Raw genomic sequence first — 102,167 nt, forward strand, 5'->3', positions numbered from 1 at the left:
ATAATTTAAACACAATCTTTCACATGCATGTGGAGCTTACACATTGTAGTGATGCATGCTTGTTTGCAAAAGGGAATTAAAAAAACATGTTATTGTAACATTGTTTACAGTAGTATTTTCTGGTTCGACGGTGTGGGATACATCGGGCCAACTTACACGCGCCTCGACTATTTCTCTTTCCAGTCTGATCAAAGCAAATCATCCATGCCGAGACTAATAAGAGATTTACAAGAAATTTCTTTCTTACGACTTGGTTGGCAAGTTATTTACAGTATTATCACCAACGTACTCCACCAGTCCACCTCAAGAGAATGCCCATGGGAATTGGGATCAACGTTTTACTAGTTTTAGAAACAAAAATTCTAACAGCAGAGACGATTTTGCAAAGAACTATGCAGAGAAAAACGCGTTTGGCTCCATTTCGGGTCCCGAAAAAATCTAGGAAAATATTCATAAATTTTTAAATATTATTTTATGGGGCCCTGTAAAAAATCAGCTCCAGCGGATATCGGTAAGTATTACTTTTGGATTCGTAGGGGCGAAAGTTCGCCCTTACAAATCCAAAAGTAATACTTACCGTGAGTTCGCCCCTACGAATCCAAAAGTAATACTTACCGATATCCGTTGGAGCTGATTTTTTACAGGGCCCCATAAAATAATATTCAAAAATTTATGGATATTTTTCTAGATTTTTTCGGGATCCGAAATGGGGGCCAAACGCGTTTTTCTCTGCGTGGTTCTCTGCAAATCGTCTCTGCGGATAGCAGGGCTCTTTTAGAAACCAGTCCTAATTATAGCTGCACTCCCTCGTTTCTTTTTTCAATAAAAATTTACATATCAAGAAGCGGGCCACCACAAGGTACGTAGGAGCACCTCTCTAAAAAATGGAGCACCCCTCTAATCCTAAAACAACCGCCACATTTCTCTTCTTCTTCCCCTCCTTCGCCTTTGAGTTTATACCCAAATATGGGCGGCGGGAGGGGAGCCTTCAGATTTGGTTTTTCTTCTCCCTTCTCCACCAAAACCGCTTGTCGTTCGCCGCCACTCCACTCGCCGCCGCATCGCTTCTGGGTTTGCAGTCGTGTGGTCGTCGGTGGCTTCATGGGTTGCAGATTTGGGAGCTTGATTGATAGAGGGCTGGGCAAGAGAAGGGTTGCTCAATAACGGATGGGAGTCTTTATTTTTTATTTTTTTGCTTTATTTTGTTTTTTGTCTGGATTTAGTCCGGTAGTTTGTTGGTCATGTGTTTGGTATTAATTTTATTTTCTGCGAACTTGATTTAGCTGGGCAAGTTTGAAATAGGGCTGCACATACTGTGGTCTGATCGTCATCTCTAATGGTTTATCCGGTCTGTGGATGCCCATTTGCTCCCATGAGGTTCCTCTCTGTTGTGTAGGCTTTCACCTCACAGTTGAATACTACTTCTTACATTTGCCAAAAAAACGAAGAAGCGGGCCACCACATATGGTGATCCGAATTATAAATTTTGTCATTTTGTAAAATATTTTGGAAAAAAATCAAATCGCGCCCCGCACATTTGTTTGCTTCCCGTTAGAAATAGTACATGAGAATAGGATTGGTCCCATACGAATAGTCGAGGATTCGTGAAGGTCCGACTGCACAAGCAAAATAATATGTAATTTTTTTTTAATAATGTAAGAGATTTAAAGGAAACGGCTTTTCTGTCATTTTGGGGGGACTGCACAAGCTTGTGCAGTCTGATAGTTCTTTCCCCATTTTGTGTCCGTTTCAATGATCGGGTTTATTCGTGTTGTAGAGCTTGTTGAGTTCTAAAGTCATGTTAAAAATCAAGTTAATTGGATACTCAATATTATCTCATTGAAACACTTTTATATATAGAAAAAGATCTGTGCTACGTGCACAGCATGCTGTGCACAGAGCCCTCTTTCTCCCGCCTCGGGTCGCGCAAAGATGATCGGAACCGCTCATTTTGTTCAAAATATGTCGTTTAAGGTTTTTGTAAAAAATTAGCTTTGTTCGATATCGTTAGAGGCGTTAACAAAACACCCAAAATCACTTCAGAATTTAGGCCTAATGAGTTTTAGATTCTTCTCTCAAGTTCAAAGTGTGATGAAACTTTTGTAAAAAAAACAACGAGTTGGTGAGACTTTTTAGCCCAATGAGTTTCGCGTGGGTATGAAAAAACATCGAAAAAGAATTGGGGACAATGATATTCACACAATAACTTCAAGGAGAAATCTTCAATACACACATTTTTAAGGTGCATATCATATGCACTTATTGTGTGGTTTATATTGTGTCACCTCATAAAAAAATTACCTGCTAAACCGATCATTCATAACATTTTATGTCTATCGTAACTTTTATACAAAAAATTCGTAACTTTTGATTCATAATATTTTTCTTACAAATCATAACATTTTAGTGCATATGGTAACTTTTACGAATGAATCGTAACTTTTTAGCAACAGATTCATAACATTTTTAGAATCATAGTATTTTGGTGTATTTCACAACTTTATAAAAAAAAATCGTAACATTTTTAGTTCGTAACATTTTCACTACGGAATCGTAACATTTTAGTCCATTTCATAACTTTTCTATAATCAATTGTGCAATCGATTACTTAATCAAAAATTTTTTTTTTTGAACGGTAGTTAATCAAATATGTATTCTATTATGTGAATGTTCAATTCCATAATCGATTAGACTTTGTAATTGATTTTTCAATTGATTAGACATTATAATCAAATATATAGTAATTGATTTTGCAATTGATTACATATTCGATTAGACATCATAATCGAATATGTAATCAATTCTATTATGTAATCGATTAGACAATATAATCGATTTTGTAATTGAATTGAGTACGATTGGGTAACAATGTGAAGTCGATTACTCAATCGATTTGCTAATTGATGGGCCTAAATAAGCCCTCTAATCAATTGCGAAATAAGTTTAAAAAAAACATTGCAATAGATTTAAAAATCAATTGTTCTGAATAACACAAATAATTGATTACATGATAAATTATATTTCTTTGCGGTTTCAATTACGTAATTGATTGGTATTGATAACACTTATAATCGATTACATTATCAAATACGAGTATTAGTTATTTGTAATTCGGATGCTTGCACTAATTCACAAAACACTAGTAGTATGTCTATTGACCAAAAAATAAATAGCACGTCCTAAATATTGTTATCTTTTACACATAACCTAAAATGTATTGGTAAATTTATCTCGTCACCATCACTCTCTTGATCACCCATTAACTTTTTTTGTTAGTGTTTCTTACTTATTAATATAGATGATTGACTTCGTTATTCCTTTTAGTTGGACCATTTATGTGAAAGTTCACTATGCAATTAAAGATATTGTGAAAAATATTAAACATCATAATATTTCAAAAAAAAAAAAAATTGGCTACAAATATGAAACACTTTAAAAATCCTATAAAAAATGCCTTAACTTGACTTTTTATTACATTATGATATGATAATGATAGTATCTTTTTTCTTTAGTAATTATTGAGAACCTATTTTAAAGAAGTGAATTATTTTCACTTGAAATAATTTTAGTTTCAAAGTTTATAAAAAATAAAATTATTATTTTTAACATAAATTAATTATCAAAATAAAATTGGGCCTAATTTTTCTTTCAGCCTAAACTTATGGCCCAACTATTAATTCACAGGGTTTACCTGTTACACTGGTAATAGGGTTTTTGTTAGTAACCTATCGTAACATTTTAAAGGTTCCAGATCATTTTTCAAGCATCTAATGGTAATCAAAAAAGGTGCATATGATACACACCTAAATAAGAGGTGTGTATTGTAGCACTTCTCATAAAAACACAACATCTCACATACATGTGGAGCTTACACATTGTAGTGATGCATGCTTATATGCAAAAGGGAATTAAAAAAACATGTTATTGTAACATTAATTGTTTACCGTCTTTTCTGGTTAGACGGTGTGGGGTACATCGGGCCAACTTACACGCGCCTCGACTATTTCTCTTTCCAGTCTAATCAAAGCAAATCATCCATGTCGAGACTAATAAAAGATTCACAAAAAATTTCTTTCTTACGGCTTGGTTGGCAAGTTATTTACAGTATTATCAACAACGTACCCCACCAGTCCACCTCAAGAGAATGCCCATGGGAATTGGGATCAACGTTTTACTAGTTTTTGAAACCAGCCCTAAGTATAGCTGCACTCCCTCGTTTCTTTTTTCAATAAAAATTTACATATCAAGCAGCGGGCCACCACAAGGTACGTAGGAGCACCTCTCTAAAAAACGGGAGCACCCCTCTAATTCTAAAACAGCCGCCACATTTCTCTTCTTCTTTCCCTCCTTCGCCTTTGAGTTTATACCCAAATATGGGTGGCGGGAGGGGAGCCTTCAGATTTGGTTTTCCTTCTCCCTTCTCCACCAAAACCGCTTGTCGTTCGCCACCACTCCACTCGCCGCCGCATCGCTTCTGGGTTTGCAGTCGTGTGGTCGTCGGTGGCTTCATGGGTTGCAGATTTGGAAGCTTGATCAATAGAGGGCTGGGCAAGAGAAGGGTTGCTCAATAACGGAGGGGAGTCTTTTTTTTTTTTTTGCTTTATTTTGTATTTTGTCCGGATTTAGTCCAGTGGTTTGTTGGTCATGTGTTTGGTATTAGTTTTATTTTCTGCGAACTTGATTTAGCTAGGCAAGTTTGAAATAGGGCTGCACATACTGTGGTTTGATCGTCATCTCTAATGGTTTATCCGGTCTGTGGATGCTCATTTGCTCCCATGAGGTTCCTCTCTATTGTGTATGCTTTCACCTCACAATTGAATACTACTTCTTACATTTGCCAAAAAAAAGAAGCGGACCACCACATATGGTGATTCGAATTATCTATTTTGTCATTCTGTAAAATATTTTAGGAAAAAATCAAATCGCGCCCCACACATTTGTTTGCAGTCTCATACGAATAGTCGAGGAGTCGTGAAGGTCCGACTGCACAAGCAAAATAATATGTAATTTTTTTTTTAATAATGTAAGAGATTTAAAGGAAAATTGCTTTTCTGTCATTTTGGGGGGACTGCACAAGCTTGTGCAGTCTGATAGTTCTTTCCCCATTTTGTGTCCGTTTCAATGATCGGGTTTATTCGTGTTGTAGAGCTTGTTGAGTTCTAAAGTCATGTTAAAAATCAAGTTAATTGGATACTCAATATTATCTCATTGAAACACTTTTATATATAGAAAAATGGGCTTCCCAATCAATAATCCAGTGTTTCGCAACTCATTTTTGTTTCCATGTAAATTTACTCTGACGAGATATTATTCGGTATCTAATTAACTTGGTTTTTGGCATGACCATAGAACTCAACGAGCTCTACAACATTAACGAACCCAATCACTGAAACGGACGCGAAATGGCAGGTTGCACGGGGTGCAGCCCCCAAATGGCAGAGAAGCCATTCTCAAATTTAAATGAGGAGCAATGCTATTGACACCATATTTTGACACCGCATCTTATACTTCATAGATACACAAGCGTGGGAGGCTTCACACAAACACACGTGTGGGAACCACCCCAAATGTGTCCATGGAGTATAATATGCGGTGACACCGGACTTTCCCTTAAACTAGCATTTTCAAAGACTTTCAAGCATGCATGTCGAATTCAACTTAGAAAATATCGAATTATTGTCGAATAAGTCTCCTTAATTGGAAATGGGGTCCATGAATCGTGACTATATATATGTAACTGGCGATATTTTTCTATTTACAGTACCTATATTCGTAGAACGTACCTATAATATTCCAAATGGAATATAGTTATCGCAACTTCTCAGCTGAGGATATCAATATGCCAAAAATGCTGTATTACACCATTAAAATAATGGTGCACGTGTCACACATGCCAAGAAATTAAATCTTGAATTAGAAATCATGACACAATTTTAAAATCTTGAAGGACTAATACTGATTATAAGCACTTAAATACTGTAATAGTAACAATTTAGAAGGATTAATACCACTCACACGTGGTGGGAAGTTTTCGGTCTTACCATTATAGGTATAGTGGGGTTCTCTATAGATAGTAGTGTGATGTGACGGGGGCAGAACTCCTCTCCGACAAAGATGACTTGGTACGTACCATACCGGCATTAATTTCCGTCTTTGTAACCGGGGAAAGAAAACCAATGTAGAAGGAGACAATGGTATTTTTTTCCTTTTCGGATTTTGCTTTCTCTGTCTATGCATTTAATTTGCACTAAGGCATGCATCCCTATCCTCCCAGGTTGAACGGATTGGCTCTGGTTTCCAAATCTCAATGCTGCAAGAATAGAAATAAAACAAGGATCGATCAAAAATAGAGAAACAAGAGTGTCCAATCTTCCTTTATTAGTGTATTCGAATTCGGGTGGACTTCGATCAATACCACATGCTCTCAAATTTCAGAACTTGTTCTACAGATCAATCACAATTATACTTTACCCACATGTGTAAGCAAGGATGGAGTCAGGAGGTTTAGTAGCGGCGGCTGCCGTGACAAAATTTTTAGAAAATACAATTATTATATGTAACGGGGCGGTTCCGGGGACACCCAAAAAAACACCTCATAGTTTCCGATCAAATTTTTATGATCCAAGCCGCTCAATGTGATCAGAATGTGATTTTAAAGGTACCCGCGAGAAATTGGAAAAAAAAAATGACCGGGAAGGGCTTAATCCGAACAGTTTCGAACAGTTTTTTATTGAACGTTTCAAATAAAAACTACTCAAATCAAGTCTTTTCCGGTCATTTTTTTTACTAATTTCTTGCGGGCACCCTTAAAATCACATTCTGCACACATTGAACGGATCGGATCATAAAAATTTGATCGGAAACTATAAGATTGAGATTTGGGGTGTTTTTTTAGGTGTTTTTTTGGGTGTCCCTTGAACCGTCCCGTATATGCAAAATAAAAAAACCCCGACATATATAGTCCCACACCACTAGATTTTTTTCATTGTTTTTCATACTAGTCTTTAATCCTCTAATTTTATTTTTTTTGAAGAAAGGAGACCAAAAAAACTAAATTCAATGGGTTAAAGTGAAATAATATAAGAAATGAGATCTAATTAAGGGGGAAAAAACTCCACACTTTTCTTTTTTGCAAAGTACTCTCTAAGATAAGACAAAAAAGAAAGAAAACAAAACCTAAAACAACTTAACCTAAAGGTGTGCATTGTCCACAACTCAAATGCTGCGGTCGTGGTCGTGTGATATACTGATATGTGTTGACGGACGGCTCATCCCTTATGCCGATTCTATTATCGATGCTTTTAACGACATGAAAGAGGGTCAGAGAAATTCAAGATGCTTCACTTTAGTAGATAGATTAAATTAAAGTTATTCTTTTTTTTATACTCTAGGTGCAAATGACAAACATCATTTGCTATAGTTTTTATTGTGTTATTTAATTTTTTCCTACGGTTTTGTTTTTTAATATATATTTCACCACTGCTATGGTAAAATTCTTGCTTCATCCCTGCTCGTAAGTGTGTGAAACGGCTGTGTGAGGGGGACTGTAAGATTAGTTCGAGGTGCGGGCAAGCTGACCCGAAACACCTTGCATTACAAAAAAAAGAAACGCACTAGGTATACGTTGATCAATACAAAGGCAACAATTTGTCTTCTTTTTTTTGGTTCGACGGCCTAGGTTGTCTGGGTCAGGTTACGTGCACATCGACTATTCACCTCCCCAGTCTAGTCAAAGGAAAAAGTTACGTTTTTAAGTTCTTTTTCCCAAACGATAGGATATTAGTTGAGAATAAATTCTTTACACCGCTGGTATAAACATTTGTTTCCTTCAAATTAATTATGTTGTGCCACGTCGCCATATTTTATTAATTGCGACTATTGTTTTGACACGTGTCGTAATGCAATTGATTTGGAGGAAACAAATTTTTACACCGGCAATGTAAAGAATTTATTCTCTATTAGTTTGTTAGATTACTACAACGGGCATCGATGTTGTTCCGTCAACTCAAACCGGGACCCTCCTAGGCTCCTAACACTTAAGTGCTGGTACACAACCAACTCAGCTAGAAGCCCTAAAACGGGTCACTTGCATGGAATTATCAATTTTCTTTCAGGCAATACCTTAAATGAAAAAAACGTTGGAAATGGACAGCCATTTTACAGATTTAATGCGTCCGCACATTTTGACCACAAACCTCTGTATTGGCACTAGCAGAAAGAGAAAGGTGCAGGTCCTTCACACGAAAACTTGATGGAGATTTTGCAAGTTTCTTATGGTTTTCCTATGTCGGAAAGAGATATGAAAACAGATAACATAGACTAACCATATCTTAACCTTTTCTTGTGAATCCGTTTCGGGATTCTGATTTCAGAAGCTGAGAAGTTTCGATTGTCCGAAAAAAATCCTAACTTTGTTTTCCTCGCGACGAATTCAACCCCGCCGCTCTTTCAACCCAAGCATTCTACTTATTTTTAAAAAAACTGTCCAACTGATGGTTGAGATTTCTCTATCTTAACTGCTGAGGTTTAAGCCCAAAATGCAAACAAATCGTGACTTTCACTTTTTTGCTGGGTCATGCACTAATCAGATGAATGTTTCTTCTTGGTTTTCATCGTTTGACCGTGTCAGTCCAATGAGTCTCGATTCTAATTTCTTTCTAGAAGGCCAAAACTTGAATCATTCCATAACCTACCGAGAAATTGATGTGATTCGTGTGGGATTATCCATATTTTTTCACTCACTTGAATGAGATCATAAGCAGAATTAGTTGAATACCCCGTTGATGCCGGTCAAAGTTCTTGAAATTATTCAACAAGTCATTGAGTCGATCGAAGAGTCTTTTTAAGTTTCTAAGTGTTTTTTAAGTTTCAAGAGTCAAATACATTTTTCTATTAGTCTATGGTCAAGTCCTTTTAATTTGTGTCTTGAAAATGTAAGTGTCTTTTCCTATTCTTGGAGGGTTGTTCCAAGTAGTCTATAAATTAGGTTGCTATGAATGAAATCTTTAGAGAGTGTGTTTGAATTAAAATAGCCTTTGGTTTGTGAGAAGATAATTCTTCTTGTAACTCTTATCCTTTGGTGGATTCCGATAGGTGACGAGTTTCCCCGTTTCTGTATCTCTTAGGTGGAATCCTTCGAGTGGTGAGCAGTTTCCATACGCCCTGTATCCCCAGTTAAATCCACCGGTGGTGATATCTGTATCCCGTTGGTTCATAACTTGGGTGGTGAGCGATTATCCCTTTATCCCTTTTTACCTTTCTTCCGTCCCATTTGATAGTTCAGGTAAATACATAATCTTTACACTCTATGAAGAAAGCATGCCGTACCTTCCAACCAAAAGATAATACTTGCACAAGATCAACTTTGAATGTACATGGGCGACGTACCCGTTGAATGTTGAAACTAGAAAAACACTCTCAAAGCCTCCACAACTTTCTCAGGCCTGTCGATACGGTATACCGGTCAGAAATTGCAACTGTATAAAACTTGTGTTAGCCAATCGTAAATGTTGGAATGGATTGACTTACCAATCCTCTTGTGGCATGTGGCCGGCACCTTCTATAAGCTTGAGCTTGACATTAGAAGGGTTTCCTTTCTGAAACTCTTCTGCCACTGACTGAGGCAAATGCTTGTCAGCTATTCCCCATGCAACTAATATCGGCTTATCCCAGCTGACGGTAAAGCAAATTTTCCACAATCCAAGAACAGATGAAGAATGCAGGGTTAGTACCATCAAGTTTTTGCAGTAAATTTCTTTAAGCACCGAGAATAGCCTGCATAAGTGTTGTTTATACTAGAAAACTGATACATACATAATCAAGCTAAGGTAACATGGATAATGGCTTATCCCAGCTGATGTGAAGAAGCCAATTTTTAACAATCCAAGAACAGAATAAGAATGCGGGTTTAGCGGCATATCACGTTTTCATACAAGTGTCGTTTCCAGGACGGAAACTGATATACTATAATCAGCTTAAGGTAACATGGATTATGTACCCTATTGACTTGGATGTTGCAAAAGGTAAGTGGTTGTAACAGCACATGTGGCTAAATTCCTAATACACGTGGATATGGCGACTTACAAGTTGAAGGTTGACAGACCATTTAAGTTCAGTTATGATTTTGAGCTACACATTTTCTCTTGCTGGTCATCCCATGTGCAACTCCTCGTACCGACGTATTGACCTTACCGGATGGAAGTAATGCTCTGATGCTTGAAGTAGAGGCCTCAATAAGTATAGTTGTGCTTCATCTAGTACTAGGGTGAACATAAATCAAACGAAGAGGGAACAAATAACAGAACCTTTGTGGTACACTTTTCCCTTAAAGTCAATCAAAACAAAACTGACAAAAAAGATGCTTTTACTAGTATCTTGTTCACGTTCTGTTTCTCACTGTCTCTTCAGTTTCATCGAACTTGAATGCCATTAACGTAACCACCACCAACATTTGTCTCAGGGAAGTGATTCCTTTTGTGCGTGCGTGTGCGTTGGTGGTAAAACATTGGTTCATCCTGTGCTCAAGAGTCATAGTGCCGTGTTAACATGGTGGGCTGGTAGCAGCTGTCTTGTTTGCTCCAGCTCAACGCAGTTGGAGCAACGTCAAAGAGTCAAAACATTCCACAACAATATCACTAGAGTCTAAATACGTCTTGGTATGCACAACAAAATCCTGATTACTTGTTACTTTTCCTACCTTCCAGATCCAAAACCAGCTGCTATTTGGCTTGAGAGACCTCTGAAGTTGGCTTTTCTTGCAGCTTCAAGCAGAGCTGAAACGTCACGATCGAAAATAAGATTTTTAACTCGTTTGCTTATGCTTAAATTCTTTGGTATCCATACATGAACAACTTGACTGCTAACTAGATCTGGAAGAATGTAGTTACCTCACTAAAAAACCATCTCCGTATGGTTCAAATCTTAAAATAAATTTTTTTTGCCTGAACGATGCAAAATGATTTGTAATATGCAGTATGGTTCATACAATCATTTATCAAACTAATAATTTAAGCGAAAGAAAAGAACCCCTATTTCAAATTTTATGCCCCTTTCAGAAGTTAAAATGATAAATAACATAAACCCTCAAAATGACATAATGGAGCTCAGAAAAAATCGGTGGCATATAACGGGGCAGTTAGAATTTAAAGATGAGTTCGTTAACCTAAACCCCAGAATTCAATTTCTCTTCATTTAAAGATAATGAAAGAAACTAACAGATACATGTAGAGAAAACTATGTGTCATCTGTCATGTGTAACATGTCATTAAAGTGTTACAAGATAGAGCTACAAACCAAATCCTGGTCCCCCGCTTGACAAGTACGGCAAGCGATACACATCGGCCTTTTCCACCTTCAGGACGTAACTGTTAGGAGAGTAATCATGTTGTTAGATAAACACAAGTATCTGAAGTACTTAATTTTCATAGCTGATGCAAACAAATGACATCGGTACTTTTAGATATTGTACAGTTATCAGAAAATTGTTTGTATGAACAAATGACATTGGCACTTTTAGATATTGTACATTCATCGGCACATTATAATCCTTTAAAGATATTGTACATTTACCGGAAGGCAAATTTGAAAATTTACCAAGTCAAAATGCACTTTTAGATACGTACGGGCTACCTGCTTCAATAAAGCGCTCAGCAATAATTGCATTCTGGCATGTAAATTCACCATAGAGAGGAATTCTGGGTCAATGAAAGTACACAATAAGTTCAAGCAAACACAAATACAATGTTCTTGATAAGTTATAATGGTAAAAAATAAAGTGTCATGTCAAGCATACCAATGAACTCTTTCATTCAATTCAACTGCATTACTGAAGGCAGTAAAAAGAACCATTTTAACCAACGTATGAGTAACTTTCGTGGAAAGTAACGAAGATTCATCAGTCTACTAATCCAAAAACTAGATGAATTTATGTCATTTGAAGCGATACTGCTAGAGAGATCAAGCATACCAATCAACTCTTTCATTCAATTCAACTGCATTAATAAAGGAGTAAAAAGAACCATTTTAACCAATGTATGAGTAACTTCTGTGGAAAGTAACGAAGATTCATCAGTCCACTAATGCCAAAAACTAAATGAATCTATGTCATTGGAAACGATACTGCTAGAGAGATAAAGCATACCTATCAACTCTTTCATTCAATTCAACTGCATTACTAAAGGCAGTAAAAAGAACCATTTTAACCATTTTAACCAATGTACGGGTAACTTTTGTGGAAAGTAACGAAGATTCATCATTCTACTAATGCCAAAAACTGAATGAATTTATGTCATATGAAACGATACTGCTAGAGAGATTTTAGGAAGTACCAAGTGACTGGTAAAACCAAACACAATCAAGAAAATTACAACTTTAGACCCAAAAAAGCATAGAAATAAGTACTGTTTATCCTTCAAAACAAGGATTTTAATGGAACTACACAACATAATAAAATGATATCAAGTGACTGCTTATATAACTAGAGGATTCAGAAGTGTAGACAACAAAGGACTTAAAGGGGCCATGGCAAGGTGAAATTGGAGAGAAAGTAAAAGAAAACTGCATGGAGAGAGGACTTTCAGTTAATGAAACGTATCAGAGAAACATATCACTGCTAAGTAAAGACTCGTAAGTCCTAAGCCACAGCATCACAATGACACGCATGAAAAGAAATCCTCCAGGGCGGCCTACTAGCCCACACAACCTGAAAACACTGACTGCTTGAATCTCTTGCACCAAATGACATCCACCTTCCTTCTCTAGTTCTCTTTGATCCCCCACCAGTTGCACAAGCTAGATATCATCTTGACTTTCGTGCATGACAACACACCAAAATTATGCATTTATGTCGGGCAACCTCACCGAGAAGAGTTTGGTGCTAGTTTTAAGTTAATGATTAAATGAAACTGCCATCAGGCATCAGATGGTTTCTTGAATCTTTGAGCAAAATACCAAGTTTGACTCTTCAATCTCAAAGTGGGTGCCAAACAGCAAAAGAATAATAATCTCAAAGTGAGTGCTTTCCGGGAAAATGGTTAGCTAAATCTGTGTCCGCTGGTATACTAGAGATAGGAAGAGAGCTAAACTCCAATAGTTTTAATAGCACCGTAACAACGTAAGTTTACTCCGAATGATTCATCGTATCTACTATTTAACAGGAGGCAGAAAGTTACAAAATTAACCTGAGCTGTTGAAACAGTCCGGGAATTGGAGATGAAACTGTCAATGGACTGTTAAATATTGCAAGCTTCGCTATTTTGCTAGGATTTTTCAATGCCCATGTTAACCCATAAGAACCTACAAGAAATCCCTGCACGAAGAATATGAAAGGTAAAGAAAATTTTGTTTAGGTAGTGTGATAATACTTCTTCACAACTGATTTACTCATTGTAAGTAGTATATAATTTAAATCCAATTGGAAACATGGGAAGCTTTCAGATGCAGTAATAGCATTATATCATCAGCAATAACAAATGATAATTTATCAGTTCAGCCTAATCTGCTCGAACCTGAACTACCAGGAAGAAAGGCGATTTGACCTCCAGGGCTTCTAGTAGTTTATCAAATTCTGCATGGAACTCCTTTTCTGTCACAGAAAAAACATTGCAATTTGATGGATCATGCCTCATTCAATCCACAACAACATTTAGGTAACATGTTCTGCTGGGAAATCACGAACCAGTGTAGTCAAACCCGTATCCTGGCTGTGGCTTGTCAGTGAAACCAAAGCCTATCCAATCAGGTGCAAAGCAGTGGAATCCAGCATCTGCCATCTGGTGAACAAATGAAAATTGATTTCACTAACCAATGTATAAGAATCACCGAAGAGACGATGAATTTGGAAATCACAGTAAGAAAAAGTAAACAGTGCCAAGGTATCTTCACTACGCATCTAATTTCTATTCCTGGGCTGTTCACACCATTGGATTCGTACCTCCTAATGGAAGAAGCTATCAGTATTACATCTTCTTTAAGTATATTATTATACATGCACTTTCAGACACACGCTATAGGTACTGCTGCTAACAGAAGTATGAGGCTGAATTACTGGTGACTAGAACAGGAGAAAGCAATGGAAAACACAAATTCTCAATGCTCCTGCAGCACCATGGTTGTGCCATTTCTGCAATCGTCAAGGTATGTTATTAGGAGCTGCTATAACCGAAATCAGAAAAACACCTCAGACATAACAACTCGATAGCTGTAAGATTGTGTTGGAGCTCCATGAAGGAAAATAATGGTTCCACGGTGGCTCTCCTGTGAACCTGCAGGGAAAATGAAAGAGTGTAAAAAATACTCATGAGGAAGTTTCACAGTAAGGAAGTAATAATGTCGTGGTGGTGGAAAGTTTACCTGTTTCTCTCACAAACCATCTAAACCCCCCAGATTTAATGTAAGAGCCGAAATCCTTTCCTTTGCCTTCTATCCTCTAGAATTCAAAACCATGGAATTAAAAAAACATAAGAGAATACAGTGAAAGGAGTATCCAGTACCATTCTCCAATCACACTAAATGAGATATATTTGCAGCTACAAACTGTAAACACTTGGATAACTTCCAACTTTACACTCCTCAAGAATAATTCATCATACTGAATTTATTGGAACTGCATTGAAATAAACGTTGATAAACATAAACTTTTTGTACAAAATTTTTTGTGCAGGACAAGATCAACCGGGAATGAGTATGTGGATTCATGAATTACAAGGTGCTAGTTGAAGTTTTACTAGCCACCTTAGTATGTAATTTCAACAGGCCAGCAATCCGCGACATTTGCTCAATCAATGAACATGACACGGAAAGAAACTAGGTCATTGTTTGTCGCTTGGCTAGAATAGACACAATATCTTCTTGACATGAAGAAGCATTATGCGAAATGCATTCAGTAGGATAGGAGTGAGAGGAGATCAGCAATCGAGGAAATGAAGCATGATGTCTTCATGAATCACCCATATGGCCGTGTGCCCCAAGTGAGAGTTGTGCCTATCATGCAAGTCTTTTTGCAGATGTGTAGCACCGACACGAACACAAGACACAACACAACACAGACACCGACACCGACACTCCAACACCTAAATTTTAGAAAATTGGAGGTCCCAACACAGTAGGCTACCACGGGCGCATTCCGAAGTTGATTTTCATCGAGGGAAACGGGGGGCGAAGGTAAAGGCTCCCACTTGTTTTTTATAGGGTCAAAAACCTCACCCCATGGGTCTTGAGCTTTATCCAAGTGAGTGCGTCTTGAGCTTTACCTCAATTCCTGGTGTTCAGCATATCAGGAGCTCGCCTCCAACCCTCCACCTCCACCACCCCTGTTTCTTCTACTTCTTCAGCTTTGACGCGATGATAATGACTTTGATTATCAGCCTCGAAATATAGGACATCGCGGCAAAACTCGAAGCATGCTTTGAACTCTTCTTTAGTGAAGAAGGATTCTTCTTCTTCTTCTGTAGTTTTAGTTTTGTTTCTTACGATGCCACCAAGGACGTAGACGGTGGAGCCTAGAGCGACAACCATGTTCTCGTTGGGAGCCAATCTCGAATTCAACAGACTCATGCACAGTAGTGGTGGTGACGATTTTTTCCCGTCACACTCGTCATCGAAGTAGTGATGCTTTGCGGCCAGGAGCAAAACTTTGCAGCCATGAGTAATATTTTGTGGCCAAGAGCAATTTTTTGCGGCCAAGAAATTCTTTGTGGCCAGGTGCAACACTTCGCGGCCAAGAGCATTTCTCCGCGGCCAAGAGCAATTCTCTGCGGCCATGAGCAATTTTACGCGGCCATGAGCAATTTTTTGTGGCCAGAAGCAATTTTGAGCAGCCAGAAGCAATTTTGACCGGCCATGAGCAATTCTCTGTGGCTAAGAGCAATTCTCCGTGGCCAAGAGCAATTCTTTGTGGCCATAAGCAATTTTTAGCAGCCAGAAGCAATTTTTAGCGGCCAATAGTAATTCTTGGTGGCTAGGAGCAATTTTCCACGGCCATGAGCAATTCTTGGCAGCCCGGAGCAATTCTCCGTGGTATGGAGCAATTCTTAGCGGCCATGAGCAATTTTTCGTGGCCAGGAGCAATTTTTTGCAGCCAAGAGTAATTCTTGGAGGCCATGAGCAATTCTTTGCGGCCAAGAGCAATTCTGCAGCCCAGAGCCGTCAAAAAAGTAAGTTGCCATCTTTGATGGGTCATGATAACCTTTATACTCGCGCTGAAGTTCATGTTAATACGATAACAACATAACAGAGCTGTTAAAGCATCCAATTGAAAACCAATTTGCAATGAATGGAGAGGCCGCCCAGACTCATATACAAGGTTTGGAGGTTATGGTTAACCAATTTGGGACGAGATCTAACAAGAACCATCAGACTAGAAGATAATTATTGATTGCCTGCCCAGACCCTTGTCTGAAGAACAAATTAAACCAGAACCTAAAAGGAATCACTATTGCAATCTCAAAACAAAATTTGACGACAAATTAGTAAATAAGCAAGCCCAGTGACACCATAAACTGATTGTATCCAAAAGCACAAGTATGCAACCCGGTAAATCCAACGACTTACAAAAAGCACATGGATCAAAATCCTCAAAAGCCACACGAAGCTTAGAAGCAGGACATGCCTCGTTACAATACAGCAATTTTTATCAAGACTCCCTGTCCGGCCCAATGGACCGACTAATCCAATACCAATCCTACTGTCCACTGCCAAGGTTCCTAATTACAGCCGAGCCTAGTGGGAATCGAACCGCAGACAAAGGCTTCCTGATAACCAACTTGATACCTCAATGACGCTATTTTATATTTCTTTTCATTTTTTTAGCCATATTGTTAGAATAGTTATATCAGCACCTATTTAAGTTGAACTACTGGCCACATTTCCCTCCTGACGCTTAAGTATGCGGCTTGGCCAAAGGCCTCTTGGCAATGCTATTTCAGATATCAACCATAACGAACAATAAAACCACGAATGTTTTAGAATTCCAAAAACCGAACGACAGTTATGATGTCAAATACCATTCGAGTTTCAAAGCTTACGATGTGAGATTCAGTATAAAATCTTACAGTATATAATCGAAATTCAAGCAAAACAAACACCAATTGGAGCAACACACAAGTTGGAACGATTGAATTGCGAAATGACTTACATAGAGCATCTGGCCGACGTTGCCGTCCTCAGCGGGGCTCTCGGGAAGCTGAATGGCGCTACGGCTCGAGGGATTGTCGGTGACGAAGCCGAAAGGATTGAACTCCGGGGTCGTGTCTTCGCTTTTCGCGTCGCCTTTCTCCGAATTACTAGCTTTGGCAATGACTAGGCTAGTTGCTCTTTTCCTCCTCCAGCATCCGCCGCCGTTGGTGGCGGCGGTGTTGATGGTAGGGTAAGTGGTTGATGAAGAGGAGGTTGGGAGGTTGAGAGGAGGAGGAGGAGAGAGAAGAGCCCAAGCCATTTGTTTTGAAATCTAACGAACACCACTCGACTCCTACTACTAGTTTAGTAAGACTTTTTCTTCATTTTCCTTTCTTGGATTTAGCTACAGTTGGCGGTAAAATTTAACCACCAATTCCGTTAGGTAACATTTTAATCTCACCGTTCATTGGGGATGCCCATTTAAAAGTTGGAGTTGTCGATTGACCTCGTTAAGTGTTGAGGGCATAACACCGCAGAGGTTTCGAATCTAATAACTTGTAATTAAACAAACTCTTAAATTCTATATATAGATAATTTCACCGCTAGACCAATATTGCCATCCATTCAGTTGCGTGAAAAGAAAATGAAAGTAAACAAATGCATAAAATTCCTTCATTTATAATGTATTCAAGTTAGTAGAAAAATTGTGGGATTTACATCTCTAACTTTTTCCACTAGAATTAACTTTTTCTCGAAACTTGTCATTTAAAAAACAAGAAATCACATTTCTGCAATATTTTATACGCAATCAAAATTTTCAAAAAATTTCTTTAATTTCAAAACAAGTTCAATGTTTCCTCCAATTTCTTCTCAACTTTTTCGTTAATTTTCCAGTACTCTAACTATTTTTCCTTATTTTTTCAAGTTCCAAACAGAACCTACAATCGAACAACCTACTTTAATCTTGAGATTGTTGGGGATTTAAACCAAACTTGAGTAATCTTTTGTTCATAATGTATGAGGGTTATTTGGAATCTTCACCCTTGTAATCCAATTATAAATGATGCGTTTGCAGCATGAGAAAAGAAGCAGAAATGAATTTATTTATAATCCTTGTGTCTTTTTTTTGGGTTAATGATTTATTATCCTTGTTTCCCGCTTGATAGGAAGTAGCTAAACTTGCTCCTTGAGATTAAAAAAAAGAAGAAGAAGAATGAAGTAACTCTCCTTCTATTTTCATTATCGTGGTTTTCTATTTCCTTTTCCTTCTTCGTTACTTTCTTCGTTCTTTTTCTTTTCACTTTCCAAAAAAATCATGCAAAGAAAACAAAAAAAAATTCAACTTTATTTTCACCCATTGCAAAAAAAAAATTTGACGAACTATATAATCCCATTTATATATAACCCCTTGCAAAATTGAACAATGAAAAACAATTACTTTCTATAGGCCTTCAAACTAATCTAGTTAATTGTCCCCTTTTAGCCCATTTCTAACAATGCCTAAACTTCATGCAGGACAGATGTAGAAATTTACATCAATGAGAGCACAAATTAGTTACAACTGCGAAACCTCTTTAACTAAATTTATATGTAAATTTGTAGCTCATTACAATAATACACATTGGTGACTATATGTGTAACTTCACCTAATGATTAACGGAAAGGAGTGTGTCCGCACAAAAAGAGGGTGTGAAAATTTATAACTTGAGAAACAGTCTCGCAAATATCTTCAAAAGATAGAAAATATCATATTATTGTAATATAATCATAAATTTATTGGGTATATAAGGATATTAATGTAATTACATAAAATTGAGTGGTGCCCGGGCCCCCCTGGCGTCCCTGAATCATGATTTGGATAATGGACTACAATCTAGAATTCCAATAACAACAGGGACTAAATCCGCAATAAGACAAAGCTGCCGGCAGGGTAAAACTAACCTCTCAGGCTTTGACACAACACCCCGCAAGGGCCTCCGCAACCATGACCGGCGACAGCAGGTTTTCTCCGGCCGCCGACGCCTTATCGCCGGGTCCAGATCTCGACATCTCCGTAAGTCCTCTCAATTCTAATCCAGATTTCGCCTTCTTCTTCCGAGTTCCGTCCATGCGTTTGAGATTATCATTCCTCACTCCACATTTTCTGCTAGGGTTTCTTTTTCAATTCAAAGGTTGCATTTTTCTCCTGTCCCCTTCACTTAATCGGTGATTGTTGAGTCATTTGAATTGAGAATCACTTCATATTCAGTGCTTGAATCGGGAACTTATATTGTTTTCAGTGTTAAATCTTGTTTGTCACTTCCTATGGTTTCTCAGCTGAATGGAAGTTTAAAGGAATAGATAGTAATAATGTGATGGATGCATTTCCAATGAACAATGAACTGATTAATTTGTAGGGAGCTGATAAGTAATTGTATGATTGTGTATCGAAGTTAGTTGACCGAATGCGAATATTAGTCTGACCAGTATTCTGAAACATGAACTAGACTAGTAGAGCATTACTGTACCCACCGGTTTTGGACCTGTATCTTTCAGTTAGGAGATTGTAATGACATGTACTATAAATCGTAAGAGAAGATCTCATGTGGTCTGACTTGTGCAGCATGAGGAGTGACAAGTTGAATATATGTTGGTACTGTCAGGTGAGACATTCACTGTATCGTCAAACTCTGTTCCGAATGTTCAACCACAAGCCAAACTGCTGCGTTTTTGTTTCTTGTTCCTCTGGTTTGCTGATTGTTTGTTATTATTTGCTAATCATATTGCCATCATTGGTAGTTACGCTTCATTTCATCGTTTAGTTGATCACTTAACAGTGAGGATTTGATGGTTTGGTTTCATTCGAGACTGTATAAATGACTTACTTACGGTTGGGGTTTTGTTTCTCATTCCAGATTGCAGAAGGTTCTGAAGACAGTGACCAACTGCTTGAGGAAGACAACAGTGAGCTGGAAATTGACGGTGAACAAGTTTTTGGGATTGAAAGCACTGATTTTGAGGATGCAAGCGAGCAAGTTCTTGGGTTTGAAAGCAATGACATTGGAAACGATAGTGAGCAAGTGCTTGAGTTTGGAAGCAAAGATGAAGAAAACAACACTAAGCAATTGCTGGAAATTGATAGCAACCACCATATAAACAACAGTGATCAGGTGTTAGAGATTGAAAGCAGTTACCATGAGAATGGCAGAGATTGTGACACAACAATCGATGACCAAATTGGCGTATCCCAGGGAAAGGGCTATCCTCCACCAGTTGTGGGAATGGAGTTTGAGTCATATGACGACGCCTATCATTATTATAATTGTTATGCTAAGGAGCTAGGATTTGGCATTAGGGTTAAATCTTCATGGACAAAGCGTAACAGCAAAGAGAAGCGTGGTGCAGTACTCTGTTGCAATTGTGAGGGTTTCAAGACAGTAAAAGAAGCAAGCAGTCGAAGGAAGGAAACAAGAACGGGGTGTCTTGCGATGATAAGATTGAGGTTGGTGGAATCCAACAGATGGAAGGTAGACGAAATCAAGCTCGAACATAACCATTTATTCGATCCTGAAAGAGCACAGAATTCCAAGTCTCACAAGAAGATGGATGCAGGAGTCAAAAGAAAATTGGAGCCCCCTGATGTGGAAGTGAGAACTATAAAGTTGTATAGAACACCAGTTGTGGATACTTTATGTTATGGAAGCTCAAGTGAAAGAGATTTGAGTAACCGAGTTGATCAGTCCAAGCGTTTGAAGCTTAAAAATGGAGATGTCCAAGTCATGTACAATTATTTTTGCCGTGTGCAGTTGACCAACCCTAACTTTTTCTATATGATGGATCTCAATGATGAGGGCCACTTGCGGAATGTGTTTTGGATTGATTCTAGGTCGAGGGCTGCATATGGCTACTTTGGCGATGTGGTCGCACTGGACACAACGTGCTTGTCAAGTGGATATGAGATTCGGCTTTTGGCATTCGTTGGAGTAAATCACCACGGGCAGTCCATTTTGCTTGGCTGTGGTCTACTCGCGGATGAAACCCTAGAAACATATATTTGGCTATTGAGGGCATGGTTAACTTGTATGTTGGGACGTCCTCCTCAAACCATCATCACAAGCCAGTGTAAGGAATTGCAAGCTGCAATTGCGGAGGTTTTTCCTAGGGCTCACCATCGGCTGTGTTTGCCACTTGTCATGCAAAGCATTTTCGATAATTTAGGAGAATTACAGGAATCTGAGGTTTTTCGGACAGTATTGAGTAGAACAGTTTACAACTGTATAAAAGTGGATGAATTTGAAATAGCTTGGGAGGATATGATCCAGCAGTTTGGGATCAGGGATCATGAGTGGCTTCGAACGTTGTATGAAGATCGAGAACGGTGGGCTCCCATTTACTCGAAAGACACCTTTTTTGCAGGAATGTTCAGTTCTCAATTGGGTGAGTCCGTTGGCCCTTTTTTAGATGGGTATGTCCATAGACAAACCACCTTGAAAGAGTTTTTCGACATGTACGAACTAGTTTTACAAAAGAAGTATCAGAAGGAAGCCCTTGATGATTTCGAGTCGAAGGAGTCAAGTCCCATGTTAAAAACAAGTTGCCCTTATGAGTTACAGCTCTCAGAAGTATATACAAAAAGTTTATTCTGGAAGTTTCAAGAGGAGGTGGAGATGATGGCTTCTTGTTTAAGCGTAACACAAAATCATGCTAATGGGCCAATCACCACGTACATGGTCAAGGAAAGGGAAGAAGATGGAAATATGAGAGGAATTAGGGATTTCGAAGTTATGTACGATAAAGCAGGAATGGAAGTTCGATGCATTTGCAGTTGTTTCAACTTCAAGGGTTATTTATGCAGACATGCATTGTGTGTTCTCAACTACAATGGTATGGAGGAAATTCCAGCTCAATACATCCTGTCACGGTGGAGGAAGGATTTCAAGCGGATGTACGTACAGGATCTTAGATCTGATAGCATCGATATTACTAACCCAGTTCAGTGGTTTGATCACTTGTACAGACGAGCGTTGCAAGTTGTCGAGGAAGGGGTGACGTCGCAAGATCATCACACGGTTGCTTGGCAAGCGCTTAAGGAGTCGTTGAATAAAGTTCGTCTTGTTGCAAACAAGCATGTATAGCTTTTCGTAATAATTTTTGAGGTGTAAAATCATGTGGCAAAGTACTGAATGTGCATATGTATAGTGCAAGATCTCCTTGTCTGTACTTTGCGGAGGTCTTCTTTTTTTTTTTTTTCTTTTTTTCGCATTTTCGCTTGACTACTTTTTATTATACCTTATTGAGAGCAGATAAATAATGAGAATTATTTTAGATGCTTTCGTATTGAATTTTTGGAAACAGAGGATTTGGTCAGTCTTGTAGGTTGTATGTGTACAAGGCAGTGTGAGGCTTTGAAATCATTTGGGTGGAGGTGAACTCAAGTGGTTAGACGAGATGCTCGCAAGTTGATATAAACACTTTTTACAGGTAAATTAGAGAAACATGACCAACAGTGGTTAGTCTCGCCACCTCTTTAGTTGCCCGTACCCAATTCCACCCTCCAGTAACGTGGAGTCCGAGTCATCAATTTTGTGATCAACCTGCAGCGAAGAACATGAAAACAGCTTTTAAATGTGGAGTATTTCTTGTAGAGCCAAGTTTTATCTTTACTCTAATTTATTATGTGACTTGCTGAAGTTGTGAAGTTAGATGAAAAATCTGATGGCATATTTTGGTATAAAGTGGATTTTGTAGAAAATGATACTATTAAATTGGGTGTTTTGGGCTAATTAACTCTTTAGATTATCTTTTTGTCTTTATTCATTTTTTTCGTTTGTTAATTCTGTATTTTCGGATTATTAGTTTGTCTTTAGTGAATTTTTTTTAAGGTTCTTGATCATAATGTTATATGTTTTATACTTCTCTCGTCGAAACGAACATATGATCACCAAAAATCAACGCCAAATAACAAAGCTACGAGAAATTTATTGCCATAACACCCACACTCTCGAAGAGGGACTAAAAAAGGTGCCATTAATGCTACGTTCCGTTCAAAAAAATAAAAAATTTGCTACGATTATTTTTTCCAGTGCCAGGACCACAGTCTGCAAAACAGACATTTGGATTATTTTAATTTTAATTTAAAAAAAATTAGTTTGGTTCATACTATTTTATTCAATTATTCTATAACCACAATCACTTACACGCACAATCACACAAACTCACCCAAATTAATCGTGAAGCTCACACACACTTCACTGTTGATGTGAGTGAATTTGTGTGATTGTGTGTATGTGTAAGTGTTTGTGGTGGTAGCGTTATTAAATTTATTTTTTGATTCATTTTGCCAGGAGAAACTAATTAGTCATAAAAATTTTATACAATACTGACAAACGCCAGAAAAATTAAGTGATTTTTTTTAATTCGACCTAGTAATTAAGCTAAAACATCCCTAATATATATTTTTTATGTTTCTAATGCCACGAGGCCATGACCACAAGTTCACAAACCACGTAACTATATGCCTTAGGAGAAAATCTTTTTAACGGACGGTTTCATGAACAGTTGTTCATATTATGAATATGAATTGCGACTTTTTAAGAGTGTTTTAAACGATCCAAATGTTAATAATTCATTTAAATTCGGACCATCAAAAGCCAAAACGAAAAATCGAGATTTCGCGGCTACGTGAAGAGTCCGTTTACAGTGCTCCATGAAGTCTATCTCAATCGTCACATTGTTAGAGATTGTTAAAGAAACCATCGGAGGAGGTATAGGGCTTTACGTACACTCTGAAGCAACGCGCGCTTTTCCGCCACTGCGTTCTCTCCGGGCGACTTTCCGGCGAGATCGCCAGTCAAATCCATACACCAAGCACCCAATAGCCGCCGCCTTTTGCTTTACTTTCCTTGAAAAGGTGACAATCCTGTTGTTTCTTTTGACTAATCAATTGCTATACACGCACAATCGTTACTTGCTACTCAATTTATGTATGTACTGTTCAAATACCCTAAATCTGAACCTAGGAGCTAAGTTAAGCACAGAAATTACCGTAGTATTAATGAGAGAGGTGAAGGGGTCAAATCTTGCCAAAGGCCGAAATTGATTCTTGGAGGTTAGTTCTCCTGTATAGGAGCCTTTCCCTGATAGTTTATTTCTTCCCCATACAGATTATTTCTAGAATTGTTTTGTAGCGGGCTTGTATAGTTGTTCCGGACCTCACATTATTGATGTAGTATCCCGTTATTGTAACTCTGTGAATGTAACTCTTTTATCGCTTAACATAAATTAAAGAAAGGGTAAGAATGTTGCACACAATATACTTCTTATGTTTGTTTATCTTAGTGAAATTTGAACTTGCTGTAGTAGGAAAAGATACAAATTGACGAGTTACAGTTGAAAGTTTGGAACTTTGAGTTGTCAATTAACACTTCTTTCCAAGTTCTTGTCGCAGTGAGAAAGATGGGTGTTTGACTTCATCAACGTTTAGTATACCTACCTTGTGTTGAGAATGCATCTTTTACCATGGTATTTTGGTCTGAAGCTCTGGCTCAGATATGGGTTACGTCTGTTTCATATGCTTATTTCAAGGTTGGAGGGAAAAAAAATCAGCTGCTCTGGTTATCTCCTACAAGTATCAAACTTATAGCCTTTCTGTAATACTGTTCCTTAGCATTCATTACCATTGGCTTTAGGCTGAGCATAAAAGAACTCTAACACCGTATGGACAATCTTTCCACGTTCCCTGTGCTGCTTATTTACAGTTATTCCAGCTTGATACCATTTGTTTCTTCTAATTAAGAGTCTCCATCATGAGAACTAAAAGTGTAGATGAACTCTAAAGGTTGATTATATTATCATGGCGGTCTCCTTTCCAAGCATTAAATTTCTTTGGCTATGCATACAGGTTTCTCTGTCCCTTTTTGCTGTCCTTGCTGTTTTAAATGGATGAAGTTTCTCTCAACAGTGAACCTGCATACGATGATGAAGCTGATGAATTTGAGATTGAAGGCTATTGTGGAATGGCAGATTACATTGGTCAAGGTGGCACAATTCAAGGAGAAAACCCCCTTCCTCCTGCTGTGGGGATGGAATTCGACTCCTATGATGACGTTTATTACTTCTACAACTGTTATGCTAAGGACCAAGGATTTGGAGTCAGAGTAAGCAATACATGGTATAGAAAGGGTAAAGAACGGTACAGAGGAAAGTTAAGTTGCAGCAGTGCAGGTTTCAAAAAGAAAAGCGAGGCAAACCGGCCAAGACCAGAAACAAGAACTGGCTGTCCAGCAATGGTGAAGTTCAGGTTGATGGACAACAAAAGGTGGAGGATTATTGAAGTTGAGCTAGAGCACAACCACTTGATTGGTCCCGCCAGTGGAAAGTTCTACAAATCCCATAAAACCATGGGAGTTGGGAAACTTGAAAAAAAAAGACCACCGCCCCTTGATACTAGCACGGAAGAAGTTCAAAAAGTTAGGTTGTTTCGAACAGTTCTTGTTGATGCAGAGGATAATGGAAACAAATACTCCGAAGATGGAGAATATGGGATTGGTGTTGATCAGTCCAATCAATTGAAGCTTAAACAAGGAGATGCACAAGCTATTTACAGTTTCTTCTGTCATTTGCAATTGATGAGTCCAAACTTCTTTTACGTAATGGATTTCAATGAAAAAGGATATATGCGGAATGTGTTTTGGGCTGATTCAAGGTGTAGGGTTGTGTATCGTTATTTTGGTGACGTAGTTGTGATTGACACTACATGTTTGACAGAAAACTATGAAGTTCCACTGGTAGTGTTTACTGGAGTAAATCACCATGGACAATCTGTGCTTTTGGGTTGTGGCTTACTCTCAGGCGAGACTGTGGAATCGTTTACATGGTTGTTTAGGGCTTGGCTTACATATATGTTAGGACGCCCACCTTCGGCTTTCATTACTGACCGATGCAAATCAATGCAAGCTGCTCTTTCTGATGTTTTTCCTAGAGCTTCGCTATGTCTTTGTTTATCACGTATTCTGGAAAAGCTTCCTGATAAACTGGGAGGTTTGCATGAGTATGAAGCAATTAAGATGGCTTTGACTAGAGCAGTTTACCAGTCTTTGAGGCCGCATGAGTTTGAAGCAGCTTGGGAGGATATGTTGCAGCAGTACGGACTTAGGGATCATAAATGGCTCCAGATATTATATGAAGATCGTAAAAGGTGGACGCCAGTATATTTGAAGGAGATATTTTTGGCTGGAATGTTGCCAGTTAGACCAAGTGAGGGCATGACTTCATTTTTCGAGGGATTTTTGCACAAATGTACTCCTCTGAAAGATTTTCTCTGCAAGTATGATCAAGTTTTACAGGAATTTCATCAAGAAGAAGCCATGTCTGATGTAGGGTCGAGAAGTTCAAGTCCTGCTTTGATATCAAGGTTTTATTTTGAGTTGCAGCTATCAAAACTGTACACAAATAACATATTTAAGAAGTTCCAGAGTGAAGTCGAGGGGATGTACTCGTGTTCCAGTACAAGGCAAATAAGCGTTGATGGTTCAATCAATACGTACATAGTCAAAGAACACGCCGAAGTTGAAGAAAATAGGAGGGATACAAGAGATTACGAGGTTATGCACAATCCGTCAGAAGGGGAGGTGCTTTGTGTATGTGGTTTATTCAACTTTCAAGGGTACTTATGTAGGCATGCACTAAGCATTCTAAACCAGAATGGCCTGCAGGAGATCCCACCTCAGTACATTCTTTCGCGGTGGAGAAAGGATATCCAGCGCAATTATGTTCTTGATCATGGGTGCAATATTATAGACGTAAATAACCCAGTTCACATGTACGATCACTTGTACAAATGCGGTGTGCAGGTTGTGGAGCAAGGGAGAAAATCACAAGATTGCTTCAAGTTTGCATTACAGGCATTGGATGAGATATTGAACAAGGTGCATCTTGCAGAAGATCTTGGGTAATTGTAGAGCCGGAAAATCTGTAGATATAGATTGTACGGTTAGCATTCAAGTCACTGGTCCTCATTCGTTCCCGTCTGCATTTTGCTCTGCGTGCTTGAATGTTTGCATCGTTCAACAAGGCTACACGTGCGGGAGAGTGTAATGTACATATTATGGGCCCGTTTTCTGACAGACTTAATCTTTCAGGACAATTGGTGACCAAATAGCTAGTAGAACTTTGTATTTTAGATAATGTGATCTCTCCTTCGGGTGCACCCAAGTGTATATAAGGCAACTACTCTCGTCTTTGTGTACGTATGCAAGTATTACTCATCTTTCTGGATTTTTCATTTTTAGTTTGTTTCTTTGCCATTTCGTTTCTGTAAGCATATGGGGACCAACCCAGTGGGCGTGCTGTGCACGATCCGAGCCGTCGGATCGTGCGATCCGATTGCTCGGGGACTTTATCAAACACTTGGCAAAGACCTAAACTTTTATCTGAAAAATCGATGCCTGGTTTGGATCAAGATTTGGAAATTTTTTTCCAACTCAAAAAACACTCATTATTTCTATTTCCAATCATTACCCATATCTCCAATCATTATTCTCATTCACGTAAAAATGACTTCTTCTTTTTTGTTTTGTATGTTATTATAGCGAGTGTTAATGTTGCTTCAGTAGCTTGAGCTCCATATTTCACCCTCCTTGAAAATCATGGGAAACAATCACTTGAGTTGAGCTTGTAGCTAAAAGAAATGATCAAGTTTATCTACGGTATGAGGTTAGATTACAGAGTCATTAGTGTAATCTGTCATTCAAAAGGTTGTTTAATGGTCCATATTTTAAAAGGATTCTGTCAACAAATGTGGATAGATTATCCTGAAAAAGATTCGTTTAAAAATATGGATCATTGGCTGTCGAGATAGACGATTAAGACGCAACTGCAAAGGCTTCTCTCAAGTAATCCAAAAGGTAACCAACCAGTAAGAAACCGGGGTCCAAAAAAAAGACTTGAACCAAAGCAAATTGAACTTGTAAACAACCACCTTGGCTAAGTTCAGAGTAGCAAAGGTAACTCGAAAAGTTTGGAGAAATACAACAATAAGATACGGAGTATGAAAAAATGGAGAAACAAAAAGAGTCAGACTAATATGCAGCATGAGGTGCGCGAGGTTGGACTGCAAAGAGCAAACCCGTATCATATTGGCTGTTCAAAATAAATTTTTTAAAATTTAAACCATTGATTATAATTTCTATAGTGTCTCAGCAGTGTTTCAAACGAAAATGAAGAAGAGAAGGAGAAAGAAAGCGAAATCTCTAATACTTGAGGGACCCTTTCGGATATATGCTGTTTTATTCCCCTCTATCCTGTCCCTCCTCGAACTCGCGCGCTCTGCTCTCTCTTCGAAGCTGCAACCAGTTGAAGAACTGAATACCTAACCCTAGGCCGACCAACTGGTATGCTTCTCTCTCTCTCTCTCTCTCTCTCTCTCTCTCTTAAAGTGTTTCTTTAAGCTCTCTTTTGGAGGAGCTAGGGCTATTGCTGCTCTTTATGAGAAAGGGGTCCGAACATTGGTTCTTTGACAATGAATATCTTCCTCTCAAGTATGGGTTGATTTCATATGCAATGTTTTTGCATCAAATGTTAAGGAGCTTTAGTCCAGTTATTCTTCTAATTCTACCATACATGCATTTCAACACATCTAGATTCTCCTGAATTTAATATCCACATTCATGTGATTCGCTTATAGCCATGGCAGACCCAAGCCGGATAGGCTTTTTAATGTCGAAAGCCCCGAAGCTCGCTATCTAACGCAATCCTACTCAACTAGTCCCATAGGTAAAGGCCTGTTCACATCGCAACTAATAGAAAGAAAAAAAAACTACTGTACTAGACTAGACTTATAGTGGAGGGCTACTGGTTGTTTGGATCTTGACCGGGTCTGAGCTTCCCAAGCTTTATGCTGTTGGGGAACTCTGCGAGGGTCTTCCCGCCTTCTTTTTTAAATCATATTGGAGAAGTTCATAAATGTTCTGACACTTAATCTGGAGGAAAGAGTCCTTGCTTATTTTTGCTCAGATGGGTCAGCCTTCTTCTAAAGAATCTAAGATGCTACTTTTATTGAAATTCAGGTTTTGATTCTGAGAGATGAAGTTCAAAGCATTTCTCACTGACAATGGTGTAAGCCTGTTAGAGAAGAGGTTCCTGCCAGCCTTAGACAAAATGGGAAGAACCTGCCATCTCTACTTGACCCGAGACCACGCAATCTTTCTTCACAACCTCCTAAATGGTGATGGCGTCCAATGCATTGCCCAGTTTCGCAAAGAAGCACTCTTTGATGATTATCGAATCTCCAGCCAAAATGATGACCGCATTGCCTTTGCCATTGATCTCTCCCTCCTCCAACGAGCCCTTCGTAGTGTCATCGCCATCTACGCAGAATTTAGTGGCAGTCACGGTGGCTATGGTGGGGCCTCTGTCTCTAACCGCCTCCAAATCAAGCTGGTAAAGAAACTCCCCCCTCATTCGCAGCAACCAACTCCGTTTCTGACTTTTGAAACCAAGGGTTATAAATCTGCTGTCATTCAAGATGTACCCATTTCAAAACCCTTGTCAAGATCCGATGTACTTGAACTTCAAGGGGCTCTTGAAATGGCCCAAGATTTGCCACGGACTCTAGTTCAAGTCCCAGATATGAATCAGTTGCAGAACTTTGTTGATCGAATGAAGCATGTAGGGGATTTGCTTAATGTTTCCATAACCAAATATGGGGACCTACACTTGCAAATTTCGACTACTTTGATCACCCTTGGTGCTGAGTTTCGTAAGTTGTCAGTTATTGGAGAGCAATCAGAGGTTCCGGTTGGTGAGAGAGATTTGAGTGCTCAATCTCGAACGCAAAGGGCAGTTGAGAGGGGAGATGCGATGACAGTGCAAGTTAGTGTGAAGCATTTTGCTAAGAGTCTTCAGTGTCATTTGGCGAAGCCTGACTGTGCCTTTTATGGAATTGCTGCACAAGGTGCTTGCTTGACTGTGATATTCCAGTTCTTTGTACCAGGTACGCGCCAAAGGGATAAATCAATTAGTCTCCATTGTCGGCTTCCTGTACTTGATCCTGGTGCCAGTTGAAGTCTGGAGTCATTTGAGTATGTTGTTCACTTTGATCTTTTTCCAATGGCACATTCGAAAGATCCAGAATTACCATTCTAAGGCAGTCATGGATGTTTCCGTAGTACATTTTATATTCCCAGTGGCACTGTATCTCTGTGTTTTCTACCTTCCTTAGTAGCTAGTTGTAGTTGATGATGACAATGGAATTGAAGTTGTGCATTGCTTCTACTTACATTGAGAAGTTTGGCTGTATGGATGTAAGTGCATTTTCACTGTGTACAGTTCAGTTACATTCCATCCAGGAGTTGTGCGCCCTCGTATATTGTGTGACCCAGTGAGCTGTGTGTGATTGAGTCTCATCCTTTCTAGGAGAGGAGATAATAAATAGCGGGGGAATCAAGTGAGTACAAGTGGAGCCTCATCCTTGTCTTGCCGTCTCAAATCATCAATTAAGCGAACCAATCTGTGTGCAGATTAGAACATATCGAACAGAATGTTTTTTGTTTGACTTTCGTGCTTTGTTTTTGCTGCCTGGGAGATGTGTAAAGTTTATTTTGGGCTGTTAATGTTACTCCTTGTTTTGGTAGTTCGTTCTGCTCTAGCAAAGACTATAGCTTGGTTTGTGTCCTGTTGGTGTCTGGTTGGTTGTATAAAGGAGGTGCATGTGTTATCTTTGCCACTTTCTAGCCAAATCTGATTCGTGCTGTGTAATGAGCTATGCAGTTGATTCAGTATGAGGCTGTAGGTGTTCACATCCTTCAGCATTGTTTTGTTACCTATCTTCGAGGGGTTGTCCCTTAGAACTTTTGTTTTACTTGAACCCAGTTGTGATTGACGTGTGAATTGTATGACCAAATTTATGCTTGGTGATACATTCTGTTCGGTTCTCACTAGGTTGCTGTGAGGTGGAAGCTTAGTGATTTGTTCATTCTGTTCCTAAACGTAGGGGGGTGCCGACGGTCAATTTGATTCCTGTCTTGTATGGGATGTTATCTTGCCTCTGGATGTCAATACCCCTCCAATGCTCATCAGGCCTTGAGGCTTCTCAATTAACTACAGTAAGCCAAGCAAATTTGAAGGATCTAGTCTCACTTTGAACTTCATAGAAGTGAGGATTTCAGCTTCTTCTCCAGCTTGCATCTCCATTTCTCGAAGCCATACCCATGCAATTGTTCTACTTCCAGTTGTAATTCAGTTAGTCCAGATTATTTCCATTTTGCCGTTTGTTTCATCGCCCTCTTTCAAGATGGATTTGAAACTGCCATTTATATATATCCCACTAGCTCTGCGTAGCCACTTGGCTTAAGATGCAACAATTTACTTTCCTTATTTTTCTTTTTTCTTTTTACTTCTTGGGTATGTCCCTTGTAGGCTGTATATTTGGTTAGCCTTTTTTTTTTTTAATTTCAAGTTGAATTACCAAAAATAAAAAGTAAAAAAGAAAGTGAGACGTGAAGGTGGTTTTTCCACATAATGGGTCCTTGACCTTTGCAACTACGAAACTGAAGAGAAAAGACACAAAATAGGGACAACAATGAAGAAAAAAAGTTTTGAACGGTAGAAAAGTCTGCGAATATGCGAAGCCACCCACCCCGTAAAAAAGAGGCAGGATTTTCTTTTTTATATAGGGAAGGACTACTTCTACTTTATTCCTCTTTTTATCACTACTACTTTCACTATCGTGCATACAACTATACAAGCACAATTACATCATCCAACAGAACATATCAACATTACGAAGCTAAACACCATAGGTATACCAATTTCGTGAGAAATGAGAACAAACCTTCGTGAGAAAACAGAGTTGTTGCCGCAGACGAAGAGAGATGGAAAGAGTGAAATAAGTTAGAAATACAGAGAAACTTGGACCCAGAAGAACTCTTTTATAGGGGGTGTTTGGGGGGAGCGGCTCCCATCCATTTTCTAAGAGTTTGGACTAGTTTTAGCCATTTGTGGATCCTTCCCGGGCCCAAAATAATGATCGGAATTGTTTACGAGTTTGTCGAGAACAGCAACCACGTTGAAAATTATACTGATTGGATAGAGTTGATATGATTTTGAAGCGCATTAAGCTTGCAAAAAAAGAAAAGAAAAGAAGAAGTGTGCAACACTATATTGCAACCCATTTGACACAATTTTCTGAATCTTAATGCATTTCGAAATCATATCAAATAATTGCCGATCAACGAGATTTTTTTTGGGCGTAGTCTATGTTCTCAATGAGCTCTAAATAGTGAAAGATTTCGACCATTGTTGTGGGCCTTGAAAAAGGCCCACAAATGGCTAAAACTAGACCAAAAACTGGATGCTTAAAATTGGATGGGATTCACTCCAATGTTTAGGAGCCTACTTTTCGCTTTTCGCTTTTCATTTTTAATTTTTTGGCTTTTTAGATTATAGTCAAAAGTGTATTTTGAATTTGGTAGAGTGTTTGGATAATATGTGCAGAATATACTTTGCAATAGTAGTGTTTGCTAAGCAAAAATAAAAATAAATAAAAATAGGAGTATTATTTAAGAGATGTGTGATTAAAATGAATTATGAATTGATTTATTACCTTTTTTTTTTTTTTTGTTAAGCGATTTATTACCATGTTGCACCTGGTTATTTTTTACCATGTCAACTACAGACTCATTATGCGCTATGTCCGCATGCGGATGATCAGGGAGTATAAGTCGTTTGAAGTGGAGCTGATGACAAGGTCCGGTTAGTACGAGTTGCAAGGTGAGCCGTCGATAATCTATACTACCTTCAGTGATTGCACCAAGAGGCAGTTACGAAGCAAAATGTCACGGTTAGCTTCCTAGCTGCCTCTAGGTGTGGTCACCGAAGGTAGTATAAGTAATCAACAGCTCACCTTTGTCACGATTCAAGCATTTTTTAAAATATTAAATATACTCAGTCGGATATCATAAGAACTTGATCAATACTTGCTCAATTTTTTTGTCAAGTAAATTGGGCGTTGAATCGATCAAGCATTTATTGATATCTGATTGAGTTGATTTTTTAGAGGCATTCGCTCCCGAACTCAATCCTCGCTCTCTTTGCTCGCGTTTTCAATCCTCTCTCGCACTAGCGAATTTTGGTTGTTTGGAATGTTTTTGGAAGACGTTTTCACTCTCGCGCTCCCGCACCCGTGTGCGAACGCACATTAGGCGACTTAGCCTCCAACACCCTAACATCAAAGACTTTTAAATGTACAAAATGCTTGAAGTACTTGATCCAACTCACCAGTAATCTTTACAAGAACATGAACCACTTCTGAAATGGTGGAATCGAGTTCTATCTCTTACAATCACCTCTCTATCATACATTCTTGATACTAACTTCGCTACATGGTGACAATCCACACAAATTCTTAGGTTCTTGACAATTCTAATTGTCACCCTAGGTTCCGAACTAATCAGCCCAAAGGCAATAGCCAATTTCTCACTGTGCCGATTAAGCGCATTTTCTTTCTCCTCTTCACCTATATCAAGGGACAGCTCTGAAGTATTACATAAATACCCTGCAAACTTCAAATCCTCCATTATTTCCTCTAACTTTGAGTAGATTTCTTTGGATTGAGGATGTGACTGGTCCCCGGCCACAAATTCATGAACTATACCATTCATCTCTATCAAACTGCAACCAGGTGTCTTCTTTAGTCCCCTCTCCATCATCATATTTCTTACTTCGCGCAGATTATCCAACTTATTGCAAACTGCATAAATATTGCATAAGAGAACGCAAACAGCCCCATTATCAGGCTCCAATTGAAGAAGTTCTTTAGCTGCTATTTCAGCCATTTCTACATTTTTATGAACTCTACAAGCGCCAAGAAGAGCTCCCCAGACAATCGAATTTGGTTCCATTGGCATTTTCTTTATAAGTTCTAGAGCTTCTGTTAGATGCCCTGCTCGACCTAGGAGATCAACCATGCACCCATAATGTGCTACACTGGGCTCTATCCCATGATCCAGAGTCATACTAGAGAAAAAAAATCTTCCTTCATTTACCATACCGTTGTGAGTACACGCACATAGAACACCAATATAAGTTACATCATCAGGTGCTATTGAAGCTCTCAGCATATCAGAGAGCATGTCAAGAGCTTCTTTACCCTGTCCATTAATGGCAAAACCAACAATCATGGCAGTCCATGTAAATTTGTCCCTGCAAGCCATTTTTTTAAACACCCTCACCGCCTTTTCTGCATCCCCACATTTAAAGTACATGTCTATCAGAGCATTTGCCACATATATATCATTCTTGACCTGGTTTTTATCTATGTAGGTCTTTACCCATTCCCCTACTTGTAGGGCACCCAATTGTGCACAGGCTGTAAGAATGCTAACCATGGTGAACTCATCAGGATTTACCTTTTCAGTTTGCATCTCACGGAAAAGTATCAGAACCTCTTTAAATTTGTTAAACCGGAGGTACCCATCAATCATGGCCGTCCAAGAGACATAATCTCTTTCTGGCATTTGATCAAAGTACTTTCGAGCTACATCAATTTGTCCAGAATTCACAAACCCTTTCACAATAACAGTCCAGGATACTAAATCTCTCTTTGTCATACTTTCGAATATACCAAGTGCCACATCCATTGCCCCACAAGCTGCATACATGTCAATTAAAGCATTTTCCAATATCAAACTGGGATCAACATTTCCACTCATAATATACTGATGAACCCGCTTGCCAGTCTCAAGATCCTTCAATTTTGAGCAAGCTGATAGCACTGAAACAAGCGTAACTGAAGTTGGTAAAACTCCCTTTCTCGCCATTGCATCGAAAAAATTCCTGGATTCATCAAATCTCTTACTTCTGTTGTATCCAGAGATCATCGCGTTCCAAGAAACCACATCATTTTTTGAGCTCGTATCGAAAACCCCACGAGCAATATCTATCTGACCACAAAGAGAATACATACATACCAAAGCTCTTTGGACAAACAAGTTAGAATCAAACCCAAACTTGCACACATGAGCATGTACCAGTTTCCCACTTTGTAATGCAGCATCACTCGTATAACCCTTGAGCAAAAACGGGAACGTGTAAGTGTCCGGCTTGATATTCTTTTCCAACATCTCTTTATAGAATGAAACTGCATAATTTGGACAGTTTATTCTAGTAAAGCCCTTGATCATTGTATTCCAGATGTAGACGTTTGGTTCCGGAATTGCGTCAAACACGTAGCGGGCGTAGTTCATACAGCCAGCCTTGTTAGTGCAACAGAATGCAATGATCTTCGAATGCAAAACGGGTTCAGAGGCTATGCCTTTATGGATAATTTGCGAGAGGGTTTGCTTGAGTTGGTCCATTGAATTGCAGTTTTCAAAGAGAGAGAGTGGTGGGTTGGTTTCTGGAGAGGAGTGAAGGTGGGTCAGAGGAGAGATGTGGGTTGGAGATAGAGAAGCCACAATAGTAGCCATTTTCTTCTTGAATGATGAGTGAAGGAACTGGGTTTTGGGCAGAATTGAGAGTGGCATTCGCTTGAAGTCAGGAATTTGCTCAACATGTTAGGTTTTGAATTTACTTCCTTGGAGCATCAGGGGTCATGAGGAGCTATTTTTGGCCCCGAAAATTGATCAATGGAAATATGACAAGACATGGAGCTGAACTGGAGTTCAAATTTTTTTTTTTCTTGAACGGAACTTGAGTTCAAATTCAGAAGCCATCTCTTCTTTGGTGGTAAAGTAACTGAGCTATTTTTTTTTTTTTCAACGGTCACGATGTTCGGATCAGCTCACTTCCGGTCATATGCAGACCATCTACACCGGCACTAGAGGATTCACAAAATATTATGACTTTCTTGCAGCAAAACTCCAAGAATCGTACACTAATCAATTGTGTGGGGAGCAAACCTACCATCCATCCGAACTATGAGGCTGAGATTTGCTACTTCACCCTATTGTGGTTAAGCACTATGGCTGCATTTGGAAACCATAGGGTTGGCCCTGGACGGGGCTTCAAGCTCAAATTTGCTCCCTTTAAAAGTTCTTATATTCGTAATCTTTCATGTGCTATGATGCTATCAATTTTCATGGGATTAGTCCATTGAAATTTTGCTCCGACTTTAACTTGATTCCCCACTAGTGGACGGTGGGATTAATCCTTCAAAAATAGTCCTAAACTGGCCTGGACACCTTGAGATATCACAAAGAAAAACCAGAGATATGTACTCTGGTCGATCTCTGTTAATACCAACAACATGGAAGCCAATAGAAAGGATTCGCCACAAAATTAGAAATTCAATTGCACAGTACATCAAAAGGCGGTATCAGGCTATCAGCTATCACAAGAAGAGCGAGCAAGACGACTGAGAAGCTACAAAAAAAGAAAAAAAGAAAAAGAAAAGCAGATTATAACAAAAAGGCACTGCCACCAATAAATTGCACGGGATTTGACAGTGTGATGGCCACTGCAATCATCTATACTTCCATTGATCTCCAAGTGCAATATAATCCCAAGCTAATCGCATACAATGTACTTTAATTGTTTTCTCTCACTTTGAACAGTTCTCGATCAGGAGAAACTCAGTTCTTCAATATCACGACCGCATTCCCATGGGGAATAATACGATACTGGGGCGTCATGGGTACATCTAAGGGTGGATTGTCACTTCTGATCATTGAACATGAGATCGTTTATTTGGTTGATGCCAATATCAGATATGGGCTCAATTGGCTGCTCATCGCCTTCCGCTGATGGCTCAAAGCTCAAAGGTTCTCTACTATATTCATCTGCAGAATAAAGCAGCATCAAGTTGTGATAATACAGAAAATAATGCAAGAACTAAATAACAAGTTCAAAACCACTTCTGTCACCGACTACATGGCTTGCTGCATTCAACAAGTTTTCTGCTTTGGAGTGAAACTTTACTGGTTTTAGATGGATCAATTGTGATTGAGGGAGTACATTGTCAAGTATAGAAAAACTGAACGTAAACAAACAGCATGGCCAGATCCAAAAAAACAAACAAACAGCATGGCCGGTTATGGCTCACCAAAGATTGTGTTCAAGGAAGTTGGAGGAGGGGTTGCCATGAAGTTGAGGCCAATGTAGAATCCAATGGCTAACACTATGGTAACCATTGCATAAGTTGGTACTGCCAGTGCCCAATACCTGAAAGGTAAAACCAAGTAAACCTCATAACAGATAAATCTCCAAGGAAAATTGAAGGGAGAGAGTGTAACAAGAATAACAATGACCTCCACAACTTTTGGCTCACATAGTTCCAACATTTTTGTCTTGGTTCTGAACTCATCCAAAGTATAAATTTGGCACACCATTATGTTCTCAAACTCCAATCCTATTTCTCTTTTGTTTGTCCAGCAAAATTCATCAGAATAGATAAATCCTACTACATAATTGTCAAGTCCTTTCCCTCCAAATTCAAAACCACCAAGGTGCAAATCCATGGAGCACCTTAGTTGAGTCCAATGTCGGCCATGCCACAAGTAAAGGCCAACCTTGACAAACTCAAAAAACTTAAAGAAGAAAATTCAGAAGTTTTGGCTTGATCTCACCTTGCATGAAACCTCGAAAATTCTACCTATGGAGGCTTTAAATGGAGATGGTATGTACAGACACGGAAATATCTAGCGCAGAGAATTTTGGTATTGAAGAACTTCAAGGACAAATCTTACTCACTTGCTCGGATAATAAAAGATCCCAATAGTGTGTAACCAAGGCTCAGGAACATATGCCCATACCAAGAAAATAACTGCCCATGAGAAAAAAAAAAAAAAGTATATCAGACTTTCAGAAAGCACCAAATGAATGTAATTTGCTCAATAAAGAGATACATGAGAAAAAGAACTCTTAATCAGAGAGATTAACATTCTTGGAAATGAACAACTTCAACATCATTGCACTTAGGCCTTACACATAAAGCAAAAATCCATCATAAGCCCAGCAAACATTAGGTGCTTGCGTCCAAACCATCTCAAACTTGAGTCAACTCACGAGAACTAACAGCATCAAACATATTGCAAATTAAGATCTTTTTAGCTTTTACAGTGACCCTCATAAATAATCACAAACAGCTTCCAACCCTGAGGAAAATAAGCGAGCTCACTCCAACAGGAAATCTCTATAAACATAGTCAATTTTTTTTCACACCACAGAACACATTCAAGTGTATCAAAGTATCCACAAATAACTGACAAGTTGTGGTTGGACAGTTATGCCTTTCCAAAACTGTGCAAACATCTGTAAAATTTCCGGCCTGCAGAACTTAATATCCATTAAACACCAGATGCTATCCAAGCTATCATACCAACCAAATGTATCCTATATGGGTGCATTCCAGATATAACAAACCACAACCTGATAAACTAGCAAAAGAAATGGGAAACGATATATAAAGAAGCAAACAATGGAAGAGAATTCTCCACAATGAGAGGCGAAGTATACCTGTAGCAACAACAGTTGATATGGAGCCAACAAAGCCATATACTTCAGAAGGCTTTGGACCATGCTCTCCAGACGGGCCAAACCCAGAATCCTTGTCATCAGGCTCTGGAAAGGACAGGGTTCCCTTCCTTTTCCTAGAGAGACTGAGGACCCTTCTTGGACTATTGACAGAACGAGGATCTTCCATCACCCTCTCGTTCAGCATTCCGTGCTCGATCAAACCCGTATTCTTACTTCTGCAACACAAAATCCCACTGGCTGCAGAGGTGAAACGAGGAGATACATTCACAACCACATTTCTAATATCAAAAAATTGATACAATGCAGTATCAAGAAATGGTTTTTTTTTTTTTTTTTGTTTCCTTAGTATGTTATAGGAACACCACTATTGCAGTGTATTGATGTTTATAAGAAAAAAAATTACGGATGGAGCAAGGACTTTAGTTTGGTGGTTGGAAAAATTTAGCTTGAATGATACCCTAGTTGTTTTCCAATTTTCCTATAAACTGTATTGCACTCAGTCCTCAAACTACTGAGAATTTCATATTATTAAGAGACATGGTAATCTGGGGGGAAATTCCATGATTCAAGGACAAATAGGATCTTTGAGAAAGTAAATCAACAAACAAATTGAATCATAGATGACTTCAATTTGAATCATAAATTGAACAAATTGATTTTACATAGAATCCAGACACAAAGGGGAGCTGAGGCTTGGGACATGGAGTTTAATTGGGCAACTGGTTTCTGTCAAGGCAAAAGCTTTTGTTTCTTGTTGTTTAAGCTGGCTTTTGCAGCAGGAGTGTATTTCATCTGGGCGGAGAGTACTTTCAGAGTATTTAACTGGGGAAATCAAAAGTAATATTTTCAAACCTCAGGCAAAAATGTTAGTAAAATTTCAACGGAGCAATCTTAAATTCTAAGCATGTGTATAAAAAGTCCAGTTAATTGACCCCATTGCTCTGGTCTGGGTCCTGTTTGCATGCATCAAAGGGTGGTTCAAACTACCAATCAAACATTTCACCAAACAGGTGGTGGGCATCTCATAAATGGTGAAGCTTCAGCAATTACAATGATAGCACGACGGAGACGTAAAATGCTGGTATATGATTACCTGTAGGCTCGCAAGGAGAGAGAGAGAGAGACGAGGACGATGACAAGGCGAGCTGGCCTTTTCACCTTCTGACTCCGTCACTCAGCTATCGTTCTCATATTTTCGTTGACCTCAATCTCTAATAGACTCCCAAACTTTTAAAAAATTCAATTTTACTCCTGAATTTTTCTTCCCTTATTCAAATAGGCCTCTTCCTTCTAAATCCGTCAAATTGGTAAGGAAAATTGCTAACATGGTCAGTTTTTCCGTTAAATGCTGACTTGGTGTGTCTCTCTCTCTCTCTTGAACCCAATAACTCTCCCTGCCCCCTCCTCCTCCTCCTCGCAACCAAAAAGTGCACACTTGGTAGTCCAATCCTCGATCGCTTCCTCATCTCCACCCAACTCCTCTTTTTTCACGGCAGTCTCGTCACCTCCTATCTCTACCTCCATTCTGATTTTGACAAGTTGAAGTCGATGGGGAAACAATTTGAGTTTGGGCTTGCAGTTATGATTACAAATTAGGTTGCTGATTGTGTAAGACCAAATGATGGAGTGAATGAGCTTTGGGTTGGGAATTTGCACAACCCACTCTTTTCTAAAGAGAGCTTTGAAATTTCACACTTAAGAACTATGGGATTTGGGGGAAGAGAGAGGATGTTGAAGAATTGAATAATAAGATAATAAGAGATCGAGGGTGAGGAGGAATTTGAAGAGGGAAGTATTGATGGGTAGGATCTTAATTTTGAAATTGGGAGTAAGTTGGGTCAAAGTGGTTTGGAAATGGGTCAAGGAGGATTGAGTTGTGTGGGGGTTGTGGTGGTGGTGCGGCGGTGGAGGGGATTGTGGTGGGGTGATGGTGATGGTGGTGTGTGTGTGTGAGAGAGAGAAAACGATAGAGAAAGGCACAAAGTCAGCATTTAACGGAAAACATAACACATTTTTAGCAATTTTTGTTATCAACGGATTTAGATGACAGGAGTCTATTTGAATAACGGGGGATTGAGTTGGGTGGTGTTTCAGCACTTATGTTTTGTTATGATCTTTAACTAGTTAAAAAACTGTTGAGAAATTTTAGTTAAACTACAACACATGCAACTCGTGACGGACAATCAATCAAGAAACAACGGACGCAAAATACAAAAAGTCCACGTGGTTTACCAAACATTCAATTAGGTCCATCCACGGCTTACACTAATTTTTCACTGTGTAGCGAATTAAAAGAGTACAATATATTACATCGTCTGTTGTGTGTAACAAGTGTTTATATCATAGTATTTAAATCACCTACCTTAATATTCATGTCTATGTCAAATCTTGGGTATTAGGAGTAGTCTCCAAAGCACAAATTAAATGGAATCAAACTTCACAAACGCCCCAATCATTTTAATGTAGAGAGCACTCTTGTATGCTAGCTTTCACCTAAGAGGCCAGGGATCGAGCCTTTTTTTCATTGTTTGTTTCTAACTTATTAAAATATTTTTGTTCGAGCAATGTTATGGTGATCACCGTATTAAGATTAAGTATCATCTGTTCTGATGGTGGAACATGCCAAGTGAGATCAATTTTAGTCAATGCATTAATGACACTTCAAGAGATCAATACAGTCTCATGACCAAAGCATTAATATTTTTCTTGAATTGTTGTAGGGGCAAAACAGAGATTCTGTTAACGGGTGCCAATTATCTTGGAAGTTCAATAATAACGAATAACCAAGGGATTGACTAAGTGGTCTTAGCCTGAAACTTAGGTGTTTGCTCCATTCTAAGGTCTTAGGTTCGATTCTCCTTGTCAACAACTCATTAAAAAAAAATAATAATAAATCTCACATAAGGGGTTTCCAAGATATTACTATGACCTTATAATACGATGTTATGTATATGATGGCAACCGCCACTGATTGCTACATATTATGTCTAATTTAATTGTTGCAGACTCTCACATAGTTATTACGTACATCATTGCATTCTAAGTAATTTCTCGTGATCCTATACAACTCTCTTGCCCATTTGGAGAAAAGAAAAAAAATAAAAACTGTTTTTGTTTTGATATAGACTGCAACAAGACTGGAGTGAGGGGTGACCTTCCGAGTAAGTCTACAGTTACCGATCGGGAAATCCCGATCGGAATCCCGATGCCCTGCCGGGCACTATTTGGCCACCGGACGGCCGATTCGATCCGTCCAATAATTCTAAAAAAAAAACCAAGTGGGCTTACGCGAGAATAAACGGCATCCGACGTGTGTAAGTGGCCGATCCAAGCACTTCATTTTTGTGTTTGGATCGGCCAAAAAAGGAGTGCTTGGATCAGCCACTTACACACGTCAAATGCCATTTATTCTCGCATAAGCCCACTCGGTTTTTTTTTATAGAATTATTGGACGGATCGGATCGGCCATCCGGTGGCCGGAGAGTGCCCGGTGGGACGTTGGGATTCTGATCGGGATTTCCCGATCGGTAACAGTAGACTTTCTGTGACCTTTAACACCTTGTCATTTTTGTTGGAGTTTACTCTCTCTCTCTCTCTCTCTCTCTCCGACACACGCACAGAGATCGCTTGTATAAGGAAGCACAGTAAATGCCTGAAATTTAGTACTACCCGAACAAGCACTGATCGAGAGAAACAGAGATGGAAGAAAACAGAGATGGAGATGACAGAAGCGCGCGTTTGCGTTTCTACGTACCCTCTGCAGTTGCACTGACTCCCTAGCAATTACATGTCGGCATTCAAGTTGCGATCAATCAAATACAAAGCTTTGATTTTCCGCTTGACCAAAAAAAATACAAAGCTTTTGAAACACGCCACCCCTCCAACTGAAGAAGATTTTCAGTGTCGAGCGGGAGAGATTTTTCAGTGCCGAGCGGGTATATCCCACGTGGTACCCGCTTGACGTATCCGAGCCGTCCATTATCCTTTTGGACGGTTCGGATTGAAACCATCTCTTTCCTCTCACCCCAACACTTTTTCTATCTCCAAATCTGAGCCGTTCAAATATGAAATGGACGGTTCGGATGCGCAAGCGGACACCACGTGGTATCCGCTCGGCAAATCCGGACCGTTCATTTCGGCTTTAGACGGATTATCCTGGGAGAAAGACATCAATTAATTCAACCTCAACACTCTTGGATACGCAGCATCTCTGTTTTAAGGATGTATACGCCGAGAAACACAGCATTCAGTTCGATTTTGTATCGTTTTTTCGTTTACTGTTTACTGTTTTTTCGTTTTTTGTAATCTGGTAAATTTCAGGTAGCATATAATGGAATTGTTATACAGAATTACATTTCCCACATCACCTTCACCTCTCACTTGACGATCACAGCTGGTCATTTTGTAAGTCTCATAATCTTGTTCGCGCGGTTTGGATTTTGACGGAAATTTTTTAAAGTAATAAGTGAAAAAAAATAAATAGAGAAAATATATATTGGAGATCGTACCAAGAATTTTGAAACCCCAAAAACGAATAAGGTTTCTCAGAGCGTGTGTCATCCATACAAAAGAAAAAAGTTAGATCGATGAATCAAACAGTACGTAGCTCACTGCGCTTACACATTTTCTTCGCAAAATGAGGAGTGATTTTTCAGTGCCGAGCGGGTATATCCTACGTGGTACCCACTCAGTGAATCCGAGCCTTCCGATACACTTTTAAACAGCTCGGATTGAAACCCTCTCTTTTCTCTTACCCCAACACTTTCTTTTTCATTTTTCTCTCTCCAAATCTAAGTCGTTCAAATACGAAATGAACGGCTCGGATGCGCGAGCGGGCACCGCGTAATACCCTCTCAGCACTGAAAATTTTCCCCTAAATGAGATACAACGTACAATATATATCAATTCATTCGTGCTATCTACTCTACTGTATCTGCAAAGGAGAAATCAAGAAAGTACGTACTCTAGGTACTAGGAGAATGAATTCTGTCCGGCGCCGGCGAACAAGGGGTTTTCCGCCACCTCCAGTGTGGGCCTCCACCGAACGTTTTTTTGGATAATCTGAACCGTGCATCTTGTAAGACCTGCAAAATAATGTATCTACGCAAAAAATCAGCTTGTCCAGACATCGATAGGTATGTCAAAAGTTGAGTTTTAGATGGAAATAAGAGCGGCATGGATCTGTCAACTGTTTTTTAAGTTAAATTGTCCACGGTCGTCCATTCTTTCGTCTTAAAATCAACTTTTGACATATCTATCGATGTCCGGACAAACTTATTTTTTGCGTGGATATATTATTTTGCGCGCTCTATATGATGAACGGTTCGGATTATCCAAAAAAAATCAGGAAAGAGGGCCACGGGAATGACTGAAAACCCCATTTTCCTCCGCCTCCGGAAAGAATGTTTTCTCATGTACTATATGTTAATGCATGGGAGAAAACTAATGGAAAAGTTGAGAAAAGAAGAAGAAGGGGAAACTGAAGCAGCATTCCATGGAATAAATGATTTTTTTTTTGAACAGCAAAAAAATTTCATTAATCTTGAAATTTCATTAATCTTGAAATTTTTACAAGTTATTAGGAGTAAGGAAATAATATCATGCTCAAAGAGCAATCGTCTGTCCAATCTGAGACCCAATCCCTACGATGACGATGCTATGCAGGAGTAGTAGCCATCCAAATAGGGAGAAGAAAATTATGGGATATCAGATTTCACATGAATTATTACCAGTAAAATGTACAACAAAAAGTAGCTCAAGATATAATGATTAAATTTTACAGTAAATAAGGGGCGGCTGTTGTGAGATTTCAGGAGTTGATCAACTTTAAAAAAAAAAAAAAGCACTAGTATTTCATTTTTTTTAGATATAATTTGATTTTTCTTTAGTGTCGGCTACACTGCATTGATCATACGTAGAAAGTCAGAGTAAGCGAAAATTCACTCAAATTTGTGCGTAACTAAAACATGTAGTTCAAGGGAACCAAGTAAACTAAGCAACCTATCATATGTTTTTTTTTAATAAAAAAATTCTAGTGCTTTTTTCCACCGATAAGCTAAAATTTCGCGGCCACCCTAAATTCACATTTCACGCCAAATTGAAAGGAAGTCAGCAAAAATAAGAAAAAATCCCAAAAGAGAAAATGTACTCACCTTAAATAAGAAAACACAAATATTGATGAAAGAGCCCTGCAATTATTCGACTATCTACGACGCCTCCCGTGGATAGTGTTCGAAATTTCTCAATAAACTTCTTTGGAATCAATTCAATGATGAGCGTAAGTTAGACCGAACACCTAATTATAAAAAAAATAAAATATATTACAACTCCAGTGGATAGCATTCATCATATCCGTCATTGATCGGTCACCAAGAATCACATTTCACGGGAAAAAAAAATAAAGATGTAGCTGTATGTAATCTGATCGATCGAGATGATAAAAGGTGTGATAATTCAATTCAATTGTACAGGTTGACAAAGCCCTATTGCCATGTTTTTGCAGAGCATTCTTGAACTTCTACCCCCTATCCGAAGGAAAAGAAATAGCTGGAAGATTAAGAAGTTCAAGAAAGCCGTGGAAAGGCATGACAGGACTTGCTCAAATTTGGCTCTCGATGTTTCCCTCCTTCACATACGAGAGAGAGAGAGAGAGAGAGAGAGAGAGAGAGAGAGAGAGGATTCATGAGAGAGTAGAGACTGCAGATTGCATTTACTTATAACAAAGCTAGGGGACGAAGGATGAGAGAGAGAGAGAGAGAGAGAGAGAGAGAGAGAGAGAGAGGGGCGGGGGGGTGTTGAGAACCTTTGTCCGTATGAGAGGGGTTGAGAAACCTGTTGGACTGCAATTACACATTGGGAGCAAAAACAATAATGGTACACCAAATCTATATGTAAATTAACTGAATTATCGTATGAGAGTTTCACATAAATAATCGGAGCTGTTTAATTTGTTTAGAATATAATTTCAGAGTTTCTGTGAAAAAATCGGTTCATTCGAATATTGGTAAAGGCCTTGATTGATTTTCGTCCTTGAATTTGCATGGAATAATATTGAATGAATTGATCAAATCTCTACCGATATCCGAATAAGCTGATTTTTTTGAAAGTACCTTTGCAATAATGTATTTTAGAAAATTGAACGGTCTCGATAATTACTGTAAGACCTCAAAATAGATCCCATGCAAACTGATGTACACTAAATGGGGTACCCATAGTTAAGCTCAATTGGGAGTGGAGAGGGTAGTGGGTCAGGTTAACTTTAGTGTTGGAGCCACTAATTAACATAAGTGAGACACCTATTAAACGCATTTCCAAAAAAAATTAATAAACAATGCTAGAAAAAAAATGGTGCTTATGATAATTATAAGAACATTATAACAATAATAATAATACCTCACATATTTATTAAGAAAATTACTCAGATAAATCATTAAAACAAACCAATTTGTTAAATTATCTCAATGGGTCAAATCTAAGAGCGACTACTAAATCGTCATATTGAGCAATATTGGTCCAATTCGAAAGAATATCATTTTTTTTTCAAATTTTATTCCTAGATCTCCATATTCGAATGCATTGTGAGTTCTAGACATAAGAAAAAAAAGAGACTATAGTCAAAACTGTAAATAATTGCTAAAGTATAATGCATACAGCCCCTGATTTAGTCCAGCTTTTTGAATTTTGGAGTTTATATATGCATTAATTTTAGAGTTTGAAATAATAAGTGGTGGTCATATTTCCCATTATACATCTCATTTTACTAGTGTAGTGAAATTGTTCTAATATTGCAAATAGAAAGTTGAGGATGAAGTGGTATACAAATGTATTTGAGTGATTAAAATGGAATAATTTATCAAATTAATAAGGTAAATTGCAAAATTTGGAGAGAAAAAAGAATGCAGTGGTACAACTTACAACAATCAACTCAAAAGTTACAAGTACATTAACGCATTCGGCCACATGTGCAGGACTCGGATCCCGTCCATTTTCCTCATATCAGTTCGGTCCATTTGAGTGCATCCGAGCCGTCCAAAAGTGTTTTAGACGGCTCGGATTTAAAGTGAGTGTTTTTTATTTTATTTTTTTAAAACACTCCTTCAAATCTGAGTCGTCTAAAATATTTTTGAACTGTTTGAATGCACCAAATTGACCGAACCCGGAAAAATGGACAGGATCCGGCCCCATGTATGCAACCATTGATATACTCCTACAGTTGTTGACTTTTGAGGTACATATGGAGGATTTACGTGATGAGACCTATGGACACCACAAGGACACTGGCTCCCTTCCAGAACATCTTCTTAAAAAATAAGTATTTATTTTATATTTTTAAATTTAAAAATAATATAAATGAAATTTTTTTTTTCAATTTTTTTTTCACCGTATAAAAGATCTCAATGAGATATATCAAATAAGATCTATATTGATAGGAAAATTATTTACGTAAACACATAATTTTTAAGCTTGAAATTGCCTACTTAAAAAATAAGTACTTATTTTCGTTTCCGGAACGGGGCCTAATGGAGTTTTCTTTGCCATTCATAAAAAAAAAAAAAAAAAAAGCAAATTAATGACAAGGCATTTCTCAATTGGTAAGGTTTTTTTTTTTTTTGTCATACGATATAGATCATCAGGGGTTAGCAAAGTGTTAGTACATTAGTCAACGAGGGTGATTCAAAGGCCATCCATAGTCCTGAGTCTCCAACCTGTTCCCCATGGAATTCGAACTCAGGTCACTACTGAAGAGAGAATTGAGACAACCAACTAACTTAACAAGCTGGTGCATACATACTGGCAAAAAAATGCAGGGCCGGGCGACCAACCGTTAATTAAGCTCAGGGGTGATCCGATGGTACATTGAGACCATCCCAGCAGCAATAAAGGTCTGAATGTTTAATTGAAGTTTCAGGTGTAACCAAAATTAGTATAAACCACCGTAGTAAAATCCTGGTAACCTTGACTTCGACTTGCTCAACAAATCTAGGTACGTACCTTAATTTACTTCTGAATGCGGTCCCCCAACTATGTCATCCATGAGTAAAGGTTTACACATAACACATGCATAATTGTACGTCTACTTCCTTTTCATTTAAGGTATCGGGGTGAAAACGAGCTGAGCCAATCGAACAAATTTGTCGTGTTCAAGCGGTAAGCGAGCCAAAATTTTGAGCTCGACTCAGCCGTTAACGACCCGAGCTATATATATATTTTAGGGTAAATTAACCTTTCATTAAGCACAACAAACACTAAACTAGGGGCCGAAAACCCTTAGTAGTTAGTACACATGCTAGATTGAAAACATCTGGGAAACTTGCTTTTTTGCAACTATGTGGTCGATCTGGCTTGTGAGAAATGACTACATTTTCAATAATGCATCTACGCAGGTTGGGGAGGTGTTGAATCTTATCAAAACCAAGGTGGCTATGTGGATGAGGACCAAGCACGACCTCAAGTTATATACGGTGGAGGATTTTAAGGGATACCTTGATGGGATTCGTAAGCTGAGATTATAGTTTTCCCATGAGGTGTTTCTCATCCAATGCTCCGTTGGAGATGTGTTTCTTTTTTTATGTATTTTTCTGTCTTTTGTGAGATGTTACTTTGCATCTCCCTCTTATCCCCTCCCTTCGAGCAGAATAAAAACGAGTTGAGCTTTTCTGAGCCAAACTAAGCTTTAGAGTGTGAAGAGTTTAGCTCGTTTACTGAACGAGCCTAAAACTCGAGTTTGAGCTCGGCTCAATTACCAAACGAGTCGAGCCAAGCCTCGAGTTGCACGCGAGGTTGGTTTGCCGCCCTAAAGGTATGAAACAGAAACTGGTTCAGGAAATTTGTTATGGACCATAATCCCTCATAATGGCGCATGCAGCAGCTGGTTTTCCTACCATAACACAAAAGCTATAGCTATGCTTCCCAACATGAGCTGGCAGCTCATTACAGTGTTGAACTGCTCGTCACATGTTAGCTGTACACATATGCATCGGACCATAAATATATGTAAATGAGAGTTAGGTCAATTGTACGAGGTATTTAATTTGTTTTATTAAAATCTCTGTTTTTGCTTCTGTTTTGAACTACTTGGTAGTTTGTGGTGGGCATTTATAGCTTAGAATTATTTCTTGGCCTAGATATTATTAGGTGTATATGGATCCCAAAAGGCCTCCGCACAGATCATGCATAAACGATTTTGTGAGGCCTGTCTCGTGTTCTACAAAGATAATTTGAACTGTTTATTTTATTAAAAATATTTCTTCAAGGATCTTTGTAAAAAATCTGTTCAGTTGGATATCGGTAACGACTTTTCCAAAAGTCATAGTGCAGTCTGATTGGTTCGCCCTATGATGTCTGAACGAATTTAGTAATATCCGATTGAGTTAATTTTTTACAGAAACACATAAAGATATTTTAAGAATTTCAAATGAGTCGTTTGGATTATTTGTGTGGGATCCGAGATGAGGCCTACAAAAATTGTCTGTGCATGCGTGATCGTTGCCTCTGCATCTGATATGTGCCCATAGCACAAGTAATTATTCCATGCCCCTAGGGCACCACGTGGCAGAGTGGTTTTCAAATCCGTATATTTTGGACCCTAGCATCGGTATATATTTTTTCGACGGCTGAGATCTACGAATAGTAAGGTTAGAGGCATGTTTGGAAATGATGCGTACTACTATATTAAATGTGCCTAAATAACAGGGGGAAGATTTATATTCATTTATGGACTATTTAGACTTGACTGGGTGAACATATATAATTTCTCTGTTTTATACGGGAAGAATTTAGCCGTTGATTGGGCATTATCAAGACATGCTATAATGACATGCTACAAATCGGGTAAGAAAAAATTAATTGCCGTTGATCGGGTAATAGAAATTAATTGCCGTTGATTGCCATGCTATAATGGAAAATACAATTGACGTTGATTCTCATTTTCTGTTCTATGTAATGAATTTTGGGTGAATGAATTTCTCTCTCTTTCTCCTTAATCGTTTTCCTTCCAGTTCTTTTTTCAGTTCTCTCTACACAGGTATGGATCTTTTGTTCCCTTTTTTTTGGTTCTTCATCCACGGTTTGTTCTCTCTCTCTCTCTCTCTCTCTCTCTCTCTCTCTCTAGTTTTGCAATTTTTTTTCTAGTTCGGGACGTGGGAATTTTTCTTTCCAGATCAATTATTTACGCTCGGTTCAAATTGGGGTGCGTATGTATGTTTTCTTTCCAGATCAATCATTTGCATTTTCTTCTCCACCGTTTCTCTTAGACTCATTTAATTAACTCCATCAGACATTTAATTAAGCAAAATCTAACCATCTATGACCATGTGAGTTGATCCGTTTCCTTTTATTCCTTGGTCACAGGTTATCAAATTAGTATTTGTTTCATATGTTTTTCATTGAATTCTTTATTTTCTTATGTAGCTCAACGGAGACTTCAAGAAAACTGTAAGAGCAACTTACTCAATTTTTATTTGCATTCTTTCGTTGTTGTTTTTTTTTTGTATAAAGGTTAAATAGCGTTATACTCTTTAGGTGTACTTTGTGAGGGGTCAAACAGCTGATAACAAGGATGTAGTCCCTTACAATGCATATCTTACTAGACTATTCAATCCCCAAATCAATGTGAAAGTTTTTACAAAAATGAGATGTGTTAAGTATATTCACAAGTACAAATACAAAAGAAATGATAGTACTACAATAGTGTTGGGACGAATAGACGAGATCAATTATATTTTTATAGTGGATGATTTTGAATCGAACTGCTGTCTCTATTTAGGGAGAATCATGTAAAAATCATTATGTCATGGTTTGCAGTTGTTTACTTTTTTTTTTTGACAAGTCGTATGACATTAAAATTTCTTGCTAGATGATTGAAATGAAATATGAATTGAAGCACCATATATATTTGCTAATTAATAACTGATATTGAGTTGGTTGGAGTTTGAAGCTTGGAAAGTCTACAACTTTGTTATCAATGATTTAGTAGAAGCGGAATTACATTTTTATATTCAATTGAAGGGCTGATTATATTTTGTCTTTTCTTCTTGATTTTAAAAATTTTGATGAATAAAAACTAGATGCTGCTATATTATCATTAAGTTTAATTACTGATTTTGTATTCTTACACTCTGAAGCTTGATTTTTTTAAGCACGTAAAGTGAATTTTGTGATTACAGTTGAGTTTTTCCAGTTGTGATCCGAAGTTTAAATGGCTGGCGATAAATGTCTTCAGGTACAGGCGCTACAACTATTAATTTGTTAGTTTGTAAGTTTAACTGATAGATATACTTGAGCTATTGTTTTCTATTTTTTGCGTAGTTAGAATTTTGTGAATGAAGCCTTGGCCTTCATAATTGGATATGAATTGAATACCGATTTCATGTCGTGCCTTCAGGCACGGGCATACACTAGTAGCTAAACAAAATACAGTATAAATCGGATTCAAGGCACACAGGGACAACGAGCAGCGTATGAAGCGGAAAAGCACATGCATTATTAAAGTAGTGTCATCTAATTGATCAAGCTCTAATTTCTTTGGTCCAACTACATTTTTAATTTAAAATTTTGGCCAATTTCCTTTACCATTGTGTTAGCTTGCTTGGCCAAAAACCAAAGTTTCATTTGAATTCGGGCATTAATAATGGCACATCCCAAATTTTTAATGTCACTTTCCAAATTGATAACCGTACTTTCCTTTGGAAGTGACATTATAAATTCCCTTGAATTCAACTTTCAATATATACACAATCAATCATTTTACTTCCACACCCATTTACACACCCAGTGTGTGTGGGCCCCACCTTTATTGTGAGCATGAGTGTGTAAGTGGGTGTGGAGTTAGAATTTTTGATACACAATACACCTGCAATCATTACCTTTCGATTCACCTGCAATCGTTAATGTGGAGTATTATTAACCACAAACACTTTTTTCTTTTTTTTTGAAATGATTTTGTCACTTTTTTTTTTGTTAACGTTACTCCTCTGCAAGTATATTTTTACACTTGCAGAGGAGTGACGTTAACAAAAAAATATAGAGTATTAATAACCACAAACACTTTTTTCTTTTTTTTGGGGAAATGATTTTGCTACTTCCTTTTTTGTTAACGCCACTCCTCTACAAGTATATTCTTACACTTGCAGGAGAGTGACGTTAACAAAAAAAGAAGTGACAAAATCAGTAGTCTTTTTTTATCCGCAACCACACACACATTTTACACACATTCACATCTTTTGGTAGGGCCCACACATACTGGAAGTGTAGTATGTGTGGGCCCCAATGTGAATGTGAGTGAGTTTGTGTAAATACTTGTGGTTATAGAATGATTGAAATTGAAATAGTGCGCAAACAATATAAATTGATTTTGGCACTCTAGTTTTAGTCACGGGCCCTTCACTTTGTGTCTTGATCATGTGAGATTGCAAAACAAAAAGTAAAGTGTTACTGACTAAAGCTAGAGTGCTAAAATCACATCACGCAAACAATTTCTCACATGAGTTTCAACACAATATAAGAGTACCGCATAACATAGTACCAATTTGTCACATGAGTTGCAAAAAATCCATCTTGTTTTTTCATGTTGCGAAAAGGATCGAGCCCTTTATCAAACCAATAATTCTCTAACCATACACACTTACATACACAATTACACAAACTCTCTTACATAAAAAATGGAGCCCACACACCCAATGTGTGCAGTATGTGTGGACTCCATGTTTGATGTGATTGTGTGTGTGGCAGTAGCATATTTGTTATGAAACTATATTAGGAGATTGTCGTTTGATTTTTCTTAGAGCTTGGATCTTTCAATGTCTAAATTAAAGTTAAAAAACTTAAATCTTCACGTGCAAGATGAGGTGAAGTGTTCAATTCTAGCTATGGCTGTAACTAGCTAGGGCTGATAAATGAATCAATTACTCGAGTACCAGCTCGTGTTTGATTCGTTAAAAGTTTGTTGGATAAATATTTGTTGCACTAGCAAATCTAGCTTGAATATTGGTCATGTTGTTAATTAAATTAACTTCCAAACTTTTGTTTTGTGAATAAAGAGAACATCATGTAATATCTTGCAAAAAGAGTACAACAGATACTACAAAGCAAATCAATACATATTACAGTAAAAACATGAACTGACCAATCTAAGTTTGAACCTTCTCTATTACTCGGCTTTATAAACTTTCTATTAAAATTTTCAGCCCACTCAAGCTCGTGTTCAACTCGTTTAAAAAGTTCAGCCCAAGGTGATGACACATGTTCCTCAAACCCACGCACGACCTCCAACCAGAGGCTTTAAAAAGCCTAAATCTGGCTTTTGTTATCTTTGCCGGAACTTTTTCCATCTGTTGCGACCACCGAAAAATACGATGAGCACCACGATCAACTAGCCATCGCCACCATAAAATAGCCATTGGAAATTAAGTTTGGGCTTGGTTCTCAAAGAAAATGTTTCTCCCTTGATTTTTAAGGATCATAGATGCTCTTTATGAGTTCAATTTCCATAGTTTTTTTTCCCCTTCTCATCTCTCATGAATAGAAATAAGAAAAGAAGTGCAAGCGGATAAAAAAGGGAGCGAGCATCCACCTTGACTAATTTTGAAAATCAATCTCGCCGTTCACTAGATGAAGTCTAAATCTAGTTAAAATCGAGATTGTCTATGTATTCAGTTGGGGTGTGTTTCACTAACTACAATAAGTACTTATTTTTCAAATAAAATAAGGTGATGTATTATGAGAAAATGACCTATCTCGTAATGGCAAAAAATAAGAACTTTAGTGGAACGGATTTATATCATATGACAAAAACGAAAAAAACCTAGGAAAATTTATACTAGCACTTGGAAATCAATAAGTCTGTTGACACAGACAAATTGAACACAGATCAAGCATAGACTTTGTGTGGGGTCCACTATGGGTCTCACACAAATGATTCAAGCCGTTCATCAAATGTAAAATATTTTTTCAAGGGCCCTCGCTAAAAATCAGCTCAATCAAATACCTATAGGTGCTTAACTCAATTGTTTAACTTTTCATTATCCTGAAATCTAAACGAAAAGTTAGATGATTGGATTGAGTACTTATAGGTGTTAGATTGAGCTAATTTTTTGTGGGGACCCTTAAAAAATTATTATACATTTAATGAACAACTCAAATTATTTGTGTGAAACCGAAGTGGGCCCACACAAAATCTGTGAGGATACGTGTTCTATTTGTATGTGTGAATAGCACAGTTGCTTGAAATTTTTGCGAATTTGAAATTCTATGGAGGAGCAAAGTGCCAGTTTAGTAATTTCCCCATTTTGGAATTTCAGACGTACCAAAAAATAATAATAATAATTCCCTATTTTGGCACCACCCCCATCAACCGCAGTACCCAACCCCTTTCTTTATTCCCATTAGTTCAGAAAAGAAAAAAAAAAACTCAGAAAGAAAAAAAAAAATCAAAATTGTCGTCTTTATTAATTGAAAAAAAGAAAGAAAAGAAACTAGACATTAGAGCTGATTTTGATTGTCACCTCTGGCTCTGAATCGAAACCAGGGCTCGGGAAAGACAAGAAGAGAGAGAAGATTTTCGGATAAGCGGAATCGAAATGGACATGTACGGATTGGAGCCGGGTCTCTACGATTTCGGATTCTCCGATCCGTCGATCGTCGGATCTCTATCCGGTTCTTCGCCTTTTTTATCCTCGACGGCACGTTTCACGACGACCGAAGACAGCGGCGACGACGACGACGACAGGCCACCGCCGCCGGTAATGCCGGAGAAGAAGCCGGCGAGTCCTCCGAGGCACCGTCACGATGGAACCTCGCCTCTCCCTTTCGGCATGGACTGGAGCCCTCCCCCTCGTAGATGGGTATTCTTTTTTCGCTTTCGTTCATCTTTTTACTACTACTTCGTACGAAATTGATAATCGTATGATTAATGTATTTGGGGTGACCACAGTTCTGAATAGTTCCCTGTACCGATTTAGCTGCAGAATTTTGATTCATGTGATGATTGCTTGCTTTGCACGCATGTTCTCCATCATATGTTACATCTGTGTTTGTATGTCTGAACTGCTATGTTAACCGGAACACGGATCGTACCTGTACCAGAAATGATAACGGGAACGGGAATGTGGTCCGCCACATGGCTAAATTAGGGTACACTAGGATAGGCTTCTATAGATAACATAATTAGAACTTACTGTCGATGAACATCTAATAAAACTATATTATTTTTCAAGTTATTCATTCGAAATACATTTATAGGAGCATAATGACCAATTTTTTTACATTTTCTCTAACCAATTTCACACTCTCTAAGGTCCTGTTCAGTTGCACGGAAGGGATGGGAAAATCAACAAAATCAACAGTAACTTTCTTTGTGGTCATTTACCAAGAAAGTTGTAGGACCCACAATATCAACATTATCATTGGGAAACACTTTCCTGCAAAATAGGTCATTGCCAAAAGGAAGAAATTTAGTTTTCCTGCAAGATTTCTAGTCAAGAGAACTCATAGGAAAATAAATTTCATTTTCCTTCACTTTTCCTGAGAATTCATTTTCCACATAACATTTCCGACAACTAAACGGCGAAGATTCTACCTTTGTAAGTTGAATTTTTAGTGTACCATGTTTCGCAGAGTCGCAATGTACCAGAATGCAATTCTCTAGGGTATTAGCATGCGCTGGTTACCTAGGTCTGAACATTAGTGGCTAACTGTATTGATATGATTCATATGAAGATGCTGTCAAAGATGACAAAGCAGAGTCTGCTTGGGACCGGTCGATTGCTGAACCATTCGTTCTCCCTTCCCCTCTCAGTTGGTGTTTGCTAGGTTAGATTCCCATGTCCTGGTGTAATGGGCCCATGTCCTACTTGAGCCTCATTGGAAGCACTACTTGTCTACTTCCCCCAAACTCTGTTTTGCCGGCAAGGGTCCCATGTGTTAGCCTTATGTACAGCTCTTAAATGATACAACGTACTCATATAACGTACTCATCCTTTTGTTGCTAGTTGTGATAGCACATGCCTAAGAATAGTGGGCCTCTCATATAACCTTTGGTCGGTAAGACTAGATTGGATCCCCTTCTGTATGATAGTTGTGAGGTGTCATTTATTTAGATCAGCAAATCCAATATTTGTACTCACTGCTGACTGCTGACAGCACGATATTCAGAAATTTAACGTTGCTAGCTTTTGTTGCGTATTGGAGTCGGATAATAACCGTGGTTATCTTTCTGTTATGTATTTATCAGATAACCTTTAGTGGTTGGTATCCACAAAAGAGCTTTGGTTGTTTTTTAAAATTGTCTTGATCCTTACTTCTTTTACATTTTTTTACTATTTGGCGTACTGGGCCTTTTTTATCAAGATAAGCAGTAGAAAATTGGGACGAAAATAAAGGAATGAAGTAAGGGAGCAATAACCTCTTGTTCTGTAGAACTTCTAAGAGGGCATTGCTCCTTTACTTTACAACTCCTATAATTATTCATACCATTCATTGTCCTCTACATGGAACTTATTTTTTCCAATGGCGTTTGTAAACGTTTCTTTACTTCCTTTGTAGGATGGACGGGACTCAATATGGCCGCATGATCCTCACTCAGGATGGAGTTACTGTGTCACAATTCCTTCTTGGATTATCCTTCCAAAATCAGGAGGATCAGATCCTGTAGTGGTAATTTAGGAACTCTGCCAAATGTTATCTTTCTTTTCTATAGATATATACATTAAGTAGTACTGGCGTAGTTGATTCAATAACACTGTTTGTATGGCACAATGCAATGATTTTTTCCTGTCTTTGTTAAATGTTGGGAACTTAAGCTATCTAATTGTAGTTATTTGGGCCTAACATCTGTGAGTACATATATGCCAGTAATTGTTGTCTATGACTTGTCCCACAACCGTTCAACAATACCTCCAAAATTACTATGTAGCGGTGGCCTCTCCACTCATTGTCAATATGTTTTTCAGGTTGATGCTTTGAAATAAGAGTTAGGATTTAGATGATTTTGGGCAAGACACTATTTGAGTGGTGATTGATTTCCCCTTGTGTGCCAAAAGTACGCCTCGTTTAATTGTGGTTCTTATGTCATAATTCTGTTGTTTACATCTATACCTACAAGTCTGGGGCTGCACTTGCGGGGTAGTGTTAAGAGCTTGTTTCTGACCAGTTAAATAAATACCTCAAAAACTGAGATATTAACCGGGCAGCCTCTGCATTCATTGCCAATTGATATTGAGTTGGATGTTTTACAGTTGCTCTCGTCTTGTTATTTCTACTGCACTTTTGGATGTATGCATTTACTTCTTATTCCTTATGGTCAACAAAGGTAATGGGAGGTGGTTGTTTTCTTAGCAAAGCCTATTTTCTATTTGACCGAGCTCCTTTTCCTCTTCTCTTTCTCTTCTTACCTGAAAAGTGCTTTACTATTTTGATATATTCTTTTATGCACATCGTTGACCATTGTACACTCTGCTTGCTGTTTACTTAATTTAGCTATTCAAACTTGTTCTGTAACTTCTGTTTGTTTGAACTGAGAAGAATGGCGATAAGATGACTTACAAGTTTGAACGAAATTTATGAGGCAAGTCCTATAAAGTTAAACGCTGAAACTAAAAAAGGCAATTTCTTTTGCTTCCATGATTCACTCCGATATAAAAAATTTCAAACATGCAGAAGCATAAATTTGTGATTCTAACAATATTGTAATCAACTATTTTTGGGCCTTTTGAAGGCTGTGAGTACCTTGGCATACTTGCTACGGCTCTCTTTTGCATATATGTTAAAATCTTTATGTCTGTTTTAACATTTATAAGAAACAGTTTTACAGGGTTCAAATCGGGGTACAATCGCCGGATGGGATTACTAATACTCGAGGAACACTCCGTAGATATAGTGATTTCTTGAAGCTATTTTGGGAAGTAAGCGGCTATTACCTCTGTAAATTCTTCTGGGAGGACTATCCCATCTTCTACTTGTTGTGGATGATTTAGTTGCCTTTTTGGATTGAAATCACTAAATCTACCTGTGTGATGCACTTTTTACTTCAAAGTTGGAACCTGGAACACTATTGTAGTCTATCAACTTTCATGTGCTGAGTCTCTGAAGTTTTTTTTCCATTTTTGTTGACTATCTTTCCTTTTCAGCTCGAAAAGGAGTTTCCCAAGAAAAATTTACCCCCAGCTCCCCCAAGGAGTCTTTGGAAAAAGAAAAGCAAGACACGTTCGGAAGAGGTAGACAACTTTTAGTTTGATTTTTTGTCTGGTAAATTACTCTTGAAATTTGCCCGTGTTCTATCCTTCAAGGATTTTTTTTTGGAATCTAGGATAGAGAGCATTGTGACGATTTAATAATGTCCTTGATATCATGCAAAAATAATTGCAATCGAAGTTAATTGCTTGTCAGTGTATGAATTGTAAGATCTAATTTCAATCACATAGAAGATAGCATCATATCTGCAGATGCCACGTAATAATTACGCGCGTAGGTAATACAAATGATAACTTTGGGGACTTCAGATCGTGAGCTTTCAGATCCCTAGTTGTTAGTTTTAAGTCTCTCTATGCAAGCAAGAAGATCTATTAAGAAGACCTGGAAGCGATCTATGATAGGAAAGAAGGGGCTGGAAAAGGTTTTAAACTCATTCTGTGGTTGGCTGTTCAGCCGAGAAGATGATGCCGAAAACAAGGCCAACTTCCCACCCTACTCTTTGGAAGAAAAAGGAGATCCGAGCAGAGATTCTACCTTTATAAAAAACAGATTCAATTCCAAACCTAAAAAGAGAAAAATAGATAACCAAATCAAAATGACAGTAGAGAATAAGAGAAGAATATCAAAATCTCCGGGCAACTGGAAACATAGAAGTGAGCCGTGATTTCACGTGAGTCAGATACGACGAAAAAAAGCTTCTTTGTCTAACTCATGTCACCTGATGTGAACGGCTTTCTCTTAGTTATAGAACTATATAAAGAAATATAACAAGTGTGTGATGGACTGTAAAAGACATCATGTCTGCCGCTCAAATGGTCCCTTATTCTCTATCGGTAGGAATGAATGGTTCCATGGCACGTTTTGATTTTATACATTGGAAAAATCCATTTTGTTATTAATAGTAGCCTAAGGAGGGGTAAAAGAATAACCAAACGAAAGGAAATCCATTAGTTATTCCTCAAAGTTTCATTTCTTCAATGACCAGAACTTGCCAAGGATATATAGCTCAGAGATGTAGAACAAAAATGTGTTCATTTGCAGTAGGATGGGCTTGGGCTCTTATTAGAACTAGTCTTCAATATCAAATAAAAGCTTTGTGGCTTTCCTTTCGATTAGACTAAGAAGAAGAAGAAGCCCACGGAGCTGTAGCAGTTACGACTTATTCCTTCTGGGCTTACTTGCCTTTACTTGAAGGCAATGGTTTTCTTCAACCAAAGGGGCCAAACGTGGCATATCGTGCACCTTTTGTGGGACCCACTAGATTATGGCCTGGGAAATTAATTGAATGGCATCGGAAGATTTGATTATGGAACTCTTTGATTTATGTTCCATTTCTGGGAAACTTATATGAGGAAGTTGATGTTAATGCACAATTGATGACATGGGACTGCAAGAATGTGGAATGGCAACTTACCGATTTTTGATGGCCAAGGACACGTTGAAGCACCCTTTCTAATATCTCTATTGTCTGAGTTTTGTTGTAGACTTTGGCCTACTTTATACACATCTGGAATGCCTGAGGGTAATTGTAATGTCAATAGAAGTTTGAATTATTTGGACATTGTCTATATGCACTCGGGTTTGGGCATTGTAGTAGAAAGTCTGGTGATTTGGGAAGACTTGATTGATTCAGTCTAGTTACTTTCAACTTTGCGCCAAATAGTATTGTCCTTTCTCTGTTTCAATTAGCCATACTAAGCTTCGTCAGTAACAATTGACAACTGCAGAACCTGAAGGTTTAAGGATAGGAGGAAAGCACTGTGCTTAAGTCAATACGGCTGAGGAAAACCTTCATCGCTATGTTTTGTAAGAAAAAATAGAAGAGCCCAGAGGTTCACGCATCATGAAGGAAAGAAGAAATGAAAATTTACAGTTCTAGAAGTTAGGTCTGTTCCTTGCCCCCAACATCTCTCCCAGGTTCATGGGGCCGGCACTAGTTATGGCTTTCCCTATATTTTCGTTATAAAACGTGACACTTTTAAGGTAGCTGAAAGATGTACATAATCTGATCTAACGTAGTCGAACTCGATAGCGTCAAGCCGTCAACCTGCAGTGCTATGAAACTCTACTGACTACTGGCTACTGTATTTCTTAGTTCTTTCTGTTGAATCCTCTTTGTTTTTGTTTTTCCTTAAGTTGTTGCACTTTATTGTTTGATGGGAGTAAGTAAATTAATCTTCCGTCAATTAACTTCTTTAGTGCTGTGTTAATTTTCCAGAGTTGTTCTTTCTTTCTTTCTGCTATGTTCTTGCATATGTTTGTCTTTTCATTCACTTCACACGAAAAGTTTATGAGTATCTCATGGCATACAGGTGCAATACAGAGTACAGAAAAGTTTTAAGTTACATCTTTGGCTTATCAAAGGATATTGTTTGGTATCTCTGGCCTTATTTTGAGTTGTACATTAAACATAGAATTTTCAGAGTTTACCCCGTGTTGCTAGAAATCAAGGCAATGGTGCACCGGCATTTGAGTACATTTTTGTCAATCAGTGGGCACTGATATTGGTTTTTGTTATTATTACTTTGTTAAGAGTGTATAGAGCTATTTGGTTATCCGCGTTCGTTTTTTACATGGGTTGCATTTCCAAACTCTTTCGAGTAACCTTTCTGCTAATGGAGTAGTCTTAAAGTTTTCAAAATAATATTATCTGGAATGGTTGCAGCGAAGGTGTTCCTTAGAGGATTGGATGCAGAAAATATTATCGGACATTGATTTGTCAAGAAGTGCTCCCGTTGCCATTTTTCTTGAGCTAGAAGAAGCTGCAAGGACATGTACGTGTCTTCTGCTGCTGCTTCACATTGTTTTGTATTGAACTTTCACAAAATATATGAAGACATGTTCTTACTCAACCTGCAATGAGTTTGAAAAAGCAAAATATGTACCTTATGTTGCCAGTACCAACACACTAAGATATTCCATCGGTCTTGTATGCTTTTCAGCCTTTTATGATTCAAATCAGCACAGTTTAGATGCAAATTCTTCTGCTGGCATTATAGTTCCGTCGCACCGATTACAATCCACCACATCAATGGCGTCAGATTATGCTAATGATTCAGATTATGAAACATCTGAGCTTGGAACACCAAAGCATGGAAGGGATAACTACTCTGAGCTCAGCCTGGAAAATGAAACTAAAACATCTGACCAAGAAAAGTTCTTTTGGCGCTCAAAGCATTCAAGTGTTAACAACAGTGGTTTGGACAAGGATGAAGCTACTCATAATAGTTCCAAAGTTGCATTTCATCCTGTGGATGAAATGGAGCCTTCTTCTGAACCAGGGAATCACAGACAAGGTACCCATCTTCGGAGGTTGTCGACAGAGAGTGTTGGAAGTGATGTAAGCTCTATAAGAGCTAGTGAACTTTCAAAGCAATATTCTCTTGGTGATAACTCCCTTGACCTTCTTGAAGGTGCTGAAATTACAAGAAACACGGATATTATAGCTGAGTCTGATTTACAATTTCCTAAGGACGTATTAGTGGCTCTTCCATCAGATCAGCGCAATAAAATGAATAGGGTTCTTACCACATTGCGGCGGAGATTGGCTGCAGCAAAAACGGATATGGAAGATCTTGTAGCAAGATTAAACCAAGAGGTGGCTGTAAGACAGTACCTTACGACAAAGGTATTTCCGGTACCTATCTTGTTTCATCATAAATGTTGTACCTGTTCACTATTGGAACATGGTATTTGTTTCTCAGTTGTTCAATCCTTTGTAATATGTATAGTTGTAAAGGGTGATACCAAAGAAGCAACAGAAGAAAAGGTCGAATATGCTTACAAGGTTAGGGCACCCTGTAAAATTAACTCGAAGAGCTATTTGGATTCGATGGGTTTGAAAAAGAGGAAAACAGTTTAGCTTCTGATAATGCTCAAATTGACTTTGTTTAGATTCTGGCAATCCCATTTTGTTCTTGTCTATGACATCTAGATGATTGATTCCCTGAATGAAGGAGGTGACCTTCCAGCAATTTTATTGCTGAAACTTTTGAGTTTTGACTTGACAATGATAATTTTAGTGATGATAAAGGTATGCCTACTTATAGGTATGTAATTAATCACAGAATCATGAGTTTCTCATGCACACGTACGTGGACACTTCCTGAGATCTGGAGGAAATTATGTTTTTTGCAATTGGTTCCTGTGTAAAAGTTATTGTTGGTTTTTATAAGAACCACTTGTGTAGTCTTGGCATGCACCATGCAACTGTTTATCATTATGTGATTGTAATGAGAGGTAACCCGACTTATTTGGATCGTCTCTTGCAGGTCAAAGACTTGGAAGTGGACCTTGAAACCACTAAGCAAAGTAGTAAAGAAAACCTTCAGCAAGCTATTCTAATTGAAAGGGAAAGATACACCCAAACACAGTGGGATGTGGAGGAACTTCGGAGGAAGTGTATAGATACGGAGTTGGAGTTGAAGTCTGAACGGGTATGGAGTTGTGATTGTCTCGTTCATTTTGTTTAATCTCCCTTCTTCGATGTTGAATGTTATGTTTGACCATTTTAGGATGAAAAGGTGCACATGGAGTCAATAAGAGTATCCATCGTTCAGGAGAATGAGATTTTACAGCAAGAGTTGGATAATGCCAGGGAGCAGATTGAGAACTTGAAGAAACATCATGATGACCTAGAGTTGAAATCAAAAGCAGATGTTAAACTCCTTGTGAAAGAGGTTAAATCTCTTCGAAGTTACCAGTCAGAATTGAAGCAGGAACTTAGCAGATTGACGAAAGAAAAATTAGAAGTTGAGGTAGCTAGCTCTGTGTATACTGTGCTTACTTTTTGTTTTACAGCTTTTTAATAGGGCCCTTCCTTTTTTTTCACAAAATCAGCAGCTCGATTAGGGCCCCGTGTTTTTTCAGTTCTCATAGCCTTTTTCTGATCTCAGGGCTCTCAAATTTATTTTCTTCGTATACTTTATCTAGAAAATTTTATTTGTGGTTTTTCCTCGTTTGCTTGCCTGTTTGTATCTTTAAATCTAGCAACTATTTGATTAGCTTCTTTGTTTCTCCTGGACATCTATGTTTATTGACATAGCTAATAGCCCAAGTCTTAGCTTCACTGATGGACTCTGTAAATGCATTCTTATTTTAGAGGGTTCTACACAAGGAGAAGGAAAGATGGAAACACTCAAATGCTGCGGACACAAAATTGCTGCATGAATGTGAGATCCTTCGCAATAGGCTTGAAGAATGCAGTGTTAATTTCCTCACCGAGGAAGAAGATAAATTGATTATGGATACATCATCAACTTCTGATGCAATAGATCTTTTGACTACTTCAGATAATCGTATTGGCCTTCTTCTTGCTGAGGTATCTTTCTCAATAATGATTTTTGCTCATATACACTATTTGATGTATGATGTTGATTGGTTTATTTGAACAAGCAACTTTCACGGTTTTGCATCCTCTATTTGGAACTCAAAACTTTATACTAAAAGGTTTCAGGAACTAAGAAACTTGTGCCTTTTTGTCTTCCTCTTTTTGATAGATCGACCATCTGTCATAAGATTGACTCAGTTTTTTCACGAATTTCTTTCTACTTAATTGCTGAAATTACAAGATGAAATGCAATATAAAGTGTGCTTTGGTGGATCCTTTGTTAGATTACGAAAAACTGGCCTTTTGTTTTTTGGTGGTTTTGGGTTTGGAGGGATCGCTGATTCCGTTTCCGAAGTTGGTTTCTCCATGGGTATGCACCCTGGTGGATCTAATTACCCATGTTGTCATCTAACCATTTTTTGTGAAAGCGCTGTTCTCTTTTGACAGCCTCTTGTAACTGTCATGCATCTTACTGCCTTCTAAAGTTGTTTATGATGTGGAAACAGGCACAACTGCTCTCACAAGATATGGAAAATGCTGTCACAGCTGCGATTCACAGTAGCAGTGGTGGCACCGTGAGGGCAACGGATGATGAATTAAGGAAGATGCTAACAGAAACTTTCATTGACAATGCCCGATTGAGGAAACAGGTGAACTCTGTGCTCCGTTGTGCCCTGCATGCACCGGACAAATCAGAGGAAGATGAGGAGGAGGAGGAAATCCCTTCAAGAAAAACAGTTCTTAGCAAGTTCTTGGAACGATAATGGGGTTAGGGTAATATAGGTTCTTTGTTTGTAAATATACGGGTGTCGTGTAAATGATCAAGCAGTCATAAATTTTGGGGGCTCTTCTCGTGATATCACAACCCTTACAAGTATTGTTGTACACTATTTCTTATTCCAACACAAGTATATAAACTATTTGGAGCACCATTGGAGTCGGAAAAAAAACCTCAAGGAATTTTTCATTTTTCTCTTCCTTTCTCTCTCGACCGAGGTTCCAAACGCAGTCTTATGGGTATATTGACATATGATTTCTTAGAATTACACGGAAGGTTAGAGGTTGGAATTCTATTGCTATTATCTGCACACGTAACTTGCTGTCAGAAAATTGTACAAGAAACCGTCATTCTACCAGGTGAAAAATAAATAACCAATGAACCGGAAAGAAATTACAACAAATGCGGAAAAAAAAAAAGAAAAGAAAAAGAAAGCTTCTATTGTCATGAGTTTAGAGGCCCGGATGCTGTTTGTTCCTCTACCAACCAAACTTCCTATGGTTGTACTTGAAACAATTTGCAGCGATTGCTTTTGCAGTTGCCAGAAACTACTTATCCCCACCGCCAAACATGCCCATCATGTCTTTACTGGAACCCATTTGCTTCATCAAGTTTTGCAACCCTCCCATGCCGCCAATCTGCTTCAACATCTGTGGGGGAAGGACTTTGCTCATGTGTTGTGCATTCATGTTCCGTGACAACGCACTCATTTCTCCCTTCTTAGGAATCTTAAGCCCCTTCATCTTGCTCCAAATCTTGGCGAGTCGCTTGTACTCATCCAACATTTCCATCACGTCTCTAACCTGCCGGCCAGACCCCCTTGCTATCCGCATAATCCTCGAGTCATTCATGAGCTTAGGGTTGGTGCTATCCAACTCTGTAGAATAGGTAATTGAGTCAGAATAATGGTTTCGCTTTGCAATATTCCCCAAGATCCAAAACAAATAATAATACCACTTCTCCTAAGGTATTACATATCCCATGTTCTGATGGGATCTCATAACCGAAATGGATATTTAATCCATCATCACAAAGCAATAGAACCACATCAAAAAAAAAAAACTTATATAGTAATAATAGAGAAACCAAAGGAACCAATAGGACCACATCAGAAAGCATATTACTTGCCTTCATTAGTCATCGAATCCATCATAGTCATGTAACGTTTGATCTTTGCTTGGCTTTCCTTTTCACGTCCTTTTGGCATTAACTCTTGACTAAATCCTGGAAGCATTGAAAAAACCTACACAGAACATTGATGGTTTGAGCTTCCACAACAAACTTCCATGAGAATTTACACAATTGCCAGGCAATTAACAGCAATTCAGAATGAGTAGATCACAATTATATAGCCTAGTCTTACCAAGCTTCAAAGAAATCAAGGAGAAACCAAACAGTCGACAAAACAAACCTGGCCAATGGGACCCATTTTGAGTATGTTTTGAAATTGCTCATACATTATCCTCAAGGTGAAGTTTCCTTCCGAAAGCTTCTGTAAAAGCTCTGGCTGTTGGTCCATAGGTACAACTTCATGAATTTTGTCCATGAATCCAGACCAGTCACCCATGCCTAGGTGCAATGCAGGGAAAACAAAGTTGAAACATTCAGAGGTACTTCGCTGAGAGCCATAAAGTGAAGTGGCCCATAAAGAACAATGTCAACATAAAGTCATCAATGGTCGAAAAAGGAGCTGCTCACCTAAAAGGCGACTGACAAATGGTTTAACATCAAAAACTTCAAACTCATCCATATGCTCTCCAGTTCCAATAAATATTACAGGGCTTTTTGTAGCAGCGACTCTGCATATAGAAACAATAAACTACTCAGATGTCAACAAACAGAAAAGAAATTATCACAGGACAATGACTGAAGCATTTTGCTAAGGACCAGATTCCTTGAGAACTTGAAAAGGAAAATAGGAACAAAAAGTTCCTATAACAACAAATTAAAATCAACGACGACAACAACAATAACAGAACTTATCTAGTTCCCAATCATTGGAGGTATGGGCGGGGGAGGATTGGATACAGATATGCATAAAGTGGTTGCTCTCAGAATACCACTGAAACAATGGCCCCCCTATACCTTCAAGAACCGAGAGCTAAGGGAAAATGACAGCCCAGAACGTGTTTTGATAATTAATACCCGCCAAGGACATTTTCAGCATTAACAAATGTTCTCAGCATGTCCTCGGCGGGTATTAATTATCAAAACACGTCCTTGGCCGTTATTTTCCTGAGAGCTAAAGGGACTTAGCTGTGGAACCAAGCCCCCAAATCAAAGCGAAAAGGCATCAAAGAGGGCAGGCCTAGAGACCCAAATCAATTTCTATGCACATTACCATCATACCATGCTTTCTTAAATGTGAGTCTACCAAAATTTTCAAATGCAATATCTTCTTCCTTAAAATGAATCAACATTGGCCTTTATTTTATATGTTTCATATAATCCGCTTCAGCTTTTCCGAAAAAAACTAACATTAACAATCTGCTTTAAACCTCCAATTTGGTTTCGGGCTGTACTAAGACTATGGGGATTCTAAGTTCAGGGAGTTCTTGTGTATACATTTGGAAACGTCGAAGAGATCCAATGAAGTAAAATCTAACAGCAACTGACAAGTGACAACAACGAGATGTTCAAGTGACAACAACGAGAGGTTGACAAGTTACTCATGATTTAGATTCACTATTGTGCATGCTAAAAGTTTTTGTTGTTCAAGCTGTCCATGAAAAGATCAAGGGTATTCACCAAGGAGAGGTTTATCAGTGTAGAATGAAACCTCTACCATAGAGCATCCAGGGAAAAGAACATGGAAAATGAATTAGCAGAGGCACAGACTGGGGAAAATGATGCGCGCTAATTGGTGGGAGGCAAAATGTAAAATGAGGTCAAATAGGCATAACAAGGTTTTTGGGGGTTAGACTCCCCTCTTTATTTCTTTCCTTTTTGATGAACATAATTGGGCAACTTTCCATCTATGAACGAACTACATAGTGAGGTGAAGATGAGTTAATAAAACAAGTAAGAATAAATATGAAATAGGAATATTCTCCATCCAAAAATTACCAGACATGGAACTATCTAAGAAAGTGCAGACCAAATCACACCTGAACATGAGGGAATCCATGTATACAAGAGCATCTTGCATGCATGGGTTACCCAAGTTATTTTACAGAGAGCATCATAATCACTTATAGAAAGGAATATCCCCACAAGTATCAAAACCACCAAACCAAGTAAGATATGAAAGAGCTTTTCCAGAAGCACAACATTAGAAACTTACGCACTCAAAGCACCACCACCCTTCGCATGACCATCCATCTTAGTAACAATCACAGCTCCAACTGCAACACTTTGCTTGAACGCTTGAGCTTGATCAAATGCAGCTTGACCAATACTGCTATCCATAACAAATAGAACAAGATCGGGTTTCTGGAAGATTCAATACAAGAGATTAGCGACCCTATTCAACAGCAACAAAATACAGCAGCACAAATAATTTTTTTCTTTTTTGATAGGTAAGATACAGCAGCACAATACATCAAATAAATACCGTTGCTTCAGACACTTGGCGCATTTCTTCAAAAAGAGCAACTTCTTGTTTATGGCGTCCACTGGTATCTACAATTATAAGATCACAATTTTCCTGCTTGAATCTTTCTACGCCTTCGACTGCAATTTTTACAGGATCCGACTCCATATAGCTGTAAACAAACAGCACATATGTTCAGGAATAAATTCACTACCAAAAATGAGAGATAATTGACACCTCAAGCAAAGAGCACTAATTGCAAAACCAAATCAAACAAATTCCTAAAGGTTCACATGTGCTCAAGGAAATCCACGAAGCAAGCAATAACTTCAAGTTCTGCCCCACATAAGGTTTCCTCTGAAAGAGAGAGGATCCAGTAGGCAGAACCAACTTCATCCTTGGATTGTTTGAGTGGTGGCCAAACTAGATTTTCCATTTTCAGATCTAGAAAATAAGAAAATGAATCGAATTCATTTCCGATTCTACTTCCTTTGGGGGGGGGGGGGGGGAAACCCTATGAGCACTATGTCTGAACAGATACAACTTTATGGCCCTTGAATAAGCACAATTAGCAATGTTCAACACTCAAATTCTTCCATCTATTTACATCGATCAAGTTATTCTAGCCCATTGCACGTGATTATCGTAAGACCGACCATAGAAGCAGATGGTCACATGGTCGCATATTGAGGGATACATAAAGTTTGTGCGTGATATTTGTCTAATAAGTATGGATATACCACATGAAAAGGCATCAGAAGGGATGAAACCTTTGATCGTGACTTCTTTCCTTTTATTTTTTGTATAATGGTGGACCTTTGGACCTCTGTGAATATATATGGATTATGGACAAAAATGATATGGCACAACACTAACTTTTTAATCATTGGCTCTCCCATTAAGGTTCTTCATTACATTACTTCCATAAGAGTTCGCAGTTTTAGTCAATATAATTATCTTGGCTTTAGCTTTTCTTTCAACAAACACACATTTCCTTTTCCTCCTCTCTATTCATCTTCCTACTTTATTAAACTATTTTCTAAAAACCCAGAAACATTTTGCATTACTATGACATTATAACTTCATCCAACATTTTAAAATCACATCAGATGGCAATGGCATAACAAGCACATCCAAAAAGAGTACCTTCCATAAAACGGAATTTTAGCCTTCGTAGCATTCTGCTTCAACTGATCAAAAGCACCAGCTCTGAATGTATCTGCGCACACCAAAGCTGGCTTCCATCCCTTCTTCTGGTGGTAATATGCGTATTTGGTACACGTCGTCGTTTTACCTGACCCTGAAAGGATGCACAAAAGATAATCCTGGATTAGAGGACTGGATAGAACTAAAGACAAATCTAACAACAGAAATACCAAAATGCGCAGAGACTTTGGAGTATATACTTTTGAAGGGCTAATATTTGTAGCAGGTATAAATACACAACTCTCAAATAGGAGGAAAATGTGATCAAGGTCCCAGATGGTACCAACTTAGCTGCCCGAGAAAGGAAAGTCCACAACAACCATCTAGACAGCATAAAGAAAGAAGAAACCACCAAGCATCATTTGAGAACAACAAATACCTTGCAAACCGACAAACATGACTACACTAGTTTTCCCTTTCTTTGGCGTGAAAGAAGGCTTCCCAGGATCCAACATTTTGCAGAGCTCATTGAAAATAGCCTGGGAGAAAAGAAACCCACTTATTTCAAAAAATGATATAATTTATTAAGCTACACTTTCCACGTCTTGTAACTCTTAAGTGAATCACCAGTTAATAAAACAATATTTCATCCTCGCTCTATTCGAATCACATTTTGCTACCTATTCCCCATGGATTTTTTTTTTTTTTTTGGTCGTGTATGAAAGAGGCCAATACAGGCTGTAGTCCACACCCCTCTCCCAACATCCCGTTCAGTTCAGCGCAGCGCACATTTAAGGGTAAATTGGCTGCTAGGTGGAGAGATTGGGTCTAGAGGTCTTTTATACTCGAATTTGAGCCCTCTCTCATCAGATTATTCAGGAAAAAAAAATCACATGGCTCATTCTATGCTACCATTAACTTTAGCATCCTTCACATTATAATGAACTAAGATCAAACTTCACACATATAACATACACATACTTTTTACAATTTTAACTAGGTAGAGTTGAACCTTTAGGTAGGTGTAGCCACAGATTATGGGTTTATGAAGCATGATTTGGTCTAATTTGCACTTCGCTAGCTATTTGGGATTCAACCTAAATTCTTGTTATACGCAACCCATGTAACTGAAACTCCATTCTTAGGAAAGGACTTTTGAATCGGAAGCACTCACCCAGTGAGAAAGGCCCTAACCTATGATAAGGGGCCGTCAATAGAGAAGTTGGCTATAATGGAATAGAGTCCAGGATTCTCCTTCCTCATAAAATGAATTGGGCTTGGGCAAGGGCAACAAAGCCCCTTAAGACAGAGTAGTCGGGTCGGCTGTAATAGAACAAATAAGGGCGCTTCGTTCGTCGAATTGATAGGACATCTACCGGCTTATCCCATTTCATCAACAAAAGTCTCGGCTATAGCTATAATAATGGATATTGATTATCCCACATTAACCTATATTTCCAGCATTTAGCACCAAAAACCACGGAAAGGGTCGATTGCAGCTGTAAGGTGCTTTCTCCTCTAGTTGCTTAAGCTTAAGGATTTGGATCAAACAAGCAAGCCACACAATGAAAGCAGGTAGAAAGCAAGCATGAAGTGGGCATCAGAAGGAAGGGGTGGTACTGGAAGGCCTCATCCGAAATAAGGTGTAGATTGGAGCCTCGTCGATACATAGTGAATGCACTCCACTACTACACATATTACACAGTTGGGAACCACGAAAAAAACTGTCTTGCATTCTTTCTTTCTTTTCTTGATTGTTCATTTGTTCTTCGTGCGTGTGTTTATTGGTTTGGCCGATTTCTCAATAGACTACAGATGTTCGGGTATAGGAAGCCATGATTAAATGGATAAGAATAGAAGGCATGAAAACCATCGTTTTCATAAACAATTCAACCAAATAGATAAGTCATATATGAGCTCCATAATCCGTATCACCTTAAAACTGTTCAATTGAGAATCTTGGGGCCCTTACCTGCTGAATAATCCTGCGCTTGTTGTGGCCAGCGGCGAGGTCGTCGAGATTGACGATCTTCTTGATATTATTCTGCATATCACGGACGAGTTTGAACTGAACGTCGGCCTGAAGTAGAGCCCTAGTGATCTCATTGAGGCAATCGTTGAGGGCTTTCTCGTCGATTATCGTCGCATTGCTCATCTGCTGGAGAGCACGCGATATGCTCCCTCCCAGTTGCGCTAACACCATCTTGATCGACCGTTAGAAGAAGAACAATCTGCACTTGGAAATCGAAACGAGAGGGTGTCGATTGGGGATTGTTAGGGTTTGGGTAGTCGAATTTCTGGGGTTTGGGGATTGTTAGGGTTAGGGTTTTAATTGGGAAGGTGGAGATTTGGGGGTACTGTCCAATTGGTGTGGTTATATAGAAAGAATGGTGCTACTCTATACCAGTGTGTACAAATCCCATTTTGTACCGTTTTGAATCTCAAAAAAATGTTCGAAACCGCTCATTTTGTTTAAAATAATTTACTTACGGCTCCTGCAAAAAATAAACTCAATTTGATATCAGTTAGGACACCTACAAAACGTCCAACTTTGTCCCATAATTCAAGCCTGAATTCTAGAGCAAAGTTTGGATATTTCGTAAATGCTCTTAACGATACCGGATTGAGCTTATTTTTTACAAGGACCATAAGAAAAGTATTTCAAACAAAATGAGCGACTCCGATTATTTTTTTAGACCCAAAATGGGCCCAAAAAGAAGTTTGTACCCATTGGTACAGATTTTTCATATGTACCATTAGACTTTCTGATATAGAAATTCCATTAACGTTTCAAGAAAATTAGTAGTAGTAAAAATCAAAACCTGATCACTATGGTAATAAAACATTAAAACCTGATCAAAGCCACATTTCTTAGATAGGTCTGATTGGGGTTCGGTTTCGGTTCTACTTTGTTAGCATGAAAATATAAACTAGCAAGTTTATCAAATGGTCCGGATTGATTCTAACCTTGGTTTTTAAGCCAAGAAAACCGAACCAAAACGGGCACCAAAACGGCTCTGTTTGGTTCGGACCCGAGGATGCTACCGAGAGGTCGATTCGGCTATTCATTTCAGCACAAACAACTCAGATCGAATTTGAGCGCATACAAATCAAATCCGTGCATTGTTAGATTCCGAGCCGTCGATTGCCGAGATGAGCGACCGATCCCATTCCGTTTGGCAACATCTCCCATGCATTCCATTTGGTTCTAGCGTTTCAATTGGCCTGAGTTGATCCTGGGTACATGACTTGGTGCTATTGGTTCATGGTTTATGAGTTATTTGTGTGATATCTTTGGAAGTTCATTTACAAAGTCGTGATAGTTTTGATGGGAAAATCCACAATAGGTAATGAGAAGATGAATTATAAGATTTTACAATGAAATAGAAAAGTTGATCATCATAATTAAGATATTAACCAATGCAGGATAAGCTATAACAAAAGACCTTGGTCAAGACACCAGGGCCGAACATTTTGTGCACCAATGATCATGATTTCTGCTCCATATTTATCCATTTGCCTTTGATAGGCGAAAACGACGTCCAACATTTTCTCATAGCCAGCTGAAGAATGATATTGCTAAGAAATTAGATGACTGATGCCTTAACTAGATGGAGGAAGCAACAGCAAAAAATCTATACAGATAAAAACAAAGTAACATACATTATACACCTTAAAGACTACTTTTCGGATTAACCATAACAACGATCGAGGTCTAACCTACTTGAGAACAGCCCATCAAGTCTGTGAAATGGGCAGATCGAGGGCCGAAGCATACACATCATAACTTAACAACCCCTAGTTACAATCTTGCAGCAACCATTCAAAACGAAACATCAAAGTAATTGCCACACGATTCCAAATTAAGATGCCAGAACACGATCCTTAACAAAGCTTGTTTTGTTGCGGCATCACAGTAATATTTTATTAGACATCGGGGTTGAAGCGTCCAGGGATAGAGTTGCTGTGCTGAGCTTGCTGCAAATGGATTGTAAGAGCGTAATTGTTCACCTGCAACCATATACCATGAACCAGAAAGAGAACTGTTAGCACACAAACATGTGTTTCCAATCCTCTCCTGAAAAAGGGGAAGGGAAGAAACGGTGACAAAAAATGCAAAACATTTTAATGTAATAAATATGCTGTACATTGCAATTTCTTTTTCTCTCAAATATCTTTTATTTTGCTTATCCAAGTAACTGGAATGTATTCACGCTCCTTTCCTCGCAATTTCTACTGAACCATGTGATCCACAAGACTGGCGGGGAAAGATACTTGTAGTTTAATCTCGGTAAAAAAGGTTTTCCATGGATACAGGCATACAGCACATTAGGACGTGTTGCAAATCCTTTGGTGGTGATTCTTTTAGACAAAACAAGAATTGAGTAGATAAAGTTCCGATACCAACTGCTTCAGATGTTGCACACTTGCACCTCTTGGTTCCTATCGTCGTACTCCTTCTGACGTTCATGCTGGATAGGCACAGCACGTTTTCGAATGGTGTTCCCCCGGAGCAGTACTTCAATTTGTTCCCTGAGCATCACATTCTCCTGACAAAAAAATACATAATTGGACAAGAATAAGCATCACGTTATTCTGACAAAAAAAATGTAATTGGACAAAAAAAAGGCCATATGGAGAGTTCAATATTGTTTCTCTTAGCAAGTAACAAGTTTCCTGTTAACTCGGCTAAACAAAAACCAGCCTGTGTCTCAAACAATCTACATCCAGATTGAACATGGTCAACCAAGCCATTGCCCTTGCTATATAAGTGGCCACTAAGTTACTTTTCCTGATTAGCTTCCAAATGCGCAAAGGGAAAACTCTACTATCATTTGAAAAGGACATAGGCAAGTGCATTACGAATTAAATACCAACCTTGTGATAACGCTGTGTGGCCTCAGCACCAGCACGTACACTAATAGACTTCTCTAAACTTTCAGAAGACTCTTGTGGCACGAGATCTAGCATCATCTATGCTAGTAGCATTCATCATTTCTGTCACAAACAATTCCACCCATTCTGCACCATTCAGTGGAACATCGTTCTGGGCTGAAGGATTCGCTGGAGGAGCTGCATCTCCATCAGTGGTTGCTGTACCTGCAAATTCACATGTGAGCAGAGATCCTTGCTTCTAGGAGACACCAAATAAGATAAGGTTTGAAGTGGTCAGAAAACAAAATTGCAGCATTCAATTGGAAACATAGTACGATTGCAATGTAGTCTTCCCTAATAACGGCCCTCCACTATTAAGGTCAATCAATATTCTTGCTATAGTAGTAGATCACTCAAGGAGAGATCTTTTCCATAGCATACCAGCTGAAAACATAACCAAGTGACTAGCAAGATATTTCCATTGAGCTGTTTGGCCTCTATTTTATTATCTTATGTCTGCTAAGCAACAAGAGAACTTGAACCCCAGTCCTAAACAGGCTTCTAGCCTTCCAAGAAAGAGCAATCATTAGGTGAGTATCCATTTCTCAAGATTTTTTTTTTTTTAAATACTAGGTCCTCCCTCCCCTTCTCTCTCACGCTCATATGCGTGACTTTCCTTTCTTTTCGAGGTGGGGCTACGCCGCGAAGTAAGTTGATGCTGAGTGCTTCACAATACTGACCATGGGTAAAACCACAACAGAAACGGCAGAAAATAATGTCGAACTACTAAGAAGCCCATTAAAACAGCTGAAAAAGTGAAGTTAGAATTAGAATCCGAAACATGCACGAAGAGACATACACATGTGTAAAGAATGTGTCAAACATTGTGCAATCCAGAATCAAGCACGATAACCAAAACTTATATGCCATAAAAGAAACGAAAAACAATTCATCCAAAAAAGGCAAGATTGAAATTTCTGACACTATCGTCGTAATCAAGGCAAATCTTTAGAAGAATGAGGTCATAAACAAAATTGAGTGACATTAAATGGAGCACATAGGAGCGCCTTAAATATCCCAACCTGACCCACTAAAAACTGCATACCTTTCCCCATGTTTGATTTTGATTCCTCAGCAGTCTCTGAGTTTCCCTTGGCATATTTAAGAGAAAGCTCATGCAGGCTCTTGATAGCAGCATCTAAATCATTGCCACACTCATCTAGAGCTCTCTCAAGAGGCTGAAAGATCATTTTAGAAAGCAATCAGTAACTAATAATTGCATCAAGTCATCAACAATGGCAAATAAGAAGAAAAGTTAATAATCAGGAACAAGCCTCCATGATGATTGACAGAATATAAGGCATGCAAAATTATACTCAATGGATTGAAAGGATGAAAAATAATACATCAGAAACATAGTATGAATATGTGGTGCCACCAAAACTCAGAGCATGTGGCACAAAAGTTTTTGACCCGTCACACGTATTCATAAACGCAAGTTTGATTCCCCCCAAGCATTGTACTACACTCATAGCCTAAATCTTCCACCAACTTATACTGGAGAATGTCAAGGACTCTTTCGAAAGGAAAGGAAGGGATGTATAACTTTCCCATGAGGCAATGCACCTCATCCATCAAACAATTAACTTTCCCGATATTCGGAGAATAATCTCATAAAGTACGAACAAGTGAACCCTAGATTTATATTCACCGGGGACCAATGTTTTGTGATTCCTAGACCCTCATCCATCTGAAGTAATATCAAGACAGTAGATTTATCAATCGAAACATACCAACAAAGAAGAGATGAAATCCAAAACAACTTTTAATCCACAGGAAAACACATAATAAAAAACAAATTCAAATATAACTCAAGTACTTAGACACAGAAAAAGAAATAGGGCAAAGGAAACGAACCTGGGGAGGGGGAGCTAAAAGACCAGGATGGTAGAGAGTTCACTGCATCAACGCCGGTTGATGTTTCAGTTGCTGCCACTGCTTCATCATCACAGACAGCTATACATATGGAGAGAGAGAGAGAGAGAGAGAGAGAGAGAGAGAGAGAGAGAGAGAGAGAGATGGGGATGATGTAAGGAGGGGGAAAATCTAGGGTTAACAGAGAAGGAAAAACCAAAAACCTAGCGATAACGATAAAAGGGCTAAGCTCCATCAGAAGTAATATCAAGACAGTAGATTTATCAATCGAAACACACCGACAAACAACAGATGAAAGCCAAAACAACATTTAATCCACAGGAAAACACATAGTAAAAAACGAATTCAAATATAACTCAAGTACTTAGACATGGAAAAAGAAATTAGGGCAAAGGAAACAAACCTGGGGAAGGGGAGCTAAAAGACCAGGGTGGTAGAGAGTTCGCTACATCACACCCATTGCTGCTCAGAGGGAGAGATATGGAGATGATGTAAGGAGGGGGAACATCTAGGGTTAATAGAAAAGAAAAAATCAAACACATATAACGATAAAGGGATAAGCTCCATCGGAAGTAATATCAAGACAGTAGATTTATCAATTGAAACACACCAACAAACAACAGATGAAAGCCAATACAACTTTTAATCCACAAGAAAACACATAGTAAAAAATGAATTCAAATATAACTCAAGTACTTAGACAAAAAAATAACGAACCTCGGAAGGGGGAGCTAAAAGACCAAGGTGGTAAAGAGTTTGTTGCATCAACGCCTGTTGTTGTTGCTGCTTCAGTATCTGTTGATGTTGTTGCTGCATCATCATCACAGACAGCTATATATTTATAGAGAAAGAGAGAGATGGGGATGACGTAAGGAGGGTGAAAATCTAGGGTTTCGTGTGGGAACTTGTTCGTGTGGATTCTCTATAGAAAAAGTGATGCATAATAAGAAGGCTTTGTTCGTTTTCCATTTTAACTTTGTTTTGTTTTTGTTTTCTAATCATTACCCTATTTTTCTCTTCAATCATTATCCTATTTCTCCAATTATTACTTTCATTTCTCTCTCTACTCATTACCCTTCTCTCCAATCATTACCCAATTTCTCTCTCCACCCATTACCAAAACTAAAATACCCAAAGATGGAAACCAAACAAAGCCGAGGGCAAACCCTACTGGGCAAGAAACCGAGATGTGCATTTGATACCTTTACATTAGAGGCCCAATCAATTGGTAGTAGTTGCCCACTAGAGGCATAGTCAATTTTTTGTACTTGCACGTTAAAGGCCCAATAGATTAGCAGTGGTTCTTTGGACATGCTGGCAATTAATTCTACTAATGTGTGTAGCATAGAGGCAGGGGGGTCTGCATGGCGTAAGAGAATGGAGACAAAACCGGAGAGAATAGAGAGAGTTCTGGTCTGAGTGTTTTTCATGGCTTGGAAGCATGGTAATGTGCACATAAATTGATTTGGGTCTCTAGGCCTGCCTTTTCTGATGCCATTTGGCATTGATTTGGGGGCATGGTTTTATAACAAAACGTCCTTGTAGCTCATCGGTTCTTGGAGGTTTAGGGGGGCCATTGTTTTATTGGTATTCTAAGAGCAGACACTTTGTGCAGATATTGCCAAAGGTTAGGTCTGTCTCCAATCATCCTCCACCCATACCCCCAATGATTGGGGACTAGATGGGTTATGTTATGTTGTTGTTGTTGTATTTTGTGTGGTAAATACGAACCGGAGTTTCTCCTCATATATTGCTATGAGTGAGACTCATGCAGCACAACACATAATGCCCAAACGGGAGAGCGAGCGGGAGTGTGAAAGCGTTTCAAATTCGACATTGTTGTCAAAATTATTGTAAACAGCAATTCTACTGTATTTCTAAGATTCACAGTTTCTGAATAAAAAGAATTAGCCACATCCTTCCCAAGATACACATTTCGCTCTAGCAATGGCAATTTCATAACCATTTTAGACACACATTCATCTAATAGTTCTCGCTATAATACAGCATTCAAAATATTTGTTGTTGTTTTTCTTATTATTGATTAGTTTCTGTTGGAGTTTTTTCTCTGTAGAACCAAACATCCAGTTTATTAGGTGGTTATGTTTGACTTCAAGATTGCAAACCATAGTAAAAAGACTATATTGATTTTTGAGCTTCATGGTATTCAAGAGGCGAGCCGCAAGCAACTTGGTCCACATTAATTTCGTAGAAATTGTGAAATATGCCTTGATGGCTAGATACACTCTTCCACCTTCTTCTTGATATAGAATTTGCACTAATGGCTTTTGGAATGGGGGATGCTGCCAAGCACCCCTGTCAAGCGGGTGATGAGAGGCCAATCCGATCGTTCATAATATACTATCTGAATTAATAAAAGTTTTGTCGATTGTTTAATTCCAATAACTCTTACCTAATCGAGGTATGTGTAGATCATAAGATTCATAACACCAAATAATATACTCCAGATAAGATGTCAAAAGGAGGTAGAACGTTCCAAATTTGAACATACCATGTGATGTCAATAGAGTGTTAGGTAATGAGTACTCCATGCCCTTTTGATAGCCCAACACATTACCTAATGTCCTTTGTTCATCTAGTGACGTATGTGAACAACGTGACAATACATCAGGGGTTGGCCTTGCTTGGTAGGTTGAGATCTAAAGGCCCAAATGTTCATTGGTTTACAATGGTGTGGTTCAGCAGGCATGTCCCGAGGTGGTCGTTTATTTTGTGGTTGGCCTTGCTTGGTAGGTTGTCTACCAGGGACGGGCTAAGGACTTGGGGTTTTCTTAATGATAGTTCATGTGTTCTGTGCTATGGTGGTTATGAATCCCATTCACTCTTATTTTTTGACTGCCCTTTCTCCTCTCTTATTTGGAAGGCTGTCAAAAGACTCAAAACAAAGTGTGATCTTGATTTACCTGATTGTGATCTGTTAGCTGAGGTGCATTGGGGCTCAATTCACTGCAAGGACAACTCTATGCAATCCAATGTTTTCAAACTTTGTATTGCTGCCTCTGTGTATTATATCTGGAAAGAACGTAATGGAAGAGTTTTCCAGCAGGTTGGGCATGACTCTACATCAGTGGAAAGATTGGTCGTGGAGGAAGTTAAAGCTTGTATGAGTTCTTGGAGGTTGGTGACTAGGACTGCTAAGAATCTAGGCTTGATTCTAGATTGGGGTCTCTCTGTTGAAGTGCTTTGTAAAGCCTAGTTTGGTTTCTTTGTTTGTATTCTTTATTATCTTAGTCTTGTTTTGCTACAGCTAGGGCATGTTCTAGTGTAGTGTTTCTCAAGGCCATCTCCTTGAGGTTTTGGGCTTGGTAACTTTTATAAAAAATCTGGTTCCAAAAAAAAAAAAAAAAGAGTGAGAATACGAAAGTCCTCCCAAATTGGGCAGGCAAGATGTACATAGACAAAAAGCCTTTTGGTCCATCCCCTCAACACTAACTTAAAATGACTGGTTGGCCGGTATGCATTCTTTCATTGTTATTTTTTTTGGTATAAAGGTTGCTATACTCATTACATGTGAGGGGTCAATCAGCTGATAACAAGGATGTGGTCCCTTACAATGCATATCTTGCTAGACTATTCAATCGCCATATCAATGTGAAAGTTTTTGCCGGAATGAGATGTGTTAAGTATATTCCACAAGTACATCTACAAAGGAAATGATGTAACACAATGATGTTTGGACGAATAGACGAGATCCATGACTAAGGTAACTTATTTGAGTTACTATTTAACTCTTACAAGAGGGAATTCACATAATTATGTTCAGTTTCCTATAATTCTGCTCTTCGGACGAAATAGGTATGTTTTGGTACAAGAAATTTTGGGTGGGTGATGAAGAGAAAAATTTCAAGACAGTTGAAGAGTGATGAAGACAAACTCTTGGAACTATGATCTTTTTGCTGAATACGATCTATGGGGCACCCTTCTTGTTACATTTGTGTATGAGATTGACTCTATTTTTTTAATTTTTTTTTCATGTTTGAATTTGAATGCAATGAATTATAAATGTAACATGGTATTGGTTTGAATTTGATAGGGATTTCACTATGGTAAGTATGGCATTGGCTTTTCATGTTTTTTTTTCCGTTAGTTTAAGTTTGGTTTTGTAATGGTTACTGTTTTATACCATCTTAGTCATACAATCACATTATTTTTGACAAAGATGAGTTTGTCTATAGTGTAGGCATAATATATATATATATATATATATATATATAGAGAGAGAGAGAGAGAGAGAGAGAGAGGGGGGGAGAGAGAGAGAGAGAGAGAGAACCGAACCAGAGCGGTGGAAGAAGAGCACCGGAGCCTCTTCCAGAGAGGAGGCGATGATACCGATTGCGGCGGAGAAGGGAGGTCTTCGGAGAAAGATCTCTTGCCGCACACAACCGCAGAAGATTCGGTTCCACAACTGTCCATGGATTCGCGATTGGTGTGATCGAAATCAGGGTTAGGGTTATGGTTTCGTTTTGTTTTGGGTTCTTAGGGCTCCTAGATTACGATCAAAATTTTCTTCTGCTCCAGAACGAGAAACCCCTTTTCGAGTGAAACTAGTGAAACTCTCTGTTCGTATTATAGCGGTGATTGACGTGATGGTAATGCTTTTTCTTTTCTTTTTTTTCTTTTTTGTTGAGAATGCCATGCACGTAATGCCAGTCGGTAGATTGCGGAGGAAGGACTGAACTCCCGTGCAGTGGTGTCTCCATCCAGTTCCGTTTTAGTTTTGGTCTTTTGTAGACCCTTTTCGGAACTACAATAATGTCAATTTTGTTGATTTTTCTTAAGAATTGTCGAAAATATCGATCATGTCAAAAATCATATTGATCAAATACCCGTTTGATATAATTTCAAGATGCAATCAATACCCATTTGGTATAATTTCAAGATGCATTAAACTTTTGATACCTTTGGTAGTTCATTTACAAAGTCGTGATAGTTTGGATGGGAAAATCCACAACAGGGAATGAGAGGATGAATTATACGTAAGGTTTTACAAAGAAATAAAAAAGTTGATCATCGTAATTAAAATATTAATCAACGCCAGACAAGCTCTAACAAGAGACCTTGATCTGTTAGAGACCTTGATCTAGACAAGAGGGCCGAACATTTTGTACACCAATGATCATTATTTGTGCCCATATTTTATCTATTTGCCTATGATAGGCGAAAACGACAACCAACATTTTCTCGTAGCCAACCGAAGAATGACATTGCTAAGAAATGATAAGAAATGAGGGCACTGATGCCTTGACATACATTATACATATATACTCCTTAAAAGACTATTTTTCTGATTAACCATAACAACAATCGAGGTCTAACCTACTTGATAACAACCCATCAAGTCTGTGAAATAGGTAGATCGAGGGCCGAAGCATACACATCGTAACTTAACAACCCTAGTTACAATCTTGTAGCAACCATTCAAAACGAAACTCGATCCTTAACCAAACTTGTTTTGTTGTGGCTTCACAGTTATATTCATGATACTTATTAGAAGACATCGGGGTTGAAGCGTCCAGGGATCGAGTTGCTTTGCTGAGCTTGCTGCAAATGGATTGTAAGCGCGTAATTGTTCACCTGGAACCATATACCATGAACCAGAAAGAACTGTTAGCACACAAACATGTGTTTCCCATTCCCCCCTGAAAAAGGGTTAGGCATGAAACAATGGGGCCAAAAAATGCAAAACAATTTTCTGTAATAAATATGCTGTACATTGCAATTTCTTTTTCTCTCAAATATCTTTTATTTTGCTTATGCAAGTAACTGGAACACATTCACGCCTGTTTTCTCGCAATTTCTACTGAACCACGTGATTCACTGGCAGGGAAAGATACTTTTCAGTTTAATCTTGGTAAAAGAGGTTTTCTATGGATACAGGCATACAGCACATTAGGACGCGTTGCAAATCCTTTGGTGGTGATTCTTTTAAACAAAACAAGAATTGAGTAGATAAAGTTCTGATTTTAACCTCAAGTGTTCTCAGTTGCTCCTGATATTGAGATACCAACTGCTTCAAATGTTGCACCTCTTGGTTCCTATCGTCGTACTCCTTCTGACGTTCATGCTGGATAGCCACAGCACGCTTAAGAATGGTGTTCTCCCGGAGCAGTACTTCAATTTGTTCCCTGAGCATCACATTCTCCTGACAAAAGAATATGTAATGGGACAAGAATAAGCATCACGTTATTATGACCAAAAAAATGTAATTGGACAAAAATACGGCCATATGGAGAGTTCAATATTGTTTCTCTTAGCAAGTAACAAGTTTCATGTTAATTCAGCAAAAACAAAAACCAGCCTATGTTTAAAACAATCTACATCCAGATTGAACATGGTCAACCAAGCCATTGCCCTTGGTATATTAGTGGCCACTAAGTTACTTTTCCCTGATTAGCTTCTAAATGCCCCACAGGATAACTCTACTACCATTTAAAAAGGACATAGGCAAGTGCATTACAAATTAAATACCAACCTTGTGATAACTTTGTGTCGCCTCAACACCAACACGTACAGTAATAGACTTCTCTAAACTTTCCAAGACTCTTGTGGCACGAGATCTAGCATCATCTATGCTAGTAGCACTCGTCATTTCTGTCACAAACAATTCCACCCATTCTGCACCATTCAGTGGAACATTGTCCTGGGCTGAAAGATTCGCTGGAGGAGCTGTATCTCCATCAGTGGTTGCTGTACCTGCAAATTCACATGTGAGCCAGAGATCCTTGCTTCTAGGAGACACCAACTTAGATTAGGTTTGAAGTGGCCAGAAAACAAAATTGCATCATTCAGTTGGAGTCTTCCCTATTAATGACTCTCCACCATGAAGGTCAATCAATATTCTTGCTATAGTTAGTAGAGTACTCGAGGAGAGATCTTTTCCATAGCATACCACCTGATAACATAACCAAGCGACTAGAAAGAAAATTACATTGAGCCGTTAGGCCTCTATTTTATTAGCGGGGTACCAGCCTCCCATTCCTCTTATGTCTGCTAAGCAACAAGGGAACTTGAACCCCAGTCCTAAACAGGCTTCTAGCCTTCCAAAAAAGAGCAATCATTAGGTCAGTATCCATTTCTCATGATTTTTTTTTTTTAAAACAGAAGTATATCCATTCTTATTAGGTCCTCCCTCCCCTTTTCTCTCACGCTCATACATGCACACTTTTCGTTTCTTTTCAAGGTGGGGCGCCACCGCGAAGTAAGTTGATGCTGAGTGCTTCACAATACTGACAATGGGTAAAACCACAACAGAAATGGAAAATAATAATGTGGAACTACTAAGAAGCCCATTAAAACAGCTGAAAAGGTAAAGTTAGAATGAGAATCCGAAACATGCATGAAGAGACCTACACATTTGTAAAGAATGTGTCAATCATTTGTGAGGTCAACATTCTGCAATCCAGAATCCAGCATGATGACCAAAACTTATATGTCATACAAGAAACAAAAAACCAATTCATCCAAAGTAAGCAAGATTGAAATTTCTGACATTATTGTCCTAATGAAGGCAAATCTTTAGAAGAGTGAGGTCATAAAACAAAATTGAGTGACATTAAATGAAGCAAAAAAGGAGCACCTTAAATATCCCAACCTGACCCACTAAAAACCGCATACCTTTCCCCATGTTTGAATTTGATTCCTCAGCAGTCTCTGAGTTTCCCTCGGCGAATTTAAGAGAAAGCTCATGCAGGCTCTTGATAGCAGCATCTAAATCATTGCCACACTCATCTAGAGCTCTCTCAAGAAGCTGAAAGATCATTTTAGAATGCATTGACAGAATATAAGCCACACAAAATTATACTCAATGGATTGAATGGATGAAAAATAATACATCAGAAACATAGTACGAATATGTGGTGCCACCAAAACTCAGAGCATGTGGCACAAAAGTTTTTGACCCGTCGCACGTATTCATAACTGTAAGGTTGATTCATAACTGTAAGGTTGATTCCCCCCTAAGCATTGTATTTCACTCATAGCCCAAATCTTCCACCAACTTATACTGGAGAATATCAAGGACTCGTTCTAAGGAAAGGAATTCTTTTGATGGGATGTATAACTTCCCCATGAGGCAATGCACCTCATCCATCAAACAATTAACTTTCTTCCGATATTCAGAGGCTAATCTCATTAAGTAAAATCACCCCAACAAGCCAACCCCAGATGTATATTCACCTGGGACCAATGTTTCGTGATTCCCAGACACTCGTCCAATCAATAATTGTAAACAATAATAAAAAGTTCAGAAAAATCTCCTATACCACGTTTGGGGAGAAAGGAATGGCAGAATCTTTAAAGGCTATGGGAATACTGCAACAGTTGGAGACCAAAGTGAGAACTGATTTCCGAGCATGTGTTAGCTCCTGGAGAAGAGTTAAAAAGTCAGGTCCCAACATGGCTCTTTGTTCCCTGTGTAATGTCCCAGCTAGAGTCTTCAGCGGCATGTAAATTTTTTGTTTAGATGTTGTCTTGATTCGTGCTGTTCTTTTTTCAAGCTTTGCTTGATGTTTCTTTGTTTGGCTTCGTTTTGATTGGGGTATGCCCGACTTGTGTAATTTGGGTTTTCTAATACAATTTTACCTTGCCCCAAAAAAAAAAAAAAGTTCAGACAAATTTACAAGTCGAATAGAAAGCTAAGAAACAAGCATCAAATGTTCATACAAAACCATTTGAATATAAAAACTAATGCACGACAGACTGATTCCATACAGTCAGGCCATGTTTGACAACCGGTGTAGGTGGGGGACTGGAGTCACTGGACTACGAATTTCATGGGCCCGTAATCCGGTGTTCGATTGCATTTTTAGAGAGTCGGACTAGTAATCCAGACTGTGGAACCCAAAATGTGGGGGTTCGGTTTCATAGTCCAATCCACCAGACTAGCTGCATTATCAAATTAATCCTCCCCACTCCTCAACCAAAAACAAACATGCTTATCACAACCCTAGAATTCGCCAACCAAACAACCAACTTCACTACTAATCCCTCTTCACCACCGATCCCAATCCCCTCCAACCTGTAACACGCATCAAATGAGGCCTCAAGACTTTAGAAGTCACGGTCTTAAATAGGCTTGAAGCATTTCAATTCAAGACGAATTCAATAAAAACTCAATATTGATCCGGTAAAGGAAATCTAATTCCCAGGAAAGCTATACGATTTATTTCCCAAATGTGATTGGTTGATGCACGCTAAAGCTTAATTACATCTAGGGCTGATAAACAAGCTCAGCACGAATTGTACAAGCTAATTGGTTTTAAAAAAAAAAAGAGCAAATTTTAAAATTCGGTTTTTTAGATTAGCTGGTTTATATATATCAACTAGCAGATATTCGGCAACAGATGCACTAACCATAATTCTAAAATCCCCTAAATCAAATTCAAAAAACTCCTCTCTTCACCGTGATGATCAATATTAAAAATCAATTAACTACAAAAAGCAACAAGTAAAACCTTCAGATCTATCGTCTATCACATATGCTATCAATATAGACAGATAGATATATGCACAGAGAGAGAGAGAGAGAGACCTGGTGGTCCATGTTGGGGAAGAGAGCTCGAAGCTGATCGAGCGGAGCCGGGGGCGAGAATCGAACCGGAGAGGTGGAAGAAGAGCACCGGAGCCTCTTCGAAAGAGGAGGCGACGATCCCGATTGCGGCGAAGAAGGGAGGTCTTCGAAGAAAGATCTCTTGCCGCACACAACTGCAGACATTGTTCAATTCTCTCCCTATCCTCTCTTCCGTCGCTAAACTTCGTTGTATATTCCTCCGATTCTGCAGTCTATTCGATTCGATTAGATTCAACAACTGTTCCTGGAGGATTCACCGATCAGATAATCAGGGCTAGGGTTACGGTTTTCGTGGTTTCGTGTTGTGTTTGGGGTTTTTCGTTTCGATCGGGGTTGTTCAACGGAAGATTCGAAGCTTTTTCTCAGACGCGACGCCTTTCCTCATTTCTTCCGAAGCGGTGGCTTCGTTTCTCCTTTTTATAGTGGTGATTGACGTGATGGTAATGCCAATCGGTAGACTAGATTAGACAGTGGAGGAAGAAAAATTATTCAATTTCCATGAGCTGCCACGTGTTTCCAACCTATTTCTTCACCACATATGTTTTATTGTATGTAAAATGAGAAAATCTTCTTTTACGGAAAAGTACGGAACTCAATCGCGACCGTCCAAAATATTTTTGGATGATTTAGATTGAAAATCAATTATGACTGATAATAATTGTTGTGATTAAGATTTCATCGAGAAAGTTTTCATTAAAATTTGAACCGTTCAAAATCAAAATGAATGCACTAAATTGAACAGTGCCGTGAATAGGATGTCCTATTCACAGAGGCTCCATGAAAAAAACACTCCCTTGTAAAATTTCACCCCAAAGTATAAGGAGCGAACCCGGGGGGCCTATACATGGGTGCAGTCCCCATCTAGGCCTTTCAATTTTGGCATTAAACGGCTCAGATTTTATCTTGATAATGAACGGATGGACAACTGATATCTGTTTCGGCCAAAATAAAATCTAAGAAGTCTATTGTCCGGATAAGGACAACATCCATGTTACTCCCTCGTTTCCATATTGAGAGTCTACCATGAAAAGTCGTGTCATTTTTCAAATCAAAAAATTAACTACTTCTGTGTATAATTTTTTGAATTTTTTCGCACCAAATTAAAGAATAATCGAGATCTTTAATACGGTGCAAAAAAAATTAAAAAATTATGCACGAGAGAAGTTAATTTTTTGATTTGAAAAGAGGTAAGAGAGAAAAAGTGAGACTGTCATTGTGGAATGGAGGGAGTATCTCCTAAGGGACAACAAGGTCCCTGAGTTCATGTGGAGCCCATACGAATGGTCGGTGAAGAAGAGCTTAAGGCACCACATGACATGGAATAATTACTCGTGGAGGAAAGCTTTTTTGGTTAGTTGATGGATTTGTTTCTCACATAATTAATTAAAATTTGATTTTTTGTATCATGCTGTGAGAAATTTATTTATTGTGAATTTTCTGGTTCAAGACCGGAAATAAAATTAGTTGAAGTGCACGTGGACAAGCCCGACAATAAGTTGAAGAAAAAAAGATCGGGGGGGGAAGAAAGTGTCGCACGCGCTACTGAGCGCGTGATTTTGGATCTTTTCAGAATCGGGCGCAACGTTCAACAAGTGCAACCTTTTTAACCTGGTTGCCGCAAACAGCTTTGTCCTTGTCCGCAAGAACGGAACCTCAGAGTTTGGACTCGATTACAAGTTAGTCCCTCAACTTTTAATTGGAACATTTGGAGCTCGGGACTTTCTATTGCCCAATTGGACCATCCGTAGGCCTCTGTCTAGTCTACGAGACTACGAGGGCTAAAGAGGCAGTTGTGGGCAGGTAAAACACAATTTCTCCTGTCTAGTCTAGCAGTAAAAAGAAGGTTCTTGACCGCAGTTGAGAAGAAAAAAATTTCAAAAACACCATGTAGTGCCGCAAACTCTATTTACCACACATCAATTAGTGTAAAACTTGGAGCAAAGTCAAAGGCTCCTAATAATCTCTCCTTCTCAACACTCTCACAGAGCCGTCCTAAACTGCTCAGGATTTTCGCATAATTATTATCGGTGGATTATTGTATAGATTACCCTACCTCCGAACTTCAAACTTAACTTATGGCCCCATTGAGCCCTGAATGCAGTTGTCACATGTCATGGTGTTAATTGGCTGTACTGAGTTTCCTAAATCTCTCAGATGCCTCACGGGCTTGTTTTTGGAACAGAAAATTAAAGCAGTTTCTAGTCCATTAGCCAGCCCATGCCAGCACAATGAAGTGCTGATATAGGGCCGAAACCGTAAGCTGGGAATATTCCACCAGTTTTCTTCCTTTTCGTCGAAGTGATTGACCAGATACTCGAACGGTATGTTAACAGATTAAAGACTGCACATTCTCCGAATTTTGTTTCAAATCATGTACAGAGCACATTACTGAGAGAATCTTATGGAAATCAATTGCATGGAAAGGGATAATACACAAAATGAACAAGCAAGCCTCACAGAAAGAACTTAACATAAAACCTAGAACGTTTACTAAAGCTACGGTAACACTAGGCAGCAAACCGTGGGCAGATGATTTATCAAACCCTACTTTTTGCAAGCTTAATACACATTCTCATCATATTCAGTTTGCCCTGCACTGCCCTGTGGCATCTTGACCTGGGGCATTTGCAGTAAGATGGAGAAATTGGCGACAAGTGCACATGGACTGCAAATTCATAAACAGTTCCATCATATCCTGCGGCACACAAATAAACAGCCAATGTCAAAAGGAGTTGCAGTTTGGCCAAATAGCAGATTAAAAAGATTGTCATGTTTGCTTTACCAAAAAAAGATGTCATGTATGATTCCGTAAGATGATAAGAAGACTTTGACCTGACTAAACTAGAAAGAAAATTTCCAAGACATCGTGGAAACCATAATTCTGAGATCCAGTGCCAGAATAGTGCTTAACTCATATACAGTTTGGAATTCTCATATTAACACACTTTGGCTAGGTTCAGAGTTCAAGCTACTTGGCATTAGGGGTGTTATTCGGTCGGTTCGGTTCGGTTCGGGGTGGATTTGCCGCACCCCGATCGGGTTCGGGGTATATATTCCGGAGACCGATCCCGACCGGTATTAATTTCGGTTCGGTTCGGTTCCGGGTGAGTTCAGTTCGGTCGGGGATTTCGGGGCGTTCGGTCCGCCCGAAATGGGCCTTAATTGGGCCATTTGGGCCGTTTTTAAAAATTAACAATAAACTACGGGCTATGTTTAGACTATTTTTTCACCCATATTTGGGCCATTTTCACATGTTTCTCACCCATATTTGGGCAATTTTCAACCTTAAGTCAATCACCCATGGTTGGGCCATTTTTTCACATTTGGGCCATCGTAATTTGTACCTTTTTTTTTTTTTCAAACACCAATTGAAAAAAAAAAAAACCATACAACAAGTATGCTCAAACAATTACAACTTTTACAAGTACTCTTCCACCATCTTCTTTTTTTTTTCAATCGAATGGAAATATTTTCTACACTAGTGTATATAACTTGGAGGAGTTAAAGTAATTTAGAACAGAGAGAGTAATCGATTGGAAAATTTTGCAAAAACGTAAATAAATCAAGCAATGAAATTCCAAAAAAAAAAAAGTAAGAGCCAAAAGTTAACCATTCAAAACAATAAGAGCCAGAAGATTAAAACAATTTATATAAATATATATAATATATTTATATATTATATAAATATATAATATTCGCGCTCGGTTCGGTCGGTTCGGTCCTCGGTCGGTTCGGTTCGGTTCGGTTCGGTTCGGTCGGTTCGGTCCGCATTCGGTTCGGTTCGGTTCGGTCGGTATAGATTTCCAGAAAACCGAGACCGAACCGACCTAGGTTCGGTTCGGTTCGGTCCACCCCGAACCGAAAAAAAACTCCCTTGGACCGACCGAAGACCGAACCGATCGGTCGGTTTTTTCGGTCTTTTTCGGTCCGGTCGGGTTCGTAACAGCCCTACTTGGCATACAGCAGAGCTTCTCAGCATGGAAAACAACAAAAGATTTGAATAGAAAAGCAGCAAAATGTTCTAATACGTTTACTGAGAGATGGAAGTAGATCATAACTGCTAGAGTCCAGCAGCCTACACATGGAAAGGTGAAACACAATGTTGTAGACAAGGAAAATTTCTTTTCTTGGTTGCAGAAAATAGAAAATGTGAGTTTAAGTTAACTTTGAAAATGTTAGCAACAACAATTAGATAGTTCCACATGGCTAGAGCAATGGAATCGTGCAAGTAAATAACGGCATACGAGATAAACTTTTCTTTACTAGGATTGGAAAAAGGGACAATACCACAATTTCTATTGGCGAGGCTCCACGAGGATGTACAGAGGCTTACCATTTAGCCTATTCTGTCCCTGCAGAAGATGTGGCAACTAAAATTAGTGTCAAAAAACACCGACAATACGTGTCAGTTCGGAAGCAACATCGAATTATCTAATCACTAGCAGCACTTAATTACAGAAAAGAAGGAATAACAGCTCATGAGGAGTCTAAACCTGCTTACTGACTTTATGCAAAAGTGTGTCCTCCCTCACGCATTGAAATTCTTCATGTGGTGTTTTGATAAGTAAACTCGACAAGATGATATGTTTGTAGTGGAAATTGACTTCAATACAACTCCAAATACACATGAACTTTATCAGTGGTGCAGTGTTGAATATACTATTGGATTGCAGTGTCTTTCTAACAACCACTGAAATGTCATGGAAATGGATAATGCACAAGTACTTTTGATCATGGGTTTAGGACAAGGAAAGTTAGTAGCTCATGGTTTTCATAGGCAGGACAAAGGTTCAAGGATTTGCCCATAGATAAAGGGTTTGATTTGGCTTATTTCTTTAAGGATTTGTAGCTCGGCTTTCAGTAAGTAGGCACTGGAAGTTCCTGACAACAGCAGTTCCTGGTTCTAACTAAACCAAGGGAGGAGAACAGGTAATGGTTTGTTATAAAATAAGAATAACCAATCTACCTTTTCTTCGGCTGGATTAAAGCCACTTTGGGGTTGTCACAACTTGGCCCTTGTTTTGTCCTTCATTAACTTTGGCCCAATATGAGAAGTGTCTCTGGGAGGGAACGATTGGGCCTACAGCACTAGGATTTCTACTTTCTAGGGATGTAAAAAGTGGGTTTATGACCTGGTTACAGCCTTACAGGTTAGTAACAACAGGCAGAAAAGAGAAACAATGGGAAGAAGAAGACAATGTGTTTTTAACGTTTGCTTAAGCCATGCAATTATTTACCGTAAGGATTCCTCTGATATTCCTAGACATATGTTTTAGATTTTGGGATAAGTGATTAGAAAATGGAAGGGTAAAATGGAAATTCATGAACTAGTGCCCATTTAGTCTTGAAATGGGATAAGTTTTGGGGGGGACGGAGAGAGTAGTTAATTATAATAAGCCACCAAACCATTTCAGAAAACTTCCATCTGATGATTATAGCCTTGGTTAAGCTTTTTGACCTATAAGATATGCTCCACTTCCATTATTCAACAGACGGGACATCAAAAGGATCACTAAAACTGCAAAAGTAGGTGCAAAAATTGAAAAAAAATAGGAGTACCAATCAACTATGAGCACAGTTACAAGGATATCTAACAAAGTCAAGGTCACCCCGCACTGTAATAGTCAATCCAAGAACATCCCATCATCCACCAAAGAGGGGAGGAAGTCATTGCCTTAGATTAAGCTGGGGCCAGTGAGTGAGCGTTTCAAAAGAGGTGCAGTCTTTACATATCATGCTCTTCATGTTGAATTTTAAGTCATTGACAAAAGATATAGGTGCATGTTGAAAGATATCAATCTTTGATAGGATATTGCAATCTTGGACCTTGGAGTATGCAAAAAGTTTTCCACGTTTAGGATATATTTGGTTTGACAAAAGAGATTGGGATCACTGATTGGTCCGCTTGTATTTTGTGCCTATAAATGATGATGTTGATAGGCAGAACTAGAGAGAAGAAGAAAAAATACAAGTTTTGGATGCTTGTGGTGAGAGAAAATAGGGTGTTTTTATCCTATTGCAAGTTGTTCTTTGGGTGGTGAGAGTAGGTGTACAAGGGTAGAGTTATTTAATTTAGCCCGAATACTTTACTTGTACTGTTAATATAAATATAGTATAGAGAGATCTCTCCGGTGGATATAGTCCATTTTTGGCCAAACCACATAAATTCTTGTGTGTTCCTCGTTCGAGTTTATTTTTCACTGTCATTCATTCACCATCGTGGTGAATTATTTTATTTCTGAATCTCAGCTTTGATTTGCTTCCGCTAAAATCCCAACACTTCGTTCAATAATAATACTGCCAAACATGGATGTTAATCCAACTGAACATTTTTAGCAGTTCATCAAAGTAAGGGGAAGAAAGGACAAGTAAATATTTGTAACTGAAAACTAATTGTGGCAAAGAAGCAAAAGGAAAAGAAGAAGAAAAATGTTCTAGTAGCAGCAAATGCTGGTTGCACATGCAAAGAAGAAGGAGAAATCTCACATAGAAAGTACAAAGCAATACCTTGAACTCCGGCAACCCAATAACACATGCACATTCGACTACCTCGGCCCCAACACGTTCTAGTTGATAACAATTACAAGCAGATTAGTTTCCAAGAAATACGTCGAAATAAATTCAGAACTGAGAAAGGGAAATCATGAAGAAGCAGACAATACCTAAAAGCTTTATTGCTGCCGAGAGGGTCCCCCCTGTAGCCACCAAATCATCAATGACCAACACATGTTCCCCAGGTTGAACAGCCCCAATGTGCATCTCTAGACAATCACTACCATACTCAAGCTCGTATTGTTCAGAGATAACTTCCCCTAAAAATATGAAATCATACATGAGATTTACCAGAGCAAGACTCAGTTATATAGACAGTAACTGGCTCTCTAGAACCACAGTGAGGTAGAATGGTCCAATTGACAAAGAAGCGAGACAAGTTGAGAAACGCTTATCAAGATATGCGCCGCTACCAAAATTCAAAAGCAGATATGCATATGGGTTCCTTAGTTTATTATCCACCAAGGCCGTGTGTAGACATCCCATGAAATTTGAATTGCAACGTGTCGCACATGACACCCTAAAACAGCATCATTTCATATCCTAGTCTCTCTCTTTCTGTGGAGATAGAGTCTTTCTACTGTAGGGACTGCCAAAATACCAACTTGCTAGCATTCGATTTGAAGATCTCAGTGGATAAGTTGCCAAGCTCTCTTAAATGTAATAAAACTCTAGCTCAGTGTGGATGGCAAGAATTGTGAGGGGAAGGAGAATGTGATTTCAAAAACCTATCTGGTCAGAATTAAATCCCCGAATTAAGTAGGAACCAGGTCCATCCACCCTCCTGTGGTTTCGATAAATTAGATTCTTGTTCCCACTCAAGATTATGGCCATCCAAACAAAACCTTAGTTTCACTTTCCTAGATCACCAAATTGAAGTTCAAAAGCGTGCAAGTCACATTTCTAAGTCCAACAGAGGCAAATGTGACATCCCCATAGAAAATGAATCAATCTTTTCAGAGGTCATTACCACTGATAGCATAAAATAAATCGCTCTTTTAATCTATGTTATTGGTGTCTCTCACTATTCACTGCCATGAATTCTTTATGTTCCACTGACACCAAGTTATCAAGAAGTTAATTGGCTCCTAGGATGTTCTTCCACAACCTCTCAAAACATCACACAGCTCATTGAGACAAGAACACACATTAACGTTGCCATTTAGATGCGGAAATTCAAATTATACCTGGCAACTTTTTGGGTTTGCGTAGCGGAACAAATTTTGCACCAATTGCCAATGCAATGGAAGGGCCAAACATAAATCCTCTAGCTTCAACTCCTATAATGTACCAAATCATTATCACACAGTGAGCACTGGGCACAAACATTACAAACAAGAAACAGGTTAAAGGGGTATACAACTTACAATGTGAACCAAATAGATATGACATATAAAGACAAACAACTACAAGAGTCAACTTTTTTTTTTGGTAACGAAGAGTGTCCTGCTGGACCGGACTAATCTCTCCAGGCCCCTTCACGGCCCTTTTCACGTGTTGGCGTGACGTGAGGTGGCCCCAAGGACAAATCGCTATCGAGGGGAATCGACCCTATGATCTTGGGGTGGTAAGCCCCGCCGAGGCAAGTTGATTCACCACTACAATTGAACTTTATTTGTCAGACATACTGGCAAATCAGTCGTTTCCAAGATATCTTAACTTAAAGTTTCAACGATTCTTTCCATTAAAAACTAACTCAAATTTTTACCAATTGATCCAAATTTCACAAATGCATGTCTTTTGACCATGAAGGGAGTCCAAAATTTATCCGGAATATCCTTCATATAAACAAATGAAGCTTCAGTTAGACTAATTTTCAGACTATATTCATATAAATAGTTTCTTTTGAAGGCCTAAAATTATAATCTTTACGTAGTAGGCAAAAACTTAGTTCAAGCAAAATACTAAAAAAATCTGGCTCCCATTAAATGGGAAATAATAATTCTAATAGTGAATTCCCTAAACCCAAAATCTTTCTCCGTGTGTGTGTGTGTGTGTGAGAGAGAGAGAGAGTACCAGCAACAACGGAGATACCCATGTCTCTGTAACGATCGACGAAGATGTCAACAGTGTCTTTAAACGCCTTGTGGTCCAACAACAGAGTTGTAATGTCTTGAAACATAATTCCTGTTACCCAAGAAACAGAGGCAACACAAACACATGAATCACATACACTGTTCGACGAAAGTCCTCAAAGAGAAGTGCACGTACCTGGTTTGGGGAAGTGAGGGACGACCCTTATGGCTTCAGATATGCCCTTCAGCCTCGGGTCTCCCCGTAACCCATTCTCTGATGCAAACATTTTTTTTTTCTTTTCTCTTTCTCCCAATTTAGTGGGTTCTTAGCTGCTTCTCTTTCTTTCTTTTTTTATCTCCCTCCCAAAACCCAGAGCTTTCTCTCACTAGTTTCTGCTCAGTTCAACAGGTGAGGAGAGAGAGGGAGTGCGTGTCCTAAAGATGTAGGCCGGAGCAGCACTGGAGAAGATGCAAGTGCTCAGAGCAATTATTTATACACACTCTTTTTCGACAATTATTTACTGTGATTATTTTTTTATTTCTAGGATGTCTTTACAGTAACTTTGGAAAGCAAACCACCCGCTGTTGTTTTTGGACTGCACGTGCAATCTCATTTTGAGCTTCCACTAAAAATTTGAACTGGGGGATGGTGCATGGTGCCGTGCGGCATCCGAGCACTTCGTTCGGCGATTCAATAATTTAGATCTCATTTTGGCACCATGTAACATTCGACCGTTCATTTCTTAGATGAAATCTAGACTATTAGATCACCGAACGAACGGCTCGGATGCCACACAACAACGTATTGTACGGCATTTGCACAGCACGCCTCCCGGTCTAAAAAAAACAGGGGAGTGATTTTCACACTCCTCTCTTAACAATCCACATTCCTTTTTTGTCACTGTCCTCATAAATTTACTTTCTTGCCCCTTTTTCAATTCATTTTTTCACACAAAGAAAGATAGTAAATTTATGTAGACAAGGAAAAAAAAGTGAATTATAGAAGAGAACATGAAAATCATTTCTCGATACCTATTACTTAAGGACTGTAGACAAGTTGTTCGGAGTTCCCGTTAAATGGACATTCATTTGACGTATGTGAGGAGAATAACTTGTCTCAAAAATTCATATTTTGTAGACTTTAGCTCCGTTGGTCCATCCAGTTTGAAAATTACTTTAAATAGTAGATTATTTTTAGAAGAGCGATTAATGAATTAGTACTATTGATTGTCAAAACATGCGGCAGAGATTACCGTACTGTTTAAAGCATCGAGAAGTTGCCTCAACTCCTAATTTTTTCCATTCTTTTAGGAATAATTTTTTCTCAGTTTTTTTTTTTGTGCTATGATTCTTTTTCTAGTTTACTAGACAAAAAATCATGCACCATTCAACCAAACCTCAACTAAAAACCGTACAATCCAATATTTAATTGGTCATGTGCCAGTATTGTGTTCATGCACTTGAAAAGTGAACACACATTATCGTTATTTTTGCGGGGCACATACCGAATCTCACCTCGTGTTGTACACATTTCTTCTTCATGATTTTCAAGTGAAAGAGCTATTTCATTGAACTATTTCTTTTTTTGGTGCTTTGTACTAGTTTGTGGTACATGTTTTTGTTGCTTGTAGTATATGTTTTTGTTGCTTTTTTATAATCCTATGTATCTATTCCTTCCTTGCGTTAAACAAGCAAACACGGTACTGAAAACTGAACAAACAAGCAAACAGACAGGGTATCAAACAAGCCCCTGTCCTTCCTAAAAAAAATTTATTTCATTTTATTCGCCTTTCTGATTTTCATTTGATTCAAGTGAAATTTTTTGGATCGGTCATTCATCTCGACAATAAGACTCTATAGAGTAAAAAATTAATTAAAAAAAAAGGTTTGAAATAGCTTGTAGTTTTTTTTTTTTTTTTATGTCTCTACTGTCGTTCTATCTTTTGTGTTTTTATATTTTTTGATCCTTCTAATCAAGATGAATGATTAATTTCAAAAAAAATGACGGAAAGCTAAAAAAAAGGCTACCAAATCTGTAAATTGATACCAAAAATAATACCAGAACAATCATTTGGGTAGGACTCATCAACCTTAATAAGCCGAATTGATTTTTTTTTTTTTGGGTGGTAAATGCCGAATTGAGAAATTTTTCAGTGCTGGGTGGGTGCCACATCATCCGGCTAACTTGGTGTCTGAGCGGACACATCCGAGTTATCCAAAAGTATGTTAGACCGGTCCAGATTAAAATACTCTTTCTCCTCTCTCCTTTCTCATCTCACCCACACACTCTCTCTCCTCTTTCTCTTTCCAAATCCGAGCAGTCCAAAATCGAAATGGCAACCCGGATGCACCGAGCGGGCACCATGTGGTACCGCTCGGCACTGAAACTCCTCTCTCCTACTCGAGAATAGTTCCCTTGTTCAATTTCTTAATTAATTCTCCAATGTGCTAAATTAAGATCTTTAAGCGTCTTCGAAAAAAATTTGGATCGACCATCCATGGATTTTGCCTCTTCTGAATCTCAAGGAGAATCCTTGGCAATTCGTTTGGCAGGCCACTATTTGAAGGAGAACCTGTAGTGACTAGGTGGTGAACCGGTGGTAATTCAGCTATGCTCCACAGAAAATGGGCCTCCATGGGATTGTTTTTTTTTACAACTCATCCGTCTGAACCAACATGTGCGCACCTCGGCTAATCTTGAATACCTATCTCACCGCCCACTTACGGAATCCCAACTAAAGTCATAACAAAGCTCTATATAGACTAACCCCATAAAAGTTGATAGTATCTAAGATATTTTGAACCTCAAACCTTAGGAGCAAACAAAATCCTGAGTCTCAGGCCTAGGACTTGACCATGGGATTGCGTTGTTATTGTAGATGGGTTTGAGTGGCGGGAATCTTTGGGAAGAATATAAGTATGTGATGTCATACTTCCATGATTCTGATATTTGAAAACGACAGCAATAAAAATGTGATATCATACTTCTATGATTCCAACGTTTGGAAGAGACGAGAATAGAAATGTGATCGCTAATAACACATCTAACTAGGAATCGTATTCCCAGATTGAGTGGGAATCTGATCCCTCTCTTACCCCATGGTAATCTTAAATTCCGGGCACAATCAAGAAAAAAAGAAAATTTTGACATTAATGAATTTTCAAAATAATTGATTACTGCATAAGATTATTGAATTAATTCAAACACCAAAATAAAATTATTTCAGGTATTATATTCCTTGAAATTTAATTCCTAGTAATCATATTTCTATTTAAAAAAATTATTAGGAATTTGATTCCTAATAATCATGTTTCTATTTTGAGATTTGGGTGCACCTACTCTAAATCTGAATTCTCTTATCTACAACCTATGTTTTCTAACTTTCGTTCCAAAATATTTGTTCGGTCCGCAAAACGATAACTCAAAAATAATGCATTTCTTTTAAGAAAAATTTTAATTTTTTCATAAATTAAAAGAACTCATCGATATCTAGTGAATTATTAAAAAAAATTTATTTTATTTTTATAAAAATTGTATTATTTTTACGCTCTCGATTTGCGGATCGGACAAACTAGGTTTTTTCACGGAGCCACGTACACAGAACTAGGTCCGCCAAAAGGGACAAGAGGACTGAAAATGGACGGACTAAGTTCTGATCCAGCGTTGCATCCTCCGATGCGGTCCAGTTTTGGACCATTGTAAGCTCATTCTGTGTCAATATCAATAATTTGAGCTGTTCAAATTTTAGATGTTGCAAAGACATAAATTCCTGTATAAACAAAGTCTAGGGAGCACAGAGGCTCTACACTTCGTAGGCGAACAAACATTGAAGGCTCTACAGACTTCATATGCGAACAACCATTGAAGGCTCTACGCAGAACCGTCTCTGGCTTTCCGTGTTCGAATCAAATTTAGACAAGTTCGACTCGAACTCCATTCATAAAATTTTCATTGACCTCGGGTTCGTAAAAAATCCTAGCGAACGAATCTAACCATTCCAAAAACTTGGCTCGATTCCGCTCATTTCCAGCCCTTCCACATGCGAAGCCCAAGCAAATTTCTACTGGTTCTCCGAGAGGTCGAGAGCGTAGGCTCCGAAGCACCGAATAATCTTCCCCGACCGACCCTGCAACTATATTGTACACACACTGCTGCTACTGATACAGATAGCATTTATGCGGTGTGATCGACGTACATTACCCCTTCTGTGCGCGCAATTAAATTTTGACCTTTTCTTCACGCAACATCGGAGGTGTCTGATTCTCTCCCCCATGATCCCTTTTTTTTTTTTCCTCTTCTCCGGTTAGGGATCAGTTTACATCCACCTCGACTATTTTCCCGCTCGGTTCCTTCAAAGACAGGCCAGGCCATCTACCGCCAGAACTAAGAAATTTAGTTCTCTTCTGCGGCTAAGAGATTTTCAAATTTCAAACTCAGAATTTCTGGGTTCGTAACTCATCCCTGTTGACGCTTGAGCTACCGGGTGGGGTTCTGCCCCGTGATCTTGACCACTCGTCGCGACGGTCCCACAAGAATATCTCCGCACAAGATCCTTGCTTCTATTTGTTTAACGGCCACGTCATCCGGCCTATGAGGGAGCACTTTGTCTTATTACAGGGACCACCCTATTTTGCCGGATCTCTCCGGCCGCTTTTGATATCCTGCCCCTGCTGGAGTAAATTCAATGCAGCCGTAATCTGTCCCCCAATGTTTCTGAAAGCAACCGCCTCGCGGTCGCTTTCTCCGTCCCGTAATGTTAGACATTTTCGAAGATGCGTGTCATTTTTAAATTTTTTATGTATATCTTTCAATTCATGAATTATGTGATTTTCAAAACAAATAAAAATTAGTAGAACTAATTGAATGCTTATAAAAAAATATTACGAATTAAAAAATACAGACAATTTTTTCATAGGACTGAAATTATCCAACTTTTTGACCAAGCTAGTATAGGAATTATTCAAATGGGAATTGATCTTTACATTTTCTTTTTCGATAAATCCACTCTATTTTTTTGTTATTTAGTGAAACTTATACGCAGTATGTGAATTTCTTCCACTAAAGGACAATAAGTAGAGTGAATTTATCGAAAATTGGAGTGTGAAAATCATTTGCTTATTCAGTTAACATGATTTTTAATGCGACCGTAAGACTGGAAAGAAAGTCATGGGGTAATGCAATATGAGGGGTGCGACTCGGTGGACTTCACTGAGATCCCATCAGCCAAAAAAAAAAATTTTTGATTAGATATAATTAGCCTCTTGGTTAGAAAACATTTGTTTAAATTGATATACAAAAGTGAATTGTCAGCAAAATTGCAAAAATGAAGTGTAAGACATTCCCTCCGCTCTTAATTGTTGGTCCACTATTTTATTTGTGATGTTTCAAAATTGACAAACAATTAAGAACGGAAGGAGTATATAATGACCATCTGATTATCAATGTTTTGATTAACTTTGTTCGCTGCACAATTGTGTTGTTCAACGAATGTCACAAGCTGAATGATGTAGATTACGGTGATGAAATCTCGATAAATTCCGCCGAGACGCAACGCGATTGGATTTGTAAGCCCGTATGACTCCCAATTCCTTGTTTGGTCTCGCAAATGGACATTAACTATGAACTCTTGGACTATGAATCCCCTAATGTGAAGGTGCATTGGTAGATTCAGAGCGAGCTACGTATTGGTAATCCAATCTACCCGTGCAAAACATTTACAATGACAAAAGGGTGATTACGTTGTTTCTCACGTCGGCATACTCTCCCACCTCGTTTTTTCTCTCCCTCATTTCAAAATGTGTGATTCCTCATCACCACCGTCGAGTTTTGCCCACAACCAGGGTTGATGGCTTGTTACACGGTCAATTATACGCTTGTTATGTATGCCAATAGATTTTTTAAACCTTAAGCTATGCACCTGTACCGTCGTTAAAAGAAAGACAAATGCATGTGATTAGCATTCTTCATGATAATTTATGTCATGATAACAACTGCACACAATACTGGACGGTGGTTAAAGGTCAAATAATGTCAAAATAAATTAAACTCTGGCCCGTATTTAGTAGAATTTAATTCATTCCTATACATTTCATTTAAAGTTGACTACTGTATCTCAAACAAGACCAGTAGAGATTGCCTTGACAATAGGTTTCCCTGAACACATTGAGAGTTCAATTCATGAAAATTCTAAAAGGAATGGAAAATTTGTGTTTCTTTTATGTGGAGCAACAAAAGTTTCTACGAGCACTCCGTTTTGCTTTCATTCTCATCTTTACGACTCACCTCCCATCGCAAGATTCTTATCTTGTTATCCTTCTCACCAGATCGCGCGCGACAAAGAATGAGATAAGAATGAAACAGATCGTGAAAATAAGAAGCAAGACAGAGAACACGTGACGTATCTCGCACAGGGTAAATCCTATCCACATTATGATTATTAAAGGGCCCACAGGGGAAGATGTCTACATGATCACTGTTTATGTGCACGCCTGTGTACTACTGTCAAGCATGATCATCAGCTGATTATTAATAAGTCCTACTGACAGGGGCCCCCAAAACAAAATTTTCTCACTATCTGTCCATAGTTCTTTTTCTCTTTACCCCCTTCAAAATTGCCATCATCAAAGAAGCATGGATTCATTCAGATCACACACAAACAAGGAATTCTCACCTTTTATGCACAAATCAATCGCACATGTTACCATCATGTGTGATCCCCCTTTTTCTCATCACCTTTTGGTGTATAATCTTTCTCTTGCTCCTTTACACTGGAGGGACCATCAATGATTGGCTTGAGTTTATTTGAATTCTAACCCATTTGGGCTAGATTATTCGGTGGTTCTTTTGCTTGTATTTCTAAAGAAATTTTTTGTTAGGTTTACCTCAAATTTTTTGAATTTCTCAACGAGTAGAGTCTAAAAAGTATAAAAAAAAAAAAAAAAATACAAAAGTTCAATGCGAATGTAACTGGGCACATCAGTTAGAGAATTTCGTATAGGAGGGAGTGAAGAAATTTAAAATATGACTCCTCCGTCTACAGACAGAATGTCTACCAACACTTGTAAGAAATTTAAAATATGACTCCTCCGTCTCACACTGCTTTGTTGTAAGATTCATTAAGTATTTTAATTCCGAAAACTAGGGGGTAACGAAAACACTAGAACATCGGAGAAGAAAAAAAAAATCATACTCGCAAAGTATTAATCCTAATAAATTGTTACTTATGCCGGAAAGAAGAAGAAGAACACCTTTCAACCAGGATTTTTAACGTATGTTACATTACATGGAGACATGGAGTCGGATCGATAAACTCAGACAAAGAGTTTCAAATAACGTATGTTACATGGACTCTCGAATAAGAATTCCGAATTCGATATCCTCTGCGAGATTTTAGTGGAGAAATATGTAATCCGACTTTAGCACCCCAAGTTCACCGCGAAACATGACGAAACTTTCATACTGCGTATGAGATGGTATATGACAGATTGTAAACACAAATTACCTGCAAAAAAAAGTTAAGAGTTTCTGCAGCTGTAAGTTTATGTGCTGCCAAACAGAGCTTCAGAGAGACTGTTCACATTGCCTCTTCTGTTATCGAAAATTTTTTAGAGACAAGAAGGACGACAACATATCTCCACGCAATCAATTCATGAAAAGATTTTGTTTCTTGCGATGGGAAGTGGATTTGGATCACAACAAACAAAGCACACATCAAAATCTAATCCCATGTGATGTATTTTCGTTTCCAAGTGGTATATATGGTGTTAGTTCATGTTGCATGCAAGTGGTTCATGTGAACGAGCAATGGCCCTAAGGGCCCACAATATTAGGCCTCCCTCATGCTAGGAAAGTTGATGTGAACACTAGTGGTTTTTCGATAACTCAGCTGTCCGGACCAGATTATGCGCATCTCAACTAATCCTCTAAGGAACCAATCCCACCGTCCACCTGTGGGGTTCCCGATGAAAGGCAAATCGGAGCTCTGTACGGATTGGCCCGAAGGACGACTTGATAGCACCTGAGAGGTTTCAAACCCGAGACTCTAGGAAAGTTGATGTATTGATGTGAACACTAGTGGTTTTTCGATAACTCAGCTGTCCGGACCAGATTACGCGCACTTCAACTAATCCTCGTGGACCAATCACACTGTCCACTTGTGAGGTTCCCGACGAAAGGAAGATCAGAGCCCTGTATGAACCAGCCCCAAGGACTTGATAGCACATGCGAGGTTTCGAACCCGAGACTCTAGGAGGGAGCAAACCCTTAAGTCTTGGGCATCGAGTCATCGACCAACTTAAACACTAGTGTTAGGGTAGTTAGGATCACTCCATTGGGAAGTTTAAATGCAATAACCCCTACTTTGGGAACTAGATGTGATGTATTAGCACAAGTGGTTAAGGGTGGTTAGGTCATATCACTAGAGTGCTTATATTTGCTTGCACAAGGACAGATACGTGTGATTATGATGTTTTGATCAAAAAAAGATTATGATCTAAACTCCTCAAGATTGTGACCTGACGTGATTAGGTTGGTCTAGCTAGTATTACTATCGGGACTGTATTACTACAAGCTAGCGTGAGTATTAATGCACCTTGAATACGACCTCCATGATTGAAATTTTGAACTCTTTCACTTACATTGGCAGCATGAGATCATGGCAAAAGTCAAA

The 102,167-nt window shown here is 38.6% G+C and overlaps 10 protein-coding genes, 1 long non-coding RNA gene and 2 other non-coding genes across 21 annotated transcripts; 5 read left to right on the top strand and 8 right to left on the bottom strand.

The window, feature by feature from the left end:
• Positions 1-9,308: 9,308 nt before the first annotated feature.
• On the bottom strand, positions 9,309-17,486 carry LOC131335386 (uncharacterized). Of its 3 annotated transcripts, XM_058370707.1 has the most exons (11): positions 17,132-17,486; positions 14,350-14,425; positions 14,176-14,261; positions 13,676-13,769; positions 13,506-13,582; positions 13,179-13,306; positions 11,622-11,693; positions 11,293-11,363; positions 10,697-10,772; positions 9,529-9,672; positions 9,309-9,443 (listed from the first exon to the last, which is right to left on the bottom strand). In XM_058370707.1, exons 1-11 carry the CDS (start codon positions 17,429-17,431, stop codon positions 9,404-9,406), a joined length of 1,164 nt encoding a protein of 387 aa, XP_058226690.1. In that variant the 5' UTR covers positions 17,432-17,486; the 3' UTR covers positions 9,309-9,403. The 3 variants fall into 3 exon arrangements, with proteins under 3 accessions (XP_058226690.1, XP_058226692.1, XP_058226691.1); XM_058370708.1 differs by lacking the exons at positions 9,309-9,443; positions 9,529-9,672 and adding an exon at positions 9,808-9,853; XM_058370709.1 differs by lacking the exons at positions 14,176-14,261; positions 14,350-14,425; positions 17,132-17,486 and adding an exon at positions 13,931-14,160.
• Positions 17,487-19,007: 1,521 nt separating this feature from the next.
• LOC131335387 (protein FAR1-RELATED SEQUENCE 8-like) lies at positions 19,008-22,433 on the top strand. The gene is made up of 2 exons (XM_058370710.1): positions 19,008-19,165; positions 20,007-22,433. Exons 1-2 carry the CDS (start codon positions 19,097-19,099, stop codon positions 22,224-22,226), a joined length of 2,289 nt encoding a protein of 762 aa, XP_058226693.1. The 5' UTR covers positions 19,008-19,096; the 3' UTR covers positions 22,227-22,433.
• Positions 22,434-23,766: 1,333 nt separating this feature from the next.
• On the top strand, positions 23,767-27,371 carry LOC131335388 (protein FAR1-RELATED SEQUENCE 6-like). Of its 2 annotated transcripts, none has more exons than XM_058370712.1 (2): positions 23,767-24,001; positions 24,992-27,371. In XM_058370712.1, exon 2 carries the CDS (start codon positions 25,029-25,031, stop codon positions 27,042-27,044), a length of 2,016 nt encoding a protein of 671 aa, XP_058226695.1. In that variant the 5' UTR covers positions 23,767-24,001; positions 24,992-25,028; the 3' UTR covers positions 27,045-27,371. The 2 variants fall into 2 exon arrangements, with proteins under 2 accessions (XP_058226695.1, XP_058226694.1); XM_058370711.1 differs by having other exon boundaries at positions 23,837-24,199.
• A 916-nt stretch (positions 27,372-28,287) lies between these two features.
• Positions 28,288-30,387, top strand: LOC131335390 (uncharacterized). Its single transcript, XM_058370713.1, has 2 exons — positions 28,288-28,481; positions 29,157-30,387. Exon 2 carries the CDS (start codon positions 29,173-29,175, stop codon positions 30,151-30,153), a length of 981 nt encoding a protein of 326 aa, XP_058226696.1. The 5' UTR covers positions 28,288-28,481; positions 29,157-29,172; the 3' UTR covers positions 30,154-30,387.
• Positions 30,388-33,319: 2,932 nt separating this feature from the next.
• LOC131335391 (putative pentatricopeptide repeat-containing protein At3g15930) lies at positions 33,320-35,875 on the bottom strand. The gene has a single exon (XM_058370714.1). The coding sequence runs from the start codon at positions 35,610-35,612 to the stop codon at positions 33,363-33,365; it is 2,250 nt and encodes a 749-aa protein (XP_058226697.1). The 5' UTR covers positions 35,613-35,875; the 3' UTR covers positions 33,320-33,362.
• Positions 35,876-36,354: 479 nt separating this feature from the next.
• Positions 36,355-39,771, bottom strand: LOC131335392 (phosphatidylinositol N-acetylglucosaminyltransferase subunit P-like). Its single transcript, XM_058370715.1, has 6 exons — positions 39,656-39,771; positions 39,225-39,384; positions 38,542-38,799; positions 37,777-37,849; positions 37,130-37,248; positions 36,355-36,866 (listed from the first exon to the last, which is right to left on the bottom strand). Exons 2-6 carry the CDS (start codon positions 39,262-39,264, stop codon positions 36,742-36,744), a joined length of 615 nt encoding a protein of 204 aa, XP_058226698.1. The 5' UTR covers positions 39,265-39,384; positions 39,656-39,771; the 3' UTR covers positions 36,355-36,741.
• Positions 39,772-53,940: 14,169 nt separating this feature from the next.
• Positions 53,941-64,284, top strand: LOC131335393 (PX domain-containing protein EREX). 2 transcript variants are annotated; one of them, XM_058370717.1, is made up of 11 exons: positions 54,000-54,401; positions 56,101-56,211; positions 57,360-57,458; positions 57,684-57,770; positions 60,413-60,521; positions 60,690-61,043; positions 61,161-61,375; positions 62,019-62,183; positions 62,262-62,504; positions 62,849-63,067; positions 63,583-64,284. In XM_058370717.1, the coding sequence occupies exons 1-11, from the start codon at positions 54,138-54,140 to the stop codon at positions 63,838-63,840; spliced, it is 2,124 nt and encodes a 707-aa protein (XP_058226700.1). In that variant the 5' UTR covers positions 54,000-54,137; the 3' UTR covers positions 63,841-64,284. The 2 variants fall into 2 exon arrangements, with proteins under 2 accessions (XP_058226699.1, XP_058226700.1); XM_058370716.1 differs by having other exon boundaries at positions 53,941-54,401; positions 60,690-61,375.
• LOC131335394 (signal recognition particle subunit SRP54 2) lies at positions 64,132-70,883 on the bottom strand. Its single transcript, XM_058370718.1, has 9 exons — positions 70,505-70,883; positions 68,972-69,071; positions 68,533-68,686; positions 67,408-67,558; positions 67,138-67,286; positions 65,553-65,653; positions 65,266-65,423; positions 64,983-65,097; positions 64,132-64,731 (listed from the first exon to the last, which is right to left on the bottom strand). The coding sequence occupies exons 1-9, from the start codon at positions 70,733-70,735 to the stop codon at positions 64,403-64,405; spliced, it is 1,488 nt and encodes a 495-aa protein (XP_058226701.1). The 5' UTR covers positions 70,736-70,883; the 3' UTR covers positions 64,132-64,402.
• On the bottom strand, positions 66,109-66,211 carry LOC131299315 (small nucleolar RNA snoR100). Its single transcript, XR_009190699.1, has one exon. It is a non-coding gene; the product is annotated as a small nucleolar RNA snoR100 (small nucleolar RNA).
• Positions 70,884-72,140: 1,257 nt separating the features above from the next.
• LOC131335396 (uncharacterized) lies at positions 72,141-80,138 on the bottom strand. Of its 4 annotated transcripts, none has more exons than XR_009202510.1 (7): positions 79,639-80,138; positions 75,746-76,137; positions 75,325-75,423; positions 74,513-74,645; positions 73,411-73,632; positions 72,941-73,082; positions 72,141-72,543 (listed from the first exon to the last, which is right to left on the bottom strand). It is a non-coding gene; the product is annotated as an uncharacterized LOC131335396 (long non-coding RNA). The 4 variants fall into 4 exon arrangements; XR_009202509.1 differs by having other exon boundaries at positions 72,937-73,082; XR_009202511.1 differs by having other exon boundaries at positions 72,141-73,082.
• On the top strand, positions 76,769-76,878 carry LOC131299301 (small nucleolar RNA snoR100). Its single transcript, XR_009190686.1, has one exon. It is a non-coding gene; the product is annotated as a small nucleolar RNA snoR100 (small nucleolar RNA).
• A 401-nt stretch (positions 80,139-80,539) lies between the features above and the next one.
• On the bottom strand, positions 80,540-85,378 carry LOC131335395 (uncharacterized). Its single transcript, XM_058370719.1, has 5 exons — positions 84,893-85,378; positions 82,978-83,110; positions 81,836-82,056; positions 81,332-81,505; positions 80,540-80,937 (listed from the first exon to the last, which is right to left on the bottom strand). Exons 1-5 carry the CDS (start codon positions 85,073-85,075, stop codon positions 80,851-80,853), a joined length of 798 nt encoding a protein of 265 aa, XP_058226702.1. The 5' UTR covers positions 85,076-85,378; the 3' UTR covers positions 80,540-80,850.
• A 1,877-nt stretch (positions 85,379-87,255) lies between these two features.
• LOC131335397 (adenine phosphoribosyltransferase 5-like) lies at positions 87,256-93,980 on the bottom strand. Of its 2 annotated transcripts, none has more exons than XM_058370721.1 (7): positions 93,695-93,980; positions 93,500-93,610; positions 92,671-92,763; positions 91,594-91,743; positions 91,439-91,497; positions 89,218-89,283; positions 87,256-87,593 (listed from the first exon to the last, which is right to left on the bottom strand). In XM_058370721.1, exons 1-6 carry the CDS (start codon positions 93,783-93,785, stop codon positions 89,227-89,229), a joined length of 561 nt encoding a protein of 186 aa, XP_058226704.1. In that variant the 5' UTR covers positions 93,786-93,980; the 3' UTR covers positions 87,256-87,593; positions 89,218-89,226. The 2 variants fall into 2 exon arrangements, with proteins under 2 accessions (XP_058226704.1, XP_058226703.1); XM_058370720.1 differs by having other exon boundaries at positions 87,256-87,626; positions 89,219-89,283; positions 93,695-93,979.
• Positions 93,981-102,167: the final 8,187 nt, after the last annotated feature.

Source organism: Rhododendron vialii, chromosome 8a, assembly GCF_030253575.1.
Source record: "Rhododendron vialii isolate Sample 1 chromosome 8a, ASM3025357v1".
Taxonomy (NCBI): domain Eukaryota; kingdom Viridiplantae; phylum Streptophyta; class Magnoliopsida; order Ericales; family Ericaceae; genus Rhododendron; species Rhododendron vialii.

Bases quoted from the DNA above. Each gene is read 5' to 3' on its own strand.
- LOC131335392 (XM_058370715.1), bottom strand. From the start codon at position 39,264: ATGTCCCAAGCCTCAGCTCCCCTTTGTGTCTGGATTCTAT. The intron at 37,249-37,776 runs GTGAGTAAGATT...TTTACCTTTCAG, and splicing joins ATCTTTTATTATCCGAGCAA to GTATTGGGCACTGGCAGTAC. The intron at 36,867-37,129 runs GTGAGCCATAAC...TTTATTCTGCAG, and splicing joins TTCCTTGAACACAATCTTTG to ATGAATATAGTAGAGAACCT.
- LOC131335394 (XM_058370718.1), bottom strand. From the start codon at position 70,735: ATGGTGTTAGCGCAACTGGGAGGGAGCATATCGCGTGCTCTCCAGCAG. The intron at 68,687-68,971 runs GTATTTGTTGTT...GCATCCTTTCAG, and splicing joins CATGTTTGTCGGTTTGCAAG to GGTCAGGTAAAACGACGACG. The intron at 64,732-64,982 runs GCAAGTAATATG...CCTATTCTACAG, and splicing joins GGATTCGATGACTAATGAAG to AGTTGGATAGCACCAACCCT.
- LOC131335391 (XM_058370714.1), bottom strand. From the start codon at position 35,612: ATGCCACTCTCAATTCTGCCCAAAACCCAGTTCCTTCACTCATCATTC.
- LOC131335386 (XM_058370707.1), bottom strand. From the start codon at position 17,431: ATGGCTTGGGCTCTTCTCTCTCCTCCTCCTCCTCTCAACCTCCCAACC. The intron at 14,426-17,131 runs GTAAGTCATTTC...TTTGAATTCTAG, and splicing joins ACGTCGGCCAGATGCTCTAT to AGGATAGAAGGCAAAGGAAA. The intron at 9,673-10,696 runs GTAGGAAAAGTA...CTTTACCGTCAG, and splicing joins GCTGGTTTTGGATCTGGAAG to CTGGGATAAGCCGATATTAG.
- LOC131335390 (XM_058370713.1), top strand. From the start codon at position 29,173: ATGAAGTTCAAAGCATTTCTCACTGACAATGGTGTAAGCCTGTTAGAG.
- LOC131335397 (XM_058370721.1), bottom strand. From the start codon at position 93,785: ATGTTTGCATCAGAGAATGGGTTACGGGGAGACCCGAGGCTGAAGGGC. The intron at 93,611-93,694 runs GTACGTGCACTT...CTTGGGTAACAG, and splicing joins CCCTCACTTCCCCAAACCAG to GAATTATGTTTCAAGACATT. The intron at 92,764-93,499 runs GTACTCTCTCTC...GGTACATTATAG, and splicing joins GGGTATCTCCGTTGTTGCTG to GAGTTGAAGCTAGAGGATTT.
- LOC131335393 (XM_058370716.1), top strand. From the start codon at position 54,138: ATGGACATGTACGGATTGGAGCCGGGTCTCTACGATTTCGGATTCTCC. The intron at 61,376-62,018 runs GTATTTCCGGTA...CGTCTCTTGCAG, and splicing joins GACAGTACCTTACGACAAAG to GTCAAAGACTTGGAAGTGGA. The intron at 62,184-62,261 runs GTATGGAGTTGT...TGACCATTTTAG, and splicing joins TGGAGTTGAAGTCTGAACGG to GATGAAAAGGTGCACATGGA.
- LOC131335388 (XM_058370712.1), top strand. From the start codon at position 25,029: ATGGATGAAGTTTCTCTCAACAGTGAACCTGCATACGATGATGAAGCT.
- LOC131335387 (XM_058370710.1), top strand. From the start codon at position 19,097: ATGACCGGCGACAGCAGGTTTTCTCCGGCCGCCGACGCCTTATCGCCG. The intron at 19,166-20,006 runs GTAAGTCCTCTC...TTCTCATTCCAG, and splicing joins GTCCAGATCTCGACATCTCC to ATTGCAGAAGGTTCTGAAGA.
- LOC131335395 (XM_058370719.1), bottom strand. From the start codon at position 85,075: ATGTCTGCAGTTGTGTGCGGCAAGAGATCTTTCTTCGAAGACCTCCCT. The intron at 81,506-81,835 runs GTTGGTATTTAA...TTCTTTTGTCAG, and splicing joins CGACACAAAGTTATCACAAG to GAGAATGTGATGCTCAGGGA. The intron at 80,938-81,331 runs GTTAAAATCAGA...ATATGGTTCCAG, and splicing joins AGCAACTGAGAACACTTGAG to GTGAACAATTACGCGCTTAC.